The 119,562-nt window shown below is 40.8% G+C and overlaps 4 protein-coding genes and 1 long non-coding RNA gene across 9 annotated transcripts; 2 read left to right on the top strand and 3 right to left on the bottom strand.

Moving 5' to 3' along the window:
• Positions 1-5,263: 5,263 nt before the first annotated feature.
• On the top strand, positions 5,264-11,069 carry LOC147260287 (uncharacterized). Its single transcript, XR_015116278.1, has 3 exons — positions 5,264-5,348; positions 5,693-5,732; positions 10,778-11,069. It is a non-coding gene; the product is annotated as an uncharacterized LOC147260287 (long non-coding RNA).
• A 12,748-nt stretch (positions 11,070-23,817) lies between these two features.
• LOC147260286 (transmembrane protein 17A) lies at positions 23,818-30,794 on the bottom strand. Its single transcript, XM_086206799.1, has 4 exons — positions 30,560-30,794; positions 29,567-29,673; positions 28,926-29,039; positions 23,818-28,643 (listed from the first exon to the last, which is right to left on the bottom strand). The coding sequence occupies exons 1-4, from the start codon at positions 30,771-30,773 to the stop codon at positions 28,320-28,322; spliced, it is 759 nt and encodes a 252-aa protein (XP_086062925.1). The 5' UTR covers positions 30,774-30,794; the 3' UTR covers positions 23,818-28,319.
• A 408-nt stretch (positions 30,795-31,202) lies between these two features.
• Positions 31,203-33,782, bottom strand: selenoe (selenoprotein e). The gene is made up of 4 exons (XM_086206798.1): positions 33,675-33,782; positions 32,830-32,906; positions 32,481-32,559; positions 31,203-31,475 (listed from the first exon to the last, which is right to left on the bottom strand). The coding sequence occupies exons 1-4, from the start codon at positions 33,780-33,782 to the stop codon at positions 31,332-31,334; spliced, it is 408 nt and encodes a 135-aa protein (XP_086062924.1). The 3' UTR covers positions 31,203-31,331.
• scarf2 (scavenger receptor class F, member 2) lies at positions 32,518-67,668 on the bottom strand. Of its 4 annotated transcripts, XR_015116548.1 has the most exons (13): positions 66,970-67,668; positions 64,599-64,657; positions 64,411-64,512; positions 62,596-63,115; positions 61,857-62,075; positions 61,501-61,629; positions 60,210-60,313; positions 58,920-59,034; positions 58,541-58,638; positions 50,582-50,737; positions 41,796-46,672; positions 32,830-32,906; positions 32,518-32,559 (listed from the first exon to the last, which is right to left on the bottom strand). XR_015116548.1 is itself a non-coding variant. In XM_086206796.1 (11 exons), the coding sequence occupies exons 1-11, from the start codon at positions 67,077-67,079 to the stop codon at positions 45,447-45,449; spliced, it is 2,838 nt and encodes a 945-aa protein (XP_086062922.1). In that variant the 5' UTR covers positions 67,080-67,668; the 3' UTR covers positions 41,660-45,446. The 4 variants fall into 4 exon arrangements, 2 of the variants coding, with proteins under 2 accessions (XP_086062922.1, XP_086062923.1); XR_015116549.1 differs by lacking the exons at positions 32,518-32,559; positions 32,830-32,906 and having other exon boundaries at positions 41,660-42,086; positions 42,176-46,672; XM_086206796.1 differs by lacking the exons at positions 32,518-32,559; positions 32,830-32,906 and having other exon boundaries at positions 41,660-46,672.
• Positions 67,669-70,509: 2,841 nt separating this feature from the next.
• On the top strand, positions 70,510-86,638 carry prodhb (proline dehydrogenase (oxidase) 1b). 2 transcript variants are annotated; one of them, XM_086206794.1, is made up of 14 exons: positions 70,510-70,931; positions 73,305-73,513; positions 75,678-75,706; positions 75,797-75,946; positions 76,172-76,236; positions 76,321-76,437; positions 76,572-76,645; positions 78,197-78,278; positions 79,646-79,738; positions 80,744-80,890; positions 81,464-81,639; positions 82,921-83,019; positions 83,125-83,213; positions 83,904-86,638. In XM_086206794.1, the coding sequence occupies exons 1-14, from the start codon at positions 70,593-70,595 to the stop codon at positions 84,092-84,094; spliced, it is 1,860 nt and encodes a 619-aa protein (XP_086062920.1). In that variant the 5' UTR covers positions 70,510-70,592; the 3' UTR covers positions 84,095-86,638. The 2 variants fall into 2 exon arrangements, with proteins under 2 accessions (XP_086062920.1, XP_086062921.1); XM_086206795.1 differs by lacking the exon at positions 83,904-86,638 and adding an exon at positions 83,315-83,873.
• The last annotated feature ends 32,924 nt before the right edge of the window (positions 86,639-119,562 follow it).

Below are 119,562 nucleotides of genomic sequence, written 5' to 3'. Positions count from 1 at the left end.
AACAAAAACGAGCTTAAAATAACATTTTAAAGCTTTTATAAACAGGCAATTACAGATGAAAAAATGAAATCCCTCTGTACTCACTAAATATAGTTTTTGATAAGTTGCTACTTGTAACATTTGTAGTGGTCGGTGCCTCTGTAAGTTTGTACTACTAATAACTGTAGAGGGCGGAGTTTGAAAAAGTTACTACAAGTAACCATTTAGAGAGCAGAGCATCTAAAATTTGTACTTAAGTTACAGCAAGTAACACTCAAAAAGGATGAAACTTCAATAAGTCACTTCCAGTCACATTTAGAGAGGTTAGAGGTTCAATATGTAAGAGCTGGTAACATTAAGAAAGGTGGAAACTTAATTTGGTTAAATTACAATGCTCTGATTACTCGATTAACAGATGGAAAGATTTAATCCTAAATGAAGCAGATTAAAAAGTATATGAAGTACACATTGCCCTCAGACAGTGCAATATAGAGTTCTAAATAATTCATGTCTTTTAAATGTCCCTTTTTAGAATTGCTAATGGCAGCTAGCTAGAAAGCCAACAAAATTAGATGGGTTGCTAAGAGCTAAGCCGAATAACTATTATCTGATGCACCCAGGCAATTTGTCAACCGTGTCAAGTCTGTGGGGAACACACCCAGAAACAAAAACAGAGTCCAGCTATTAATAAATAACCCCCCCCCCCCCATTTTGCACTTTAAGATGTGCTGCAGCGCACAGCAACAACTCACCGCCATGATTGTCCATTCATTTCAAGATATAGTTTAGTCTTAGAGAATGACTTTACCATAGATTTATCTATTTTTTAAGAATGTGATGGAATAGATTATTAACTGAATGACATGATATTGTCTCATTCATTTTCTAGTACATCATTACAGAGGGAATATCTTCATGGGGAATAAAGTTATAATAATGTTTTTATTTGTTGCCTTATTCTTTGAGACACTTTGGCATTGTGCATACTAACCACAGTTTTATTATTTATGATCAGAGAATAATGTACAAACAAGTATTTATTTACTTTTAACGGATGATAATAATGTATGGACATGTTGCTAGTCTACTGAATGTCCTGTTTCCATTGTATTGGATTTGTCTTTGGATCTTGATCTTTGGATTGACCACGTGATATCTGTTCATTGACTCCACCCGATGTTCTTCTATGTTTGTGGAATAGTATTTCACACAAATAAAACCACATAACCACTACATGATGTGTCGGTAAAATCATTTTTCATTTTGTCAAATCTCAAATCTCCAGGCTTGGGATGACTATCAAATACTGAGGATCAGTTTTGTTGTATAGATTGACATTGTGACGTTTCAGATTGAAATCTTGAGAAAGTGATGGATTTTTCAAGCCCTGAGCCAACCGATTGCTTTATTTCATTCTGAGATGCCCTTTGGCTCGGCGGTGTGTTTTGGGCCCCATCTGTCACATTCATCCCGCCAAAATCAACCCATATATCTTTTGATTGAAAGTGAGGCCGTGTAAAACAGAATTGGAGAGATTGGGAACAAAAACGTATCATAAAATTGATTATGTAATTGCATATAATTGATGCATAAGGAAAAAAAGATACTTTCGCTAATTTTCACTCCTCCATCCTCTTATGTTCTAGTAGCCTGTAGTGCTTTGAATCATCTTGAGAGATATACATAAACATACTAGTACAGAGTCCCACATAACCTATTTTTCTCAACTATTGATTTTTTTTTCCCTCTTCATATCTCCTCTGGGGCTCTGCAGTATTTTTTTTTTTCTTATTTTGGGCTCGAGAAAGAAAAAATCACAGCCTTATTTAATCTGGCAAATGTTGTGATCATATACAGTATGTTGTTCTACTGGCTTCATGCTCAAAGCACCGTGTTCCGTCTTTGAGATGCTGAAAATACAAGTAGGTGGAGAAAAGAGATTAGCATTTTTGTTCCGAAACTGCCACAAGCCTGAGACTTTCTTTCCCTAACCTGAATTTCAGCCAAATATCAAATTTGAAATGCTTAAAAAAGTAAGCTCCTTTTGATGCTATCAGTTCATAAACACACTGTGTTTATTAATTTATGCATTTTTACACCTAGATATATCAAGCAGAGTCTGCATACTAAACCAAGTAGAATGACTGCCTTGTAAATTGTACGTGGTGCATTTTGGGGAATTTGATTTGATATATGAAGCCAGAAAGTTTTTTTTTTTTTTTTTTTTTAACATAACGATGTCCCATAGAAGGTTTCACCTTTTGGATGTACAGTAAAGTATCATCATCTCATATTATGAGACCTTTATGTGAAATTTGGCTTTAATTTAATTCCTAGATCGTCAAATGTTTTTATGTTGTCAGCGATTTTTTTTTTTTAATTTTGACCTTTAACTACCAAAATATAATCACTTCATCCTTTTGTCCAAGTGAGCATTAAAAACAAATTTGAAGAAAATTCCTCAAGATTTTTCTGAGATATTGGATGGACAAACTAAAGGTGTCCCAAGGCTGTTAATGGCCCAAAGGTATAAAACCAGGAAGCACATAGGTTAGACACTCATGGTCCAAAGGAATCACGAGTGTAATGATGGGTGTCACATGTTCCTGATGCTTCAAATCAAAGTAACTGAACTGACGTCATCCACCACATGCTGAAATACACAATAATGATGTATCATTTATTGAAGCGACAACTTCCGCACAAACTGCCACGCAAAATATATAAAATTTCATGTACATCATAAAAAGTCACAAATAAAAAAAGTCGAAAAAAAATTTATTTTGTATGTCCTTCAGTACATGTTTGCCGTGTGGTATGATCTCAGAGGTTACAAACAGCAGCACAAGCCTTTTCCCAGAATGAGTAACGAGTTTGTCACCACCCCAGAGGGGGAGGAAATAGGAAAAGCATTTCATTTCTTTTGTCTCAACATTAATCAGTTGCTAAATGCCTCAAGGTGAAAACTGGTAATCAAAAGAAAACAACTGGCATGACGTTCATCTTTTTTTTTTTTTGTGAAAAAACCTTGGAGACACATTTCAAGCCGCCAACAATGACCAATGAACCATTAATGTAAGCTCTAGAAAGTCAGGAAATGAAGTTCCACGTGGATAATGAAAGAATATGGTGGTGGTGGTGGTGGTGGTGGAGCACCAGCGATTTTATTTTTCCGGAGAAAAGCCTTAACCAGATTTCTTCTGGATCCCTCTGTGGGATCGGTAACTCACGGTAAGTTACAGATAGAGCACCACTGCATCACTCTATAAAAGGCTTTCACTGAATTTTAGCAAATCACTTAGGCTTCCTGCACCAAGGTTAATACCCCCTCTTGGCAAAGCATACAAATTTGGAAATAACAAGGTTTAATATGGTTCTTAACTGAACACGAGAGGGCACAAGGCCAGTGGGTATGCTGCACTATTGCCTCAGTACTATCACAAGAAATATTTCAAAAAATACTCAAGATAATACCTAAAAGCTATAAACCCTCAGAGGAAGTTTTGCTAATCTCATCACAGCAGCACAAACAAATTGGGCAATTGAGCATGTGTTCCTCTGTGCCATACCTAAATAAGCACTACAACTGAGCCGATATGGTGCTGGTGGTAATCGCATTTATTTATAGAAGGGAGGCATTAGAGAGCAAATAAAAGTTTGTTCCTGGGGGGGGTCTCCAAATCCATAAAAAAGACATATTTGCTTCTGCAAAATGTTCACAAGGGAGGACTGCCATATTCCAGCAGGAAGACACAGAAAATTGAATTGCTGATGGCTAGATTTATTTTTTTTTGCCAAGCGTATGATGTGTATTTGTGAGCAGATAGTGAATGTGTGCAAAACTTCGAATGGTTCCACAGCAGATTAGTTTCACAATAAGGTGCTAAACACATCGAAATATCTGTTCCCCGAACAAGCAGTATTGATTGGTGAATAATACAGCATCAGATCGTTTTGTTATCTGCTTCAGGTCTGTGAAATCCTTCTGCAAGTGCGTGATTAAAAGGACTGATTCCAACAGTGGCGCTGCAGAAATACAGCAGCATTTCTCATCCATTACTGATGAGCCGGCTCCTATAGCCTCGACAGATGAAGCCGGGGCTCTAAGCTGATGGGTGATCTATTCTTTGTCAAATTTCGGGGGTAGAGGTAGAATTAGTTGTGTCTGACATTATATCATACGCAGGAATCGATAGCGAGCAAAGGTGAAGAAAGCTAAAGCCATTCAGGGAAGTAAAAGGGTGATCAATTGCATTGACCCAAGTTATTGTGAGCCACAAATCAAATTAAATAATAGATGAGATGCCCTTTTTGCTTTTTGCTGCTGTGCGTTTGCTTCCTCTGTAATGCTGTGGTCATCGCTCGTTGACAATAAATTTCACAGACTGCTCTTGTACAATGTGGATCTGCATTTGAAGTGTGTGCACATAAACCAACAACAGGTCAGAAAAAGTAATACACAGCAACAACAGAAAGAAGCACAGGCGAACCAAAGATTTTTGGTTGAAGCTAACGGAGACCAACAACCAACAGCAGCAAACCAGTCCAATAGTCAAATTCAACTGTATTATTGATCCATATTTGACTTGGGATAAAACTAGACAATCTAGAACACGTCTGGTTTGATGCCACCGTGACTAAGTGTGACCAGCTGGTACATTCAGTTTAACTCATTCACACTAGTTCACGATCATGTTCTCGTTAGTTTTTTTTAGGTCAATCAAAATTTTTATGGGTAATGAACGTACGTGTCAAAACAAAACAAAACAAAGAAACCTAGGATTACACCTGATTCATTTTAAGAGACATTTTGGATAGATGTGCTGTCGTTAGTATTGAAATACTGTATGTGGTTGGTGTTCTCTGATTCCCACACAAAGTAATGAAGAAACATGTCTAAGTGAGTACAAGACACCGTACTTAAAAGGCAAATTGCAACTTTTAGGTGAAGTAATACTCCAACACTTCAATATATTTAGTTTGGTCCAGTGTCTTATGATAAGGAAAATGGTTCCACTTTAATTCCTCCTCCAAGCTCCCGACATCCAACCGTATCTTTCAAGCTAACAGAGCAAGAATTCCCTGCTGACTTGTGACGCTCTTTTCAGATATGTTTCGCATCGCCGTCATCACTGTTAAATATGTTGTAGTTTTACGGTTTGTCTCAAAACCACCACCAGCGTGGTCACAGGTATTTGCTGATCGGAGAATTATTGACTACACCTGCAGGGTTCACCTCAGCTGCTGATAATCAGGCTATGAAGGGAGGCTGGCGGACGCTGTTCAAGTGTATGTGTTGGTTTGTAAGTGAGAGAGTGAGTGATATCAGAGGGTCAACACCTTTAGTTGGGATTTTGTTTCATGTGGATGTAAGTTTGTTTATTTTGGTTGATCATTTGGATTGTGTCCAAATCCAGTGGCTTCCACTTTAGTTTTGTTCAGGGTTCACTTTTTTCTTTTCATTCGTCATTTTGATGGATTCAGTAGGTGGCTGTGTGAATTTTTATTCCTGTGCCACCATTTTATTTAAACACTCAAGGAAGCCCACGTTTGCTTTCACCCAGTACTGTTTTTCTTTTAGTTTCCCACATGGTGACCCATGACCTAAGATTTTGTTTTCTGGGGAAACTTATATTAATGATAAGCATGATGGACGTAAAGAGAGAAACAAAATTTTTACCTCATACATGTTTTTATTTTTCTCTCACTCAAGGTTCTACTGTCAAAATCAGGTGCATCAATCCTCCTTACAAGTAGGTATTAAGCTCATTCTCATACCATTTCAAATGTGATAGCATCTGGTTGATTTGCCTTGTAAACTTGTTATTGCAATTGTAAAGAAGTAGTCCAGTTGAAAAGCGTGTACAATAAACTTAAGTCTGCCCATTCTCGACATCCATTTTCAGATCAAATCTAAATCTTAATTTGCTTCCTTTCTGTCGAAAACACATCAGTTCAAAGTAATCTCAGTCACACAGGTGAATCACTGTTTGGTTTTGTGGGTTTTTTGTCAATTTCAAGGTCCTCTTCAACATACTCTATAGATGTAAAAATGGAGATGAGTCAGGCTGCCATTCATCAGAGTAGAACGTCCAAATATCACCCTTCCAGTGCCTTGTCGTCAGAGTCAAAAGAGGGATGTGGCTTCATGGCATCTGCCATCTTAAAAACCTGGAAACAAGGCAGTGCAGGGCTTTTTTCTAGTTGATTCACATGGACCTCAGCTTCCCAATTCCTTACAATAGCACTAAGAAGCTAATATATCAATAGAGAGCAAAGACAGACACACGCTACACTGCTACTTCTGAATCAGAATCTTTATGTCATTACGCATGAAAGTATATTCAGACTTGTTCCGTTTCAGTGCAAAAAATATACACTAGCAAAATAAAATATCATAATAGAAGAATACAAAAAGAAGTGCAGAGGAAATAACTGCTCCCTATTTACAAAATTACAATAATGACATTCTTAATAAAGAGAATTGTGAAGAAAATTAAAGGAATGAGATATTGCACAGGTTTTAATATTGCAGTGGCAATATAGTGTATTGCACAGGAAAAAGATAATGTGGTTATTTCAGTGTTCATTTAGAATAGCAATGGCCCTTTGGTACATGGTGTTTCTGAGTCTGTTTGTTCAGGAGTTGATGGTCCTATACTGCCTACCTGATGGCAGCAGGTGGAACAGGCAATGTACAGAATGGGAAGAGTCTTTTAGGATGCTGCATGCTTTTCTGTGGCAACGGGACCTGTGCAGCTCCTCTAAGGAGAGGAGAGCACAGCCAGGGATCATCTGGGCTGTGCTGATGACCCTCTGGAGTGCTGACTTCTCCTGAGCAGTGCAGCTAGCAAACCACACTGTGATGCAGTGTGTCAGCACACTTTCAATGGAGCATCTGTTGAAGGACAGCAGCCAGGCTGGCCAGGGCAGGACCCCTAGGAGGTGGAAGCACCGCTGCACCTTCTTGATCAACGAGGTTGTGCTGGTTTTCCAAGAGAGGTCATCATCTAGGTGAAGGCTCAGGAATCTACAGTGATTCTACATTTTTATTTGGCAGACGCTTTTGTCCAAAGAGACGTACAAAAAGGCAAGAACTTCGACTGGAGGGAAAGCCTTAATCAGTACGGCAAAGTGCTTCAAGTGTGATTGGCCGCAGGTGCTGCCATCTAGTGGCAGAAGAAGTCCCAGATTTTTTTCTTAATATAATTTAACCACAACAGGGACTCTGCAGATCATATAGAGTTGAGTAGTTCATTCCACCTTTTGGGAACAGCAGAAGAGAAGAGACTAGTTAGAATCTAAAGTCCATAACCCTCTCCACACATTCCCCATGAATGTGTAGGGGCTGGGGGTTACAAGTTCTTATTCTCCTAAAATCCACAATCATTTCCTTTGTCTTTGACGATGTGTTGAGAACCAGGTTATTTTTGCTGCACCACCGTGATAGCTTCCGTGCCTCATCCCTGTATGCAGACTCATCTCCCCCTAAGATGAACCTGACAACTAACCATCGTTGTGTTGTCCCTTCACGATGGGGATGGTGGATGGGGATGAAGTCGAGGGTGTACAGAGTGTAAATTAGGGGGCTCAGCACATATCCCTGTGGAAAGCCAGTGTTGAGGCTGAGTGCTGGGGAAAGGTGAGGCCCTGCTCTCTGAGGGCGGTCACTGAGGAAGTCTTTCCAGATGCAGATGGAGTGGGGGAAGCCGAGGGTGTTTAGTTTGGTTACCAGTCTGTCAGATATGATGGTATTGAATGCCGAGCTGACGTCAGTGAAAAGAAGCCTTGTACAACTATCCTTGTGCTCTAGATGAGTCACTGTTGAGTGGAGGGCTACGGCTATGGCATCCTCTGTGGATCTGTTTTTTCTGTAAGCAAACTGGTGGGGGTCGAATGTGGGTGGAAGTCCTTGCATGATGTAACTTCTGACCAGTTTCTCAAAAAACTTCATGACAACTGCGGTGAGAGCCACTGGCTGAAAGTCGTTTAAATAGCTGATGGGGGTCATTTTACAGACAGGGTGAGGACTTCAGAAAGGGTGGGATGGTGGTTTGTGCAAGAGACTGGTTGAATATTTTAGGAAAGATCCCTGTGAGCTGGTCTGTGCAGTCCCTCAGCACACGACCACTGACACCATCGGGTCCTGCTGCCTTCCTGGGGTTTACTGTCAGTAGTGTGCGCCTGACATTCTCACTCACAGGGAGAAGGTAGCTGCTTTTGGCTGGTGGCTGTAGTGCTGTTGCTTCTGGTGACTTTTGTTCAAAGCAGGCAAAGAAGCAGTTCAATCGCTCTGCCAGTGCATCGTCTCTGTCTTCAGTTTTTGGTAGGGGTTTGTAACTAGTAATGTTTTGGACCCCCTGCCACACCTGCCTTGAATTTTTGCTGTGGAGATGATCCTCAATTTTATTTTTGTCGTCCAGTTAGTCTTCCTGATTCCCCTCTTCAGGTTTTCCCTGACTGCACTACAGGTCCATGTCCCGAGACATAAAGGCAATGTCTCTGTCTTTGAGCAGGGTCCTTACCTCTCTTGTCATCCATGGTTTCTGATAAACAAACACCTGCATGAGCTTATCAGAGGTGACGGTGTGAGTGCAGATGCTGTAAGAGAGTACAGATGAAGTGTACACTTCAAGGTCCTGGGATTCAAAGATTCTCCAGTCTGTGTTATCAAAGCAGTCATGCAGCTGTGAGGAGGCAACATCAGGCCATGCTGTCAGTTTTTGAGGTGGTGGTGGTGATCAGACTGGACTGGGTGGGGAGATGGTAAGGTAAAGCCCTTTATCCCTCTTTAATGTTTGAGGAGACCTGATCTAAAAGGTTTTCCCCACATGTAGCACAGTTTACATGCTGGTGGAATTTGGGAAAAATTACTTTTAAATCCACATGATTAAAGTCTCCTGCAATAATGTGTACTGCTTTGGGGTATCTGTTTAGTTGGTTGCTAATGACGCTATAGGAGTAGGCGAAGGGCCAAGTTATCTTTACCATAAGGAGCTTTATACACTGCTGTAATAAGCACCGCTGATGAAAACTCACGGTAAAGGAAAAAAGGTCTGGATCAATCTGTGAAGAATTCTAAGTCTGGACAACAGTGACCGTCTACAGCAGGGGTGGGCAACCATGTGCCATGGAGGGCCATGTGTATGCAGGTTTTCCTTCCAACCAAACACTTTAACAAGTGATTCCACTGATTAACACTCTTCTGTGGCTGAAGGTGTGTTAATCTCCACAGAAAATCTTAAACCACAGCAACTCTATATGTGAGGAATTTTAATTTTCCATTCTCTCAAAAGACTGTGTTATGTGTTCATGTCCCTAATGAGATCCGGTATGCCGTAAAATGCCATAGGTTTAGCACTGTTAAAAGGTCAAGGCTAACAAGCGCGCACACACAAGAAGGGACACTGTTAGTCTTTCTTTTTTCATGAGCCGTCTTGTGGAGGAGCCTGGGTTACCGACTAGTGGCCATCAAACAAGATGGACTGCATGGATGGAGAGTACTACACTACTGATTCAGATGTTTCTGTCAGTGTCATCATATCTATAGTTGGTTTGTTCTGGTCTCGATTAGTTCATTAGGAGGAGTCGGTACATTTCCCTCTTGGATTAGTATGAACCTCAGGAAGGAACCTCACCAAGAGAGTAAATAGACCAACTAAACAAGATGGCAGTGAAAACACCCTTGGCGATACTGCAGGAGATGGCAGGTGACACACTCTGTGTACACTATTGTCCATAAATGTGTGTGTGAGTGTATGTGTATCTATATACTGTGTATATAGATAGATAGATAGATAGATAGATAGATAGACAGAGAGAGAGAGAAATGTTTCAAAGTTCCCTTTTATTTTTGAAGGCTCAATGTAATGTGAGCTAAGGTCAAATCAGTGTCAGTTATTAGTACAATAACAGAAAAATGGAAAACAACTCTTAACTGTGTTGTATTGTCTTACTTTACATTTATATGTTCAAAGTTTCCATGTCATGCGTCCAAGAAACTTCACATCAGTGCTAGATATACTCGACAGAAGTATAGGGCACACTTCATTTTTTTGTCTCCAATATTTTATACAAATGTTTATGTGCAAAATGTGCATCTTTCCAAAACTGTAAGATCCAGCAATAGCTTCCATGCCATGAGTCTGAAGGTCTCCGGATCAGTTCCAGATATTGGATGGGAAAGGTACAGGACCAAATTGGAAGCTTACATCTGCCAAAAGCTTTTTGCAGCATGACAAGTTTGCCCCATTTCAAAGAGAACATTTTTTTTTAATAAATGTTCCCTGACGTTAGTACATCAATCAAATGCCTCGCAGCTGAACATATCCCAGAATGCATATCACCTGAAAACACAATATTAATAAGAGTTTGTCTCACTTTTGCGATCTACAACCACAACCCTGAGGTTATTCTCTGGCATTCGTAAGTTACCTATACTGCAGCTCCCACACTGCATGACATACCTGACATCAGCACCAGGTATGCTTCAATTTAGGTTTTGTTATTGTCGTTATATATATGGAAATTTGCTGTCACACCAGCACTTTTTCTCTTTTAGCATCAGTTAATTTCTCAGACAAAGCAGAACACTGTGCAGCACTGGAGAAAGCGGATTCCCCCTTCAGTCTTTTCATATTCAAACTAAACCATCATTAAAATTTCAACATCTGGCCATCATGTGGCAGTGACTTAGTTGGTCTCTCAGGTTTAATTCATCCCACTGCTAAATTTTCATCACATCCCTGCCTGCCTGCTTGACAGATTCCAGCGTGTCATGTTTCCTGTCTGTTTCTAGGATTATCTTCGGTGGCACTATCATTCGCGTCATGGTCATGGACCAGAGCCAAGAGCTTGATTGGATCAGGAGCCATCGAACTTCCACTTTTAATTGAAGTGAAACTGCTCTCTCCCCAGGAGTCTACCAGTGGCCTGTGGATTGAAAATACTAAGCAGAGCATTAAGAATATGCATGGGCTGCTGGGTTTAATGGTGACAATAGCAAGCTAATATCAGTATTACAATGTTTTGACACAAGTGATCTGCTTGTACCCATTTTCTTGGTAAGACAGCTGTGACAAGATTACAGATTGAGAATAAACAAATCATTACTTTGGAAACTCTATGGGCTGAATAAATATTTAATGGCAATGCAGAGACAAATAAGGTGCTATGACACAGAAGTTGTTCCTCCCATTGAGGATGAATCTCTGTCTTCCTACTGCAATACATTTTTAGGTATTTTATGCCCTGTAAGCTTTGAAGTGTCGCTTTTCACAAAAAAAAATTGTCAGGCTGGAAAAGGAGTTATGATTTGCAAAAAATCTGCCATCAATTTCCAGCATGTTCTCCCTCAGCAGTTAGTCAGCTTGAAAGCAGCACCATCATTCAGCTAAATATCAGTTAAAATATGTCTCAACATGTTTTCCCAAAAGCGCCAGTGGAGAATTCTCAGAAGCTCAGTGACTTCCACTTAAGCTGTTACTACCCCTGATGAAAAGACAAACACATCAGATCATGTCGACTCTTATTTTGGGGTTTTGTATTTCATGGTGCTGAATGAATTATATCCTGAAAAGTGAACAATGAATGTGTGTTGCCACACGCTCAATGGAATCATGCACGATTGGATCTTTCAAAACTTTTATCAGAACACACCTCAAACATATCAAAGCCTTGCCTGAATAAAAAGACTGGCACGCTCACAACTGCTTCATTCAAGCTGAGAAGAGGAGCTCTGCCGCTAAATGAAGCTTCATAATCAGAACCGTGTGTCTTTCAAGTCCAAATAAAACACTGGCAAAGAGACAAATGGCACATTTCATTGTAGACAATGTAATTTACAGTGTTGATGGAATTTATTCATCCCACTTTGCGAAAATAAATGAGAGGTGAAAATTTAAGACTGTGAATTAAAAAGCAGATAATGCACTTCGTTGGGGAAAATAAATGAAAGGTGCAAATTGGGGAAAATAAAGGAGAGGTATACATTTAAAATTGTGAATTAAAAAAGCAGATAATACACTTGGTTGGGGAGAATAAATGAAAGGTGCAAATTGGGAAAATAAAGGAAAAGTGCAAATTTAAAATTGTGAATTAAAAAAGCAGATATACACTTGTTGGGGAGAATAAGGTTAGGTGATATGTCATTGCTACAAGGATAACCTGTGATTTGGAGTTGTTTGGGGTTTTTTTTTGTTTCCCCAAATTCTCGAGTTAATTTTTCAGGGTTGACCTTTCGAATTCACTGGTATTTTCATATTGTCTTGTTTTGTTTTTGGTCTTCTCACTAAACTTTTGAAATTGGACGATAAATCAAGGGCAATGCAAGCATTCAATATGAAGATAGATTAAAAAAAATCACACTTGGAAGGCATCTTATTTGAAAGGGCGTGTGTGTGAAAAGCAGAATATTTGCATTGGCTGTCACTGATAATGAAAATTCTACATCATATACCAAATCCTTGGAGCAGGCTGAGCGTGGTAGACAAGCTGAAGTGTCATGGAAGTACAATGTTTGATTGTGTGATTGTGATCTCAAAAATACACACATATATATACATATATATATACACACATATATATACATATATATACACACACACATATATACATATAAGAAAGGAAGGGAGCTGTTCATATATACATATATATACACACACATATATACATATATATACACACACACATATATACATACATATATATACATATATACACATATATACACACACACATATATACATACATATATATACATATATACACATATATACACATATACATTATTATATACATATACATACATATATACACATATATACACATATATACATATATATACACATATATACACATATATACACATATATACATATATATACACATATATACATATATATACACATATATACATATATATACACATATATACACATATATATATACACATATATACATATATATATACACATATATACATATATATACACATATATACATACACATATATACATATATATACATACACATATATATATATATATATATATATATATATATATATATATATATATATATATACCGTAAATTCTGGACTATAAGCCGCGACTTTTTTTCGACGCTTCATTCCCTGCGGCTTATGCAGCGGTGCGTCTTATACGAGGATTTTATCTTCACCCTGGGGTGTGGCAGGCAGCGGCAGCGGGCAGTAATTCCCTATTGTTCCTGATGGTAGCTCCAAGTACCGTACTTAGGGAAATTCCAAGCCAAATGTTATGGTAATTTCTTTAAGTACTGTACTTGGAGCGTCCAGTCCATGCCGTGGTGCAGTGTAAAAATAGAATCACACTATATTTTCAGTCATTTGTACTCACCCTCAAGACGGAGAGCAGAAGAAGGAATGCTTATGATGCAGCTTTCAAGTTAAAGGCAATCAATCTGACGGTGGCAGATGGAAATAGAGCTGCAGCACGTAAGTTTGGCATAAACGAACCGATGGTGAGACGCTGGAGGCGGCAACATGACGAACTGACCCAATGCAAAAAGACGACAAAAGCTTTCAGAGGTCATAATAGCAGATGGCCCGGACTTGACAACGCTCTGGAAGACTGGGTCAACACGCGAGAACGGGCGGCCGAGGTGTTTCCGCCGTGCACCGCGGCTTATTTACCGGTGCGGCTTATACGTGTACAAAGTTGATTTTTTTTCCCTAAAATAAGCATCTGCGGCCTATATAACGGTGCGCTCTATCGTCCAGAATTTACGGTATATAAAATTTTGAATGCAACCTTCATAATATGATAGTCAGGCAGCACGGCGGTGCAGTGGTCACCACTGTCGTGCAGTGGTCAGCACTGTTGTCTCACAGCAAGAAGGTTCCAGGTCCGAGCCCCAGCTCAGGCACAGGATCTTTCTGTGTGGAGTCTGCATGTTCTCCCTGTTCCTGTGTGGGTTCTCTCTGGTACTCCAGCTTCCTCCCACAGTCCAAAGACATCAAGAGGGGACGAGGCTGATTGATACTCTAAATTGACTGTAGGTGTGACTGTGAGAGTGAATGGTTGTCTGTCTCTATGTGTTGGCCCTGAGATGGACTGGTGACCCGCCCAGGGTGAACCCTGCCTCTCGCCGAAATGTCACTGGAATAGGCTCCAGCCCCCCCCCCCCCCCCCCCCCACGACCCTTCACAGGATTGGCAGAAGAAAATGGATGGATGGATGGAATATGATAGTCTGCTTACACGCTTCTATCCCAAGAACTGTGAAAAGTGCATAGCTTCATGTTATCTGATAGGTTTCTAATGTGAGATTCAAATCACAGTCACACACTATGCAGTTTGGTGGAGCTTTGTCTGACTTGAGAATTACCTTCTGGTCTCTGTAGAAATCCCTCCACTTACCGGGATGCTTCTTTTTTCTGATTGAGAATTACAGAGCCCTGGTTTCACCCATGGATACGTTGTTCCCCATTCTTTGTTGTAGTCTGCCTTTGTGTACTCTTCCTATTTTTCCAGTGGAACCTGCTCACAGATTTTACTGTGCTTTTTGTTTGATAATTTTTGGCTGGATAATGGGTAGATCTGCCACATATTGGGGATCAGGGCTCCCAAACAAACTGCACACCCTATACTACGTGTGCCCCAGTTTGATTGACAGCCCTTCCAGCTTTATTGCTGCTAAAAGCCAGATTTTAGATTTATACGCTCGTGCTAGAATGTAATAACTACAGCCAAACAAAATGCAGGATATAGCCTCAAGTTGCTGGGATTTGGACAGGAAACGCCGTCCAGTCTTGTACAAAGTGATGGGTCCTCCTCGACCAAAGCCAAGAGAGACATTAATTTGGCTTTTATGAAATAGAGGATTATATTTTCCTCAGTGCAGGAGAGTACAGTGTAGTAGTGATGAAGCATGCGCCACTCTTTTGGAGAGAGGCTCACAGTATGGGGCAGAGCGCAGATAAGCATCACACACTGTTGTCAGAGATGTCAGCCAATCAGTTAGTAACCTGCCCATGGATACACAAATGAAACAGAAATCCAAGTTTTCTCTTTTTCCAGTTTTGTCATAATGTTTTCCAGCCATAACCGAGATCATTCACAAGTTAAAAGCTCTGCTTCATTTTAGTGAAGGGTGTGGAGGCGATTGAAGATGGGTAAGGGTAAGAGCGTGCACAAGGATTGCATGACTTATTTTTAGAGGATGAGGTGCTAAGGGACTGTCATGGTTCGGGTCTTTACCAATTCTTGGTTCAGTGAAGCCTTGGGAGCATAGGACCACACGTTTGGTGCTTGTCCATATCAATTTCTATCTGCCGTGAAAGTGGGTATATAACTGTGGCAGTCATTATGTACAACTGCTACCATTAATTTGGGTTTACTGGCAGTTTGATAAATGTAACAGATGGCAGGCGACAGTGGATAGATACGGTCCAGATGTGGTAAAAGTGTTTGCCTGCCATCTGTATGACCTTGACTTGATTCCTACTGTCATCTAATCTGTACGTGAGCCGCATACTTAGAATAGGTAAGTGCAGACTTGTCCTTTGGGTCCGCCTTTAACTTTTAATTGGGTTATGTTCTGACAATTGTGACATGCATGGTATTGCATTAAGGTCTAACTTTCTTCTTGCAGTGTTTAAAGCACAAGCTGTGAGACTGATTCATTAAAAAAAAAAAAAAACAACTCTTTATTAATGTGTTTCATTTGTTTGTGTGCATTTTGCCCAATAAGAGTCCAGTTGTAAACCATGTGTATGCTTTGCAGTTCTTTTTTTGGAATGAGAGAAATAAATCTATCAAAAGTTATTTAATTAGTATTTCGGAGCAGCTGTCTGCTCTCGCTAGAGCAGTGGTCTTTGTTGCAGTAATGAGAGAGCAATTGAGTGCAATATTTTCATAGATTGCTTATTCCTGTCCTGCCTTTTATTATGTTATATTTATACTTCTTGCTCAGGGAGCAATGACTGTTCATGTGGGTCATTTTGAGAGCCTTTTCCCTTTACTATCCTGCCTGTGGACTAATAGCTACATGTTGCTGGTGGTCCTGAATAGGCAGAAATTGCAGGGGAGGTCCCTTGGTCCTGTGGATGGGGTTTAGAAGGCCTTTCATTTATTTTTTTTAATCCTTAATTTCACTGAAAAGATCCTGGATAGCTGGATGGATAGACCTCTAATGCCAGGTAGTCCTTGGTATTTAAACCTTCCTGCTAGATAGGACAGAGGGAATGAGGATGAACATGTAAAATTGTCTCGCTGTGGACAGAAAAGGCGTGAATGTGTATTAATCTTGTGCTGTTAGATCCACCAAGGAAACACTGACCTGCTGTGAGAACCAACCCAGCACGATTACATTGGGCTGGCTCAACCCACCAGACAACCATGCAGTACCCATTTTCACAATGACCATTTCTAGCCCATGTGGGCCCCAGTAGTCACCTACTGAGCACTGGTGAAGCACACCTAACCCAGGTAAAGCCAGGTATGACCCATGACATGAGCGTTGCAGCAGTTCACTAAACACTTTCATTGTGAACCTCTCTTTATATTGTGGCAGGTGTATTTGACTTGTGCAGTCCTCCAGGAACTTAAAATAACAGAAACTCCATACCAACAGCTTTATGCTGCAGGGCTGGCAGAACAAACAGAGCCCATGGGCCACTAACATGATGTAGGTATCCAGTGTGTTTCAGGTTTAAAGCCCTTATGAGCCCCACTTAAACCGTTTGACAGCGCATGTTGTCATGAGTGTTGTTGATGAGGTTTATTAAATGGTATTTCAAAAGTTATGATCATCCCAAATTGTGACTTGAATGAATCAACAGAATGAGATCACAAGCAAGACATAAAAAACCACACAAAAAAACAGGTTATGTGCATTTTTTTCTGAAATTTTTACATCTCAAGTGCTTAAATGTAGACAAAGTTATCCAAAATCCATCAGGAGCTTGCTAACATTAGCCACTAACTGTGATAGTCCATGCAGTCCAAAAAACATGTACTGTATATTAATGTTCTTTTAATTTGAGCAAATTTGTATTTCATGGTTTTCAACATGGGTGACATGGTCAGCACTGTGGCCTCACAGCAAGAAAGTTCTTGGTCCGAGCCCCAGCTCAACATTTATTTGCTGTTTCTTCTTGTCTGATTCCTCGTTTAAGTGTAGTTTTTTATGAGTTTAAGAAAATATCTTGCTTTACCCACTTGGATTGATTTATGCATTTCATTTAACAGGGGAAGGCAGTTCTACGGAATAGAGTTGCGTTACGCAGAAATGACATTTCTAAGGAGATGAAGAATGTCATTTGGTGTGTCGGGTCACTGCCATACAGCCAAGGTTACTGTAGATTCATCAAGTGTCAGGTTGAAGCGTCATTGAGGTAAAATACCTGCTAGCTCAAGGACGCTTTGATCATCACATAAATGACCGACCTATAACTCTCTTCAAACGCTGTGTCAACTTTTCATTAACTGGTTGAACTGTACTGATTACGGGTCAGACTGGAAACTTGGCCTTGAGCGACTACAACACTGAAATAACTGACTCTGGAAGCTACATCACATTACTGAATCCATGTTAACTATGTAATAAAAATGTCAGATTATTGCACACAGAATTATCCAACTGGCCAAACTTGGGAAGCCATAGGAACACGATATTGATGAAGGACTATTTTTTAATTAATGTCACTGAATATAACCAAACCCATAATTTCATTCAAGCAAATCCCTATCCTACTGGGTTTCTAACAGAAATGAAATGTTTTTCTATTCGCTTTATCTTGAGAGAGAAAATATTTTATGAGAAGAGTTTTTTTCTCTCAGCAGCTTATCTCTTTTTGGAAAATGTAATTGCCCTTTAACCGATGGGTTACATGTTTGAAGTCTGCTTTTGCTACTGTGTCAAGCAGATTGTTTATCATATTCCGTGTCCTTGACTAGCCTTCTCTTTGATATCGGTTCCGTTTCAAATGATTCTTCACATCTGTGTTTAGTTGATACTCATAGATTTTACCAGAGACAAGGATATTTGACAGGCAGATATATTGCATTTCAAAGAGAAAGTCAGTTAGCAGTAGCCTGACTGGAATTAATGGAATTAATCTGTTTTGACTAAAACGTCTTCATGGAAGTGTGTGCATAAAAGTAAATCCCTCCAAAAAGGTCCTTATCAAAGCTTGTTTCCTCACCCACTTGTGGGAGTTTTAGAGTAGATGTGTGAATTGGTTTCAATTGGATTATTTCAACAGGATTAGCCTATCCAACCAGCATCAACAAGGTTTCCCTCTTAGTCCCCGGGGTTACATTTGAGAGAGGACCGCAATGCAGGCTCTGAGGCAGATCTTGGTTCAGATATTTAATAGAACAAAACCAAGGACTTGAACTTAGAAGACACATAACTTTATCTCTTCCAAGTTTATGACCAAATGCAGTGGGTGCATAACATCATAAACAAGCAATTACTGGGTGGTAAGACGGGCAGCACGGTGGTGCAGTGGTCAGCACTGTCGCCTCAGGTGCCTGGTTTGGGCCCCAGCTCGAGCACAGGAGCTTTCTGTGTGAGTCTCCATGTTCTCCCTGTTCCTGTGTGGGTTCTCTCTGGTACTCCAGCTTCCTCCCACAGTTCAAAGACATCAAGAGGGGACGAGGCTGATTGATACTCTAAATTGACTGTAGGTGTGACTGTGAGTGTGAATGGTTGTTCGTCTCTATGTGTTGGCCCTGCGATGGACTGATGACCCGTCCAGAGTGAACCCCGCCTCTCACCCGAAGGCTGCTGGGATGGGCTAGAGCCCCCCCAAAACCCTTAACAGGTTAAGCAGTAGAAAATGGAAATTCCAGATAAGGAGTATCCTGGCAAAGGACTGCAAAACCATTTTGCCCAGACAAATTAAATTTAAATTTGCATTCTTTCAAATCATATCCTTTTAAGAGTCAATGTGTTTATTGTGTTTGTAACACATGAGAGGGTGAATGCTTCTTGCAGGTGGATAAACTTTATTTTTGTTTTCCTTAATCAACACCCTGAAAACTGTAATACTATGATACACACAAAACATCCGCTTAATTTACAGTTTCACAGCACTCAATTCAAACTAACGCCAATAGCATTTCAGACACCAATAACACACCTTGGTTTGTGCAAAAATAGAACTTGTTGACTGAACACTACACAGTACTATGGACAAAGAGTTTGTGGTGTTTTGATAATATTTCTGTGGAGAACAGAGTACCTCACTCTGTTTGCTAAGGGTGCTCAGTTTTACAAACAGGATGAGTGTATAGCCTCTTCAAATCAGTCTTTTCCTGAACAGATAAAAAGCAACCTGATTGTAAAATTGAAAAACGGCGGCGACAGAAAACGAAATAACTCTACTTATGTTCCCCAGTAGAGAGCTCCCAAGCACACAAACGACAGGGCAAGGAGATGCAGCTGCCAGAATCAGACAGCTTATTATGCAGCACGGCACGGTAAAGAGCAATGAGGAGGAAAAAGGTGCCTCGGTAAAACAGGAAAGCCAGGTCACTTCCTCCTACTTCCACACTCCTGCTGAACCTCTGACATCACAAGGTTCAGCAAGTGACCATCTTTTACTGTCATTTACAGAGCGAACTCCTCAAAATAGAGTAAGTAGATCTGCTTAACAGATTTTATTCATTGAATAACATTTTATAAATTGATTCTTTGACTGAAGCACAATTTAACATTTTAGAAATCACACTGCGTACAGTTTTTATACATGATGCTCATGCTCCAGATGTAGGATATTGAATTTTCTAAACATAACACTCAAGTCTTGGCATTCTTCAATTTTATTTTTGTAAATGAATTGGCTGTATGATAAAATGGCTTTTTATAATTTGTGCAATTATATATGTGATTTAGAGGTAGGAATTAAAAAGCTTTATGTCTTCCTCTTGACCTTCGAAACAAGTAATATCTAATTTGTTAGCTTGAGTTTTTGTAAGTGAAGTATATGGAGGACGTCGTCTCTGCTTTTTGTGGATGAAGTGGTCCTTCTAGCTCCATCACACCATGACCTTCAGCTCTTGCTGGGACAGTTCACAGCCAAATGTGAAGCGGCGGGGATGAGAATCAGCTCTTCCAAGTCTTAGGCAATGGTCCTCAGCCAGAAAAGGGTGGCCTGCCCACTCCAGGTCGGGGGGAGGTCCTGCCTCAGGTGGAGGAGTTTAAGTATTTCGGGTTCTTGTTCACTTGTGAGGGTAGGATGGAGATTGACAGGGAGATTGAGGCGGCATCTGCAGTGATGCGGGCGCTAAACCGGTCTGTTCTAGAAAAGAGGGAGCTTAGCCAATAGGCAAAGCTCTCGATTTACATTCCAACCCTCACCTGTGGTCATGAGCTTTGGGTAATGACCGAAAGAACAGGATCGCGGATAGAAGCGGCAGAAATGAGTTTCCTCCACAGGGTGGCTGGGCTCTCCATTAGCGATAGGGTGAGAAGCTCAGTCATTCAGGAGGGACTCAGAGTAGAACTGCTGCTTCTTCATGTCAAGAGGAGTCAGTTGAGGTGGTTCGGGCATCTGGTGGGATGCCTGCTGGACACCTTCCTCAGGAGGTTTTCCAGGCATGTCCATCCAGGAGGAGGCCTCGAAGCCAACCCAGGACACGCTGGAGGGATTAGATCTCTTGGCTGGCCTGGGAACGCAGGATTCCCTCAGAGGAGCTGATGAAAACGGCTGGGCAGAGGACAGTCTGGTTTTCCTTGCTGAGGCTGCTGCCCCTGCGACCCGGATCCAGATAAGAGGAGGATGATGGATGTTTTTGTAAGTGGAGTATATGTTGTTTTATTATATATTGTTTACTGAACTTTATAAATATTAATTTTCTTTTTTCTAGGTAATTTGGTTTCTACTTTTTAATTTTTTTTACATGTTTGAAACAGGATGGCTGCACGGTGGTGCAGTGGTCAGCACTGTCGCCTCACAGCAAGAGGGTTCTGGGTTTGAGTCCCGGCTCCAGCACAGGATCTTTCTGTGTGGAGTCTCCATGTTCTCCCTGTTCCTGTGTGGGTTCTCTCTGGTACTCCAGCTTCCTCCCACAGTCCAAAGACATCAAGAGGGGACTAGGCTGATTGATACTCTAAACTGACCGTAGGTGTGGCTGTGAGTGTGAATGGTTGTCTGTCTCTATGTGTTGGCCCTGCGATGGACTGGTGACCTGTCCAGGGGGAACTCCACCTCTCGCCCGTAGCTGCTGGGATAGGCTCCAGCCCCCCCACGACCCATAAGTGGAAGGAAATGTTTGAAACATAAATCATAGGTAGTTTTTCAATATATTTGTTTTTAGTTTGGTCAAATTAGGGACAAGTAACCATGATATTCAAATCACAGTCAAATCAGTTTATCTATGAAACACATTTAAAGAGCGATTACAGTTGATCAAAGTGCACTTAACAGAGTTTTGGGTCAAATGTGACCAGAAAAAAAAGTGCATAGAGATGTAACTCCTTCTTCCCTCTCCCTGTATATTTGTCATTTGAGTAAATTCTGATGGGTGAAACAACCTTATAAGTTGGGTAACACGCAGACACTTCTACTCTTAAATTCTAGCAAAATAAAACCTCCCTTAACTTGACTCCAACAGATTTAACATGGTTTTCTCTGAGGGCAGCACAATTCACTTTGTCATCAAGCTGTGCAGATTTAATACTGTTGCTCCTGATAAAATATTCATCTGTACAGTACTGTGGTGAGTGGCCGTTTAGGAGAAGAGAATTGCCCTGCCATCCCCTCTCACCCAGGTAATCAGACCCAAATTGAAAATATCCAACCGCCAATTTCAGTCTGAGTTTCAATATTCCCTGTTTGCCTGAATGATGTCACATTTCTACTGAGCCTCATGGCTGTAATGGAGGAGACAATAAATGGCTCATGAATGAGATTTGAATTTCATGGCCCAATATCATTTCGAGTCAGTAATTGTGCAATATGTATTCTCTACCCCTAAAAGTCAAACCTCATTCAGATATGAGTGGGGATGCTCACGGGTCAAGGGAAAGGCATCCATTAATGGAGCCATACATGTGTTCCTATCAACAATCGTATTGCCATTTCTTTGCAGATGTCAGGTTTCATTCTATCGGCCGTATCTGGGGAAATGACGAAGAGAGACTGAACAATGTCCCGGAGGATTTAGCAGCTGCCTTACTCTCCTTGCAGGCTTTGCACAGATGACGTTCACAGTATATTCTTGGAAGTATTTTTCCTCAGTTGCTAATGGAAACGAGTTCTGGAAAAACAGCAGGGGGTTGCAGAGGAAGGTCACTTGTGGCTTTGTTACTCTTTTAATCATTTGATTTTTTTAACCGTCTCAGCCATTGGGGTAAGTTAGTTGAAAAGAACCGATACCCACCAAATGACCGGAAGAGATTCTCTCGCCTCATTTCTACAATTAAATCCTGTCAAAAATAAACTGACGACAATTAACTGTATCAACATGGGAGACATAAGAGTTTGCTAGCAAGTAAAATTGCACAATTTGAAATATTGAATTTGCGGAGAAACTTGCTATGTTGGATGTATGGGGTTATTTGCGCTTGACTGTGTAGTTATAAACCTAACCAAGGGATTGTTACCGTGGACCGGATAAAGGGGTAGAGAGGATGTTTTTCAATATTGTGGCTATTGCCACTAAATCACACACCTAACTTAAGTCAACAGCATCAAGTCTTTTTTAGCTCTCTTCTTTTTTGCTGTCTTCTCCAGCCACAACTCATCGCTGCAGCTCCTCTGCTGGAAAGAGAGCACAGTTGCTGCAGGAAGCCTGCTAGGTGAGTATGAGTCTTGCCTGAGGACATGATACAGCCGATCAAGCGGTCAATATATGGCTGGATTACTGAATCATCTAAAGATTACTTTCAAATCTCTTTGATTCTGGAGAAAAAAATGGGAGGAGAGAGTACAGGCCGAAGTAAAACACAAGAGTACAAGAGAAAATGTTTTATTACACATGCAGGTGAGGGATGAAACCAGGGGTAATGAGTGTAACGCCTTACTCATACAGTAGAACCAACACGCAAGTGGAGAGCGCTCAGAGAGCCAAATGTAAAGTAAAACCAAAAATGATGAGAGTGTCCTTGTGTATGCTGCTCTGGAGAGAGAGAGGGAAATGGTGAGTCCACAGAATGTTTTTATTTTGCTGACAAATAGACCCACTAGTTCATGTACTAGAAGTGACATAAGATGTACAAGAAGTGAAAACAACAGTGTCATTTTGTGTTTGTTACCTCAGGCTGACAAGGGTAACCACTAGGTGGCACTATTGTATAAGTATCACTCACCGTAAATCCAGCTCGAAGATGTCCTCAGGCCAGGACACTCATCAAACACTAGAAGGTTTGGCTCCGACCAAAAGATCTGACCATAAGAAGTCCAGTGGCTAATATTTCCTGTTCTGTGGTTAAATATCAAAATATGTCCGCTTCACCATGGTAACAATGATTAACAAAATCTCAGTGTTTCCAGTTATCTGTCACAAAGTGCTTAAGGCATTTTTAACCAATTTTGAGACAGCTCTAGTTGACCCACTTGGAGAAGTGACAAAAACAAACATGCATCTCCTAGTGGTCACACACGATGACTAATCTGCCCCCAAATTTAATGGCTTCTCCCTCAGCACACACTGCTCCACTCCACCACATATGGTGAAAATTGGCTTCCTATGATTTTTGTAATCCTGTTTAGTGCAAGATCGTGGAAGGTGACTATGTTCTCAGATTCAAATCCACTAATTTCTGCTGAAGATAAGTCAAAAAGGGTTAAAAACAATCATATTTGAATCCAAAAATTATAGTATATAATAGTAAATATTGCTGTGGGGAATTTGACTGGCATTTGAATGTACTTTTTATTCAGGAGAACTATGAAAGAATATGTTACCTACTTTAACACAGTAGCTCACTGTTGCAGGGCCTGTGGGTGCTCCGCCTCCAGGGATTTCTCAAGTAAGGGATGAGAATTTCCCCATCATGTCTTGGATATTACCTCCCGTCGGCGCTTAACACGACTTCTTACAGTCACATTTTGTGATTACCTCTGAGCTGCACCCAATCATAATTATGGTGATGACAGATTCACAGGAGCCCAGCTGTCGACGCTACGCCGTGGTGTTGTGAAGCCGAAGTGAGGAAAGTTTTCTAAAAGGATGCTTAAATAAAAGGAGTGAAACAATATGTTATTTGAGATAGGGAACAGTGTGTGCCCAAACTACAAGAGGCTATTATTCAACACACTCCACCAAAGAAAGGCAATTTGATGTGGCAAACGGCGTGAGGAGCTGCCTCTGACGTTACCACTCGGTCTCTGTGGGGGTTTTTCTATTCAGTTTTTCCACCACCAGCTGCTTAATCATGTTCTTATTCAGCATTTGATAAAGTTCATACTTATTAAAACTAGATACAGGTGAATTTCAATGGGTGGGAGCATCCTCGTAAAAATACAGTCCAGAGAGAGAGAGAGAGCTTTCTTGCAACATAATCACTGTATTCAAATTGACTATGAAGAATTTGATCCAGAGAATAAATATTGACGTCGCAACATTACGGACCAAATCAAAACATGACCATGAGATTATGACTGTCAGCGTAATCTCTGCCAGAAAATGTGAAAATGGTTGCGAGGGTTCATAATGCCAGTGACTCCTGTTTTGCTACATTGAAACATATTGAAAGTGGCTCTTTCATGAACATTTTACTCATCCAAAGACCTGCTCTTGTGTGAAAGCTTTCGCTGCGTTTGGGATGAAAACGTCAAAATGTTATCAGGCTTTTTATTTCTCCTGTTTTTGTGCTTTAAATCAAACATGAGAGAGTGAAACTGTGGGAAGTCAGATGGCGTCAGTACCACCAGGCGAAGCTAACGCTGCTGTGCTGGCTCTGTCAGGCATGGGACTTGATGACCTGGAGAAGATGGTTTCGGTCAGGACTCTGTCTCTGTTTCTGCTGCTCCCATGAGCGGGAGATGTTTCAACCATTTATCCATATTTGAGCAAACTAGAAAACATATTTGGAGTTATTTTTCTGAAACTGATAAAGGTAAATGGACATAGGCCTGCAGGGTGCTTCCCAAGAAGACCTGCCTGAAGCTGTACTTGGTGCCCTCAGGTGTAAAGCGTGAAATATTTAATTTTTATGTTTAGGCTTGTTTTTGATGGAGAGGGATACCGCACTTTTTTTTTTTTGAGTTAAAAGAAAATAACCCATGGTTGTTTCAATAAATTCTGCAGGCTGGTGCCGCATCTCCAAAGTGTCACAGGACAAAATAATATTTGCACTTTGGAGATGCTGCACTAGCCGCACTGAACACACTGAACGAGAAATTCTTCACCTTTGCCACTAAAGCCAAATCTAGAAAACATTTGTACAGTTATGACATGCAAACTCTGAATAATTTCCCCATTTCTATCAGTTCTTTGTCATATGTGAGACTTTGATGTTGATGGTGGATGTATTTTTGCTTCTGACCTCTCCTGCACAATGTTTACGCTTTTTAAACAAATAAATAAATCATATTCTCTTGCATATATAAGTAAAAAAAAACAAAAAAAACAAACAGAATAAAACGAAATTCAGATTAGTGTATGCACAACCAAGGTGGTTCCAGAGGGACCTGTAAAGAGCGAAAACAGGAATCACCGAATCTGCCAGGGGTTAATGAGTACCGGGCTTCTGCTGTACAGTCAGATGAATAAAATGTCTCTAAATTGTTGTAATTAAGCTAACGACCGCGTGTGAATGTATTAGTCAGAGCGTTATATTGATATCAAAGCCTCACACTTGAGAGAGACCAAAAAAAAGTGCACATTTCTTCTTCCTGTTGTTGGTTTTGTTCTCCCTTTAATTCATCTTTGCCCTACAGCACTAATTAACTGAGCTGCCTTGTCGTCAGTGTTCCTCCGCTTTACCAAAACAGCGCTGACGGTTGAAGGTCACACCGGTAAAAATAAAAATAAGGAAAAATCAAACACATTTAGAGCATAACTTGATAAGGTTAAAGGACTGCAGGTTATAATGTTTGCATGCGCCTTTGCTTATTTAGCTGCGAGTATAATCTTGTTTCAGTCTTCAGATTTCAAGAATGAGGGACAATAATGTGATATTGTTCTCCACAAATTCAATTGAGATTTTATTCAGGACGCTTCATGGTGGTTCACAGTAAAAAAAAAATAAATAAAATAAAAATCCAACAAGGAAAATCAAATGAAAACGTATCAAAAATGATAATTAGATTATCTTCAGTATATCATAAGCATAATGTGGCCTTCTTGTTTAATGTATCTTTTGAGTTTCCACCTTGCACGAGAAGGCATACAGTTGTTCCTAAACTGAATGTTTTGTTTTTTTTACATTGTTTGCCTTGAAAGAGCGGCAGACACCGCAGCTTGTTTCTGGAATGTAAAGTAGAGCAGAATATGCATGTTGTATCATAGGAACTCTGCGATACATACAGCACGTTGACCGCTCTGCGTTCCGTGCTCACAACATTTTAGCCACAAACAACACTCACAGAGCACCATGCTGGCTTTACAAATGTGTTAAACCACACATCATAGTGCCTACGTTGGTCAACACCCTCCACACGGAGGAAAACAAGTGTAGAATTGATTCCCGTGTAGACATGAGCTGGAGTTTTCAATGATCAGATAATGTATCATGATCAAGAGTGGACAGGTTTAACCTTTCTTCTTCTGCCAAAGGATTTCCTGATCATTGCCTGTGCTGCATGGTAATCTTTTCTCATTGGACTTTGCCGCACTGTCAAATCCTCCCTGTTCTTCTTTTGGTCACTGACTGCCACTGTGTGGTCATAAATATTTAATACAATTCTGCTGCAGTCAGGCTACACTCCTTTTTTAAAAGAGAGATTCCAGCAATGATAATAATATTATACAATGCAGGAAACAGTGCAACACAGATTGGGGGAAAAAAACAACAACACAATTTTACATGATATGCTTCCCGTCAAAATAGAATAAAATGTCACATTGTACCAGCAGAAAAAGCTATTTTTGTCTCGTGAAATAATGTGATTACTGTTTGGCCAGCAATTCACACAGCCATGCCCAGACTGGCTAAGGCTCCATCATCAATCACTGTTTGAGTCCACCTCTGTAGAAAAATGTATTTTACTTATTGTGTACCCACACAGCGATGTGTGAGCTTCTCTGTGCAGAATACAGAGAACTGTTTTCATATTTGTCTTCTGGGCTTTTAGTTCAAGGTGTATGAGCATGGATTCTGATGCTAAAAATAGGGCTAATATGTCAGCCATGTATGTCACCATTCCTCCCAATAATTAGACTGCTTTATTTTGTAAATACCGTGCTTCTATACTGTTTGTTGTATTTACTGTAAAACATATTTTGAACGATTATATTTTTTTAATCATTTTACAACGTTTCCATTTGTTAGCCTTTGTTTAGATCACGTTTACATTTTGAATGGACTTTTGATGCATGAATCAAGTTCTTATTCCAAAAGTTTAGCCAAATTTCTTGTTATTATTTTGTGTATCGAACGTGATGATGATCAGGGTTAATTGTTACTTCTCTGAATTAGGATTCTATTTGGTATTGTTACAACAAAAAGAGCTATGAAATGTGGCAATGTAGTTTGGTGAAACTCACTGCACGCACGCACGCACACACACACACACACACACACACACACACACACACACACACACACACACACACACACACACACACTCTCAACACACACAAACACGCACACACGGGCTTTTCAGCTAACCAGGAGACATCTTATATCCAGCATGTAACTTTTAAGACATAATGTCATTGTACAGTTGTAAAATCTCCACATTTTAAATTTTACTTGAAAAAGAGACAGAACTTGCCATCAAAAGCTGACTGTATTTATGCAGAATACAAATGTCTTGAAAGTATTTCTTGTGATTTCGTTCTCACTCCGATGTTTTATTTTTTTCTCTTTAAAAAGCCGCCGTGACAGTCTGGATGACATGGCGTTTGGTTTTGACATGTAGAGTGGTGATAAATGAGTGTTTTTCTTCTTTTATTTTTGAGCGATACATTATTGAGATCTGACATGGGTTTCTTTTGTTTGTTTGTTTTTAAATCTGATAATTGCAGCAACTTTCTGGAAATTATACCAACGATAAGCAATCTAGTAGGGAGAGGAAGTCTTGGCGGATGTAAAAAGAGGCACACTCAGTGGACCATAATGAGTCTGAGTAACAACATGCAAGATCACACAACTACACAAAAAGGAACTGACTCATATTGAAAGGCGTCCTGAAGGTCTACGTTCATGCTATCACATCTTCAAGGTGTCCTATTCTTGACTCTAGTGGTACATATCATTGGTGGGTGACATTGGCAGCACGCTCCTGTGATAAGGCTGGCCGTTGTAGTCAGGACTCAACCTTGCATGGCGGAAGCTGCTCACCTTGCCAAGCTGACGCAGATGGAAGAGCAAGGTGAGTTTTCGGGTCATGGTCCTGAGAGCCAGGAGGGAGGCCAGAATCTGGGCGAGTAAAAAGAAGAGGTAGATGGAGTGGACAGCTCTCTCTAGAGGGAGGATGATTATGTCTTCATCTGTCAGGAAGAACAGCAGCACCGGCAGCTGGAACATGAAAGACAGGAGCCAGAAGGCTGCCAGCTCTGGCACCTGATGACAGCCAAGCAGAGAGAATTTGGGGAGGAGGATGGAAGAGATAGAATGATAAAGCAGTCAGTCATCAAGGCTCTTCACTTGTATCTGCAAAAAACAACACATATATCCGCTTGCACATCCACACAAACTCCATATAGACACTTCTAGCCAAGAGCTGATTGTTTACACACGCAGGCAGAATACTTAAGCAGCCACATCCTTCCCTTTGTTTTTCATGAGGCACTTTTGTAAAACGGCCCTGTGTTGTGGTTCACAGAGAACGCCGGTTTGAATTACCTTCTCTTTCAGGTTGCCAGTGTAGCCCAGATAAAGTCGGATCACTTCAATAAGAGTGAGGAGGATGATCCCTGTTATGAGCAGACCCTGGTAGTATCCGGGCAGATAATGGTACTGGAAATGAAGCAGAGCTGTGAGATCAGTGGAAAAGAACAGGAAGTATTCTGATAGTACTTCTGATGTTTGAACAATTTAAAAGTCCCAAAACAAAGACAGCGGTATGATTTAACGAAGTTGAAGTATATCTCATTGTGACATGTAATTAAAGAAGACTAATTGCATCTGCTGGACACACTGAAAATAGTTGCAATGAAATTATCTTGATTAAAAAATGGACCAGTATGTGTAGCTGTTTGCCTCTTGGATCACTAGGGTTGGCTGCCACTAGGGGGAATCAAAGTCACATTCAGCGCATAGTTGCATCCAGTAATTGAATTCTAAACCACTATTTCTGTTTTTCCTGGATTCAGAGATTCTATCCACTATCTTATAAATACTTTTGTCATAAAACACATTTGTTTAGATCAAAAAATACATTATCAATTTCCTAGTGAGTTTCTTTCCTGATGAAATCATTTTATTTCATTCAGTCTTATTGGTGGCTGTAAACATTGCTGCTCTTTCTCTACTGCCTAACTAACCTTGATTTCCAACATGAAGACAGCAGAGAACCACCAGCAAGGGAAATAGTACATGTTGAAGTATAGCATCATCTGAAGGGGAAGATGGGAAACCACCTCATTGACCACTGCAAGGGAAGAACATTGATTTGATTTGACTTACTCAAATTATCAAAACATTATACAATAGTATACAATTTTCTGCTGTTTCTCCGTACGGGTTATCAAATTAAGGGTCATGAGGTGAGATATGGGTTACACCCTGGACAGATCACTCATACATAGAATCTATATTCTCATCATGTAGGTGCCTACAACCATTCACACTTACAGGCAAATAAGTCTATGAATCAAACTTGAATGATTTTTAGCTAATGCAGGAGGACGCCGAGGAACACAGAGAGAACCTCCATGGACACAGGGAGAACATTCATACCCCATACAGAAAGGTCCCAGGCTGGATGCTGATGCTAACCTAGAACCTTCTTGCTGTGTGGTGACAGTGCTAACCACTGCACCATTATGCTGCCTAACGACATTGTATTTACTTTAAAAACACATTTTAGATTGAATAATGTAAATAAAAGCTCTTAATTTAGCTGAAAGCAACTTGTTGCTCCTTAGTGGTTAAAGGCACTAATTTGATCACGGTAAATTTCCTTGTGTGGACGAGGGCAGTACAGCCAAAATCACTGACCATGTGAGTCATAACAAGATTAATTTTAAATACTTAAACACATGTTATTTGAAAGCATCACTGAAAGAAAACCAGATGGCCAGCTGATTAGAAATGAAATTGGAACTAACAGTCAAAATTATAGTGTATTTTAGAATTTGAAGGATCACCAAGGTGCCTGTGGTGTGTGAATTGTCAATTATGTACAGTCTGTTCAAACTATGTATTTGTTAGACCACCATGATCAATAAGATTCATTTACTTCAGGTTATACCTGGTAGCTACACGGCTAGACATAGGATATTGAAAACTAATCAGTAGTCATCTGTGTAACCAACCAGAATCGTCCTCCTGCTCCCTGTTGACATCGCTGTCCCCTGTCCTGTTGTGAGTGAACACAGAACTTCCAACATAGGCCAGACCCAGCTGCAGGTTCTCAGGAACAGGCGAGTAGAACACAGGCATTATAGCTGCCGATAAGACAGGAACAGTCCAAAACTCTATGAGTGTCTCAGTGGCTGCTAATCTTAGATCATACAAATGCATCCTCATGGAGGCAAATGGACACACACCAACGCGTGCTGGCAGATACTGCTGCTAATCAGATTATGGCGGAGGAGGCGGGCTGAGGATTAGACTGAAACAGTGGCATGGCAGTTTGTCACTCAGTTAATAGCTACATATTGTGCCCAGTTCAATTCAAGTCTAATTAGGGGGGGAAAAACCCTTACTTATGGTTGACGTAGATAAGAACCAGAACATTTAATTACAGAAGAAGGACATTTTGCTTAATTTTAGAACAGAGCTAATTATTTCTCTAGAGATAGGGGAACATTGCTTAACTAAGAATCAATGTGGGAGTATTCTGTATGTGTATGGACATTCATTTAAAGGTCCTTGGAAGTGAAGAACATAATATACCCATAGATCCACTCAACAGATATTGTGATAATGTACAGCCTCTTTATTTTAACTGCAGCAGGTGACACAGCAGACAGCACCTGGCCAGCGAGTACTCAGAATGCTGCCTGGCCCATCATTAGGCCTTGAAGCCTCATTCGTCATTAATGTGACCAGGATGCGGTGGCGGTGTTTGACCACAAGGTGTCATCACAGCTCATCCCTGGGGGCATGTAGGGGGAAATGCTGGAACTCCTCTGGCACCTCTTCCCCTTTCTGGGACCTCTTGTAGAAACCGAGGGAGTCCAATAGGCTGCTGATCTCATCTGCCTTCATTTTCTTCACAGGAACAGTCTGATGTATAAGGACGCACAAAACATAGACACAGAAAGGTATTAATGAATTACGCATGAATGTCATATATCTACATCCCAGTATATGCATGAAAACATACTGTATTTTGTGATTCAGTATAAGCGGACTCAGATTCCTCCTGCATCATTTGATCTCAATTAATTGTAAAACTACTTCAAGAAAAAGTCATTTTAGAGTTTCAAAGCGCATCCACATGAAACACTACATGAAAACAACGCTAAATAATCTCAGAATGAGACAAAAATAAACCAGTTTGGAAAAAGTTTCATAGTAAATCTAAATAATGACTCCTTTTGTTATCAAAGAGGCCGTTTTAATTCGTTTGTGTTGGTTTCAGTGCACAGTTTGACTGGTCTAATTGCAGGCTTTTCTTAAGCTACAAAAATGAGTCTGATGGAAAAACTGAAGAACTTATTATTATTACTTATTATCAAGAAAATAATATTGAATGGTTTGAAACAGTTAAAGGCATGCCTTCTCTCTTTTTTAGTGCAAATTCTTGCTCAGCTGTCTATTTTATATTCTTTTATCATCCTCCTAATTTCTGTTTTTGCATTAAGTTTGACCCCACCTCTCACCCGTAGCTGCTGGGATAGGCTCCAGCCCCCCCGCAACCCTTAATAGGAACAAGCGGAAGAAAATAGATGGATGGATGGATGCATTAAGTTTATCTGTTTATTTGTGTTTGTCACTCCGTCAATTGACCTGTCCAGGGTGAACCCTGCCTCTCGCCCGAAAGCCGCTGGGATAGGCTCCAGCCCCCCGTGACCCTTAACAGGATAAGCGGAAGAAAATGGATGGATGGATGGATGGATGGATGGATGGATGGATGGATGGAACTCCGTCAAACACACTAACTGTTTGACAGATGATCTGATATCAGAAGTCTTAAAAATTCCCTTCGTGAACGTGCCTGAATGAAGCTCCGTCCCCAAGCTGGATAAGATCCTTGAATCACATCATATCATTCACATCAAATCTCACCTTTACAACCTCGTCCTTGTCATTATAGAATATCAGAAGGGGATCCTTCTCTTCCGACGAATCATATTCCAAGTTGTGGCTACACAGGAAAGAATGGATCAAGGGAAACAACAGCTTGGCTGTGTTTGAGAAGAATGAAGCACATACATCTATTCTTAGACTCAGTCCACATGTTTTCAACTCGGAAGAGCAGAGATTTGGAAAGCTCATAGGAACTCATAGGCCTGGCACTGGACTTGGCAGCTTTGTGAGGAACGCTGTTTGGTTTACAAAATCGGGTCATGAGAATTTTTTTTTTTTCTTTTGGAAAGGTCACGTCTAACCGAAAAGGAACATGAAAAGAGGATACTAGAGGGCCCATCGCTCCATGAGAAAATGGTGTAGCTCGGGCATTTTCTTTATGCCTCATCCAACAACACTGGGAGCCTGCAGGGATGACAACAGACAGACATTGGTGTCAAACAGCAGGCTATCATCAGAGGTGACAGAAAAATGTATCAATGCCAAGACAGTACATTTCATAGTCCCTTATTTTATTCATCATCTGCTTAATGAATGTATGACTGTGTCGAATGTTGCAGCGATATACAATAATTCATTTGTTCGACGGTCCTTTAAACCGATCTCGATCATTTTCTCTTGACATTGTGGTATTCTTTTCAACTCTCATTGCTACAGAGGCACATCACATTCACTTGATTTAAAAAAAAATTGGCATTTTACGGCAAAAGGGATTTTGTAATCATGAGATCAGGATCTTGTGATTATGAGAAAAATTCTAGTAATTATTAGAGCAGGATCTCGCCTGTAAATTCTGACTTAGCATGAGTGGCCATGATGGCGCTATCGCAGTTAATCTGCTAGTACTACCCTCTCGGTGTGAGACACTGAGAAATACTGCTGTTTCTTAAAAAATGAGGACAATATTAATATCAGTATGGCAACACTGCACAGGCATCTCGTGTCCATGAAATCGCTCAGGCACAGAACTTTGCTCGTGGCTGCAAGATTGTTTCTTGTTATTATGAGATGAGGTGTTTACATTTCTTTTAAATCCAGTGAATGCAGTTTGCTTCTATTCATTGCAGCCCCGCAAATCTGTTTTATTTCTGACATTAAACATTTTTTTCTTCTCTGATATCACAAATTACTGACCATTTTATGGGCATGATAAAAAGATCCGTCTGTACTCACCAGCAGTTTACCTCTGGCTATATGTATTTTTTCCTCAACCTCCGTGTCGCTGATTGTCTCTGATGCCCCAACAACAAAGGTAAAGGCCAGCACCAAAAAAACCCACATTTTGAGACAGATTCCAGTCTCAAGTTGCTTTTGCTCTATCAACAGTGTCAGTAACCTTTACATGGAAACTGTCTGATAGTGAACAACACCATGGAACATCCCCAAAGGGGGGGCACTGTCCACCCATGTACATATTTCTTGTTTTTCTATGTTATCATGCTAGTTAGTCAGATCACAGTGTCTCTGGTCAGCAAACTGGCCTGCGTATGGATGAGTTCTACACTGGAGTGAAGCAGTCATTCATCACTGATATTTAAAAAGCCATGTCGCGGACCCTCTCAACATAGTTTCGTCTATATCTGATGACATTTTGGTCCACAGAAACCATGTGGCATCTGCACTCTTATCACTTTTTCCCATACCTGCAGGTGGTCAATGGCCGATGAGAGCCGGGTCTCCTCTCATCAAAGCCGAGAGCTGCTAAGCCTGATTTGATCTGGCATTTTCTCATTCATCATAAAGAGAAACATTATTTATAAAAAAAATATATGTTGAATATCAAGGGATAACTTGGAGTCAAATGTGGCCGAACTCATATTTTGATTACCACATTTTGATTGTCTGTCTGTTAGCAGGATTAAGGAAAAGCTATGGCACACTCTCAGAAACAGAGGTACCAGTGTCAACTGAAATGGCACAAATGGGGGGATACTGTATATCTCACTGACATTTTTGAAGCAGGAAAAATGGGTGAGTGTAAGGATCTGAGAGACATTGATAAAGGCTGCATCGAGATGGTGAGACCGGCTCAGAGCAGCTCCTGAACTGCAGCAGTGATTAGTAACTGCCAAAAGTGGTCAAAAGAAGGAGGACCAGTGAACCGGTGACAGGGTTCAGGAGGCCACAGGCTCACATGTGTGCATGGAGAGGGAAGGCGAGCTACTGTAGCACAAACTGATGACAATGGGGTTATGTGATGTTGAGTCAATGGTGGTCCTCATAGAAAGGTGACAGAACACACAAGTCATCGCAGCTTGCTCTCAATTGGGCTGCCTAGCCACGGACCAGTCAGAGTGCTCATGGTGATTCCTGCCCACCACCAAAAGTGGCTACGATGAGCATCAAACCTGCACCACAGAGCCTCAGGATACTGTTTGTGTGTGCTTGTTTTTTGAATCCCAATCTCTCCGGCATTGTGTGGAAAAGTAGTGTTGATCTCAACAAGAAAGCAAATTTACACATCTGATTAAGTTCAACCATAGAATTAGATCTGTAGATGGAATTATATGATATAAACAAAAGCAAGTTGGAATTATTCATGGATACCTGCCAATCATCCAGATGTGTGAGGAGGTACACAATATGACAGGAGCAAGGAGTTAAACATTGCCGTCTGGCTTTGCTTCCTGCCTGTAAGACCAGATTCAGGGCTAAAAATAAAGTTCTATAAGAACGCATTTATGCCTAAGAACCTTTCATCAGTGAGGCCCATTGATAGACTTTGGAGCAGATGTTTGCAGAGGAGTCCCAAGCATGAAGAGAAATAAAAATATGCTATGTCATATTCACCCTGTGTTGGGATTTTGGATGGTGTCTTGTTAAGAACTCTACAAGTTTCACTTGTAGTCCCCTTCATCTCCAACCGGAGGAAATTACAGAATGTTGTTTTTCTTTGAAAGGAGCCACAAAACAAGAACAGTTCTGTCCTAAGAAGAAAAGCTTCAAAGATTGTTCCCTCGAAGGTGCATTCACTACCCCAAAAGGAACATTGCTCTTTAAGAGGCCAGAGTTGCACTGTTTTAGCTGACAGAAAGCATCTAAATTGAACCGCACACGTGCACACGCACACACACACACACACACACACACACACACACACACACACACACACACACACACACACACACAAATAAAAAATATACAAACTGAAACGATATTTTGCTTTCTCTTTCATTTTTTTTAGTTTGTTGTGTGTTGTTTCTTTTTTGTTTTAATGAATTTTGAAATGAGATTGAACTGATCAAGAAACACAGGTTTCTCTTCAATCTTAATTCTATTTCACTGTTAACATGTGTCCTGCGTGGTCTGCCCTGTCTGGAAGTTCTTCATTTAAGTTTTCATCATCAATTCTTTTACTAAAAGCTTAGTACAGATTCCTTTACACACACAGATTCGCAGATTCTCTTATACTGCTCCATGGTAAAGCATGAGACACAATGTTTAGCTCCACATTTGCTTAACACTTCCAAAGAGTATCTTCACTCGTCGAGTCTGTCTTGAAACTATATCAGGTCACCACAAGAGGGCAGTAAAACACACATGAACACAAGTTTGGCAGGGAAAGTGTGCTTCCAAATCCTAGCCACAGACAATTATCTTTCCAACAAAAATAAACCATTCCTGCCTGGAATGCTGACGTGAAACCATCTCTCTGTCTCTATCTTTTCCAGACACAGAGCTCTGAAGCTCTGTGCTCTCTATGTGCTGTTTGAGATTATGTGTCAAATGGCAGTAAAACAGTCCCTCTTTTTAACAAGGTTTCCTCCCCTTGGCAGCCATCGTAAACCTCTGAGTCTGTATGCTTGCAGGTTTACTCCTTGCTGGAGTTTTATGTTTGCATTTTTAAACGTTCTTAACATAAATTTCCCCTGAAAGGAGTTCGGATAATTTTAATGGTTGCCTCAGAAGATGAGGTTTGATGAGAGAAAGGGAAGAAAGTAGCTCAGAAAGGGGAAGTGAGGAGAATGAGCTGTGGAGATGGGGTGATCTCTCCCCTGTATGTGTGTGTGGATGCATACCATATGTGCTCAGGATCAGCATGTTTCAGCTTACATCATGCAGCGCACGCCAAAAGGAGAAGTTGTTATATTAATCTGCTGCTGACAAAGTGGAAAAAAGCATTCGTGTCCAGAGGGTTATGGAACATAGATGATTGTACTGAGCAACTTCTTTTTCCAGTAGGAGTTTTGCAAATTGTAACAATTGCAGCTGGCAAATGATCAAAGGCTAAAACACCTCGCTGTAATTCGGCCTCCATGGGTGAGCTTATTATAAAGATGCACGCTTCCTGTTCCTCCAAGGCACCAAACACTACCTTCCAGACATCAGCGTGTATGTGCTGTATGTGCAACTTTATTTGAGTTACTGAGAAAGAGAGTACATTTGTTTCTAAATGTCTGTGCTTAATTATTTTATTTTATAATCATATTGATGAGCAGTGGAGGAACAAATAGTTATATGTGTGAGTTTGAGTGTGTGTGTGTGTATGTGTGTGTGTGTATGTGTGTCCTTATCTGTCTGGAGCCTCAGGGCAGCTATGGGGGGGGGGGGGGGGGGGGGAACGACGACAGCCTGCTGCTTGTCTGCCTCCTGCACTCCAGCGCGCTCATAAAGAAGAGAAGTGGTGCTCATGACCATGTGGAGAACTTCATTCAGTAAGAATCCAGTGCCAATTAGTGGTCTGTATTCTATATAAGTAGACATATCATAATGAAAGTTCAACTCTATATTATAACATGTTGGGGAAAAAGCTGGTTGCCCAATAAGATATAAAAAAATATATATCCGGCTTAGAAAGGAAAAGTTAATTTAAAGGAATTTTTTTTCATTTAAGAAGTAATCATATTTGTTTATCATCATGTTGCTTTCTTATTTGAAACAATCTTTAACCTGACTAAAATCGATTAAAGTAAATGAGGCAATGAAGAGTTGGGAATGGAGTGAAGTGTCTATGTGACAGCGACTGCAATCAAATTTACAGCTTGTGCAGTGAATGATAACATTACAGAATTTGATTTAGCTTGTGGTTAGCTTGAACCTACGACCTAAAATAAGTGGCTCCAGTTGAGGCCGCAGAGGGCTGTGGGACTCTGCTGGTCCTGGTGAAGAATCTGTTGGGTACAGACATGGATTCCCTGCTACTGACCTTTTTTATGCTGATGATGAAGGTGAGACAGGACTTCTGCTCATATAGGACAATGGTACTCTTTTGTACAACATAATATAGAAAAGTATTTTATAAAAGTTACTACTTTATCAAAGATAAAAAAAAAAAAATTGTTTAAGGCTACTTATAATTGGAATATTCTGCAGCTCTATTTCACCATAAAACAATGTAATGTTCCATGTTCCCTCTCAGTATCTTTGACATTACACAATACTGTATAACATGAAGTCAAAATTTGGAAACTGTTGTTATCAAATGGCTATCAACAACCGCTATTTGAAACATTCTGGCTTACTTAGGTTATAGATGCCATGCTAGTCGTCGTTGTCTCCAAATATAATGTTAATTTGTTCATGTCAATCACTTTATTCAGGGGCATAAATGAGTAATTAAAAGGAAAAACCTAGAAAGGCAGCTTTAAGGTTGTATACATGTCTCCAGGTGTTCCAGGGATATCACATTTGAGGTGAGGTGGCAGTGAACTTGGTCTTTGACCGCCCAAATCTTTTCAGCTCATCCTTGAGTCCAAATGAATGTTTGAGCCAAATTTGAAGCTAACAGTAAGAATGTGATGTAGGGACAGATGAGGGAAAACCTGCAAACACCATGCCTCTACTCTACTGGTCTGAACTATTGTGATAAATTCTTCTGTTTCTGTGTGATAATCTCCATTTAGAGCTTACAACATTATGCATCTTTGTGTTCTTGAAGCAATTAAAGGGATTCTTCACACACACTGGCAGTTGCTTTGTTGCTGACTTTGACCTTTGACCTCCCTAGAGGAAGAAGACTGTACTCCTCTTTAGGTCCCAAGACTGAAAAACAACATATCTGCAGTTATCAGTATGATGTGCACTAAAAATAATTCCAGTGTTTGCATATTTAAATGTGAAATGAAGTGATCTTACATGCCTGGCAGTGACATCATGGTGGATGTGGGATAGGATTTGACGTGGAGGTGGGGAAGGGTGTGAGGGTTGTGGAGAGATTTGCACTGATGGATGTCCAGTTGCTGACCACATCACAGGAGCCGGGGGGCAAGCAGACACCAACCACCGCTCCCCTCCCTTTAATCTCAGCCTGGGTAATCAGAAGCACATGGCTCCCCATAATGGCTCCAGTGTTGTCCTGTGAAGTAGGACGGGGTTGCAAGGGTTGCACACACACCAGCACACAGCCACGTTGATGGCAAATAGACAGCACACACACTTCCCTTCAAATGCTTGTGCGCTGTAATCACATATTCCGGTATTCACTTAAAACAAAGCTAAAAGGAAACTGCTTTTTAAGAAGTTATTGATAAGAAGACAGTGAATAAAGTTGGTCTGGCTTCTGAGTCATAAAGACATGGTTCTGTTGTGATTTCTGCAAAAGGTGTAAAGTTCCTGATGGCTCAAGAAGAGCTAACACTTCATGTTTTAGTAACTTGTCTCAGTAGAAAATTGGAGCAGAAGTTTGCGTCTCAAACAACAAAGCTGTTGTAAGCTACAGTCCGTCGCCCATGAACAGGACTATCGGGACTGATGGAGTTCAGAGCACAAACGCATAAGACATCTGCTCATTTTCCCTAAGTTTGGGCAAACACATTCAGTCTTGTGATCATTTCTCCCTTTTGCTATCTGGAATAAGGTGCCTTCTTTGCCTCTCTAGGTCAGAGTGGGTGAAAAAAAAGGAAGAGAAAAAAAAAACCTTAGGTCAGCCTGTGGAATACGTGAAAGCTGAAACCTCAAACCACATTATGAAGTTTGAAGTCCCACTTTACTGCACAGATAGCAGATGGATGGTTGTGTAAGGGAATAAAGGACAGGGAGAGAGAGAGAGAGAAGAAGGAAAACAGGCTTGAGAGAAAATGCAAGGGAGGTTTTAAATGATAGAGGAAAAGAAAGAAAGGAGAGCAAATGACAATCTGCTTTCTATTAACAATCCAAATATTGTAATACACTCGTTCCGTAGAATTATGCTGACAAATGGGGAAAATTCAAGGGCAAATTGAAGTCCCAGACAACTGTTTGCACACCCCTTCATGTGAAAGAAAAGGGGGGGGGGGAACTCCATCTGGATAGAACGACTGTGGCTTCATTACATTTCTGGCTATTCACATTTGTTTGTGCAGAATATGAAAACTTTGTGTACTGTATGTGTCTCTCAGAAGCACTGCAGCCTTGACTCATCAGTCTGGCTCAAAGAAATTTGAGCCCGTATTGACCCATTAAAGTAGTTTGAACTAAATAATACTTGTCAAACTCATATCCAGCCTCAAAAAATCAGACTCCTTCACTTTCAGCAGACTGGCTCTTTTAGCCTGGTTTCCATACATCATCAGCTTGTCTGCAGCTTCTATTTGGGAGGTCGGCTTGTTGTGTGGTTGCTCTTAATTTGTGCATTAAGTGTGGCTCATTTTAGCTTGGTGCCACTGCTGGGGAGTTTCGGGTCTATTATAATGACAGTCTGAAATCGCAGAGTAAGTAGATGTCACTGGAAATGAATAAACACACATTTGATGCTGGTGCTGCCCCCCCCCCCCACCTCTCTGGTTGCACACTGACCTCAGTTCTCAGTGGTTTTGGCTCAATTGAAGCACCAGTTCCATTTCCAGTAAATGTCATTTCATAGTTACTGCATTTCTACAGAGCTGAAAAACAACATTTAATGTGTAAGAAGGGACTGCAATTAGACAGCGTTGCTTGCAGACAGTGTGTCGACAGAGATACAAATCCTCCTTGGCCATATCTGATGCAATGATCCAGCCAGAGCGATGACAGCCTTTTAGGATTTTGTTCTGCAACACTTTCATGTCAGATAAATGTTTGAGAATCACACCCAAGCGACTTGAGGTTTATCAAAAAAACAACTTGAAAAGTTCATGAACACTGAAAGCATTTATGTTTTCTGAATAGAAGAAGGGATTTGCATTGAAAGATACTTTTTTCCCCTTCTTTCTATCATCCAGGACTTACACAGGCACTAAAAACTGCTCTTGACTCGGTCCACGGTAGAATTAATATTTTCAACCCCTTTCAAGTGGAACTCTACTCCGCTTCCTTTCTGCTTTGCATTGCAGAAAATATTTGTCTTTTTCCCCCTCACTCATAAATTTCTTTCTTCCTCTCCTTGCAGGGACTGAAATGGCTACCAGATGTGGTTCCAATCTGCTCCTGTTGCTATGGAAACCCAGGGACTTGAATAGGTTTTCCAGGGCTTTTGGCTGACTCATAGGGCTTGAGTTTTAAAGCTGTTTCTATAGACTTGGCACACTGGAGAGTGTCATAGCTCGATGTCATGTTTAGACTGGCAGACAACATGTCACTGAACCCCCTTCCCACACTCAAAACCCTGACTTTTCAACCACTCTACATTAGACTGTATAATCGCTCCTTTGTGTCCTTTTTTTCTTTTCTTTTTTTTGCAAAAAATGAATTTATGTTTCACACGTCAACTTTCAATACAAAGTTAATAAAACGAGCTACATATTACTTTTAGCTGACTGCAGAGAGGTTGTAAGAAGGCCAGCTTTTATAATCATACGCAGGCGTCTCCTAATCCAAAATAGGCTCCTAAAGGCTCCAAAATATACCAGCTAGTTGTAGACATTCTCAATCAAAACAGTTTTAACTGAAATGCTGTGCAACCGTGACACGCAAAGCACATTTCTAGGCTGTGACTTTTTTCCCTCAACCTGTCAAGGATGAAAAGCACGAACATGTGGTGTATCCTCAGCTGAGAATCTTCTCCATCTGCTCATCCTAAACTCACAGATGGAGGCAGTTGTGTCTACATCCTTTTTTCTTCCCGCCCTGAGTCACACTTTTGAGCCATTGTCTCTTGAAGAAAATAATATGTATTGCAGAAAGTGTGTCAGTTCCAGATAGAGCTGTGTAATTATGGAAGACTGATCTGGGGACATCAAGAATGTGGTCGTTGAAAATACCCCCCCCCCCCCCCAAAAAAAAAAAATCAGCAAACATACTTTCAAAGAGGAGCCATGCAGATGTTCTGCAGTCTGGAGAAAACACAAGCCACTACTTTATCAAACATGCATGCATTCACGAACAAATATGCTCGAAGAACACCATGTCAAAAGAATAAGGGTCTAAAACAAAGCTGCTTTGCCTTCTGGTTCCAATTACCTATCACATGATCTCTCCATCCATACTTATATCCATTCATGCATCCTTCCTCATGGCCTTCTGGCACAGTCCCGGGTATATCCCTCTTCTCCCCTCCAAACAGGACATATATGCAGCGCATGATTAACTCCTTAGCACAGAGTTTCCACTGTTTTTCCCCATGAAAGGAGCTCTTGTCCCTATTCACGACGCACCAAATGAACAGTCCCCTGGTTTCCTCTTGCTCTTTGAAGAGCCCCTGTGACCCAGCGACTCCTGAAGGACTCCTGCCACATCCCTGGAGCTCAGCGGCTTACAGGAAAGAGATCAGATATCAATCAGTATTTAAATGAATCTTTCTGGAGGATACCACTGGAGATTTATTAGTCAATATTTTTCACCTCATTGATGGTCTGAGTGTCGACTGGACCAATACGCTTGTAAGGAAAGGTCATGCCCCCAATGAGAAAAGAATAAGGCCACAGTAGATTAGAAACTGATGACTGGAAATTCCTTAAATGAGGACTAATTTAGATTTTTTTTTTTTTTTTTGGTTTCACTATAGCTACATGTTTTGCGTTTCTTTTATTCCAGAGAAGTAAATGAGGAAACCAATATTACCATACACAAATTGAAATCAAAGTCGATTAAAAACAAGGCACAAAAGACAAAAATATACCTTACAGTTGGTGACGGTGTTGCAGCATGTTCGGCCCTTTCAAAAAAAACAAACAAACAAACAAAAAAATGGCCTATATGAAAATAGGCAAAGGCCGGTAAGATAAATTGTCACTTACACAATATTATGGTTATATGTAATGGTATCAACAGTGGTATCATAGTAGTATTGTACAATCATTTCTGTATGAGTTGTTTTTATGGGAGGTAATAATAACAACTGAAGAGGGAACAAAGAGGTTACAGTTTTCCTGTGCAGCTATTAATGCCATATAATTACACTCTGCGTCAAGTGTTACACAAACAATAACATCAACAGAGACCAATTACAATGCCAATGTAAACTTTACAGGAAGAGAGTATGGAAGAGCCCAAAGTAAGCGACGTATTCAAAAACAAAATGAAGCAAATACAAAATGAAAGCCAGTTCATTGACATGAAGGAAACAGGAGGGAACTAAAAAGGTCATATAAGCACAGCTTACAAAGATAATAAAAAGTACACAACGTATACAAGTAGAAAATGCTGGGGGAAAAAAAATGCTTGTTGTACCTTGAAAAAAAACACATGAAGATTATTTCGTATTAGCTGTGAGTGTAAAATATTCTGTAGCCTGTAACATGCCAATAGCATGTGAATGACAAAAATAGTTATCCTCCAATTACTGAAAAAAACTTGAAATTGGATCAGTCCAGTTGAAGTACCTTTGATACCATCGTTTTTGATCTTTGATTTGCTAATTTAAGATAAACACCATTGACAAACATAGCTTGTTATGCTTAAACTGATCCACAGTCGAGGCACATTTGAAGACATCTCACACAAAAACTAGAAAATAGCGTCTTTAACGAAGAATAACTCTACTATGATCTTTAAGGGACACAAAATTGGACACATTTTCTAATAATACCCTGATTGCAGATACAAATTGATATCCATCCATCCATCCACTTTTATTCCTGTTAAGGGTCACGGGGGTCTGGAGCCTATCCCAGCGGCTACGGGCGAGAGGCGGGGTCACCCTGGACAGGTCACCAGTCCATCGCAGGGCCAACACATAGAGACAGACAACCATTCACACTCACAGTCACACCTACGGTCAATTTAGAGTATCAATCAGCCTCGTCCCCTCTTGATGTCTTTGGACTGTGGGAGGAAGCTGGAGTACCAGAGAGAACCCACACAGGTACAGAGAGAACATGCAGACTCCACACAGAAAGATCCTGTGCCCGAGCCGGGACTCGAACCTGGAACCTTCTTGCTGTGAGGCGACAGTGCTGACTACTGCACCACCGTGCTGCCCAAATTGACATCAGTGTCAGTTAACTTTAAATGTCTTTGAAAATTACCTAATCACATTCATTGCTCTGTATGGAGAACAGCAGAAAAGATCTGCATGCTTTTTGGAGGGAGTATTAGACATTATCCTGAGATATGTTTTCTGAATGACAGCACTGGTAAACGCTAAATGTTTTGCACAACAGAAATGGGAGAGTTTAAAGGGAATTATAAGCATGGTATAAAATCAGGACATATGATATTTTGTTTTTTGGTTTAGTGCTGATGCTAATGGAATAAAGCATGTGATAAGAGCTCATTCAAGGGATTTGGTGTTTACAGAGGTATAATAAAAAAAAAGTTTAAATCAGCCCTTCAATGAAAATCAAGACCTTGTTTGGCACTATCAGCAAAGGGAAAAGGGAGCTAAGTACTTAAATCCCTAAAAAGAAAAAAAAAAAGCCTTGAAATGAATGAAATGCAAAGAGGATAAAGGCTCATTTAAACTCAATGGGAAGGTATTGGCACAGCTAGAGCCTTCTGTTGTAGCTTATAGAAAGTCTAAAGTAAGCAGTACCAGCAGAGATCATGGTGTCTGTGACAAAAGAAGAAAAAAAGTGAAAATTTTGAGGAACATTTGCATGTTTTGGTATGAATCTATCAACACATTTTTCTGACTTTGCATGGGCACAGGAACAGAATGCTGCAACAAAAATGCTGGAAGGAGATTAGCTGGGAATGAAACGTCAGTTGGACGAAAGTGGAGAAAAACTTTGAACTGCCCTCTAGTGGATATACTGCAAACATCCATGTCAACTTAACAGATGCATGGAAATATGAGGACAGTGCTTGTTACATTGTTTATTTATGCACAAAAGCATAAATGAGCATCAAAAATTACGGTACTCACAAGAGTAGAAACATGTAGCAGATTTTTTTTTGTGTTATGTTGTATAACTTAATTGTTTTGAAGAAAAAAAACTTTTAAGACATGATTGAACAATCTGAAAATTGCCCTGATAAAAATGTTTATGTTGCTGAACAATCATTTTGTTGTACAACACATGAGTGTTGCTGATGATTGGCATTACAGTACCTCATGTACAAAGAATAGCCTTGACAAAGAGGATTATTATTTGCTCTTTTTTTAAACAAAGGTTTTGTTTTCAATTGAATTTTTCATCCTGGCCCACTGAAATATGTAGAAAAAAATGGCTTGCAATCCTTGGAGGATCTCATTTTAGCACATTTAGTACCTGTGGCGAGCTTAAAAAATAGTCATTTTCCTGAAACCTAGCATATCAAATTGGAACCTAAAAAGCAACCCATATATACATATAGTGGTTGACGTACTGCAGAGTATTACTATGAATTATTTCTGTGCGCCACTGTTGTCACAGTTGTGTCTGGCTTAGCCACAGGTTGTGGTGTGAGACTGATACATAATTGTTACACAAGGAAAAAAAAAAGAGAAGATTCTTGAAGTGTAATACAATGGTGTATAGAAGTCATATACTACAACTTACACAAGTGCACCCTCAGCTTAAAAGCATTTCTTTCTTTTGACTGGTCCTGGAGTCACAGCAAACAGAAAAAAAAATAAATTCCTTCATTGAAAAGCTATGTGGTTCACCTTCCGACAAGTCCATTTTTATCTCTTCCACATCCATCACAAACTTTGGCAATTTCTCAATAAAAAAACAAATAAAACCCCACTTATTTCACTATCTGTGGTGGCATGATGGCTGTCTTTTGCTGAGGCGTTTTAATTTCCGATGTATCCAAAGTACCCTCCTTGCCTTTCTTCCTTGGTGGCTTTTTAATGGGAGTCTTCTTTGGTGTAGACTCCTGTATTGGGTCTCCTGCTCTTGAGCCGTTCAAGTCCTGCTTCTCCGGGCTCTTGGCTTCAGGGGACCTGTGATCAGTGTTGACGGGCGCCACCATCTTCTGAAGGCTGTTCGAGGTGGGCAGCAGGGGCTTGGTGGAACCTTGCTGGTTTAAGCTAGTGGAGGGGGTCCTCTTGGCTTTCTGTGGAGGTGTGGGTTTCTCCCGGTTTCCTTTGGGTGTTGATAGACCATTGGTCTTTGTCAGGCCTGTTCCCTCATTCCTGTTGATACTTTGAGTTTTCTCCTTTAGCTGAGCAGCCAGGAGTGTGGCAGCCTCAGAGTTCATATGAGGATGCATGACCTTGGGGCTTTTAGGTGGCTCCTTGGGGGTCTCCTTTGTGGTGTCTGCACTCTTCTTCTCAGACGAGGAGCTGTGGAAGTTGCTAATCTTTCTGAGAGCATTCTGAACCACACCGTTAATGTGCTCCATGTGACTGGGACTGCTGTGCTCATCCCCAGACTTCTTGCCTCGCTGAGGTTTGTGCTTGCTGGGGGAGCTGCTGATATCTGCCTCCTTACCCTCCTGCTTCTTCTGCTGTTCCTTTAGTTTCTGACGCTCCTCACTCCTGCCTGATCCGTCACTGGAGCTCCTCTTTTTCTCCTTTGGAACTGCAAGTGCTTTCATTCCCCCTTGCCCCTGCTGCTCGGGCTGGGGAGACCCTGTAGTATTTCCGTGGATCCATGACACCTTAGGCTTGGTTGAAGGGTCCGGTGGGCGCGGTTTGGGCTTGCCAGGTGAAGGTGGTGGTTTTCCGTTGCGCTTGGCCTCAGAGGTAGGAGTACTCTCCCCATCCTTGCCACTGCTCTCATCCTCCTTGGACTGCTTAGAGAGCCGGGCAATGCGGGCGTAGAGGGTCGCAGTCGTGGACTCAGAACCACTGGTGGAGCTTTCACTGTCAGAGGATTTCAGCAGGGGCTGCTCGCTGCCTTCTGGTTTTGTGACGCTGGTGTCTTTCAGGGAGGTGTACTCCCCAGCGTCCTCGTCATTAGGGACAGCATCTGGCCTCTCTGTTGCTGGACTGGGGCTGTACTTCTCCTTGCTTTCATTCACAGATTCTGTGGGCCATTCAAAGGTATTAGTCAGGACTATTGATTCAACAGAAATTATTTCATAGTTCATCCAGTGCTATGCAGTTATATGAAATACAGAGTACTTGAATCTATAAAAGCTGCAAGGCCAATGTTTTCATTCATTGGAGAAGCAATTTCTGTAATTGTTATTGTAAATATAAATAAGTATTGTGTTTCCCTTATTCTTGTTTTTATTATGTTAACTTTTGTAGGTGACAGTTTCTTACCCAGTGCCTGTGCACACAGGGATTGAGGAGTGTTATCTATTTAAAATAACTGCTGTGAGAATTGTTAGAAATACCCCTGAAAGTTTAGAGAGACCAAGACTTATTTTTCAAGACTTAAGCCAACTACAGACCAATATCAAATCTTCCTTTTCTCTCCAAAATTCAGGAGAAAGCAGTTGCTAAACAGCTCTGTGACTTTCTCCACAACAACAGCCTATTGGAGGATTTCCAGTCAGGTTTCAGAGTTCATCATAGCACAGAAACAGCACTAGTCAAAGTTACCAATGACCTCCTACTAGCATCAGATGAGGGACTCGTCTCTGTGCTGGTCTTATTAGAACTCAGTGCAGCTTTTGATACCGTTGACCACCACATGAGAAAATGTCATTGGCATTAAAGGAACCACACTAAATTGGCTTGGGTCATATTTTCTAGGTCAATCTCAGTTCGTACTGACTAATAATAAACCCTCTGAAACCACTGCAGTCAGTTATGGTGTTCCACAAAGGTCTGTGCTTGGACCAGTCCTCTTCAGACTATACCTGCTTCCTCTAGGTCACATTATTAGGAAACAATCAAATAAATTTTCACTGTTATGCAGACGATACGCAGCTGTACTTATCAATGCATCCATATGAAACAAATCAGCTGACAAAACTGGAGGCCAGTCTAAAGGCAATAAAAACACGGATGACCCATAATTTACTTTTATTAAACTCTGACAAGTTATTGTGCTGGGCCCAAAAAAAACCTGAGAGACAATGAGACAGGTACCCTGGAAGGCATTACCTTGGCCCCCAGCACTACTGTAAGGAACCTAGTAGTTCTCTTTGATCAGGATCGGTCCTTTAACTCCCACATTGAGCAAATTTCTAGGACTGCTTTCTTTCATTTACCTTACATTGCTAAGATCAGGCACATCCTGTCTCAAAAAGATGCTGAAAAACTCCCAGAAAAAATGTCCCAGAAAAACAGGCTGGATTACTGCAATTCCTTCCTATCAGGCTGTACCAGTAGGTCCCTGAAGACTCTGCAGCTGGTCAAGAATGCTGCTGCTCACGTGTTGGCAAGAACTAGGAGAAGAGACCATGTCTCTCCTGTACTGGCTTCTCTGCATTGCCTCCCTGTCAAATTTAGAACAGAATTCAAAATTCTTCTTCTAACATACAAAGTCCTTAACAGTCAGACACCTTCATATTTGACAGAGCTCCTAGTCCCGAATTATCCAGCTACAACCCTTCACTCCCAGGATGCAGGGTTACTGGTGGTTCCTAGAGTTTCTAAAAGTAGACTGGGAGTCAGAGCCTTAAGCTATCAGGCTCCCCTCCCGTGGAACCGTCTCCCAGTTTCGGTCCAGGATGCAGACACCCTCTCTACCTTTAAGAGCAGACTTAAGACCTTCCTTCTTGATCAGGCTTATAGTTGGGACTGCTTAGGTTAGTCCTTAGATATGCTGCTATAGGCTTAGACTGCTGGGGGATCTCCCATGGTGCACTGGGCTTATCTCTCCTCCTCTCTTTCCTCTCTGTCCTCCTGTATGTGTTATATATAAATCATATTCATATGTGTCTCTACCTCGTCTTCTTTTCCGGAGCCTTCGGGCTCCCCGCATCCCAGATCCTGGGTGCTGCTGGAGGAGGCTACAGACCTGAAGAGGCTCAAGCTGCCACCCGTAGCCCCACCTGCTCCCGTCCCCATCTGTCCATCAGTCTCTTCCTTCCTCCCTGTCTTAATCTCTGTCCCTCTCTTTCCTTCTGCATATCTGTCTTCCTCCATTATCTGTCTTTGTCTCTGCCCCGCTCTCCTGCTCTCTTTCCCCCAACCGGTCAAAGCAGAAGGCTGTCCCCATTGAGCCTGGATCTGTTTGACATTCCTGCCAGTTAAAAGGAAGGTTTTCCTCGCTGCTGTTGCAGGATGTGCTTGCTGATGGAGAATTATTGGGTGTAAATTCATTGAAGGAGTGTGGTACTAGACCTGCTCTACCTGTAAAGTGTCATGAGATAACTTTGGTTGTGATTTGGCGCGATACAAATAAAATTGACTTGACTTGACTTAATTTATGCTTTCTGACACAACTGCATCTGAGAAAGTCAGACTCCTCTGCATATTTATATGTCTCTGAGCTAAGTTAGCTAATTTAGTTAGTTAGCTAGTTAGCTAGTTAGCTAACCAGCAAAAACTGGACTTTGGTGTGTCTTTGGCTGTTAACCACATGAGATACATGGAGCACAAGATTGGCTTTATGTCCGTCCCCCTGACGGATAATGTAAACCCATCAGTACTGTATACTTTCAGCGCCTCAGTTAACACCGTTATCACATGCTCCAGATACACCCACGTTTCAGTGTTCCAATGAAATTCCTCCCAGTGGCCCTCATTTATCAGTCAAGTGAATAAACTGTCACAGATCTGAATGTAGGAATCATTATTCAGTTGGACTTGTGTGATTTATCACCCCTGTTGTACCTCACCTCTCACTGCATATCATCATGTAAATATCACACTCCAGTACCTTGTGGTTCTGGAAGCCTAGCCCCTTGGGTTTATGCAGGAGAAGCATAATCTGGCTGAGAAGAGGGACTTCTTGGAACTGGAGACTGAAACCCTCATGTCACCGGATAAACTGAACCAACTAGTTTTATTTGACATGACTTAAGACTGATTTACAACCATTTCCTGTTGTATGTTCTTTTGCTAAAATGAGGGCTAATGTTATTTGCTGCTTTTCTATCATGTTGCACTCAGACATGCACCACGATAAACCAGTTAGACATTCTTAAAATGTTTCAGCGGGACATTAGGAATGTGCTAGCTGTCGTTTTTACACATAATTCAAGTATCTAAGAATAAGGGCTATTGTATGTTGAAAAGTGAAGTAAACCTGAAATTTGTTATTTAATGTATGATTTGGCTTCATAAATACCACATTAAGATTAACAGGATAACAAAATATGGTCATTAAAAAAGGTTCTAATAGATTTAAATTACAAAACACATAAATGAACAAGCAGGCAACAGAAATAGCAAGACAATATTACGCATTTCATTCTTTTTTTAATGCCCTAACACACTGGTTATTCCTTTACTCATTTGTGTAAACACATGTCTAACAGCTGGAACAGCTCCAATAGATATTATCAGCGCTCTAATTCTGATTCAAACTGTTTTCACAATGGAGAGACTAAGAAATGGACGAATCCACAGAGAAAGCACAGGAAATCCAACAATCAAACACACACAACAAAAATCCCCTAAAATAAAACCTAGCTTGCAATGTCTGACTTCCAGAATAGAAACTGTTGCAAAGGGTGTTTTCCGCCAAACATCAAGGAGTTAGTCACAGTTTGGATTTGTGCCATATGCTGACTTGACCGTACCATTTCCTGTTTATACTCTTCTTGATCTCAAAGCAGAACCTGAACCTAGATGGCACATGATGAGAGCCAATCGTCTCCATAATGAGATTTGCAAAAGTGGGTAAGTCATTGTACGGTCACAGTGGGGATTGTGACTTCTCCAGAAGCGTGTGCGTAGCAGCATATGTGTGTGTGTGTGTGTGTGTGTGTGTGTGTGTGTGTGTGTGTGTGTAAAAAAAAAAGACGAATGAAAGATTCTTGCGTGTCACTCAAGATAACTAAATTATTTATTTATTCATGCAATGACTCACCTTCATGGGGCACACAGTAAACTGGCCCCTCGTCTCCGCTCTCAAAGGAAGAGAAAGATTCCTGGGAAGACCAGGAGGAGGGAGAGGGCTGCTCGGCCACTGAGGGGGGCTCGATGAAGCTGCAGTTGAAGTTGTTCTCTGGATCGTGGTGGGCTACTGAGAACAGAAAACAAACGCAGAAGCCAAAAGGTCAGAGAGAGGGTATTATACCATGTTACAAGAACAACAGTCTGCTCTCACTCACTCTCCAATCTGCAGGAGAGTTGTAAAAAAAAAAAAAAGAAAAAAAAAGAAACAGGTTTCATTGGTTTTCCATGTGAGTTTACAAAGGCTGCAAGTTTCTAAGAGTGAATGTTGAGCTCTTTGGATGTAAACTATTTAGCATTTCTAGATTCTGATGGCAAATAGCAAGGAGATTCTCAAAAGGTGAAAATAATTTCGGAATTTACTCAGGAGACAACTTAACATCATTTTTGGTGCATCCCCTGATTTTTCAATAGAACTGGACGGTTCATGTGATGGAGAGCTACAAATATTTTTGAATTTGTGCTATATGAGCGATGAAAACATAGAAGCAGGTTTAAACAACCCAACAAGTTCATTACCAACTGATGTTCTGTATGTTAATTCATTCAAAAAAGGGAGGATAAAAGCAAAATGCTATCATATGATTGTGAAGCAGTCACCATATGGTGCAAGACAGTCTGTAATTTGAACAACAGCTTTAGAAATGGAGGATATCCGAAGAAGCGCTTGCTCCTTATCTCCTTTGGATGCGTTCAGTTTGCTCAGCTGATTCTCTTCCATGCACTCAATTGACAAATGTCATTCAAGGGACCTCATTTAAGCTGTTTACTCTTCTTGCTTCCTCTGCATGCCATCTTGCAGCCCACCTCCACCCCAACTCATTCTTTACACACTGTATCTGACTTAAATGTCACTACTGTTGTCTTTGCTGCCAACTCTGGACCCTACAGAGATATTTTCCCTGACTTTGGTTTTCCATGTATTCACATACTGTATCCTGGATGACATTAACTCGGCCTCCAGCACCACCGTAAGAATCTGGGAGTTATCTTTGATCAGGATTTGTTTTTAACTTCCAAATATAGCAAAGCTCCAGCACTGCCTTCTTTTATCTACATAACATAACTTGGATCAGACACATCCTGTCTCAAAAAAAGACGCAGAAAATCTAGTCCATGCATTTGATACTTCCAGGCTGGATTACTGCAGTTCCCTACTCTCAGGCTGCACCAACAAGTCTCTAAAAACTCTTCAGCTTCTCCAATATGCTGCTGCCTGTATATTACAGTATCAATAACTATTAGAAGACATCATGTCAGAACAGAATTCAAAAGTCTCCTTCTAAAAGCCCTCAACAATCAGGCACCTTCTTACCTGACAGAGCTCATGGTCTCCTACTATCCTGATACAATCCTTCACTCCAAGGATGCAGGGTTACTTGTCGTTCCTAATGAGAGCCAGAGCCTTCAGACATCAGGCTCCTCTCCTGTGGAACCGTCACCCAGTCTAAGTCTGGGATGCAGATAGCCTCTCTATTTTTAAGAGTAGATTTAAGACTGTCCTTTTTTAACAAAGGCTACAGTTGGGCTGACTTAGGCTAGCCCTTAGTTACGTTGCTGTAAGCCTGAATGCCTCTCTGCTCCTGTCTGTCCTCCTGTACTCATTCATACATGCATGTTACCAACTTGGCTTCTTCCCCAGAGTCTTTGTGCTGTGTCACCTCACAGATCCACCCTTCGTATTGGTATAAGCACGAGTAGTATTCATCTTAGTATTTTCAGTACTGTGTTAACATTAACATCAGGAATGTGTGTTTGTGTCAGTGCTACCATTTTCATGCTCATATTATACCAAAGGGGCAGCACTGTCGCCTCACAGCTAGAAGGTTCTGGGTTCAAGTCCTGCCTCGGGCACGGGATCTTTCCATGCGGAGTTTGCATGTTCTCCCTGTGCCTGCGTGGGTTCTTTAATTAATTAATTTAAAGTGTGTATTTTTAGACCTGCTCTAATTCTAAAGAGTCATGAGTTAAGTGTTTTTGAGATTTGGCGCTATATAAATAAAACTGACTTGATTTGACTTGCACATGGAACTGCAGGGGGCTGCCTGAAGTGTTACCTTGGAAAGATTCACAAGATTACACGACTAACAATCTAGTCAGGCTTGAAGTTGTGTGCTGGTGTTCTCACCAAAAGTGGTGTGTGAGGTGGTGGTTGAGGTGGTGATGACGCCCAGACTGATTCTTCAGAGGAGGTTAGTGTGAATGCTGCTATACTATCAGTTGTAACAGAACTAGAGACTTTCCTCTTGGAAAAAAAAGTGAAGTACACCACTAGAAGCTTTTTCGTGACTTTTTGAAATCTACCTACCAAGTACTTCTTCAGAGTGTCAGTCCTTTTTCAAATAGTTTCAATACTATTCGACTTCCCAGATATATATCTTCTCTACCAAACTATCTACAGTAGTAGGTCAGATTACCTTAACAAAGCTGTTCTGCCAAATCTAGGTTACTGAAATGACACTTAAGTTATAATTTTTGAAAAAGGGGTCCAGGCTGAACATGTCAGATGACATCTGGGCGGAGGCAACATATTTGCATATACAGAGCTACCCACTACCCATATTTAATGATATAAAGCTCAATAAAATCTGTATATCCATTTACAATGAAGTGATACTATATAGACTGAATCTCTGCAACACAATGGAAGTTAAAAGAAAGTAAATATATTTCAACATGAAATTTTTTTTTCATTTTCATACCAATTTCATGTCTTTGCTTTGAGATCAGAGCTCCAATAGTATTATGGACCAGAACCAGGAGTAATACTTTCTTTGTCTGTGTCTTTCTGGCTTTCTTTTACAGATAAAATAAAAATCACACTGTATTGTTGTCATAATTATTCATCGTATTTAGGTGCTACTGTACCTACGAATGAAGGATTCTTCTGCAAAAACAGATACAAGATATTCTTAAAATGGAAAAAACAAAAAAAAAGTGAAATCAAACTGTTATACACAGTTACTTGCCACTAACTATAGTGAATTTTATTTTTTGGTTCAAATTTTAATCCGTTTTAAGAATGGCTTCTGTCTGTTTAAATGGAGACTCAGTGGCTTCTTTCATGGTTCTCAAGTAAGTCCTCTCCTTGAATATGTAGGTCAAGTCTTGTTACTCTCACGCTATCAACCACTTTTTTTTTCCATCCTCCATCCTTCCATCCAGACACTGCAGCATTCTGCTGACCCAATCAGTCTCAGGACAGCTGCGGTTTCTGAGGAATGGTTGTGCTTGATCTTCCCATCTGGCGCGAATAGCTGAGTTTTGGTCTAAACTGTACTGGGCGTTAACGTGACATGACCAACCACATCAGATACCCCTGTTTATGCGGCCGATGACACATGGGTCCATCCGTTTGTTTAGTCCTCAGATAAACCATCCATGGAAGGAATCCCCTAACTGTGCCAGGACCCTGGCCTTGCTCCTTAGCTGTTCTTGTTTAAATGCAACCAAAAAAGATTAGGTACTTAAAGAGATCTGAGGCGAAAGTTTGCTGATGTGGTGCCCATTTTGGAAAATCATAAAATAAAGTATTGTTCACTCTGCATAAGCGGTGATATCCTAGGTCCCTGAGATTTTAAAAAAAAAAAAAAGATAATTGTAAACTAAACAATCTGGTGTTATTATTCTGTCGCAAACCAATCTGTGTACTCCCTGTTTTCCTGTGTCCTCCCTTATGCCTCACATCATGAGACTTTCAACTTCCAGTTTTTTGTTTTTTTTACACAACTACAATTTGAGCAAAGGCGTTTAAAATGCTTGCATGTTTGTAGAAAGTAGATTTTTAACTTTTTTTTTTTCCATACTGACTCTACTTTTTCCAAATTAGGGATTTGAAATGTTACAACCAATGCTACTCAGATGCAATATGTCTTTGATCATTTAGACTGTACGTTGTGGTCATGCACCAGTGGTATAAAGCACACTGAGGAAGAGATGACACAGTTACAAAATACAGAAGACTTAAAAGTCTAACGTGGTGGAACTAATCTGGTTGGATTAACTTTGTGTGTTAAATTAACTAGAGTAGGGGTTCTCAAACTGGTCGTAGGGACATAATTACTGTAGGTTGCCAAATGGATCTGTGACAAAAATAAAATAACGTTTTTTTTGACTGAAAACTGATACTTCTTTTTACTTTTTTACTTCATTTTTTTGTGATCGTGATATAATTTGTCTTTGCATTTATTCATTATAAATCTAGCAAAGGCCAATTTTAAAATATGAGCAAGGGGCTTAAGGAAGAATATGACATCATCAGACATGGGCCTGGTTCCAGATCAGTTCCAAAAATCAAATCAATTGTTCCTCCACCCAAAAATTGTATCCTCTTGCCAAATTTTATGAAAATTCATTTGCGTTTGGTTATCCTGGAAACAATCACATTAGATCCTCTTGCAGCTTGTTGAATAGAAATTAATAAAGCCTTTACAGTACATCTGGGGAATGGCTACCTTCTAATTAACACTTTGGTGCCAGAAATATAACACTGCTGAGTTGATGAAGGAGATTGTTTAATAACAAAAACTGGGGAAACCTGCAGAATATTTATAAAAAAAAGGGGGGGGGGGTGAATGATTACGCTCAAGTTCAATGAAAACAATGAAATATCAAGACTGGGGTTCATGATATGTGTGCGCTCTTGCCCTAGCGCAGGGTCTGTTGTGAGAGCAGCACTCGCATAGGCAGGGACTCAGAGGAACTGCGGAATGTCAAACAGCTTACCCATGCAGACATCAGTTAGTCAACAAGCAACATATGGACATTTAGCCACATTACTTGTGTGCATGCAGGGATGAACAACTGCTGCCCTTGAAAACTGCTCCCTCCAGACAGCGGGTCTAGTGGGGCGGATTGTTCTGCAGACTGGACGCCACTGTGATCCCTCTCTACATGGAGGCCAGCACACAACAGGACATTATTGACACATCCCAGCTGTAGAGCTGTACCACCACAGTTGCTCAGTGGGGGGGTGAGGGGGGGGGGGGACATTTAGGGACCTGGAGCAGCAGTAGGCTAGCAGCTAGAGAACTGGGCTGGAACAACAAGATGACTAGTTTAAATGCTTTGCTATGTGGAAAAGTTGGGCATAGAATGGGAATATGACTTGCTAAAATAAATGAAATTCAGTATTTTTAGACTGAAATAGCATTTGGGTTGCATGTGTTCTTGAAAAAAATGAAGTCAGGAGGATGACATCAAACGAGGCCTCTTGGCTGCTTGGGGACTGAACAGTTTAGAAAAACCTAAGCAGTTTTATTTTGGATGCAATTAAAACGATTCTTCAGCCAAAAAAATGTGTATGCTGCCTTCCATTACTGACAAAAAGATGCTGGCAAAGGTTTTTTTTGTTGGTTTTTTTCCCCTCCTGCACCATTTCTTTGTGACTCCAGAATGTGTAAAGAGTTAGCCACACATCTATAGTTTGAAGCTAATGGCGACTGCTTATCTCTTATTCTCAATTTATCTCAACTCTTATGCATCCAGCTGTGGATATTCGTAAATACTTCAAAGTAAAGCAACACTTTTTGGGTGAAGAATCTCTTTAAAAGAGAATTTACACCCTAAAAGTGTTTCCTTCCCGTTTTATGAGGCAAACACCTCCATGAATGTGGAGCAGAGTTTTGCTACACATCTGCAATTCCAACCAAGTTTCCCCGGATGAGAAAAGTTGTTTTTTTTTTGTTTTTTTTTTTAAGTAGGTGGTGCTGCTCTTAGCACTTATCCATGGGGAAACATTTGGACACAGAGGATGCGAGGAATGCTGGACAGACGTGGATCTGAATAGGGTGTGGAGTAAATATGCTCAGAATGGAATGCCAAAATACAAGCAAACACAGCTTTACTTGTGCCAAAAGGGGAATAGGTGACAAAGTGTTCTCTCAAAGCTAAGTGTGACAACAGAAGAGTAAATGTTGTCTTCCTCCATGACTTCCCCCTGTTCCTTTTTCTTTCTATCTTGCCACATCTGTTGCCACTGACCCTGGTGTGGATAAATCACAGTTCTGACACGGGCTGGGGTAAATTTGACCACTTCCTGTTTCCAGCCCCATCGGGCCCCCTCTGGAATGTGTGTGTGCAGGACTGTGTAGCCTCAGTCAGAGTTAGTTTCTAAATGTTGGCAGACCACACTTCTGTGGGTAGCCAAACAGAAAGCAGAGTGGCAAAATTTTGGAAAGAACAAACCAGGAAGGACAAGAGGAACATTTTAATAGCTTCACTGGGTTTTTGAACTCCGTTCTTCATATTTCATTGGCGCATCATATTCTGTCGTTTGTTCATGAAATCTTTTTTTTTTTCCTTTAAAAAGGAATGTGACAAAACATCCAACTCTAGTTTACATTCTTGGACAAGTTGACCTCATAACAAGCAAGTATATTAATGTGCAACACTTCGATAACAAAGGCCGCACTGTCTGAGTGTTTTAAGCGAGGGCTTAATGGAGACAGATTCTAGCTTAAATAATCAGCTGGATAAGTGAGGAAGCACATGCTGCTGGAGGAAAAGAAACCAGGTCATCATGTTTTAACTCCTTCCGCACTACACTGACTTCCACTGAGCCTTTCGAAGGAATCACATTACAGCAGATGCTGACGTCAAGCTAAGTCTGAAACTCTGAACCTTTTTCCTTTCATAGAGTCAATCAGTTATTCAGTGTACATGAAAAACTGAGGTTACAGAACCCCATAGATTATTAAAGTAATTAAGTCACAATTACAAGAAATGTACGAAAGCAGCATCCTCCCTTTGAGAACAACTGATTTAAAGTGTTCATCAAGGAGAAAAAGCAAAACATCACCTGATTCCCCTTCTCCAAAGTCCCAGATAAAGTGTTAGTTTTTGAATGCCTATAGAATCATGATTATATCTGATATCTGGTCATGAGACACAGTTTCGTCAAGGTAACTTATCGCTGTTCTGTATAATGTTACCAAAGACACAAAATGATCTGTACTAAAACATTTACCAATTTCTAACTGTGGCAACATGCAGAAAATAACAATAATAAATACATGCAGTATATGTGATACTGAGCTATCTCTCTTAACACATGAGCTTTAGTTTGCCTAATCTTATAATTAATAAATTGAAAGTATAAGAAATTCTGTTTATAAGTGCTGCAAGAACAGTATTTATATATAGTGTTCTCTTTTGTAAGTGTATTGTCCCAGTAAGGACATAAAAACTATCTGCTTAGACAGCTGAATCGTTCGAGAAAATCAGGTATTGTGAGTATATCCAAACTGTCCCTCAACAAACACAACCCTGCTGAACTGCTGGTCTATAACAAAAAATAGACTGGGGTCACAGACAGAGCTGTCACAGACCACGAGACCCCCGCATGGAGCTGCAGCGTTCACCCAAACAGTGTGGCCTTTGATGCTACGTCTCTCAGCACCCCCCAACAACCATGGGTCTTCTTTTAATAACACAGTCTCCGCCTCAGCCCAAGAAAAATCTTCTTGAAGAAAACGATGGAAAGGAGTAAAGAAAATGGGAAGAAAAATGCCCCAGTTTAGGCTTGTAATAATATGAACACATGGCATTTCTGGGTGCCAAGAATAATAAGGGGCTCTAAAACCAGTGCATTCCTTTAAAATGAAACCCCATACTCGCCTGGCAGCCACTGTACACTTTGCAGCCTTCATCATCTTGGAGGCAGATTAAGAAAACAACAAAGCAAAATGTTCACACTGCCATTGTCTGCGGTGTGTTTTCAGCTGAAGATGTTCAATTGACACTATATTTGTCGAGGCATGCTCTAATCGGCGACCATTTTAACAGACAGCGAAGCACCAGAAACTACAATTACATGAAATATGGCAACTTCTGGCAGCGCTGCGTGGGATATGAGAGAGAGTTTGGAGCTTACCAACTACTTTAGGCAGTTTCTGTCGCCTCAGTGGAATACGAGGAAGTTTAGTGCTGATTCGGCTGAATCTTCCACACAGGATCCGCTTTGCTTTTTGGCTGTTGGTAGATTTGTCTTGGTTAGAATTGAAACAGGATGATGCCATGGAAATTCAAATGAATCATTCAAAAAGAGGGATTATTAAAGTTGGCCCTGAGCCTCTTTTTCTAGGGCTCAGAGGCTACTCACATTGTTGCTCGCACTACATGAAAGTACTTAAATTATAATATGCGTTTAATACTTTTAAAAAGGAAACATTTTCCGAATAATCCATTCTATTTACATAACTGGAGGTAGCAACTGGAGCTGGCACTACGGTGAAGACACCTCTGTCACTCACTTGTGGTCGTCTTTGTGTCGACAGAGGCAGCAGCAGCACAGCAGCGAGAGCAGGACAATCAGTAAGAAGGAGACCAGGGTTCCAGCCGCGATCACGCCCATCCGCTGGTTGGGCTCTGAAAAACGAGATGCAGGGAATTCTGGGTGTGCCACAATGGCGCAGTAAAGCTCTGCCTGCCAGTTTCAACAAATCATCCTCTCCGTCATCACCAACATTAAAGACCTCAGCACCGAGTAAAATATTATGATTGATTAACTCCATTCAAGCGACGGCAGTAGTGGGTTTAGATTACCGTACAGTTTCACTAACAGGATAGTTCAATTTGTTAACAAAGGCAGAGCATGCATAAAAATAGATTTGTAAAGAACAGCTTGAAACATGAAGCATCAGAGTAAAGTTCACCATAAATAATTCACTATTCATCTTCACAAGCTCATTTACCCTCTCAGTGCTAATTTTCTGCAAGTAACTTCCTCCCGTATATGCGTATCACACCATAATTCATCGGTGATATATGAACACCCCTCCCTCCTCAACCGGGATGCACTCCAAAGATAATAAGTGCTGTATTGCATAATGATATTAGGTGTTTCCAAGGAAGGATGCTCTCTGTGGGGAAGCAAACCATCCATTAACAGATAAACAGCAGCATCACATAACACTGAGATGGATAGTTGTATGTGGCGTGTTTTCTTTGGTCTGTATATAATGGTTTGAGGGGGATATGATGGGAACGTGTGAAAGTAACAAGGTATATCACTATCAGCTTGCTGATCCTTCACGCTGCAGGAATCTCAGTGAGTATAATACAACAATATTCTCTGCTTCCATCAATTCTTATTACACTGCTCTCTGTGTCTCCTCCAACTTCTCCTTTCCTCTTCCCCTCTCGCCATCCCCTTCTTTATTTCTTCTTCCTTCCTCTTGCTCTCTCTGACTGGACAGGAATAGAGCCAACAAACACAGCACACCAGGACACCAGTCTGGGTCTGGAAAAGCTATCAAGGCCTTGCTACATAAACTCTGCCACTACACACATACCCAAATAGATGTGTTTGCTGGTACTCGGTATGTACAGCCAACTATCAAACACGTAATACCCAAGCAGCACAGTTTGGAGCTTTATGGACAAAGAGCTCAGAGAGTTATAAGTCTTTCTGCGCATGCTTTGTGTTTATTTTGGAAAATACTAACTTCTGACTTACTGCTGTTTGCAGAAAAGCCTTTAAATAACATTGTAAACACAAAGAATGTGGTTGTTTTGTAAAAGAAAAAAAAAAGTGGTCTTACGAAGATAGCAGGCGCCAGACACAGGATCACAGTTCTTGTCATGACAAGAGCAGGTCTGGTTGCAGTTCACTCCAAACTGTCCAGGTTGACAGGTCATATTGCAGCTTGAATATAGAAAGAGGACATCTGTTAAGGCATCAGCTGTTCGTTCCATTTCACATAAAAGTAAAGAAATAATTCCCCGTGTTTTTGTTTTTTGTAACAGTGTTTGTATTCCGATTCATGCATGTATAATAAGACCTCGATATGTCTGCTGAAGCTCGTTATACATGGAAATTACACCATGTAGTTACAATTATAGTGTCCATCACATGATACATGATGAGGCCCCAAAAGACATTATCAGATTGTTAGCGGGAGAGAAACTCACTTCTGATCCAGTAATATTTTGAAAAATCTAGATGAGCTAAATCATTTTATCTCCGTTCAAGTTAACAGAATTTAAAGTGATAATTTTCGCCCACCCATGTCACTTTTTTGTGACACCAGAATCCAGGCAGAGCCAGCAGCGTATAATTAGCTTGAAGTTAATTGCGACCCTCTCAAAAACTGCTAACAGCACAATTATCCAAAATTAACATTTTATAACTTGTCCTCCTCTGCTCTCATCCACTGCGAGCAACAAACGTGACCGGCCACCAGATTCAGTTGACCAACTCACTCACGCTTCACAGTAGTGATGGACCCAAAGTGTTAGACATATAGCAGTTTTTTGATAATATTGGCTCAAATCGAAGTGTTTGTGGATTACTGAGCATACGTGGACAAAGGAGACATGGATTATTCCGACCAATTCGCTAGAGAGCTTTTAAACTGACGTTTTTGGACATTTTTGCTAATGTTAGTAGGTTGAGAGAGTCGCCAGTAGCTTCAAGATCAATATATGAGGCTGGGTTTTTCTGCACACTGCAGTTACAAAAGGTGGTACAGCAGTATAAATAACTTCCTCCTGAGCTGAGGACACATATTTGTCACTACTTGAAGTTTAATAGTACAGCATTTAGTTTTTAGGTGAAGTATTGCTCTATCCATCTGTACAACCCGAGTACAAACACTAGCATTGCTTTCATACCTGAACACCAAACTTTTTTGCTTTATGCACCATTGACCAGCTTTCATAGGAAGGAATCAAGCCCCATCTCAGACACTGTGATCAGTTTTCTTTATATATCCTCTATTCCCGGACGAGTTGAAAATATGCTTATAACACAACTTTGTGAGACATAAACATATGAGGCTACCGAGGGCATAAAAATGCTTGTTTGGAGTAATGAGGTGTCTTATGACTTACTAGGTTCCATAAAATCCATGGTCACACAGGCACTCTCCGGTGACAACATCACAAATGCCATTGAAACAGTGACTGCAGTTGTTCTCACAATTCTCACCATACGTGCCATTGGGGCAGCGCACCTCACACCTATCACACACAGAAGGAATGCCATGATTACTGTCATTATCAAGCTTAGCAGTATGAGTAACAGACATTGTCACAGTTTGTGAAAAGAGTATTACAACAGCTACTACTTATAGTTGCAACCATTATTTAAAGAGTTGGAATGATAAAGCATCACTTATGGTGTGACTGAAGAACAACATGTTGTGCTTTTTTGGTATGTTCTTGCATGTTCCGAGTTGTTTTCTTACCTGTCCCCAATCCAGCCGGGGTTACAATGTGAGCACTTGCCATGGATCGGGTCGCAGTGGTGACCATCTTTACAGGTGGGACACACTTCCTGGCAATTATCACCGAAGAAGCCCTTAGAGCAGAGTTGATCACACCTGGTCCCATTCCAGCCTCGATCGCATGTAATGCAACGTCCCTCAGTCACCTTACAGGGCTGCTGGCCCTTGCAGTGCCCACACCTGGCAACATTCAAGGAGCACAAAAAAGTCAATTACATTTATTTTGTTTACATAGAAATTACTCAGTTCTATCTAATCGCACATACACAGTTTAAGACCTGACACATGATGTTAAGATTTATACTCTGATTTGTTGTTCTGATTGACATAATGTACGCAACATTCTGTTCTAACGGTGTTCTTTTACATTTAAAGCAACTGACATGTGTGAGAACTGCACAGTTCATAGAAGGTAAATCACTTAACTTAAATCGCTTTTACATGTTGGCTCATGGTTATGGGATAATGTGAACACCAATTCCCAAATCTCACTTTACTAATGCTCCATTGAGTAGCATGTACAGATATTTTAAGATCTATAAGCAGCAACATATATCAAATCTTATTTCCTATCAAAACCACAAAACTGCACCATAATACCCTCAAGGCAAAAGAATCGAACTTTAGGCGTCTGTAAAAATGCATGTTTCTTTTGTTTCTGAAAATGGTACATTTGATTCTGCCAAGTTCGGTTCCCCACCTGTTCCTGCAGTTCTGACCATAGAAACCGGCGGGACATGGTTCCCTGCAAAACTTCCCACGGAACCCTGGTGTACAGGTGCATGAGCCATCCGCCTGGTTGCACTTGCCGTGGATGCACTGGCAGTGTCGATCACACCTTGGGCCCCACAGCCTCTCCCGGCACTGACAACGTCCCGTGAACTGGTCGCATGGTGAATTGTTACAGTTACACTGGATCGCACAGTTCCTCCCAGTCCAGCCAGGGTTGCACTGACAGCGTCCTGTCATTGCGTCACACACTGAGTTGATGCTGCAGTAGCAGTTATTATTGCATTGAGGACCCCAGACACCGGGGTGACACGTGCAACTGCCCGTCTCTTGGTCGCATTTGCCCTTTTGGCATAAACATGCATTCTCACAGTTAGGTCCCCAACGATTGTGATTACAGGTGCACTTTCCTGTCAAGTCATCACACTGGCCATTGGGGTAACAATTACATTTCCCCTTGCAGTCAGGACCCCAAAACTGGGAAGGGCATTCTGTTTAAAGACAAACAGAAATCAGTAAAATATTGTTAAAAACCTGCAGTACTGTGCACTGTATTCTTACAAAAAATAATAAATGTACACTCCCAGTCAAAAGTTTGGACACAACTTCTCCTTTAATGTTTTTTTTTTGGTATTTTTACTACTTTCAATATTGTAGATACATTCTGAAGACATCAAGTATATGAAGCAAGATATATGGAATTATGTACCAAAGAAGAAAGTTAAATAACTGTAAATATGTTTTACATTTTAGATTCCTCCACCCTCAGTGAGCTTCATGATGTCATCACCTGAAATGGTTTTCCCTTCACAGGTTTGCCTTTTCAGGGTTCATGAGGACGTCCCAGGAAAGGAAGACCAAGAGTCTCCTCTGCTGCTGAGGATAAGTTCATCTGAGTCACCAGCCTCAGAAATCACAAGTTAACAGCACCTCAGATTAGAGCCTGGATAAATGCCACTCAGAGTTCTGGTAGCAGTCACACCTCTACATCAACTGTTCAGAGGAGACTGCGCCAATCAGGCCTTAGTGGTCGAATAGCTGCTAAGAAACCACTACTAAGGAAAAGTAACAAGCAGAAGAGATTTGTTTGGGCCAAGAAACACAAGGAATGGACATCAGACTGGTGGAAGTCTGAAAAATTTGAGATCTTTGGCTCCACCCGCCGTGTCTTTGTGTGACACAGAAAAGGTGATCGTATGGTCTCTCCATGCATGGTTCCCACCATGAAGCATGGAGGAGGAGGGGTGTTGGTGTGGGGGTGCTTTGCTGTTGGGAATCTATTCAAAACTGAACTGATTTGACCAAGAAGGAGAGTGATGGAGAGCAGATGACCTGGCCTCCACAGTCACCTGACCTAAACCCAATCCAGATGGTTTGGGATGAGATGAACCACAGCATGAAGGCAAAACGGGCCAATAAACGCTCACCATCTCTGGGGACTCCTTCAAGACTGTTGGACCATTTCAGGTGACGACCTCATGAAGGTCATCAAGAGAATGACAAGAGTGAGCAAAGCAGTAACCAAAGCAAAGGGTGGCTGTTTTGAAGAATCTAAAATTATAACATTTTTTGAGTTCTTTCACACTTTTTTGTTCATTCATAGTTTTGATGCCTTCAGTGAGAATCTACAATGTAAATAGTCATGAAAATAAAGAAAACCATTAAATGAGGAGTCCAAATTTTTGACTGTTAGTGTATAATGAGTGGTAGATCTTGATATTGACTATATGAACGATGTTCCAGTCATTTGGCCTTAAAAAAATTAAGCTACAAAGAAGTTCCTTACTTGTGTCACAGCTCGCTCCAAAGTATCCATGGCGACAGCGGCATTCATTAGGCCTGACACACACCTCATTTTCCTTGCAGGTGAAGTTGCCTTCACAGAGAGCTTGGGTGAACAAGAGGACACAACATTATTATTCTGGTTTGTACTGAATGACTGTTAAGGATGAATGTATGGAACTCAGAACATACGTGTCAGGCACTCATCCCCTAGCTGTCCCCATCCACTGCAGCACACCACTCCTGATGATCTGGAAAAGACGTTGCGAAATTGAAAATGAGAGGGGAAAGAAAAAGTTACATTTGAGTAAAACACAAAAAGCTGCAGCATCCACACCCGATGCTTTGACTTCAGCCACATCAGTGAAATTGGTGAGATGAAACACCGCAAATGAATGCTGAGCATTGTAACTATGATGCAGATGTTTAACACATGGTTGTATAATTATCTGAATTAGGGGGCATTAACATCCAACAGTACACCCAAAAAAAAAAAAAAAAATCCCCACTCCCTGAAATTGCTCAATTTATCAGCTTCTTAAGTCTTTATGAGCTTTTGGGGAAAAAAAAAAAAGAAAAGAAAGAATATTCAGGGACAACGCTGCACAGCCAAGTTTTAGGCCTGTCAGGGAAGGACGGATTTGTCTCCTCTTCCTCCCACGCCTGTGACCTTTATGCAGCCCCTGCAACACGTCAGCTTCCCCCAGAGTGTTTGAAGATGGCAGTTTGCTCTCAGTCAGTGAGCAGGGAGCAGCACTGTTTTTTATCCTGCCAAAAAGGCGCGTGGTAAAGATCACCAGTCTAACCTCTGTTCACTTGCTATGAAAGGAGGATAAGTCTTTATCACTTTCTAGTGTGGTACTGGATTTAACTTTTTGCATCTGTGCTGCTTCGAATTTTGACAAACTCCAGTGAACATGTATGGAGTTGACCCTTGTTGACATTTTAAGACACAGCCGGTTCATGTCAGCACACAAGAGGAAAGATTGCATTCACTGTTTTGTAGAATTATTTCAGAAGCAGCTGCATTCCTGTTTACCTTCCTTAGGTGCACAAAGAGTGTGAAAGCTGCCCTTGCCAATGGCATCAATGGCTGCTTTTGCACTTTTCAAAAACACTCCTCTAAATGTATCCTTGCTGGAATAATCAGCGAGGCCCATGATTTTTTATTTTTTTTTCCTGACAGGATTTGCTGCTATAGAACAGCGGGTATTGAAGGCATCATCAAGTATTTCATTTTAGCTGTTGATTTTAGAGAGTGAGTACATGTACAGGATATGCTGACTAGTGATGATAAATGCTTCCTTCTATTCAAGCGATTCAAGTCGGGAAAAAATGTAATGAGATAAATGAGTGGTAACTGCACTGCAACGATTGTTGGATCAAGGGCAAAATGTCAAACTTGTAGATTACACAAGATATCGCACTGAAAACATCATAAATACTAAAAAAAAAAAAAAAAAGCAGAATTAACCGTTTGTTGCCCTCAGAGGTAACAAGCTGTGAGCTGCCAAGACCACGTCATCTCTACAGAGCATTTTTTTGATTGCTCTAAATTTCAATCTATCTGACAGAATACCAGCTTTTCAGATATTGGCAGCTCTTTCTGCTTTTTTTTTTACTCCTAAGAGCTGCAACTACACACATTTAGATTGTATCCCCACCATGAGGTGTTAAGATTTTATCCCAAAATCTGAAAATGAGGTCAACTGCGTTCCACTAACCAAGACCTAATTTAACACAGCTTTTTACAGCATATGAGAGAGGGTTTTTTTTCCCAATTCATTATCATTATCATTGCAGCAACTTTAGTTCATGCTCATAAGACAAACTCACAGCTATAGTTAAGGGCATTTTACTGGATCATGACCACTCAGGGTTGTCTGGACATGCCATTCTAAAAATAATAAAAAAGCAAAAAAAAAAACAAAAAAAAAAACAACAGAAAAAGATTTTTACAAGTTTACAGATATACTAATAAGCATTACTAGAAGACAAATAAACCTGTATGTCTGTTTTAATTAACTACATTATCTTTCACAAAGTATTTAGATATTTCAAATAATATCTAGGTTATGGACAACGCCCCCTACACAACAATGCAAGTACTGCGTGTTCCAGATGTACACATCTGTATAGCTGCTCTCTTCAATGGACTCCTCCTCCAGCAGAAGGAGCTTATATATGTGGCGAGGAAGTTCTGGAAGTTATTTAAAATATAGTTGATAGAACTTATTGGGGCTTTTAATGTAAAAAAAAAAAAAGGTAGTACATAGTTGAGTTCATATGTGGAACGGCTTTTCGTTGCTCGCTGTAGAACCGCTATTTGTGCTTGAGGCCATTAGGAACTCAATGGGGTGCAAAAAATATGGACTGTTTTTAAAAGGAAAATAAGTAATTTCAAACGAAAACTGTGTTTCGATTTTGGAATTGCATCAAAAAGTTGCGTCTTGAAGTGAGGGAGAGGAGAAGTTAATACCTACAAAGAAAACAAACATTAAAGTCGATTTGCATTAATAAAACCCGTTGAATAACTACTTTCCTCTGTTACAAAGATTCTTACCCGGGTGCTTTGCACACATTTCTGCCTTTAGGACTGAGTTCTTGGCTGACACTGAGGCAAAAAAAGAGACAAACCACCGCAACAACAGCCACAGAGTTCTTCATTTCCATTGTACAAGCGGCAGCATCCTTCTAGACGCCGTTTTTATTCCACATTTCACTCTTCCGAAAGTAGCCTGATGATGGTGAAGTTTCACTGGGTTCTAAACTCTTTTGCATACATAATCCAGATGCGTTTAAAAATTCCAAAATCCTCCTCCAAAAGAGTGAATTAGAAAGACCTACGCCATCGAGAGCACAAAGAGTGACTCGCGAAAGCGATTCCAACAGCGCAGCTGAAAAAAGTCATAAAAACCAAACTTGAAGATCACCGTGTTGTTGATAAAGCTCCTTCTTCCCCTGTGTTGCGCCGTTAGTTCCATGAAATGTTCTAAAAGAGAGCATCATGCAGAGCTGGTAGGTCCGGGCTCATAATGAAAAAAAAAGAAAAAAAAAAGAAAAAAAATGCAAGATTTTAGGAATAAAATGTCCTATACTTTGGAAGTGCGTAGTTTCTCGACGACCTCGAGCAACAACAACAACAACAACAAAATAAATAAATAAAAGTAAAAGATCCCCTTTGCCTTTTCCCCTCTCCGAGGAGAAGTGCTTTACTTTTGTCCTCTCATGCGCTCTCAGGAGTGGCAGGAGGGAAATTCCTGATTTGTTACTCTATCTTTGGCGTTGTGCGCCATGCGTGCGCCACCAGATTTACATAGGCCCGCGTGTGCAACGGGGTCAGGGTAAATGGCTTTGACTTAAAATACATATATGTTATGGCGTCTGGCACTGAGACAAACAAAAGTTGTTGAATAAAGTAAACGAGCGCTGCTCATTTTAAGAAGTAAAACATTGCTGTCGTTTGTTCATAACTATCCGCCAATCGTCACGCTGACTTAAAATGTTAATTGAAGGAAATTTCTGTAGATTAACACAAACTTTGCGATGCAATAACCTTTAAAACTTAAGGAAGCTTTTAATTGACCGCTGAAGAGGGTTCGTGTGTCTTTTTGTGTGTGTGTGTGTGTGTGTGTGTGTGTGTGTGTGTGTGTGTGTGCATTGATCTGGTGGTGGGAGGGGGCAGCGATGCTTCAACTACATATGAAACAATGGCTCCCCCATCTGTTACAAGGGTAGAATTGAGGTTGCCATAAATCATACACCTGCACTCTGTTTTTTCCACACAAGAAAACGTGCGGTCGTGGGCATGAATGATCTCAGTGGGGTTGGATTTTGAGCTCTCATGTTATTCATGAACCCCAAACAAAATGCGTCACGGCTGACATAATCTAAATAATTCTACTGTGATAAATCATCTCAAGCAGGAAGGGATTTAGGAGTAGAGCTCTACCAAGGTCAAGAAGATTATCAGGCCCTGTGCAATTTTACAAGCCTTAATCTGTAAATTTGTTTTGAATTAATTCTTAAATTTTATTTTCCTTAAAGTGATACTTCACCTAAAATGTGTAGTTTGCATTTCAAATACTCAAAGGTCCAGAAGAAGATATTTTTCCTCCTGCATCACTACTTCATGACTCTGAAAGTGTTTAACCTTGGGCCACGTAATTTAGCTTCAAGCTACTGACGACTTGCCACCAAATACTAACACCAACAAATCTGTCAGAAAACATCCGTCTACAAACTTTCAAGCGTATTGTCCTGTATAATCCACATCTTATTTCACCAAACACTTTCATTTGAGCGAATACTTTAAACTGAATGCGGCAGCTGGTCACTCTCATCCACGGTCGCGCCAAACCAGAAGTGTTAGAGTTTGTTTGTTTTTGGCTCAGATCAATGCGTTTGTTTATACCTGGAAGTGAGCGTATCATGGATCAACTACACATGTATTATGCTGGACCATGTGTTTGAGAATGTGTTAATACACATTTTTGGACAGTGTTGCTGTTTTTAGTCATCATTAGCTTAAATAGAATATTATATTATTTAATTATACTATATTATATTATCCCCTCAATCTAAACAGGTTCTGGTAAAAGGGTGTGTGGGGACAGGCTGTTTTACTGTTATTCAGCTTTGATAGTTCAATTCTATCAACATTCACAAGAGAAATGAATAAAATCGTATCACAATTGCATTCAAAACTGATATTAACTGTTATATTCTTGAATTTGACATTTAAGTTAGTGATCAAGAAGATGGGACAAGAGAAAAATCCATCAGTTTTCTTCCGCTCATCCTGTTATGGGTCACGGGGGGTGGAGTCTATTCTAGCTGCCTTCAGGTGAGAGGCGGGGTTCACCCTGGACAGGTCACCAGTCCATTGCAGGGCCAACACATAGAGACAGACAACCATTCACTCTCACAGTCACACCTACGGTCAATTTAGAGTATCAATCAGCCTCGTCCCATCTTGATGTCTTTGGACTGTGGGAGGAAGCTGGAGTACCAGAGAGAACCCACACAGGAACAGGGAGAACATGGAGACTCCACACAGAAAGATCCTGTGCTGGAGCCGGGGCTCAAACCTGGAACCTTCTTGCTGTGAGGCCACAGTGCTGACCACTGCACCACCGTGCCACCCCAAGAGAAAAATCCTTTAAAGGAAATGCTAGGCAGCAAATTTTTGGTATGACTTCTATGACTGGCTTCTCTTATATATGAGTACATCTGGATTTTTACTTAAAACAAGAATTGTTTACATGTTTACAACATGTACATGTCCTTTTGACATTCATATGGGACATAACATGTTTTGTACATACCTAATGTTGTCATGTTCTATATGAAAAGGTGCTAATTAGGATTTGCGGTATCTTATGAAATAAAGTGAATGCTTGGCATCCTGAGAGTCGAGTGGGTCTGTGGGCTTGTTTTGTTGTTGTTGTTTTTTTTGTTTCTTCCCCAGGATTTCAGGAAGTAGAATTTCTTTTCCAGTCTAACCATTGTGTTTTCTTTCCACCTTTAAAAATAAATTTGACAGTGGAACCGGACGGTAGCCTCAGCTGTGTGACTGAAACACATCAGCAATGTGTTATCTATAACAGGGCTACCTAAAGAAATGGTCATAAAAGACCCTGTACAAATAATAAGATAAAAAACGAAACTGTTATTAACAGGTTATGCTTTTGTCTTGTGAGTTAAAAGAAGCTTTTTAGGCTCACTATGACAACGACTCATATTTAATTGGATCTAAAAATTGACCTCTAATTGCATACAGACAATATACATCATTGTCACCAAAACAGGCTATGACAATGTGATATTCAAGCATGTTATCTTGAAAAAATATTCATAATTTATAGGTGAACTTGAGATCTTAAAACCATTTACTAACACAGTGTGTATTTGCCTTGAATTTCAATCATGAATCTCAAAGGGAACATCGAGGGCCTTCCTGCTTCATAAAACCCGCATCCTGCATTTAATCCTGGCTCTGAAAAAGACGAGGTGTTAAAAACAGAGCTGACGTCACGGGTTATGCACCAACCAAGTTACGCACCAACCAAGTTACGCTAACATGACGGCGCCCTGCTGTTTACATAGCAGCGTGCCAAGCTAGCTCTCCGTATCCGGGCTGTCACAGAGCTACACCGCCGCTCCGTCCTTACTGACTCCCGGCCAATGTTGACACTCACTTCCAGGCTGCCCTCACCCGCCCTGACACGGGCAGCGGAGGCAGGCATCGCCTTTAGACGGTCACTTTGTTCTCGGAGATCTCCTGTCACCTCCCGGTCGGGACGGCAGGATGTTCTTAGAGCCGAACATGCCCCGGCACGGTCGAAGCTTGCGGGTCGACCCGGTAGTAACATCAGAGAAGGAGGCAGCACCGCTCCCGGGATCTCCGTAGACTTTGACCAGACCCGGGAAGCTTATAAGAGCAAGGACTCACTGGAGCTGCTGAGAAGTTTGGTGGTTTTCAAACTCTGCTCCTATGACGTCCTGGTTGATAAGAACAAAGAGGTAACGACAAGGAGCTTCCCCCAAAACTATGAAGCCTGTGAAAATATAGAGCTTCTTTTCTGTCGTTAGATGGCTTTAAAAGGACACTTGGAATGAACAGTGTTTGGGTTTATAACAAGAATAGAAATCAAACTTTAATATTGCTAAGGGAATGCATGACTCATGATTATTTAATGCAGTATCATGATTTCTTGTTTCACTCCTCTTGCATTAAAGTACCAGCAGCTACAGGAACCAGAATGGATGAATTTAGAGAGGGATCTGGTTGTTCTCAAATAAATTCCATTCCTTGGGTTAAAGTGTATGTGAATGAACATTCCTGAACAGATTGTTTCTTTTAAAAGTTCCTCTTTTTAAGTACGTGGCAATTGAGGACCACTCTGTTACTGCAAGGGAACAGGCAGACATAAGTGTTTTTACTAGTCTAGATTATCAGGACGCTCATCATCTCACTGTCCTATACAGGTGAGGTGAGTGTCATACAGTCGTGGATTTTATACGTTTTAGAATTGTTTGCAAAAAAAGTAAATAAAACAGATGGTACCCATGACCAATATTGATGCTGCCATTATTGCTGATTGCTAGTATTCACTGATTTCAAATGAAAAAAAAGGCTCTATGGTACATTTTCTGTATTTCCAAAATATTTCAAAAAACCCCTAGAACATATTTTGTTTATCTCATTTGTAAAATCAATATATCAAAAAAGGACCAGCAATGGCTGATACTGATATAAATGTAGAATTATATCCTGCATCCCTGGTTTTACGCAATAGACAATACCGTCTGGGGATCTATTAGATCCGACTGTGTTCTAGAATAGGAGGCGGTAAGTCAGCCGCAAAGCAAACAAAACAGCTGCATGTGGCGTTTGAACCTCAGGCTGGCGTGTAAAGCTCGCCTCTCATATTACAACCTGTTTTTCCAGGCATGTGAGTGGTGCCCTCCCTCTCTCTCCACAGGCCATGTTGGCTTCACTCAGTTTGGCAGCATGTCACCTCTTCAGCAGCTGAATATTAATGTACTACGCGCAAATGGATCGGCCACATGAAGAGACTGAGTTTGAATTTATAAAAGGTTATATTGCAGCATGTTGTGATGCATGGAGGTAGGGTGCTTTAATAAACCTGCAGCTCAGAAGATTCCCTTTTTTGAGGGACTATAACCTCCCACTGTATGCAATTGATGGAATAAATAAAAAGCCAATAGTGGAGCCAAGTGAAAGGTATTGACCGGGTTTGAGTTTAGCTGTAATGTTTTGATATTTGGAGGAGTTTCTACCTCTTTTATGCCAACGAGATTAGAATTCCTTAAGTTTCTGTCATGTCTTTGTGTAAAAGTGAGTCATGTAAACCAGTTTTCCCAGTAAGAATGCTTTCAAAACAATCAGCTGTTTCTGAGATACCATGTGTCATTTTATATGACATGACAAAATGCAAGAGACACCTAAACTTTTGTATTATCAATAGAAGTTGTGGTGAGCAAGAGCTTTAAAAAGTGTGTATCATATCAATATTTCCTTTGATACAGTTCAAAACCTCAAAGATGAATTAGATGGAATTTATTTATAGCTGAAGTCCAGAAAATTGTGACCATGGATTTATATCTTTTTTTTTAACAATTCATCAATTATTCATTTATTCTCAAAGTTTCACTGTTCAAACTGCTTTTTTTTTCATCCACCCGATTGTTCAAAACCTAAATGCCTCATTGTCTGGTACAAATGACAAAGATGCAGCAAATCCTGATATTCAAGCAACAATTTGATATTTTTGTCAAACAAAAACAAACACAGATTATCAGTCTAGACAGGTGTGGGAATGAGTTCCAAAATCCCGAAGTAAGTTAAAATTGTCGAACATCCGGTTCCCACATCACAGCATCAGTGGGTTGTTTTATTTTTTTTCATCGGATTTTTGGTTAAATATCTGAAATGACACTGCTATGATAAGAATATAATACATTTTTTTCTACGGTAAACAAAAATTCATTGCAATTTAGAGTGTTTTGAAGCATCCGGACAGTGATTGTCGTCACGCCAAAAGCAGAGGAAGTGTTAAGCTGTTTGTGCTGATGTTGAATTGATGGATCATATAGCATAGCATCAGGATGACTTTTTTTTGCCACTAATGGTTTATATTAGTCTTAAAAATGTGTTTATTGGTGAACATGCAGACTTTATTTCTGGCAAAAATCTCAAATCTGACATAAAATCCCGTCTGGTTTTTGTTTCCAGGAAACTCATGTCAATGCTAAGCTTTGGGTTGATTTACAAAAATACATCCTCACTGCTACACCATTGTGAGACGTGTTTTCTTTTGATCGACCTTGATGTAAGGTACAATAACTGATCGTCCTTTCTTTTCTGTTCAGATAATGGATCTAGGAAGGAAGATCCTGGGCCAGAGAGGCTTTGACCAGTTCATGAAAATGACCTTTTATGGCCAGTTTGTCGCTGGTGAAGACCATCAGGCCATCAGGCCGCTGATCCAAAAGAATCAGGCCTTTGGCGTTGGCTCCGTCCTGGACTACAGCATTGAGGAAGACATCAGCCAAGAGGAGGCAGAGCAGAAAGAGATGGAGTACGATAATGGCGGTAGTACCACACATTTGAGAAGATATTACGTATAAATCCATCCATCCATCCATCCATTTTCTTCCGTTTGTCCTGTTAAGGGTTGTGGGGGGGGGGGGGGGGGGGCTATCCCAGCAGCTTTTGGGTGAAAAGCAGGGTTCACCCTGGACAGGTCACCAGTCCATCACAGGGCCAACACATAGAGACAGACAACCATTCACACTCACAGTCACACCTACAGTCAATTTAGAGTATCAATCAGCCTCGTCCCCTCTTGATGTCTTTGGACTGTGGGAGGAAGCTGGAGTACCAGAGAGAACCCACACAGGAACAGGGAGAACATGGAGACTCACACAGAAAGATCCTGTGCCCGAGCCGGGGCTCGAACCCTGAACCTTCTTGCTGTGAGGCGAAAGTTCTAACCACTGCACCACTATTACGTCCCCTTTTTTTTTTTTTCAAGATTCAGGAAAATTATAATATCCATTGTTTGGGTTCACAACTGTGTATAAAAATCACAAATGCAATTGAAAGCACATAAAATCACTTAAAACACAAAATAATTCTGTATATCGTGTAAGAACTGCCATAAATGTAGTGAAAATGTACAGAATCAAAACCAATATCACTTCCTCCCTTTGAATTGAACCCGAGCACAAGTATTTTCCCCTTCTTCGATTCAAAAATAGGTTTGCTTGAGAGAATTTGTCACGTGGGGAATTGTGTCATATGAGAAGCTTGCGGTCGCTGTAAGAGTCTTCCCAGACTGCAGCAGTAGCAGTCTAGCTCTGGGCATTCATGCATTACGAGTAATTAGGACATCATGTTGTCCAAAATAATTGGATAATCTGGCCCATTTAGGACTTGATTCATTATCACATCTTGCACTTGTATTTGTCTGATTTACTAATCGAGAGTTTAATGCGCAGCTAAAAAAAATGGCTGACTTTATCTCAGTTGACCTTTGTGTCGTAAAAAGGTCATACGTGTATTGAAAAAATGAGGTTGTATATTTAGGTATCCAGTGTTTAAATCGGTTATCACATAGCATCGGACTGCAATGTCAGATTTTCCAGACAAAACGTCCTCTGTTATTGTTTTATTGTGTTACCACATCCTGCACTGTGATAAAGCTCCCAGACAAGGCCTTTGCTCTGACGTCTCCGACCCTACGGGTACTTTATCTCAGCCTATGTGTTATTTCATACCATATCACTAGTAAGACATCACTGCACCACTTTGATATACTTTGTCTGGGGGATCCCTGCTTGTAAACAACAAAAAAGGATATCACACTTCATCCTAGAAAGCTTTTTTGTTTTGTTAACACACAACTTCAAACCACAAGGCACGGGGACAAGGCATATTAAGGCAGCTTGATCTCAGACAGCAGTGTTTGACAGGCACGCCAGAGATCTGTCAGGATAGCAACAACAACATTAGACTGTTCTTTGAAATGGAGGGATAAAGAAGAGAGCGAAGCACTGACATGATGTTGAGGGCAAACTGAGTTTTCAGATGTGGAGGTCATCCCAAGTCAAAATACACTCACTGATTTTACATTTAGGACTTGACTAATGATGGTTTTTGAAGTCCAGAGAAATTTTTTTGTAGGCAACAGCGCCAATAACCAATATTTTGTGCCAGTTGTCCCTGTTCCTTTTCATTCCAAAAGACTAGGAGTAATCAGTGTGTTTCTAGCATGGCTTGAAATCTTGGCAGTGCAACACAGAAGGCATCTGAAAATAGAATGGGCCACTTAAATCCTGCACTGACTGCAGGGTTACTTACCGCAGCTAATTAATGCTCCCGAAAAAAAGAAAAGAAAAAACCATTAGTGATTATTTTGATTTTTAAATGAAAAATGTAAAACACTGCTGCAAGTAGCCACAGTTAAGATAAAAAAGAAAGGATTTTTAACACAATACAATTTCTGCCAGTGTCAAATGAATTCCACCACACGTTATTTCCACAATAAAAGTGCCGAATGGGATGTTCCATCTGTTTGTTTGCGTGGGTGTGTGTATTGTCTGCTCACAAATTAAAAAAAAAAAAAAAAAAAAATACCCAAAATGAACTCTAAAATGTCAGATATTCTGGTGCAATTTCCACTTCATGTTGCTCAAGTACAGTTCAACTTATTCTATCCTTTCTTATTTATTCAAATTTAGCTCTTGTGCATCCACCGCAGAAAGAATTGGTAAGCTGCCTTTGCTTTGTTATGATTTGTGCATACAGTATATGATGTAATTAGAAGTAATAGGTATGCAAATTTGTTGTTGCTCCCCAGGCGAGGATGACGGAGCGGAAAAATATAAAGCGCATAAGCAGTTTGGTGACCAACGTGGGGGAGTGACTGGAGCCCACACATATTTCTATGCAGATGAGAGGAAATGTGACCAGCATATGGAGACCTTTATTAAATGTATCAAAGCATCTGGTATGCCAAATTATATCAATTATACCAATTTGAAAGTCTGTCTATTTGTGTTAAAGTTGTCTCTGTTACAGAGTAACAACTCCCGAAGGTGTTTCTTTTTTTATTTTCATTTCTTTATTCTACAGCTGTGCTATAAAATCAATACCGCAATCTTCCGCAATCGTTTTTTTTTTCTCATGATTCTATTGCAACGTTTATTTTGAAATTTTGTATGTCTGACTCCAGGTGGGAGTTCAATGGACGGTTTCTCTGCCATCAAAATGACAGCGCTAGGACGACCTCAGCTTCTGGTAGGAATCGTTGAATGTTATGTGCACCAACTTTGTTGAAGCACCGGGGGGTGAGGTGATTTAACATGTATGTTTTTTTTAAAGCTGCAGTTCTCAGAGGTCCTGGTGAAATGGCGGCGATTTTTTACCTTCCTGGCATCACAGCAGGGAAAAGACGGACTAGTAGGCTCAGGGAAGACGCTGGAGCTGAAACAGCTGCAGGTGGAAACTCCCGTCTTGATCTTAATGTCTATTACAAATGCAGTGTGTTGAAGCAGATGTTTTTGTTTTGTTTTGTTTTTCTTTTCCCAGTATATGCAACAGAGTACTTCAGATCTGTTTCGTTGTCCTTCCAGGAATTCTTGACCAGACTGGGTGCAAAAGGTGACTTCCATGGCTGGTTTACTGGAAGGAAAGAGGATTCTTCAGGGTAAGCACAAACATAGATTATGAAAATAGACCGTAAATATATCTGAAATACTTGTAAAACAAATTTTTCACATTGGAGGCTTTCATTTGTGGTTCTTCTGAAGTGCACTGGGATCAGAATATTTGGATGTATTGTATTCTGTAAATGTAACTATTGGGGACTGATTACTCCAGCGTAGTTCCACAATGCTACAGATTACAATTGTTAAAAAACATAAACACATACAATAAAAACATGTCATCATCCCTTCATATAATTAAACCTTATCAAGGGAGAATTCTTTGAAGGTTTTTTTTTTTTTTTTTTTTTTTACACTCCATCAGTTTTATTGGTTCAGTATATAAATATGCTGGTTGTTTCTACTAATATTTATTAATATTTTGTCATTAGATTAAGATTAGCCAATATCACAATGTATTTTCTCCCCCCGAATCCCAACTATAATCAAGAGTTACATCATTTTTCACATTAATACATAATGTTACCGTAAACTGTTTTTAAATAAGGTTCCACGCAATATGATCGCAAAAGTTCATAAAAATGTTGCTGTGAATGCCAGTGTTTAACAAAAGTTCTCAAATTTCTAGGGTCCAGCTCAAAAAAAACAAATAGGTTAATCCTTGACCAACAGTACAGCTCCTTCCCTCCGAAGAGTTTCACAAAAAATTGTCCGGGTATTTTTTTACATAATGCCGATTACAAGAAACAAAAATATAAAACAACGATAACATGTCTTCCTCAACATAGACATAGATAATGAAGTAAATATAATTAAGAAGTAATCAATGTGAATTAATCCAACATTTTGTTCGATCAAACTGACGTCAGCACGTTTAGAAGTGGGCAGATGAGTAGAAAGAGGGCACGCAGACGGGAGCAGGAGATAAACTTGTCTTTCATACCTTCCTTATTTGGAAAGGGAAGCCAGTGTTGACGTGCCTTAATTCTCTCTAATAGCCAGCAGGGAGGCAGCTTCATGAAGGGAAGTGTTAGAGGATGAACACATAAAGAAGGAAACGGATTACATGAAAAAAATTTGATCAACAAAGTTTATTGGAAAGGATTTGTCCTATTTCTCCTCTAGTAACATTGAACACGGTTATAATTCAGGTTCATCAAATGAAACATCTCAACATTTCTGTCATCACAGAAGTATTTTCTGCTTCGTCAAAGTTAAAGTCAGACTTTTTGTTGAATAGGTGGACTGATTCAGAAGAATTTTTACTGTTGAAATATATTGTCAAGATTCATGTTTGCAAGCATCTTGAAATCTATGACAAGTGGAAGAACAAGCAGCACTCTTCTCAAGTTTGAGTCGCGCTTAACTTTGTCACAGGAAAAGCTGAAAGATTTCATCACACAGTCATCATAGCAACTTGGATCGATAACCGCCATCTAATGTTTTCTCCTTCTTGATGATAAAATTTTCATTCGGTCTTTTTTTATATATATATTTGCGGCTGATTTAAAAAAAATATATATATATTTAGCATGAAATGCAACAAAAAATAGCTTTTCTGTGTTGATATTCGCGATCCTCTGCCTCGACAGAACTATCGACCTGCTGGACTGGAACAGCCTCATAGATGACAGAACAAAGATATCGGACCTGCTTGTTGTACCAAATGTTGAGGTCAGTGACACTGGAAAAAGGGAGATGAAATGACTTAACTGAATAGCTCAGGTCTTCATTGATCTTTCAGACATGTTCCATCATGTTCTGCTTGAAATGATCATTTGTATCGGATAAGAACTTTGTGTTAAAAAAAAAAAAAAAATTATGTACCGGTACTTAAGAAAAAAAAAATTCTCCTTGTCCCTGATATCAAATGCACTCTATTTGATTCAGATATCTATTCTCAGTCAATAGGCACACCTCACATTACACTCGTGGTAGTTGCTGACTAGACTGTGATTGGCTTCCAGACAATCATTTCCTCAGACAACAAGTTTAAAATGAGACTGCAATCAAATATTTTGATTTAAAGTAACCATAGATGCTTTAACGTAGCATTATGAAGTAAATGTTGATTGCACAAAGGTAATGGCACAACAGTAATGTAATAGCTATAGATAATGAGATCTTGTTGCTCGCGACTGTTTGGCAGAAGGCTGGATTGATAACATGGTACTGATTGCGTGCTCCCACTGATTCCTTCATCTAGCAGGCAGAAAAATAAACCAGGAGCAACACATTGAACTAGGACCTGCCAGACAAACATTTTTGTCTGCCTCCAGAATGTTGTCCACAGGCTCAGACAGTTGAATTATGATGATGATGATGATGATGATTATTATTATTATTTTTAGTCTTTATTTCTTTGGAGTTCTTTTGATGTAACTAAAAACACTTTGAAATCAACACAGCTCTGGAAAAACAACTTCTTCCGAACCATCTGATGATTCCTTTAGTAATTCTTTCAGGATTAATTCCAAGTTTTTTAAACTATCAAGTAGGCCTGCACAATGAATTGAAACTGCAGCGTAACCTACGGCAGTTTTCAAACAGTAGCAAGGTGCAATATTTGTGAAAACCTAATTGTGTGTCAGAATAAAAATCTTAAAGTAAATATTGTAGTGCTACTGAGATGTCCTGCCTACACATCACATTCTAAAAATAAAATAAAACGTTTGTTTGTTTACAGATCCCTACAGAAATCACATCATTATCATTTTAATGTTTTTTTTCAAGGACAATTTGAATCATGAAGAACAGTCCCTCTAATATTGCAAATCATAAGCAAAAAGATATGTTTTTTGAAAGTTGTGCAGCCCTACCATGGAGTTAAATGTATCTATGAGTACGTGTCACACACAAACCTTTGGCGTGGGTGTATTGCTTGTCTAGGGAAATGAGGCGAGCCTTGCTAGACATATCTGATGACCTTAGACTAAATTTGGCAAAAGACTGTGTGTGTTGACCTTAGACTAATGCTGTGCTGTGTGATATTGGGTTCATTTGCATCTCATGGTGCACAATCTCCTGGCTTGTTTGTACAGCGAGGTGAGCTGCAGCCTCTGCTACAGGAGTTCACTACAGAGGAGGAAAGACAATTGAAGAGGATTTTACAGCGTATGGATATTTTAGCAAAGGTAATCTTAAAGGGACTGAGAACTATAAACATGGACATACGTAGTGGCAGATGCATTATGCCTCTCAGCAAGAGGAAAGAACAAAGAATGAAAAAAAAATTGGCACTATGGCAGCATGCTTCTTGTTTAAACATGCCACATTATGATCACTTACTCAGAACTTTCCTTGAAGAATGTGTTTCATGTTTTCTTGGGTTTGTGTTCACACAGTACACATACACATGCAAACAGATGTCCATTTTACAGCCAGTACAAAAGTGTTTAAAGCTATTGTTTATGCAGGGAAGCCAATTTTACTGTGACAGCTCAAGAACAACTATTCAACAACTGGGAAGCTTTCATATCTCTACCATGGTGAACTTTGTGGAGCAACTATCAATTCCTGCGTCCACTAAGTGGCACTGCGGAACGCTCACTTACTATACAGTGTACCATATTGCTGTACATCAAATGAAGACAAAAGAGTTTAATTCTAATTCTGATGTTTGTTACATCAGGCTTACTTCCTGCAACCACTAGGTGGTGCTATGACCATGACCTACATTCAGCTTGCAGACGTCTTCTCTCCCCAGACATGTCAAGTTAGGAAAAGATCTGATCATGTGGAGTCATGTCACAACAGTTTCCTGTTCTATGCTGGAATTTAACACCACCTAATTGTAACAGCATGTATTGAAAACTAGTTTTCATAGTGACCCATAACCAGCTTAGTCCGACCAAATTTGAGATGGAGGAGTACACCAAAGTAAAAAAAGACAACAACAAAAAAACCATGTTATTTGTCGTAATTATTCCTAATATTTGACATGTTTTTCCTTGGCTGACACAACTCCGTAGAGTTCACAAACATACAGACGAAACACTAAGCATAAACAGAGCTCCTTAGTGGAGATGACAGCTAACTTTGAGTCTGCGTTGTATTTTACAGAAAGTCTTAAGTCGAAATTTAGAATGAAAAAAATGATCACAAGCCTCAGTCATTAAACTTCATTGTTTTTCTACCAGCATGCCGTAGATAACAATGTCCGCTTGATGGTGGATGCAGAGCAAACCTACTTCCAGCCAGCTATCAGCAGATTGACGCTGGAGATGCAGAGGATCTACAACAAACACAAGCCTGTTATCTTCAACACTTACCAGTGCTACCTAAAGGTCAGAACACACACGTGGGAGGACATGTTTGACATGTGTTAATGAGGAATGTGGACACAAAGCAGGCAAACAAACCAGTTGTAATAGGATGAGGAATGTAATGGAACAAAGATGAACATAATTTTGGAGGGAATTTGTGAGCTGTGTTGTTGTTTCCTTACGCACCATTTCAAATGAGAAACCATGTTGCTCTCAATAGATTTCATGCTGCGAAGATTAATTAATTTGATTAACTGACAGCGCCAATACCAGAATGAGGCAAAGAGTTCTTGAGCAGTTGTTTGTTCTCTTTTCTGTCATGATGATGGTGATGACAGCTGTCATTTGGAAACATTCCCTTTTCTTTGCAGGGTGTCTTTTCATTTAATATGTTTAAGATGAGACAGGAGAGAATTGATGCAGGATCAAATAAATAATAAAACGACATTTTTTTCAGTTTTTAATTTCTTACATATTAATATATATTCTTTTATTCTGCTTTGATCTACAGGCAGGAGCACTGCATCTAAAATGACATGTTTATCTCTTTTCTGGCTTGCCAATCGATCAGTCTTGTGTGTTGTTGGTCTGCAGGAGGCCTACGACAATGTCACCATGGATGTGGAACTGTCGCGACGGGAGGGTTGGCACTTTGCCGCCAAGCTGGTGCGAGGGGCCTACATGTATCAGGAGCGAGAGAGGGCCCAAGAAATGGGTTATGAGGATCCTATTAACCCGGATTATGAGTCTACCAATAAAATGTACCACAGGTAAGGACTAAGGCTTCTGTCTCTATTTATCAACTGTTGACTGCTGTCCTGTATTCCCTACTTACTAGTGTTGGAGTCCCTTTGTCACATGACACAGAAGCAATAGTAAAAAGGAAAAAAAAAAAAACCCTGTTGTTTAAAAAAACATGAATGGTGAATGATAGCTTTGCATTAGCAAGCTGCTGTAGTTAGCTGCTGCAGACACAACGGTGTTTGGTTCCTGTACCTTTCTGATAAAGCATTCTTCTCAAAAACAAGTTGCATACTCCTGAAACACTTAATTTACTTGATTAAAAATAGAAGTTCAAGACGGATGTTTTTGACGTTTGATTTATTGATGAAATGCTTCAGTAAACATTTTAGTGACGCGTTATTTTCCGTATTTTGTCTGCTTAAAGGCAGATATTTTTTTTTGGGGGGGGGCGGGGTTCAGCAGCTTCTAAGACTTACTTTTTTGGTTCTTTACTTTGTTGGAATCCCAACTTTTGGGCATGTTTCAAGTTTTTGCGAGCAGACTGAATTGCCAATGAGGAATGCGGTACAAAGTCAATGATGAGCGGTGAATTGTTTTCGCCTCCAGTGTGGCCAGAACTTAATTGCGCTGTATCTCAGGGGTGCTGTGTCACAACAGTTCTTAGATAAAGGCAAGCTGATAGAAATCACCCTGTGGAGATCAATATATTTTGCATAAAAAGTTTGGATGATGAGTAACGGCACAGTGTGAGGTGGGATTCAAAAATATGCAAATGGGGGAAAAGCATGTGCATGCTAATGCATTTAGATAAACATTGGCTCAGCTTTCTGGTAAATATAGTTGTTTTTACTTTTTAGATACCACAAATGTATCACGAATCTTACATGCCCATGAGATAGTTATTTGTTTTTCATAAAGAACTGTTCGGATGAGTCAGAGAACTATATTTAGCTCTTAGTTTTTTTGTTGTTGTTTTTTTTTTTAAATATTTGACCGCTTTCGAGAAAACTGGTGTGGCAATTCCTCCTTCTCAATTATACCACATGGCCTCTGCAATGTGTGCTTGTCACATTTATTTTGACCACCAATGTCTTTTCAGTTCAGCCAAGAGTCCCGGTAGACATTAGAGCTAAATGTGAATCAATTCCTACAAAATGTTCCAGAGATATCGCGTAAATATGACGGCGATGGCTGTACGGACAGATGGACAACCTTAAAACACAAAGCCTCTGGTGTACAACTGTCGCCGGCGTGGAGGCATAATAAAATGTCATAGTTTATAGTCGTCCGTCTGTTTTTTTCTGTAGGTGTCTGGATTATGTGCTGGATGAGATTGCCCTGAACAGAAATGCCAATGTTATGGTTGCTTCCCATAATGAGGACACAGTCAAACACACCCTGAGGAGGTACAGCGTCAGTTCTTTTCTTACATTGTACATTAGAATTTATGGAAACCAAGATTCTCTCTCTCTCTCTCTCTCTCTCTCTCTCTCTCTCTCTCTCTCCTTCAGAATGAATGAACTGGGTCTCTTGCCGAGAGAGAACAAGGTGTACTTTGGTCAGCTGCTTGGAATGTGTGATCAGATCAGCTTCCCATTGGGTGAGAAAACACTTACACAATCCTACTGCTCGTTTCTGCTCTGTACAAGGTGGTCGATTAGACGGCCTCTGCACCATCTGTATCAGCTGTCCTACCCTAAGACTCCTCAGCTAAACTACGTACTCCATGGAGACCACATGGACTGCAAAGAACCCCCATGAAGAAGTCAGTAAAGCCAACACCGTGACATGCGAACTGAGTCACCTCGCCATTGACGAGTTGTCTTCATGAAGCACCGCTACCGGCTCACACCACTTTGTACGTCAGTCAAAGACAGAAGAAGCGATAGAGGTAGAGGCAGGGTGTTGTCTGTCAGTGTGACGCTCCAGTTTGAAACGGCCTTGACCGATACTCATGCACACAGACAGCATGTTTCTGGAGCTTTATTTTTACTGACGAACAGAGCAGTCAGGGCTGTATCTTTGAAACAATAAAGCTGTTATTTTATGAAATACCCAAGATGTGAGCTGAAATCTTCATTATTTATCCATTACCGCATTTTAAAGCTGCCAAGAATAAAACGCTGGCTCTTGAGTCTCTTCAGGTTTTTTTTTTAGTTTTTTTTTCCACATTTGAGCAAAATGGCATTCATATCAATTATTGAAGCAAACGTGAGCACCACACCTCATGTCATGCTGAGTTCATTTTTATTTCCCTGTCTGTCTCCCATCTCATCCGATCTGACTCCAGGCCAGGCAGGCTTCCCTGTCTATAAGTATGTCCCCTATGGGCCGGTGAATGAGGTGATGCCTTACCTGTCTCGGAGAGCCCAGGAGAACCGCGGTTTCATGAAGGGTGCCCAGAAGGAGAGGGAGCTGTTATGGAAGGAGCTGAAACGTAGACTTGCCTCCAGGGAGCTTCTCTACAGGCCGGTGTACTGAAAGAATAGCAGAAGAAGAAGAGACAGAGCGAAGAGTCTGTCAATGTGTCAAGTTTTTTTGAAATTTTCTTTTTAATCTTGGCTGTTTGACGGCTGCTGCTGTGGCTGTCTGTTCTGTCTCTTGCTCTGCGTAGCTTCCCCTGGATCTGCTGTTCTAGCCTGTCCTGGAGTTTTCATGCTGATATTTCTACGTGTCATTCTCCGTCTCGCTTTTTTTTTTCTCTCCCCACTGTTATTTTTTTTGTATCTATTGCTTGTTACACTTCTGTTCCTCATTGATGTTACCCACCTTGCCCTTATCTTCTCGTGTGTTCTTTTTTTTCCTCTTTCTATTTATTTTTTTCTTCATCCGCCTCTGGATCCATAAGCATTCCTCATTTTGTTGGTTTGTAGAGCTCTCATATCCATCAAGCGGGCATCTTTAGTGCTCCAAGAGGACTCCCTAAAATGTCAAGTAGACCAGGGTGGGTGGTGGGCGGCTCTTTTTTTATCTCCCTATTTATCTTGGTGAGGGACAGCAACAGTAAAAAATAACAGGCTTGATTTAAATTTTAATAATGAGAACATCAACATTCCCCACCTGTTTTGGGTTTGTTTTTACTCTCGGGCCGCTACCCAGTACCCTGAAGAAGCCCTCTTTGTTTTTTTTGAAGTTGTATTGTTAGTTTGAAAATGACGCCTGTTTATGAATCAATGAGAGTATAAGCAGCTGCTCACAGCACATCCCTCGTCCTCTCAGAGTGTAATGCTTTTGTTATTGTATTTACTGGAGGAAGCTATATTCTTGGTCACTGAAGTGTTACAGGGGGCGTTCAGTATTCAGTGAATGAGCCTGGTTTTAAACCTGTAAGCCAGGCGGCTTGCTGTTTTCTTGACACAAGACAAAATACGACGGAATAATAAGTGAGAGAGTTTCTTCTCGGGCTTAATCCTTGAACAGGAACCCTAAGTAATGCATTTCCAAACAATTATTTTGGGAAAAACGGTGTTCCTGTATCCACACTGTGCACTTTTCAGTCTTTTTGTTTGTTTTTTTCGGATGATTGAATTTTGTATCCACCCTGTCAGGGTAACTCCAGGCAACAAGCATCAGTGGGTTTCTTTCAGTTGTGGGACTAAAGTAGATTTTTTTTTTTTTTTTTTTTAATATAAAAACTTTACAGACGGTTGAATATGACAAAGTGATACTTCACGTCAACACTGTTTGTTTCAACTCATGCTCATTCACACAGAACTCAAAGTGTTAACTCCAAGTATTTGTGGATTACCGAGAGCAGAGCTGGATAAATGCAACTTTGAATATACCCAACTATGAACTTCTGAGGTTACTTTTGCTGTTGTTAGCAGCCAGTGGCTCATTAGCTTTAAGATTAATATACGTGGCTGGCTCTCTCCGCTTTCTAGAATCCTGAAGAGGTGATGCCGGAAGGACACAAAACATCTTCGACACCTCAAAACATCTGTTTTAGAGTACTTGAAAGGTGGATTACATTTTTTTGGGTGAAGTTTCCCTTTAATGATATTCATCGATTTTTAATTATTTTGTACAAAATTACCAAAGATGGCGAGGTTTTTCTTGTGGCAGTTTGAGTGTGAAACACTGTGCAGTTACAATGCCTATTTAGGGATTCGTGTGTTTTAACAATGTAAATGCGACTGAAGCAGGTGACATCATCGGACCTGTGACACCGCTCAATAAATACATATTTTCTGTGATGTCTGTATGAATGTTGTGTAGCTGTATGGTTAGTAACAGTTTTCAAAAGCAGCTCAGACATGTCAAGATATATGAAGGGTAAAAAGAAAAGGGACATGCGAGCATACCTTCCTACAAGCACACACTGATAGTGCAGCATTTTTAATTCGGTGACACTCAAACTAGTTATTATCGATATACAATTAGTGTCTGAGTCAGAGAGTAACCAGGCTTCATGATGGTCTTGTCATTTTTATTAGCGCAGCCCACGCTCAGTAGACCATCATTTAATTACCCGTGACGATATGCTCAATACAGATCACAGAAATTCAATGCATTTATCCATTCCTTAGAAGAAACTTTAGTGGTTGTTAAGTTTTACTAAAGCAAAGCGCCACAGAGCTGTCACTGCTTCAATATGGCTTTAATTAAAGTCTACTTTTGATGTAAGTTGTGCCTTTGGGCATACTTCCGCCAAGAAATCCCTTCTTACATCGCGGTTGGAGCTCTCCTGGTTCGCTACTCAAGATAATTTAGAGGACATATTATAGCGTGAAAAATTCCACACGTGTCAAGTCATTCAAAAGCTGTATGGGCTCAGCGTTTTCTTCAACACACTGCAGTAAAACACAAGTGTGCAGAGGTAGCAAGAGCTAATTTATTTTATGTAATGAATGTTGACATGGTGTTATGCAAGATGTGAAGAATCACATATATAACAGATGTCCTTGGGCTCCGATGCCATTTGTTCCACACGGTGTCGTCTTAGATTGTTTGTTTGTCCTTGCCCTTGACTTGGTGGTCTCAGTGGGACCACACAGGAGTGGGATGTTTTTTAAAGCAAAGCTGTGACAGGCCTATATATATATATATATATATATATATATACATACACACACACATATATATATATATATATATATATATGTCTATATTGACAGCTATATCTATATATCTATATCTCTATACAGTTATTCATTTATTTATAGATACAGATATATATCTCCAGCATTGTTTCAACACTCTGGGCAATTGAAGAGTTGATGGATTCACTTGCAGCTTTCATTCGAGCAGCCTCATGGTCTCCAATCAGTATTTGTGTGCAAAGAGATAAACTGACAGTAAGGAGTACTAAGGCTCTGAGTTACCCAGGAGTATTGTTTATTTTCATCTTTTGACAGCAAACTGAGAGATCACTGGCTCGCGGTGCACAAAAACAGACAAGCGGGCCAGAACATGTTCACTTCAATGGCTGGGCTGCAATCATTCTCACAGTAATGAGCTGATTTAAAAACTTTATTACACTCCAGCAGGGCAGGAAAAGATTATAGAGAGAAATTTGCAATATACAGTAGGAAGCTCACTTGATTAAAAAGTCCTTTTTTATCTTTTGTTTTCTATTTAACCCTGCCTAAGAATTCAATTGCAGCTTGATCCCCTCAAATCTCCTAATAAGTTCATTTGATTGACTTAGGATGAATCAATAAGATTTCCTGGGTGTTCTCCCACATGTGATATACACTCACTAACCACATTGGTACGCTTTCATGTCAAACAAAACAGATAAATCAATCAGCTAATCTGAAGCTCATATAGGAGTATTCAGGTTTGGTGTACAAAGACTAGTGTCACAATGACCTCGACCTTTGACAATCATTTTTTTTTAAAATTTTATTCTTGAATCCCAGAGGATGATTGAAACTAAAGAAACTTTCTTAAGGTGTTTCTGAGATACTCTGTTGGTGTGAGATGATGTTTTAACCACCAAAACCTTTTCAGTTCACCTACAAGTCCAAGTGGACAGTTGAGCAAAGTAAAAAAAAAAAAAAAAAAAAAAAAATTCCCTCAAAGCATTCCAGAGGGGTCGTATTATTAGAAATGACACCATTTAAAACGTAAGGATAGAACAGTTTTTTGTTGTTGTTCAAGTTGACTGAAAAGTAGAATTGATTGAGAAATGTGATGAAATACACTTTCAAAAACAAAGTCAACGCAGCTAAACCACGAGAACAAATGCCCGCCACTGGCGTCAGGACAGACGCCACCCGCCTCTTCCATATTTGTATGGTTTCTCCTTCAAAATGATGCTTCCTCATGAATCATAATTTTCAAGACAATCTATTAAAAGTACTCACAGCATTCTATATTTGTGCAATAAAAGAGAAATAATTCCCTTGCAGCGAAACCTGATTCTAATGTGCGATTTCACAAATTCCTTTTTTACCAGGCATTCTTTGACGCAGCCATATTCATTATCACTGATACATTTTCATTTCCAGTTTAAATTGTCTTCTTTATCCTTCAAAATTTAACCTTTACTCTTTTTATTCTTTAAAAGGAAAACATTTCATCTTCTTATCCCCCTGACCCTGTTGGTCCTCTGTATATTCTGCATGAACATAGATTGTTTGAAAAATATTCTAGTCTTTAAGAAAATGCTATTGCAACTTAGTACTTCTGTATAAGAGATCAAAATAAATGCTGGAAAAGGAGACCTTCATCGATAGAAAGCAGACTATTTCTTGAGATTGCACCATTATCTCAACACCAAGTCTCCATGAGTGGTCAAAATGACGAGCGGAGTCGAACTCTTGATATTGACATCAGTGAAAATGCAGTATGATGTGTCGTTAATATTTTATAACGACATCTGAGGCTTACTCGGCTCAACGGAGAAAACGGTGCTGACTTTTTTTTTATGCAGGATGCTGACATTTCCCAAGTACAATAATTAGTGCACTATATAATAAGATACACGTAGAAAAAAATCTGACTGACTGAGGACCAAAGCATTCTCGCAATTAAATGCTAATTTATTAATGGTTCCAGGATTTTTAGGAAGTTTAGTCTAAACACTATAAAGTCAGTCATGTATTACAGTGCTGTTGTTCAGTTCAGCCTCTTAAAGAAAAGGGACTTGAGGGACATTTACATGACAGCGAATATATCAAGCTGTGTCTCATCTTTACGTGAAATGACTGCAGGATTCCCTCATGTCACCACTGGATCTACAGATAGTGAAATATGGTTGTTGACTTGCCTTTTTCCTCCTGTTATTCTTTTGGACTCAAATGGCATCTTTTCCGATCATTAAGGTCTGAAATGAGGGGAGTCAGTGTAATTCATCACAGCTACTTGAAGAGAAACGTAATGACTCACTGAGCTAAGTTGACCTCAGTGCCTGGACCCATTCCTGTACTGAAGGAATCCCCCTGGCTACAGTGAGCTCTGATGTGAGCCAGTGAGTAAACAAATGAGTCGTAAACACAACAGATGGGACAGGCGATAACTAACCTCATTGGTCCAAATAAAGAGGCACAAGGCTGCAGAAATGATATGAGGGAAGAGGGAGCAGAAGAGCGGAGAAATGAAAAGTTTGTGTGTGGGATTTCAGCGTGTGGGATGGAAAAACACTTATTTCACACACCAGAGAGTCCCATCATGCCGTCTTGATCGGTGTCATCACTTTGCTATCAAACACAAGTCACTGAAATCATCTGCACATCCCGAAAATTATGTTTTTTTTTCTTCCAGTCGGCTTGCCATCACTTTTGTTTTTATTAATCTCATTTGGGGGTGGGTAAAGCTGTCAAGAAAGAATTAAAGAAGTATTTCATCTCTGCTGCAAAACTAGTCTTATCAAATTAGACTGTCGATGCAGTAAAAAGGCAGGATTTTTTTTTTTTTTTTACATCGGTATTGTGGTACAGGCTGTGATACTTCCTTCAGCTTGGAAATAAGAAAACCTACAACAACCAGAATGCACCTGGCTCATTGCCTTTAAGACTGCTGAAATGTAGCATTAGCCAATTTCAAGCTAAAAAAAAACAATCCTTGGACTCCCATTTGTTCTTGATTAAAAAGGTTCCTTTAGCCTGTTTTTGTCTAAATAGCAGCAAAAATTTAGTCAAATTAGTCAGCCGATGTATGAAAAATCTCATGGTAACTATTTTCCTCCTTTTGCTGGACGTCATCTTTTGCATACATATCCAGTAAAGTCTGCTGCCCCCTCCTCCTGGAACCTTTACTTTATCATTTTGGAGGAGTTTGAGTGCCCTGATGACACTAGGAGCTATGCTGTCAGGGGCATTTTGCCCCTGGTAGGGTCACCCAAGGCAGAATGGTCCTAGGCAAAGGGCCAGACAAAGAACAGTTCAACAGACCCTTCATGGAAGAAAAAACAATGAGTCTGGGCACCTAGCCCAGAGGGGCACCAGGGCCCTGCCCTGGAGCCAGGCCCGGGGTAGGGGCCTGATGGCGAGCACCTGGTTGTCAGGCCTTAGTCCACAGGGTCCGGTCGGGCCAAGCTCAAAAGGGATACATGGACTCATCCTCCTGTGGACCCACCACCTGCAGGAGGAACCAGAAGGGTCTGGTGCTATGTGGTTTGGGCAGCAGACCAAGGTGGGGACCTTGGCTGTCTGATCCCCAGGTATGGAAGCTGGCTTTTGGGACATGGAACATTACCTCTCTGGCGGGAGGAGCCGGAGCTGGTGGAAGAGGATAAGTGTTACCAGCTAAATATAGTCAGCATCACCTCGACACTTAGCTCCGGGTCCGTAACCGGAGTCCTGGAGAGGGGCTGGACTCTCTCCTTCTCTGGAGTTGTTCCAGGTGAGAGACGGAGGGCCAGGGTGGGCTTTTTGATAGCCCCCAGACTCTCTGCCTGTATGTTGGGGTTTACCCTGGTGGACGAATGGGTTGCTTCCCTGCGCCTTCGCGTCGGGGAATGGGTCCTGACTGTTGTCTGCATTTATGCACAGAACAGCAGTTAAGAATACCCACCCATTTTAGAGTCCTTGGGAAGGGTGCTGGATGGTGCCCAAGTGGGGACTCCATTGTTCAACTGGGGGACTTCAACGCTTACATAGGCAATGACAGCGTGACCTGGAGGGGTATGATTTGGAGGAACTGGGGAGATAATTTTTTAAAGTTTTGGGAGTACGTGGGGGGGGGGGGGGGTCGTCCAATCTCCAGGGCAGAAGTCGTTGAGGCAGTTAAGCAACTCTGTGGTGGCAGAACTCCTGGAGTGGATGAGATCCACCCTGGGTATCTCAAGGCTCTGGATGTTTTATGGCTGTCTTGGCTGACACGTCACTGCAACATTGCATGGACATCGGGGGTGGTGCCTTTGGAGTGGTAGACCAGGGTGATGGTCCCCATCTTTAAGAAAGGGGACCAGAGCAGAGAGTGTGTTCCAACTATTGGGGGATCACACTCCTCAGACTCCCTGGAAAGGTCTATGCCAATGTACTGGAGAGGAGGGTCAGGTCGACAGTCAAACCTCAGACAGAGGAGGAGCAGTGTGGTTTCTGTCCCGGCCACGGAACCATGGATCAGCTCTTCACCCTCGCTAGGGTGCTGGAGGGGGCAAGGGAGTTTGGCAAACCAGTCCACATGGGATTTCTGGATCTGGATAAGGCTTATGACCGTGTTCCCAGGGGCAACCTGTGGGGGGTACTCCAGGAGCATGGGGTGGATGGCCCCTTACAAAGGGCCATTCAGTCTTTTTCTGGAGGAGTGAGAGTCTGGTCTGCATTGCCTGCAGTAAGTCTGACTTTTTCCTGGTGAGGGTTGGACCCCGCCAAGGCTGCCCTTTGTTACCGGTTATGTTCATAACTTTTATGGACAGAATTTCTAGGCGCAGCCGGGTGGTGGAGGGGGTCAAGTTTGGTGGCGGGATGATGTTGTCTCTGCTTTTTGTGGATGATGTCTTAGCTCCATCAGACCAGGACCTTCAGCTCTTGCTAGGACAGTTCACAGCCGAATGTGAAACGGCTGGGATGAGAAGCAGCACCTCCCAAGTCTGAGGCCATAGTCCTCAGCTGGAAAAGGGTGGCCTGGGCGGCATGGCTCAGGGGTAGAGTGGCCGTCTAGCAACCAATGGGTTGCTGGTTCGATTCTCGACCCCGGTGACCATGTCAAAGTGTCCTTGAGCAAGATATTGGACCCATAATTGCTCCTGATGAGTAGGTTGGTGCCTTGCATGGTAGCCACCACCATCAGTGTGTGAGTGTGAGTGTGAGTGTCTGTATGTGTGTGTGTGTGTGTGTGAATGGGTGAATGAGTTGACACTGTAAAGCGCTTTGAGTGCCGCTAAGGTAGAAAAGTGCTATATAAAATTGAGTCCATTTACCATTTACCATGCCAGCTCACTCCAGGTCGGGGGGAGGTCCTGCCTCAGGTGGAGGAGTTTAAGTGTCTCGGGGTCTTGTTCACGAGTTAGGGTAGGATGGAGCGGGAGATTGACAGGTGGATTGGGGCGGCATCTGCAGTAATGCGGGTGCTAAACCAGTCTGTTGTGGTGAAGAGGGAGCTAGCCAAAAGGCGAGGCTCTCAAGTTACCAGTCAGTCTGCATTCAAAACTTCACCTGTGGTCATGAGCTTTGGGAAAATTACCGACAAGATCGCAAATACAAGCGGCCGAAATGAGCTTCCTTCGCAGGGTGGCTGGGATCTCCCTTAGAGATAGGGTGAGAAGCTCAGTCGTTCGGGAGGTAGAGCTACTGCTGCTCCTCCATGTCAAGAGGAGTCAGTTGAGGTGGTTCGGGCATCTGGTGAGGATGCCTCCTTGACAACTCCTTCCAGAGGTTTTCCAGGCATTTCCATCCGGGAGGAGGCCTCGAGACCAACCCAGGACACGCTGGATGGATTATATCTCTCGACTGGCCTGGGAATGCCTTGGGATTCCCCCTAAAGAGCTGGTGGAAGTGGCTGGGAAGAGGACAGTCTGGGTTCTTGCTGAGGCTGCTGCCCTCACGACCCTGACCAAACGGATAAGCAGAGGACGATGGACAGATGGATGGATGGATGGACGGTCTTTGTGGGGAAAGTTCTCATGATGGAAAAGGGGCTTCAGTTCTGACACTTAAAACACACTGGCTTGATAGAATGTCGACGGGACAACAGAAAAAAGGGTGAGTTGCTTATTGTTGTCATTTTTTGCTGTTGTCTTTGTTCTGACAGGTTTGTAAGTTATACAGGTTGTGATATTTCATGACCTCTACCATTTGTCAAATGAAAGGTGGCAACAGTGACAGGAGGAAGTTCAGATGCATCAGGAGCAGAGAAGAAGAGCTTCTATGGGAGCTGCGATGTACAAAACAGTTTCATTTTTTCTGGCCTATTTCAGGGACAACAACACTTGAAAATAGGACGATGGTGTGGCATTCTCTGTAGAAAATAATAAGCTTGGCTGGATGAGCTGATTCAGTTGTCAGTGGTGGGCAAACATCTTTAGTTTGAAAGTCTGCCATTTTCAGGGAGCTTTGGGCGCAGGCAGCTGGAAAGCAAGTTAAACCTGCTTGGTCATATCATTATGCTACAAAGGTGGTTGAACATTTTCAATTTTACTGACCACCACCAGACTACATCTCCCTCAAAGTCACTGGTGAAGATGGAAGACAAAATGAATGTTGTATTGATTCCTTTCAGCTTGTGTCTCCCACAATACCTAAACCTCTTTTTCTGTGCCAATGAATGGCTCCCATGTATTATAGATCATTAAACCGCTTTCATCTTCTCTCTTGGAGATACATGCTGTTTTCCCTTTGAAAGCAATAAGCATGGTGCAGCACGAATTAGCCACGACTGGATAAAAGAATGACAGGGGGTTCGAGTGCTGTGTGCGTGTGTGTGTGTGTGTGTGTGTGTGTGTGTGTGTGTGTGTGTGTGTGCGTATGTGTGTGTGTGTGTGTGTGAGGGAGAGAAAACTGAGGAAACAGCTTACAGAATGTCGCCAGTGTGGAAAAGAAGCATTGCAAGCAATCCGTCACAGGTCCCGGTCGAACATCCTCGTTCCAACACCTATGTTGAAGGCTCAGACTTCCCACTGGTTTCCTAAACACACACACACACACACACACACACACACACACACACACACACACACACACACACACATACACACACACAAATGCAGAGCCATGTGTGCAAATATACATCAACATGTAAGTGTGGAATGCAGTCACACCATTATGCACAGACTGTGGAGGCTCATAGGAATACACCTGCACCCCTGCACCCCCCCCCCCCTACACACACACACACACACACACACACACACACTCATTCCCTCCCAACAGTTCCCATATCTATCAGTCTGGGGTGAGAGATGATTTGGAGCGGCTCAATGTTTTGATCATTAGTTTGGACTCATGGAGTGCAGCAGCAGTGAAAAATGAGACCGCTATCTCATGGCCACCTGTTCTTTTAATAAGAAAAAGAACAATTCCCCGTCACAGGATGGATTGGCTACCTGATGGATCAGCTGGAGGTAGCCTTGTTTGTTTGTGCGTACTCAGATGACTGGTTATTTATGTTTTTAAATATATATACCTGCATTTGTTAAGTGTAAATGAATTAAACTCTGCCTGCTTGTGTATACTGTATCTGCACAATACAGTCATAAAAGTTAATAACACCTAAATCCCTGGGGAGCAAAGATTATTTGGAAGATATGTGAATGTGTTTACTCACACTTAAAACTTGCCAGTCTCAATTTCTATTACACATCTTTAATTTCTGCGCAGGGATTCATCCAGTTATGGCTGAAAAAAAAAGTTATTGTCCCCTGGATGAGTATTTTATTATTGTTAAATTGTGTATGAAGAAATCTGCCAACTTAAGTAGCCCTTTTAATGGGTAACACATTTTTGCTCTTATTGTTAGAAATTATTTTTTTCATTTTTGCTCTTAATGTTAGAAATTAATTTTTTCTCATGTGAATTAAAAAAAAAACTGCCTTTTTATTTTAGTCTAGTAAACCAGAAGTTTACCGCTTTAACATTCTTGATTACACAGAATGAAGTTTAAGTAGCAAGCACAGGTAGAATTCCTCTGTTTAGGAGATTTTGTGTGAAAGTTATTGCAACATTAAAAGTGAACAAAACTTGTCTTTAAGACCTCACAGGCCACTTATAGTACCTTCATGGCTTTGGGAACTATTGTTCAATGGTAAGTACATTCACACACACACACACACACACACACACACACACAGATAAATATGTTTTTTATGTATGTATGTATAAATATGAGTGTGTGTGTTTGTGTGTGTACAGTATAGTGCAGAACATTAGGAATTACTTTGATGTAGGATAAATTGACATTTCAGTGCCAGGGGGTAGTGTGTGATATATGTAGCAAGGCAGAAAGTATCAGAGGTTGAAGAGATGGATTAAAGTGTCAAATCCAACCAGGGACGAAGTGGGACTACGAAAAATGTTCCTAGACTTTTTCCAACCCAGACCGGCCCCCCTTACCATTCCTGCCCTCTCGTCACACATACACACATCAGCCCACATACACCACTTACAGGAGAATTGATGGATACTGGAGGCGACTGTGGCACTAATACAGAGTTATTTTAAACAAGTGAAAGGTTTGTTGCCCTAAAGACCACCACTGCAGGTGGGACCACAGTCACTCAGATTTTCACCCATCATATCCGAACTGGTTTATAAACTGGTGAACTACCGTGGAGTGATGTCACATACTTCTGTTTAGTCTTGGAGTGGTGGTGGGTGTGCTAGTTCAAATTAGCCAGCTACGTATCTTTCTTATTCTTTTATTCATGTAAAATATTTTCCACGTGTTAAAAATCCTGCTTGTCTGTAACATTGTAATTAATGGGCTGCTTTAGAAGTCTTCGGGGTTATTCACTCACTGGTGTTTTTGCCAGATGGCCGGTCCCACTCACAATTTAAGGCAGGAGATTGGAATTACCATTTTGTCTCAAAGTGTTTTATAAAAAAGTAAAGTTAAAGTTAAATAAAGTTTTTTATCACCTTGGCCTAAATTACAACTAAACCTACGTATACCTGAGATGAGTTCAAAAGGTAAGGTTAACCTCAAGAAGGCTAAATTAGATCCTCTTTCATTCGTCTTCATTAAATGCTTACGAGTGAGTCAAAAACAAACACACAAGGCTACACCGAGTCCATTGAAGCCATGCGGCCTCATCTGGTCATTGGAATCGAGCTAGAAATCAACATTTGTTTGTTTTAATAATTAATTTAATAATTAGCACTCTTTGTTCCTTCTGCTGCTCAAACTGCTTTACAGCAGAGAAAAGATCGCTGAAATCCCATTAAAAGAAACATTGAAAATAAGAATATCACAGGCATTAACTATATTAATAGCAGGTCAGAAAATGCTGATACCTGTATGAACTGCTGTGTCACTATCAGAACTTTAACTGTCTTTTTGTGTATCTTTTGAACATCATGTCTGTTTTATGATTTGATTTTTTTTATCAAAAATGAAACTTTTCCCAGCAAACACAGTATAATATATTCCAAATACCGTTTATAAGAACCCACACACTGCAATTCTTGTAAACGACTCTGTTGCATCCAAGCTTGCCAACGTCTTTGTCTTTTTTTGTGAACGTGCGTTACTATCGGATATTTGTGTACATGCCTATAAAAGCAGCACGTAGCCTGGCAAACACAGTGTGATCCTCCTTGGTTTGGAGATCCCATTGTCATGCTACAACTGTCAGAGAAATATTTATCCAACCAGTGATGCTGAGATGAAAGCAGAACGATGAGCAGCCAAGCTGGTTTTGCTGCTTTTCTGCAGTGATCAGAGACACAGCAATTGGTGTTTGGATTTGTCGGAGATAATACTGGGGGAGAGGAGACCAGCTGAGCCCAAGTGAACCATGTTGAACTGAACTGCATGGTGGCTTTGGACCACTGCCAGAATGTACCTATTTTTCTCCCCTTCCTATCCTCCTTCCTCGCAGGCATTTTTTTAAAACTCCATAAATGTTTTAAATCCTGAGTATTTTTTTTTTTATTTTCTTAAAAGGGTCAGTTCACCCAAGCATATTTTCCACCATGCAGGTAGCAAGTTTAAAGGTTTCACTCTGACTTCACTCTTAAAAAAAAGAACCAGAAACATCTTACTATCTGTTATCACTAATATGACCTCATTAAGGCTGCAGGTAAATTGGATTTGCTTCTGTTTAGCTCAAATCAGATCTTTTTCTGTCCATACAATTAACTGAAAGTGATGCATTCAGATTTGTTAGGCCCAGACATCGCCAACCGATCTATGAGGCAGACAATATCCGGGGAGAAACGGACTGACAAAAAAGACAGTTTGAAATCCTATTGAGTTCTGAGATTTTTTTTTTAACCTTTATTTATTCAGAGGAAAACTCACTGAGAGCAGCTCTTATTTTGCAGGAGTGATCTGGTCACACTCACTCCTCGGGAACTGCTCTGTACAACCAAACTATGATGGTTAAAGTCTTTCTGTCCATCAGTGGTGATATTGAAGGCGGGGCCACTACCGCCTCCTCACTTCCCCACCCATATCTACCCTATAAGTCACCACTGCTTACATCTGTGACACATCTGTATAAATCAGATTTGTATCAGCTCTCAAAAGACTTTCATATGAGCTTTGGGACAGGTTTATAAAAATCCAATTTGATGCCTTTTGGCTGTGCAGGTGGTCTAAAATCAGTCTGAAAAGAAACAGATTTGGACTGGCAGTCTAAACATGGCAGTCTCATGCCAAAAACATTTACAAAACATGATGTCAACTTGGGGACATCCCCTCAGTAGTAGCATTTTTCCTTCTGTGGTAAAATATGAATGCTTCTGACACTATCACTTACGTGTCACTGTCACAGTTCCAGCTTTCTCGTTGTGAACTCATTTTGGCACGAGTAGACACGCATCTACTGAATAAAGTTGAAAAGAAGGGCAATGGGAGATGAAGTAAGCACCATCTAATTTATTTTATCCTTCTCCAAACAAGAGATGAATAATTGCTTGTTTTATTTCGGGATGATGAGTCAGAGAGCGCCTCCCTGTTCCTAAAGAACCTCAGGCTGAACGTGAGCTTTGCAGCCCTCATAAGAACAATGATTTTTCTGGGTAAGGGAGCCAGATCTGGCATATCTTCATTGATTTCTCCCTCTCCTTTGTGTTTGTATAGACTCACAGATACAAGAAGAGGGCGTACGAAGGGGAAAAAAAAGGACATTGGTTCTTCTCAAGTATTTTGGACACCCACCTCTCTATTGAAGCCACTAACGTGATGCCTATATAAGAGGAAAGTGAACCCACACGTTTCTGCCTTGCCAAATGTTTAGTGTAGGACAGATTGTTGAGCCTGTGAGATAAAAATATGTTATCCCAGTGGCAAACATCGGGGGGCAGTAGTAATCTTCACGGCCCTTCCATGAACCTTGACTCAGCTGTATGTGTGTGTGTGCGTGCATGCGTGTGTGTGTGAGAGAAAAAGATCCTCAGCAGCATCTTCTCCTTCACAATCCTCAGTCCTAAAAAGCCTTTTTAAAAGGCTGTATAAAAATTCATCGTGCTTTCAAACTGACCTATTTTGGGAGATTGGTTGCTTGGCTTGGTTGAATTTGCACCCCTCCCCCCCCTTCCTTACCCTGCTACCCCACTCCCCACCAACCATATTCTCTCCCACCGTGATCAGGATTTTGAGAATGCAGAATAAATATTGGCAAGTTTCAAGGGCAGATTTAAACACATGGAAGCACCAGCCATGGTTTGGTGCTAAAAATAGAGCTATAATACCCGACATGTCTCTTATTTTCCATAAATTAACTCAAGAACATATGGCATCGATGAAACTGAACACAGCCAGTACGCACACATAGAGAAACATAATGCTGCCTCTTGCTTTCTTCCTCCTACTTCTTTTCTCTCTTTCCTGCCATTTCATAAAGCTTCTTGGAAGTCCAAACATGCCACCATCACTGGGTGAGAGCAATCCATTCCCAGAGACATGCACTGTAGTAAACAGAGTAATCCCCTCCTCCATGTTTTAAGGATTAATATCATCTTTATTCATAAGCACAACAGGAAGACGACTGTCGCGCATGTGATGGGACACTTAGGCTATACACACACACACACACACACACACACACACACACACACACACACACACATGCTTGTTATATATATGGACGCACATACACAGAGGGTGACACGCAAATAACCATTAAGTGTCATGTGGGCAGGTTGAACACACACATGGCCTTTCTTCCATATGTGATGTCATGAAGTGTGGGTGGCGGATTGATTTGGTCCAGCGAGAGAGAGACAATCCGATCAAAGTAGAAGAGGAAGAGAGAGAGAGAGAGAGAGAGAGAGAGAGGGAGAGAGAGATAGAGAGAGAGAGAGAGCTTCTACTTTGACATAATGGATTTAACTCTCATTCAAAGGGACAGACTTATGACACACGGGAGAGAGATTCACTTTTCCTTCCTTTTATCTGTGGAAGTACTACTCCCCTCTATAAGCACAACACACACACACACACATGCACACACACACACATGCACACACACACACATGGTTAAGAAAACACTCCTGTGTTGTCTGTCCTCTCTCTAGGCATACACCCCTTTACTTCAGGACTCATCCTTTCCCTACTCTTCTTTTTTCCTCCCTTCTCCTTCTTCTCCAGAAATGGCTACAGCTAACAAGCCCAAAGCTTGAGGGTTGCATTAGCAGGGTCCTTGGTCCGCTGTCCCAGTCACTGAGCTGGAGGAAGGGTTTCAGAGCACTGCTATCTAGCTGATTGCCTGTGTGATAAAAGAATAAAGCTGTTAGGGAGGAAGAAGAGGAGGAGAAGGTTGAGTATCAGCATAACAGCCTTTGAGGGGCCACAAGTTCTGCTCCTGGGGGCAAGATTGCATGGCTCTGATTTCCCTGCATACTCAGTACCTGCACTGATAAGACACAGGCAAAGTGCAGGGGGCCTCTGGGTGTGTGTGTGCGTGTGTGGGTGTGTGTGTGTGTGTGTGTGCATGCGTGTATTTAAGAGGTATCTTGGTGGCATTTTGTCCATAACGAACGTGACGTGTGTGTGTGTGCGGTTGTGTGTGTGTCTGGTCCCGGGCGAGGATTACCTTAGCACTCATTATTACTCATGGTGAAGCTCATCATTACAGCCCGGCCTGCCCCACATGGCTCCTCTACCCTCCTCCAGTAACTCACTGCTAATACCCACACAGCTCTGAGGCACACTGTGGGCTGCTGTGATCATAAAGGGGAACAATCTGTACATAAAAATGAGGCTGGAGAGCAGGAAGTTTCCTTTCCATCAGAAAATATACAAGACAAGCCTGCTTCTTAGTTGTAAGTTCCCAGCATTCAGTCATAGAAAGCACACGTTTTCATGAGCAAACAGATGCATGCCACTGTTGGAATTGTTTTGTCTGAGTGAAAGCTGCTTACAAGCTGCTCCAGCAGTTTACAAATCTGTTTCTGGAAAACAATTTCCCTTCAACACACCTCCCTCCTGCCCATTGTTCTCAGGCTGCTTTGGCCCATGTGGGTTTTTACTGCCAGCTCAACCCTTGATCTCACTTTCAGTATTGAATGCATTGTTTCCTGATTGAAGCTGCATGGCAGATCTACGTCTTTGTGATGCAAATCCTGCATAAGTTGGATTTACTAGAGATATTAATAATGGTGATGTGAATTCATCTATATTCAGCTTGTATTATCCCATTAATAGACAAGGTGAAGATAAAGATATTCCAAAAATATGAAGATAGCAGCATGAATGCAAAAAGCTAAAGAGTACATATTTTCTTGGAATTTGACGTTCAGATCTATCTATATACCCCGAAAATCCTCAGAGGTTTTTTTTTAAATCTGTTCAAAAGTAGAACTGATGCCCCCTGTCCTACAGACCCTTGACTCAAACCCTCAAATGTGACAAATGTGATCTAGTTCCTCTTCTATATTTGCTCTGTTACTTTGTTTTGTGCATTAAAAGTCCCATTTATTGGTTTTTTTCAACTTGCAAATTACACATCAGAAGCGTGCAGCAGCGAAATATTATGAAGTCATGGACTGCTTGCCACACAGTAGCAAAATCATCCATCCATTGTCTTCCGCTTATTCCTGTTAAGGGTAGTGGGGGCGGGGGGGGGGGGGGGGGCTGGAGCCTATCCCAGCGGCTTTTGAGCAAAAGGTGGGGTACACCCTGGACAGGTTACCAGTCCATCACAGGGCCAACACATAGAGACAGACAACCATTCACACTCACAGTCACACCTACAGTCAATTTAGAGTATCAATCAGCCTCGTCCCCTCTTGATGTCTTTGGACTGTGGGAGGAAGCTGGAGTACCAGAGAGAACCCACACAGGAACAGGGAGAACATGGAGACTCCACACAGAAAGATCCTGTGCCCGAGCCGGGACTCAAACCCGGAACCTTCTTGCTGTGAGGCGACAGTGCTGACCTCTGCACCACCGTGCCACCCATGCAGAATCAACCATTTACCCAAAATATTTGAGAGCAAAACCACACCTCAACCTCATATCCGTTCATCTTTCATGCACTCTTGTACCTGGTCAACCAAATCCACAAACTCTGTTTATTTGAGACTTTTAAACCCATCCTCTCTTTCCCTCTCCCTACTGTCACCCTTCATCCTCTCCTCCCTCTCTCTCCTTCTCCTTCCCACTTAATCTCCCATGTCTCATTTACTGTCGGGGGCCTGTAATCAGCCCCGGTGGACTTCAGACAAACCCCCCTCCCACACTGAGTCTACTCTCCTGAGCACATCCTTGCAGACCAGCCAAGAAACTTACTTCCACTTTTACAGACATCCATCTATCCTCAGCATTCAATACTTTGTAATTCCATTCAATCTTTAAACGGCATATTGTTGTGGCATGGTTGTTGCTGGTGAACACAATTCATGTTGTCACCTGGCCTGTAGGCTGCAACATAAAGATAAGACTGACACCAGAGTTTCTAAGATAAGGTTTATTTAAATAAATAAGTCATAAATAAGATAAAGCTGAGGGATAAAATGTGCCACCATGGGTGTCGTGGCCCCTGCAAATCTCTGCAGGTTTACCTTCAGTTCCTCAGGTATGGACAGTTTAAAGAGTTACGCTGATTCATTAAAAGACTCTTGTGCTTGCACTTAGAAAAGTAGAAATTTATATAATTATCACTGCAAGTGGATTTACAAATGTAAATCAGAATTATTGTTAATGATTGATATCTAATCCCATCTCACCAATATTTTCATGACTGGCCGGTTGCTGGGATCCATTCATGTCATCTCAAACCATGTGAATTCAGATTACTTCCAGCATCAAATACAATCGAGAAAAATCGTTTTTTTTTTCTTAATTCATACACACAAAAATAGTAACTTTGCTAACAACCCTAAAAACTTGCAACTCACGTGTCGTTGATACACCAAACTTCACAATGCGAAAGTTGTGACTCAAATATCAATCAAAAAATACATTTTTTTCCCAAAACTATAAACACAAATTGCATCATTTAGCACACTTTGCTCCAATGGAAAACACTGACCTTCTAAATAAAACTCCCTGATTACCAATTGGTCTCACTCCTGTCTCACCTATACAATTAGAAACACACCTCATTTATGTGTCAGGATACTCCTTAGAGTAAGAGTGAGAGTAACAGAAGGCCAAGAGAGTGAGGAGAAAGATCAGCAGTTTGATGGTATTTTGCAATGGTTTTTTTTTGTTTTTTTTGTTTGTTTTGGGGGATGAGGGGGAGCAACTGAACCTTTTTTTTGCAGGAGTAACAACAACAAAATATTCATTGATATATTTGTTTCATTTTTTTGTATCTGTGCACTGATTTATCATTCAATCTCCAGAAATAGTTGCCCTTATCACAGTGATTTTGGAACAAATAACCCTACACTTTACCTAAATCAGGAAAATGAAACTATATCCACACAATTTTATGCAATTGAAGCCAAAAGTACATTAATACTTCCTTTTTGTTTTAGAGTGGTGTTTTTTTCTTAATGTATTACATCAGTGTTGAATTGGTGCTCTGTAAGACAGAAGCATATACAGTAATGGCTGTGTGTATCGTTTTGGTGGAAGGAATCAGTTTTGAGGCTGTGTCTCATTTTACAAGAGAGTTTTGACACAGTAATTCATTCTTTTCAGTTTTGTATTTGAGAAAATGAGCCAGAGTTTCTGGATATGTTTCATTTGGGAGAACAAAAGCGTAATGAAATTCTATACTTTCAACATTTTTTTTTAATGGAAATGTCAGCTGCTGAGGCCAATTTAGACCAGAGATTCATGACAAGATAGAACCACTGCACGGAAAGTCTCCGCTGGATTTATGAGCAAGGTGGCTGGGTGGGGCGGAGGGTTTCTGGGGCTCAGCTTGTCGAGTGACCAGTCACTGGTTTGGCTATCAGCGAGTGTGTAGAATGTTAAGCACATCATTTGTATCAACTGCTAATCAAATGACAGAATTTAGGATGGAGGAAAGAAAGGATCAACTGATAAATCTGTTTTAGGAAGGGTATCCCTGTATGAATTCAAAATGGATTAAAAAAAAAAAAGATCAACAAGCAAAACATCCTTTGCCATGATAGACAGCAGCTGTGACAGTAGTACGTCTTCATTCATATTTTTAGACCTGACAAAATATCCAGAAACACAATAAAACTGGTCAAGCTGACAATTAGTAGAACACATGTACGGAGCTGTTGCTATGGAAACAATACATTGGCAAGGTCAAATTGCAGCAGTGTAAACAGGGAGAATGTTGCAGACTGATAGATTTCAAATCTCAACTCGTTTCATTGTGAATTCTTTGCTTTTAAACATACATTTTTTGAATAGCCTGGAGTATAGCCATTTAAACTTTTAGACCTCCTTCGGCTGTTGAAGCACTGCATCTGATGGATGAACTTCAATCACTCACTCAATAACATCGGCAAAGAAACACATGCGCCAGGGGAACCCTTCTCGGAGCCGATCCCACTCTTCTTTTAAAAACAGAAAAAGAAAAGGAAAAAGAAACCTTATCGTTAAAATGCTCATTTGTTGTGTCATGTAGCACATGAGAATAGGAAGGAAACAAAGTGACACACAATACCAATGTCTATTATCTCACACCTTTTGACAGTGACAGATATAAAATGTGGGAGCACTACACTGTTACTATTGTTTTTACCTTTGTCTTTTATTTCGCCTAGAAAAAAAAAATTGAAATGTCTCCCAATGTAGGTAATGTGAAGGAGCAATGAGGTGTGCTGGAGGTTTGCGAGACTATTTCTAAGTGTAAACAGAAACATTCAAGATCATCGAGTCACATCTGTCTTTGTCAGATCTGCTTTAGTGTCTTTTTTCTTTCCTGCACATAGAACCAAAATATTCACAGACACGCACCCTATCACATAAATTCATCTCATCCTCGATCTCATCATCCAAATTCACACTCCCTGTCAGTTGTTTAATCACTGAAAAGGATTGTAGGACACAGAGCTGATGGGAAAGAAGAACAGGAAACAGGAAATATTGGCTGGCCAGGGGTGGGTGCAGTCTCAACAGCCCCAACCTCAGTTGACCTTGAGGTGCTGCCAGGGGGAGGGAGAGGCTATCTGGTTCAGCATTGGTCCCCCCTCCCCCCTGCCCCCCTGCACATAAATGTTTTTCAATTTCCTACTTTTAGCTGGGTTTGGTACAGTGCTTCCTCTGATCCATCCACTTCTTGTCCTGTCTCTACCTTTCCATCCCTCACACACACACACACACACACACACACACACACACACACACACACACACACACACACACACACACAAAATAATCTCATCAAACCAGTGGAAATGAGTGAGGCCCTGCCATGAGCAGCTGCTAAAGCTCCCAAGATTTATCGCAGATATATGAACTAATCAGAGTTGGCGTCAGTACAAATGTAATCATGGGGCCATCGCGGTAACTGTGCAAATGTTTAGCATTTATTAATTTGCGGGATTACAGGAATTCGCAACAACCAACACAAAATAAACCCAGTTCTGATTTTAAACATGTTGCATGGAAGCACGCCCATATGCAGGTTTGTAGTGCTGTCTTTTTTCCATTCACCCATGTGTGATCTGAGCTTCCTGTGTACCGTGGTGGGCATGAGGGGGAATATGACCTGCCCCCACTAAAGCTCTGAAATAGAGCAGCTTAATTGTATTTTCAACATAAAATCTTTTTTGCATAAGGAAAAAAGTTGTTATTTGTATTTTTCGACAAATATCTTTCAGTTTGGGGAAACTCTTCCTCATCTGAAGAGCACGCATCATGTCTGGGTTCTATTCTTCACCATCTTCCTCTTCAGATACCTCCTCCTCCTCTATCTCTTGTTCATCCTGGTTTGAAAAATCTGCTCTATTACCTGTCGGGCTGTGAAAGTTTCACTCATAGCTTCAGCAATTTGAAGTTATTTGAACTTGTGTGTGATGCCGCACATGCACAAAAAAGGTATGTTTTTTTTTACTAAGATTAATCAGTAGCACCCATCTCAATCTCTTCCTCTCTCTCTCTCTCTCTCTCCGTGAATGAGTGTGTTTTCTCTTTGAATAAGTCAAGTGTGGGGTTGTGGAAAAGTGACCTAACACCAACACCTGAGGTCAAACAGTAGCACAAAATCTCAATGTGTGTGTGTGTGTGTGTGTTTGTGTGCATGCATGTATGTGTTTGTATATGCCCGTGTGTGTGCCCGTGTGTGTGTGTGTATGTTCTGTCTGTGAATGACTCATAGGGTCGTGGATAGTTGACGAACCACTGAAATCAAACAGTAGCACACAGGGGCACCGATGTATGTTTCTGCTGGTGGGTGCTCAAGTGCTTGCATTACTCGTTGCTATTTTGACACGCGCGCACATTTGTCTCACAGCAAAACACACATTAGATCAATTAACAGCAGCAGCTGCAATGATTACACACATGTATGCTCTTTCCACGTGGGCGCCCCCACACGCACATGCACACACTAAAAAACAAAATCGTGGGTGTGTTGTTGACACGGTAGAGTTCTCCCTGGAAGACGTGTCGGGTTGGTGGATATTTTTGGGTATTTTTTATCACAAATGTGTCAATTTTTTTGGCTAATTCAACCACTCTGCTAGTTTATCAGCAAGTTGCTGTCCAGCCTTTTTGGAAGTTTATCTGACATCACGTGTTGATAGGTAGGGAGAGGTCATTAGCAAATCAATGACAAGTGTAGGCTGCCTGGCACACGTGGGTTCTCGGCAATCTCCATGAGTGTTCCAACGCCGAAGCGCCCATGGAACCGGTGCCCATGGTAGTACAGAATTTCCGTGTCTCTCTCTTTGTATGTGTCACGATCCCTGTCTCGTGCTTCCTGTTTTATTTTGTAGTCATGTCCTGTCTTCCTGACCTCCCTCCTGTGATTACCTCCTGTGCTTGTGCTTGTGCTTGTGCTTGTGCTTGTGCTTGTGCTTGTCCTGGTCTGGTCTGGTCTGGTCTGGTCTCAAGGTCTCCAGCCTCACGTTGAGTCTCCAGCCTCACTACCAGTCTCCAGCCTCAACCACCACGAACCCTAACAGTATGTGTGTGTGTGTGTGTCAGTGTGATTTTTTTTTTATCCTAATACCGTATAAGGGTTAACTGGGTGTTGTCCTTGACAGCACCCTATCATTCCGTACCCGCTAAAACATCATCTGGTCGGCTTACTTCCATCTTCGCAACATCAACCGCCTCCGCCCATCACTCACTCCCAACAGTGCGGCAATCCTGGTTTACTCTCTTGTCACTTCCTCTTTGAGTACTGCAACTCGCTTCTCTTTGGTCTCCTCCATCAAACTCCTCCATAAGCTTCAACTCGTCCAGAACTCTGCCACCCGCATCATCATCGCTCTTGTTATACATCAACTCCACCAGCTTCCTATTAAACACCGCATTGTCTATAAAACCCTCCTCCATACATTCAAAGCCATCCATAACCTCACTCCTCCATACCTCTCTGACCTCCTACACATTAATGTCCCAACCTGGTCTCCCAGGTTCTGACTCCTCCGTCGGCCTGACTGTCCCCCAAGCCCGTCTGTCCACCATGGGGGCTACAGCCTTCAGCCGCTCCGCCCCTCACCTCTGGAACTCCCTTCCTCCTCATATCAAGAACATTGACTCCATCTCCCTCTTCAAATCCCACATCAAAACCCACCTGTTTAGGCAAGTGTACCATTAATGTTTCTCTGTCTGTTGTTGTTCTGCTGCAAACTCTACACTGTTCCAGTAGTTATTATTGTTATTATTATTTCATTTCATAAGTCCTCATCAGCTCTGTCCAAGCCTCACACCTCTGTCTGGTTGCAACTTCTGCAGTATTTTTATTCTGCTTTCTACATACTTTTTTCAGTCTTCCTTCATGAATTTAGTTGGTCTTTTAGTTACATTGGTTATTTTAAAATTATAAAACAAAGCAAAGGCGGCACGGTGATGCAGTGGTCAGCACTGTGGCCTCACAGCAACAAGGTTCCGGGTTCGAGTCCCGGCTCAGGCACGGGATCTTTCTGTGTGGAGTCTCCATGTTCTCCCTGTTCCTGTGTGGGTTCTCTCTGGTACTCCAGCTTCCTCCCACAGTCCAAAGACATCAAGAGGGGACAAGGCTGATTGATACTCTAAATTGACCGTAGGTATGAATGTGAGTGTGAATGGTTGTTCGTCTCTATGTGTTGGCCCTGTGATGGACTGGCTACCTGTAACAACAGTAGAAGTTTGGGGGTGGATACAAAATATAGATTTCAATTTGAGATGTAGATTTTATTCAATTTTTTGCATCTTTACTTATCTTGTTATTATTTCTCTCCCATAATTTTTTTTTTCTTGTCAAACATGCCTTGTCAATAACATGCTTGTTGGAGATACAACCATAAATATTAATGTGTTACAACTGTCGTTGATTTTTTTTTTGCACACCAATTTGCACTATTTTTCATGTCTGCCTCTTTCTTGTTAACTTGACTTTTTTGATCATGTAAATTAATTGGATTTTGTCATGATAAGATGATAAGTGGACAGAAATGCATTCCAAAAATAAATGAAAGAGAAGGGGATCTAGCACTGGTGAAATGTCTGAAGATTCTCTGTCATCCAGGTCATGTTATCCAAGGTTGAATTGAGGACAACAGATTAAAAAGTCATCTATTTCCTCAACATCTATGATGAAAAAGCTGTTGATTTGCTGCTTATGAGCCAGAGAAATAAAAGAGATTAACCCTATCCTCCAGAATAGTGGGATACTGAATGTGTCTGTGTGTGCCTGTGTATCTGTGTGTATTTTGGACAGGCATATCTGTATTCTGATCACTCCCTCCTTGCATGTGGGATGCTGCTGGTATGGGAAGGTAGTCTGGCATTTAAGAGCTTGACACTATCAGTGGTGTGCAATTTAGTGTCAGGAGGGTTTGGATATACAAGCGTGAGTGAGAGGAGGGGGAATAAGGTGTGTGTGTGTGTGTGTGTGTGTGTGTGTGTGTGTGTGTGTGTGTGTGTGTAGGATGGTGGTTGGGAGGGATTTCCACTTATCCACAAAGCAGATGGTACAGATGTGAGTGGGTGTTCTCAGTCTCAGCAAGGCCAGGTTTATCCAGCAGTTGTGTGGAAGTCCAGGGATTCATCACCGTCTCGCTCTCCGGTGAGGATTTTGCTGCTTACTGGCTCATTACCAGCCTTAGGCTAAACTGTGAACATTTGTATGTACACAGCACAATCAACATGCTATCAGGCCACATACTGTGGCAAAGTTTATCTTGGTGAAAGCGCAGGCTTCAAATTCTGTGGATTTTGAAGTGATGCATCATAGTCTTGCATTGCTCATCGCACAGAGGAGGAGAGGGGTTAGGTGTAGGATGAAAAAGGTTTCTCGGTTGTCAGCTTTTTTTTAACGCGCATGTCAAGGTGTGAGGCAGTCGATGGGAACTAAAGCTTTATTTCATATAATTTCATAAGCCACAATCACGTCAACTCCTAATATTCTTGCAAGGGTGATTGAACATCACAAATGCTTTCCCCAGGTTGTTTTGGTTAACATCCTTGACTCCATGGTGGTTAAAAAAAATCACATCCTTAATAAATGTATGAACCAATTACTCCACAAATCAATTATTCAATTTTCCATTAATTAACCATCCAAGCAATCAGCCAAATGTAAGTCAGTCAATCACGGTTGATCCAAGAGGAGCCCCCAGCTCTCCCGACACCACTCTCCCGTCTCGTGTCTCAGTAGATAAACAAGATGGGAGGAATATTGTAGATGCTGCATCTCATATTCTAGCCCCAAGGTTGGCCTTGGGGCAATTTTCATCATTACTTCCATGTTGTTAAAGTATTACACTGTGGTTTGTTCGTGACACTTCAGCGCCATTTTCAGTGTATCTGGTTTTTGTCTGTAATGAGCTTTGGCACATATTTCTCAAATCAACCCTCACATTTGCAAATGCATTTCTCGAAAGCCTTTGTGCACACAGCAACAAGCGAAAGATTACATACAAAGCTGCACATAATCAATATTTTTAGATTACATCTCATCTTTCTCAGTTACTTTAATACTTTTGTCCACACAGACGTCACGTTACAGTTAGAAGGCAGGCTGAAACTGATGAACACGAGCAAAACCTCCCCACACGCTCAGAACGCATGCAACAAAAGCAAATATCACTGTCAAACAACAGAAGTTGTGGTATCTTCTTGAAATCAATCATTGCACCATACAAAATAGAACATAAACTACAGCATCGGTATGAAACAGATCAGCATGGGCTTTGTTGATAGTTTATAGATTAGGTGTATTGCAGTATTAATTGTATCATTTTCTCTAATGATGATCTTTTGTGTTTGAGGGGTAGTGACATGGGTTTTAAACACAAATCCTCAAAGCTATCCAATCCTTTTGTGATCTGTGATGAATCCAGACTTTAATCTGACTTTAATCTTCAGCTGCTTTGATGATTCTTTGCTTTAGCTTAGCAACAATATTTGATCATCCTGTCCGTCACTAAGAACCACAGTTTGTCAATTAAAATCTTGACTGTCATCTAAGTCTGTCATCCTGACATTGTCTCATCTACCTCTCATCTCAGTCTGTCATCCTGACTTGTTAATCACAATCATATCATCTGTCCTAAAAATCCTAATTGTAATCTATGTCTGTCATCCTGCCTGTCTGTTCGAACAAAACTGTCATCTACATGTCATCCTTGATGTCATCTAAGTCCGACATTCAGGGTGTCAGTCAGTTAACTGTCATCTAAGTCTGTCGTCCATGTTATCAGTCAGTATCCTTACTGCCATCTCAGTTTTTTAATTCAGACTGTCAGTCAGTACCGTGTCATCACAGTTTCTCATTATGTCAGTCAAGTCTTGACTGTCATCTCTGTCTGTCATCCTGACTGTCATCTCAGTCATTCTGACGACCTCACAATGTGACTATCGATACCTCTACACGGTCAACCCATTTGTCTACCGACAGAGACAGACTCAGGTAAAAACCTAACAGAAAAGAAAAATACTTTTGATATTCGAAAATAAGTACGATTCATCCAAATGACTTCCTTGTGCATTTTTTTTTTTTGCTTGTTTGATTTCAATCGCATCCATTTATGAGCTATATGAACAAACGTCAGACAGACATACACACCACACAGATAAAAGCAGACAGTGATAAACTGATTTATTTAATAGATTTAAAAGAGACTGATAAAAGTTTCCATCTCTCGCTTGATTCTTCCAGGCAGGTTTGTGTCGATGAACTGTTATTGACATGTCAGACCTCCAGTACAGACTCAGGCCAGGCAATTTCAGACACTCAATACTCACAGAGGTGGATACTTTGTAGATGCATGAGGACTGATGACTGATGGAAGAATTCTGCAAAGGAGTTCCACACAGCCGTATAAAAGAAACATGAGATGATGAAGTTATTATAACAGTGTTCAGTGTGACGTACAAGATCACTTCGTCAAATGGACTTTAGAAATCACAGTAACAATCTTAGAACTGCGAATTCAAACCTCATTTACAATGTAAAGCCAAAGCCCACGGACTCTGTAAGGGTCGGTCATCATGATACAATCATGGTGCTCACAAAAAAATAAATAAATCATAATAAATCATTTGAAAGGCTTAAGGTCATTGTTTTACACCTTGAAAAAGATGAAAAAGGGAGAATTTTGTTGAGGTTGAATGAGTTCATGTCCGAATTGTTGAAATCATCTGACCGGTCTACTATTATGTGTCATGTCAGTATACCATCATGCTGCCACTTTACAAAGAGAAGAATACACTGAAGACAATGTCATCGGTTCAATCAGTAAGTTAATCAGTAGTCATCAGTTTACATTCATACATGTACGACCACTTTTATTATAATTCAAAACACATCCCTAATTTCCCTCTCTTTCTTAATGTGTATCTTTTTGAAATTACTATGAAAGGAACCACTAGAAATTTCCTCATGGAAAGAGGGGCAGTCACCTATTCATGTAAAATATATGACTTTGAGGATACAATATATCCATACTATTAATATGAATTAAGAGTTGATGAATTATTAATACCGCTCAGAATCACAGAGAACGGTGTCCCAAATTACAGGCGCCAGAATGACCGTTGACATAAATCAACACGTCTGTCAAGCAGATTCAATAAGAATTGACATTTATAATCCTCATGATGGATTATTTTCCGTATGACTGAATTATACTGCAGTATTTTTATCTTTTGACGCTGATGACCGTAGTACAGGCCAGACAAGGGGATGGTATGTTACTGTGAAATACATCCAGTCTGCTCACATAATAGTTTTGGAGGTAAATGAGCAGTCAGACGATGTCACACCTGGTTAGTAGCTATATACCGTGAAGCCCCATAGCTCTTGGGCAACAGCTGTGAACAGCTGCTTGTGTTTAGACATATGCACTGGCTCTGTTTCAGATGAACGCAGTACACGCTTCATGACTGTGTTCTTTTTGACCGGAAACTGTTAACAAACCTACTAATGCATCAACTCCATTTCTGGTCCTTAAGCTTGTTAGCTAGATAATATCATCTGATTACATATCAGTAATTTGTCGAGTCTTTTCCCTTGTTGACATTGACAACACGGTGATTACGAGACACAAGCTTAATGAATTATGACTACAGGCAGATGGTTTCTTTGGGGTAGTGTGAAAAGAACATTAGTTTATCAAGACTGTTGTAAAAAGTTTATGTCGAAGATGTTGCGTCTGCGCATGATGATAGAATGTCTGAGAAACAAAAAAAGGGCACCCTCTGGCGACCTCACTCATTTACCTTTTTCATTAGCCATTCAATCACCTTTCTATTGTCGGTCGTAAACTTTACATTCACATTGTCTCCTCTGGCTGTAATGTCTCAAAGGATCGGTAGTGCCTTCAACCTTTAAAATCACCATAAAATGTCATTTTGAGAGGATGTTGCAATTTTTATTTGATACCCACAGTGGAAGGCATTATTGCAAACGGCTAACAAACTGGAGAGAAAGCAAGTTTTATATGGAAGGAGGGTTGTGGGGACAGCAGTTGCAGTTGTATTTACACTTCTTGGGAGGTAACCAAGAATTTTCAGGTTTTTCTGGGACAGTAAAACTTTCAATGAAACTGCAAGAAATTGTAAGTTAATAAGGTAACCAAGGCCAAAGATTCCAGATTAATTCTGTTCTTGTACGAACATATGATTTACTCTGAACACAGCTTGAGAGCAGCCCTTTATGATACTTGTGCCATAAGAGAGAAAAGCTTCATGGTTGGTTGCAAATAACACACTAATATATCTAATTTACAGCTTTCCTGACTAAGATACCCTGCTACTATTTGAGTTAATTTAGCAGTTTAATATAAACATGTAGAAATGTGAAGAAAATCAATGATATAGCCTGTTTTACTGTGTTTAATGCACATGTCTTTAATCCAGCCAACACACAAATCTCTTTGGAGCAGTACTCTGATGAATAATTACACATCTGTACAAATTGAATATATTTCCACCCTGGCTGATTAAGTGAACACAGTGTCAAATTAACCAAATCCATGCTTATGCACCATAAAATGTCATGGCACATTTACAGGCAGTTAACAATTTAGGTTGTGCTCACACACTCAGGCTCGTTACATCTTTATCAATAATAGCAGGTGGTGGCTTCTCTATACGGTTGCCTGGGATCTCCATATTAGCCCTGCGAAGCCGAGCTTGACTCTCAAAACCGCCATTGCAGGGAGCTAAAAATGCTGAAATGCATAATTTGTCTGCATTGAATCGTACATGTGAGGTTTTCATATGTGTGATTTCACATGACCGTACCACAAAACTCAAGGGCATTAGGAATTGTGTGGGCACTAAGGTTCCCAGAGAAGAAAGGTACTTGTGTTGAGAGCATTACACAGTTAGATTTTTTTAAACAGATTTTCATCTGAACTTGTAGTGCCTTAATTCTGTTTTCTTTTTTTCTTTTTTTACAATTAAGCTTGATTTTTTTGTTATTCATAATGTACATCTCAAGCCACATGGCAGAAATGAATACTAGGATGGCTGATGAATGGTATCTCGAGCTTTGAAGCTACACAAACCAGTTAAATTAGCGGATATGCTTTGTCGTGCAAAACAGGTGACATGGTGCTTTAGTAAAGTCATGCATATTTTTTTATATTTTAAAATCCTTTGACTGTCATGCAGCATGAGCAATCAGCCTGGGAGAACCTTAACCCAATTTATTTTTTAATTCTATTACAACAGCAAAACTCTCTAAATCATCAGTTCAAACACCCAAGTGCATTGTCTGATATAATGTGCATCTTTAACCAGTCGTATGCTCTGTTATCCATAAAAGAAACAAATTAATCTGTAACACCAAAGGTGCAGCACTATGTTGAGATGTAACGCGAGCAAGTTGAAATCAAATGCACCACTGTTGTTGTTTTCTTTTAAACAGGGTTCGTGGATGACTCGGCACACAGTATGGCTGGATAAAGAAGATGTGGATTACACCACAGTGACAATGCACGAGAGTTGTAAAGGGACATTCATTTTGTTGTCAGCAGTTGCTTGGGAGGGTCACTATTAGCGTCAAGCCAAATACAAGTGGCTGGTTCTTTCTGCAGGGTGGCACGGTGGTGCTGTGGTTAGCACTGTCGCTTCACAACAAGTAGGTTCGGGGTTCGAGTCCTGGCTTGAGCATGCCTTCCTCCCACAGTCCAAAGATGTCAAGACAAGGCTAGGCTAGGCTAATTGAATACTAAATTGACCGTAGGCATGGCTGTGAGTGTGAATGGTTGTCTGTCTATATGTGTTGTGATGAACTGGTGACCTGTCCAGGGGGAAACCCGCCTCTCGCCTGGAAGCCGCTGGGATAGGGTCTGCTTCTTTCTGCCTTCTGGAGTCACAAAGTATAAGTGGTATTGCCAAGGAAAAAAAATACATCACTGTGAGCTCAAGACCCTATTTGTGAGGGATTGAAATGAAAAAAAAATACACATACAAATATATAATTTCATAGTTAAATAAAACAGCTGAAAATACTTTTTCTTGCTCTTGGTGCACTATTACATGGATTATGGATGAATAGATTAACTGCGAAGAGTGACTGAAAACAGCCTTGTGTTGCCCTCGTTGTCTCATTCACGGCTATTTATACATGTTGCTGTGGACAGATAGGCAATTTTGCATGTGTGCCAGTACGCGTGTGGTGATTAATGTCGTTTATATTATTCCAGGCTGCCAAATTGTTCCCACTAGCTCCTAAGCAGACAGAGGTTAGTGCAATTTAACCTCTGCTCATTCTCTTCCCCTCTGGACCAACTCCAGTCTTGGTGAGACTGATTACACCAAGAAATGTGCATAAATCATACTTTGTCAATTGTTAGGGCATTTCATTATATTTTGAACTGTACTTGGCATCGTAATTATACACTGATTCACAAAGCCAAGTTCAATACACGATGCGTCTGTTTACCCTCGAAATTGTTTGCACAGGTGCCAATAACTGTAGGTTGTACTGTTAAAGCCTTCTCTAGTTTGACCGATCTGTCATCTGTGTCTTTCTTTGCAAATTAACATTCTTCTTACACATATAGATCATACGGGATATTTATGGTTGTCTTTTTTGGGATTTTTTTTTTCCAAGTTGTGAAAAACACTTCACATCACACTGATGTCACAATATGCTGATATACTTGCCTCCTCCACATACCCCTCCTCCTCTGGAGAGGACCAACGAGAGACGAGATTCCACAATGAGCCAATTAAGCTGATGGGTAGCTGCTATGCTGGCATGAGCACACATTTACTATCTCATTATATACACACACTTTCTTGCCCTGATATGGGCCACCTCATCATAATACAGGACCAAGATTAATTCCGTGGTCCTTAATTTGGCAAACCACTGAAAACAGCTCGTCCACCAGGCGAGGAAAGGTGAAACAAGATCGGTGACACCTGTAACTCGAAGGTGGTCGTCGTGTGGGTGGTAGCAGTTTGAATTCTCGTATGCTTGTGGTGGATGCTTGATGGCCAGCCAGTGCTAAATATAGATGCTGGGGTTCCCTCACCACAAGCTAAAGACGTACCTTCTAATACACGAAAACGTCTCAGATGAACCCTTCAGTTTTATATTTGCCACCCAGTGTGTTTTTATTTTCTAAAGCATGTCTTAAGATGTACTGCAGACATACATTAATTAGAGCTGGAAGATAATATTGATAACAGCTTCATCTGTAAGAGAGCAGGTGCCAGCAGCCTCTTTGCTTAGCTTAGCATAATGACTGAAAAACATGGTAATCGGCTAGTTGCTAGGCAACCACTGAAAGAAGTTCCTGATCCTTGGCAAGAAAAAGTTCCCTTATAAAATATCTTGTCAGTTTTACACATCAATTTTTTTTCCATATGATCAGGCTGTTCTCATTCATTATATATACGCACAATAAATTCATGCATTATAATTCGTATATAACTGTGAATAACCATGAGCCAGGGGTGAGACATAGGGCCATTTGTAGCTGTTTTTATTTATTTATCTACATTTTTACCTTTTCGTGCATAAACATAATCAGACACACACCGTGTTCTCAGAATTTAAAATAGTAAAACAAGAATACATTGCAGCGATAAAGCCTTACAACGTGTTACCATTGAGCTTTAAGGTTGCTCGGTGGATTTTTTTTCCCCTTTAAAGCCTGGGTTACGCTGTATGATTTTTGGGGTGTCTCAGACAGAAGATGGCAAAACTGACCAATATCTTTGGTCATGACACCAAAACGGCGGTCCTTCGATACGTCACATTGTGAAAGAGGTTAAAACACGACCAAACATATCCCAGAATAAATATTTGACAATTTCAGAAATTTAGGATTGATCGTGTCACAGTGTGACTGCTGCTACGATCAAGGTAAACTAATCAGCTATTGGAAATGAAGCATGAAATGCTGAACGTATGCGCTACCAAACAGGCATGCTAAGAGTGTCATAGACACCTCTGACTCTGACTCTGCATTACAACTTATTCCAAGAGTCAAAACTAAACATGGTGAAGCTGCCTCTTTCTTCTGGAACAAATTGGGACAATGCTGGACAATTAAATTCAGCGATCTACCTGGTTACCATTGCCTTTAATTAAAAACTGCAATTTACTTGTTTATTGGTTGTTGTTAGTTTTATTATTATTATCATTGTGTGCTTTGATTATTTGCATTCAGTGTATTTAGGTTTTCTGTCTGTAACCTACATTGATTTTCTTGTTTTCACTTTGTTTCCTTCTCTCTCGTTAGTGTTGTCACTGTTTTCTTTTGTATTATGTAAAGTATTTTGTATTGCCTGTCAGTGTAAAAATGTGCTATATTAATAAGATTAACTTGCCTTGCCTAGAGGAAGGGAAAATGATATCACAATGAGAAACTATAAAGTATCTGTAGCTTTATAATGTTTTAAAGATACATTTGCATTTATTTTGCAACACAATTAAATTTTATAATGACTCAGCCCTTGTAATTTAGATGGAGCGTAATCCTATTTAAAGGCTAACTGATAATTTCCTGGAGCCCAACCACAGCAGCAAAGTTCCAAGATGTTAGATGGAATATCTGGCTTCTACTCTATGTCACTGTGAATGCTGTGATGGGAATGATGTGTGGAGGGATTCTTACTGCATGCAACATGCCGGAAGTATCATCAAACTATACAGTATTCCGTGTGCAAAGAGCTCATACTGTAGTTTCACTGTACAGAGATCTTTAAATACCACAGTGGGCATGTCACCTTTAGGGACAACTCACAGTAGAGATGTTCCTGTGACTGAAGCATGACTAGAACTGGTACATGGTTTCATGCTCTGTTGGACAGGGAATATGCAGGCCTCCATACACACACACACACACACACACACACACACACACACGCAAACCATAATGCTGATGATGGCAGAGCACGCACACTGCCATCTCAGCATGTACAGAACAGGTGAACAAAAACTATCAAACAATCAAGGTGGCACCCACAGTGTGAAGGCAAAATAAAAATATATATATAAATAATTGCATTAACTGTATAACTGTACATCGTGTTTGAACAAAAGAAGCAGGGGGTGAGTTTTAGAGCACTGTACATAATGCAAACAAGCTTAATAAAGATCAAATATAGAATGAGTCATGAATATTCATGGGTGTGCACGCCAGAATTCTGTGAAGCATGAAAGTAACAACACAAGCAAGAGAGTACATCCACATGATTTATGCACATTTCTCTCTTGTAGGAGAACGCTTTTTCCTCACAGCAATATGTGGAAGAGACAAAGTTTTGGAACTTCTGAGGTGGAAAAAAAAAAAAAAAAACAGAGAGGTGTTTCAGGGTAAGGGTAAGTTTTCAGCGCCTTGGAATTAATCAAAAAATGAGCCGTGTCCGGTGCTGCGGCAGTTGGGAACTTCACCTTGGAGTGGTTTAATGCTGATATGACTGAGAGTTTAATCTTGGCACTTTGGTCAACCTCACTGCATTGAAGTGTGGGAAAATGGGTGTAGTGGAACTGTACCAAATTTCAACCAAAACTCTGTGAAGGTTTGGGTGCCACCCAATTGTCGACACTCACACTGTCACCTTGATTAGCTCAATAGGATGTGAAAAGCTATTTACATGCAGCTTACATGCAGTCCTCCCCTCCTGAGCATCAGAAGTCAGCCAGCCATCTGGTGGGTAAGTGAGAGTGAATCTCCATCAATAATAATTGCCGCGGTGAGCACTCTGTCTCACCCCTCTCATCAGCCATATGGATATAGATGAATGTTTCTTTTTGGAAAAAAAATTACTTCCAAGTCGTGAACATAGTTCAGCATTACCCTCCTTCACTGCATCCTCGGGTTCTAATAAGGAAAGGATCACATGTTGAGTGTTCATACTGTTTCCAACAAACAAGATGGCAGCAATTTAGTTGTAGCTGAGTTTTCTATTACCCTTTGCCTGCATGTAAAATCCACTTTTATTATTTTTTTTCCTGTTTTTGTCATGCTGGCTGCCTAAATATTGCTGTTTTTGTAATGATACACACAATAGGGTTTTAAAATCCCAACTGATGATAAAAACGTGGGAGACCACATACGTGCAGTAACCGCAGATTTAGATGAAACATTCAATCCTAAGAACAGGCACACCAGGCAATTTAATCAAGATACTCTTGGCCTTCATCCTTCATCCCAGTTGTTTCAGGGTGATGATTCCAGAGACTCCGGATCTAAAAGAAACTTGTACAATCAATTGTAACTTAAAAAAAGCAACAACCCCCCCCCCCCCCAAAAAAAACAAAACAAAACAAAACAAAACAAAAAAGGCTGGCAGTCACTGTAAGCAGGTTGTGCTTAGGTATATGTTTTACATTTCAAATGATGGATTAATGGCTGAGACTACATAATAAGCGTGATTCATACTATGCATAATGATGTGGACGTGAGGCCGCGTGGTGGTGCAGTGGTTAGCACTGTCGCCTCACAGCAAGAAGCTGCCAGGCTCCATCACAGGATCTTTCTGTGTGAGTCTGCATGTTCTCCCTGTGCCTGCTTGGGTTCTCTCTGGGTACTCCAGCTTCCTCCCACAGTCAAAAGAGAACTGCAAATTGGACCCCAAAGTTTCCCTTAGTGGGCACCTAGATTTAGCAAGAATTAACTTCCAGCTGATGCCATTCCCAAAAGAGCCGCTGGCAAGCAAGCAGATATCAGTCCCTGTGCTCCCAGCTCATTGCCTGCAAGCAGCTGAGCTTGTTCCCAGCACGGGAGCAGCAAACAACGGGTGCGTACGCTGAACCCCTGGACAGTGATTGTCAAAGTGAATGAACTGAGAATATTCAGTTGTCCCTACTGAGCACCCCAAACACACACACACACACACACACACACACACACACACACACACACACACACACACACACACACACGCATTACAAATGCAAATTTTAGACCATACTTTGAAATTAATGACAGGTTGCACACCTTCAGTGGAACTTTTAAGTAAAGCTGAAGAGCAACAACGAGGCAACATTCAAGCCATTTTAAAGTATAATCGATTGCCACTTGCATTTTTCTCATTACGCAAATATGATATAGAACTTTTTCACCCACTTAATTCTTCACAAATCATATTCATGTTGTGACATATTATACATATGCATACAGTCTATGATTCAGCTGGAAGGGAAACCAATTTCTCCACTGCACTGTAACTAAAAGCTTTTGGGTTGAATAGAAATGGATTGCATTAACATGCAGTGCACATTGCATGGCGGAATGGAAATTGAATCATTCCTATGGCCCGCCATCAGCACACAGAGAAAAGGGAAAGTAGTCGGGTATTAAGTATGATGGCACCCATGTGAACAAGCGTTTTCAAAGGCCCATATCTGAAACCCTACGATGAGACGCAGAGGTCAGCGGTCAGATTTGATGTTCCATCAA

Source organism: Aulostomus chinensis, chromosome 6 (genome assembly GCF_037954235.1).
Source record: "Aulostomus chinensis isolate RoL2024-O1b breed Wild chromosome 6, RoL_Achi_v1.0, whole genome shotgun sequence".
NCBI classification, from domain to species: domain Eukaryota; kingdom Metazoa; phylum Chordata; class Actinopteri; order Syngnathiformes; family Aulostomidae; genus Aulostomus; species Aulostomus chinensis.
The sequence above is the reverse complement of the archived record's forward strand: the minus strand, read 5'-3'. Positions and strand labels throughout refer to the sequence as shown.

Excerpts from the sequence above, each read along its gene's own strand:
- LOC147260286 (XM_086206799.1), bottom strand. The coding sequence starts at position 30,773 with ATGAGGATGCATTTGTATGATCTAAGATTAGCAGCCACTGAGACACTC. Across the intron at positions 29,674-30,559 it reads GGAGCAGGAGGACGATTCTG|TGGTCAATGAGGTGGTTTCC; the intron begins GTTGGTTACACA and ends CTTCCCTTGCAG. Across the intron at positions 28,644-28,925 it reads CTGGCAACCTGAAAGAGAAG|GTGCCAGAGCTGGCAGCCTT; the intron begins GTAATTCAAACC and ends GGCTGTCATCAG.
- scarf2 (XM_086206796.1), bottom strand. The coding sequence starts at position 67,079 with ATGGAAATGAAGAACTCTGTGGCTGTTGTTGCGGTGGTTTGTCTCTTT. Across the intron at positions 64,513-64,598 it reads AGGGGATGAGTGCCTGACAC|CTCTCTGTGAAGGCAACTTC; the intron begins GTATGTTCTGAG and ends TGTTCACCCAAG. Across the intron at positions 59,035-60,209 it reads GTCTGGCGCCTGCTATCTTC|AGCCCAACCAGCGGATGGGC; the intron begins GTAAGACCACTT and ends CTCGTTTTTCAG.
- prodhb (XM_086206794.1), top strand. The coding sequence starts at position 70,593 with ATGTTGACACTCACTTCCAGGCTGCCCTCACCCGCCCTGACACGGGCA. Across the intron at positions 76,438-76,571 it reads TGGAGCTGAAACAGCTGCAG|GAATTCTTGACCAGACTGGG; the intron begins GTGGAAACTCCC and ends TTGTCCTTCCAG. Across the intron at positions 76,646-78,196 it reads AGGAAAGAGGATTCTTCAGG|AACTATCGACCTGCTGGACT; the intron begins GTAAGCACAAAC and ends CTGCCTCGACAG.